Consider the following 144,179-nt stretch of genomic DNA (forward strand, 5'->3'; position numbering starts at 1 on the left):
CGAGTCAGGGGAGTACTCGACGTGTCAAAAGAGGATCCTAGGGAGACAGAGAACACGTATAGACTCGCCGAGTCGCCCTAGTGCACTCGCCGAGTCCGGTCAAAGTTGACCGTTGACTGTTGACCAGAGTTGACCAGTGTTGACTTGATAGGGGTAGTCAACCTTAGTGGTAAAAGTGTTAATTAGAGATATATGATGTTATAGGAGGATTATAGCTCGGAGGATCGAGCACGAGTGATTTCCAGGATTCGCAAATTATCGAGATATACGAGGTGAGTCTTCTCACTATACTTTACCTTGAGTAGGTAATCAAAGTTATGTGACAGAGTATGTGTATGCTATATGTATGTTATGTGTTGTACTGCATGATGTCTATGTGATTTATGATGTGCATGCTGATAGAGTTGGAACCGGAAGGTTCCCAGAGTTAGAACCAGTGGGTTCACAGAGTAGGGTCTACGGACCCACAAAGTTATAGCTTCGAGTGGCTAATATGTGTTATGAAACGACCCAAAAATACGACCCAAAAATTTCGTTTTTTTCAATATAACCAAAACCATAATCTGAGTGTCATATCATAAAACCATACGTGATGTATCCCAAACATAATAAAAACACTGTGCGGAAACTGTATCATACTATGTCAAATCAAATCAAGCTAAATCAACTCCCAGGATAAAAGCTGAAGCTGTGGTGTGTGCGATGCTATCATCCCGAGCTCTTCCCTCTGCTTGCGGAAGTACCTGAAACCAAAACTGAAACTGTAAGCACGAAGCTTAGTGAGCTCCCCCAAACTACCACATACCATACAATATATAATTAAAGCACATACTGGGCCTTGCCCACTGCATCAGACCGAAGTCTGGAACTAGCTGCATCGGACCGAAGTCCGGAACTGACTGGGACCTTGTCCCCTGCATCGGACCAGAGTCCGGAACTAACTGCATCGGACCGAAATCCGGAACTAACTGCATCGGACCGAAGTCCGGAACTGACTGCATCGGACCGAAGTCCGGAACTGACTGCATCGGACCGAAATCCGGAACTGACTGCATCGGACCGAAGTCCGGAACTGACCAATCATGGCATAGCATAAAACATAACAACTATCATAATCACATATACTGCATACTGCATCGGAACAGAGTCCGGAACACATAACACAAACATGCTTGTATCACAAAGACATCAAGCACTCTAACTACTGTATCAGACCAAAGTCCGGAACTATTGACAATTAAACGGGCCGGCATTGTGGCCGTAGACCCGTTCCTACTGGAAGGAAACTCACCTCGTGAACTGGCTGCTGTGTATATGGCTCTGGAAGCTAACTGCTGCTGCTCCGGTATCTCCCCGGCTACAAGTCCATAAACACACTCAATCAAATACTAAACACTGCACTGGGTAAAATGACTCTTTTACCCTTGGTTAAAGTCAACCCTCGGTCAAAGCCAACTCTCGGCTGACCTGACTCGCCGAGTAGGGCTGCCAACTCGCCGAGTCCCTATTCTCACTCCTCGACCCTACTCGCTGCTACTCGTTGAGTATGGCATCGACTCGACGAGTACCCTCTCGATCCAAGAACTCAGACAATCTTCATCCGACTGGCCAAGTCATATGAACAACTCGACGAGTTGTTCTTGAGCTTAAGAAGATTGCCTTGGACTCGCCGAGTTGTATGAACAACTCGCCGAGTCCCTCCATTACTGAGTCTACCCTCAAACTCGCTGAGTCCACCCCACTACTCACTGGTCCCACTCGACAGACACCGCTCAAAAGGAAGAAATCGGGGACTCGCGACTCGACTCGCCGAGTCGTTCTTCTGACTCGCCGAGTCACCGCCATGCAACTATTCTACACTCGATTCTGCTCGAATCCAAAACATACAAATGATAGATCTGAGTCCAATAAGCTGGTTTACCACGTAAAGTTTCCAACTTTACGTGTACAAACACATGAACAAGGGAATAAAGGCTAAAAGATGCTTAAAAGGGGTAGATCTAGGGTTAATATGCAAAATAGCTCCATAAAGGCAATAGATCTGGGCTCTACAACTCCTAAATAAACAGATCTAAAGATATCTCGGCATAATGGGGCTTCCATATCAACATAAGGCTTGAGAAAAGCATCAAATAGATGTAAAAAGGGTTTTAAAGCATAAAAGGGAAGGGAATCTGAAGAATACCTCAAAGAGCTCTTGCTTTCCCTTGAATCTCTGGTCTACAATCCTTCTCCTTGCTCCTTTCTTCTTCTGCTTCTTCAAGTCTTCACAAATGCACACAAGATCACTAAAAACACTCAAGATCGAGTTAGGGTTTTCTCACAGCTTTAGAGGGTGAAGGAGGCGAGATTGGGGGCTATAAGGTGGCTTAAATAGTGGGCAACATGGGGATTTAGGGTTTCTCCCAGACGGACAGACTCGCCGAGTCGCCAGCTAACACGTGCTCGAAATCCCGACCCTACTCGGCGAGTCAGGCTATGAACTCGCCGAGTCCCTCTTGCAAAACTTCAAAATAAATACCAAGGAATTATCATACCGGAGACGGGTCGTTACAATTCTCCCCCACTTATCTCAGACTTCGTCCTCGAAGTCTGCTACGGCTGAATCTGCAAATATTTCTCTGGGTAGTGCTCTCTCATCTCCTCCTCAGCCTCCCACGTCCACTCAGACCCCTTCCGGTGCTGCCACTGCACCTTGACTAACTGAATTACCTTGTTCCTCAAGGTCTTGGTCTTCCGGTCCAGAATCGCGACCGGCCTCTCAATATAATTCAGGCTGCTATCAACCTGAATATCCTCTAGGGGAACGACTGCTGACTCATCCACCAAACACTTCCTTAACTGAGACACATGGAAAGTGTTGTGGATCTGTCTAAGCTCCTCAGGCAGATCTAACTGATAAGCAACCCGACCCACCCGGGCCAAAACCCTGAAAGGACCAATAAATCTGGGGCCCAACTTGCCCCTCTTCCGGAACCTGATGACACCCTTCCAAGGTGAGACCTTCAGAAGGACCATATCTCCCACCTGGAACTCCAAGTCCGAACGCCTCCTGTCGGCGTAGCTCTTTTGCCGACTCTGCACAGTTTGCAGTCTACTACGGACCTGCTGGATCAACTCAGTCGTCTTGAGCACCACTTCTGTGCTCCCGATGACTCGCTGACCGACCTCGCCCTAACAAATCGGGGTCCTACACTTCTTCCCATACAGCATCTCAAAAGGAGGTCGATCAATGCTCGCATGATAACTGTTGTTATACGAGAATTCCGCTAACGGAAGATACGTATCCCAACTGCCACCGAAATCTAGAACACATGCCCTAAGCATGTCCTTGAGAGTCTGAATCGTCCTCTCGCTCTGCCCGTCCGTCTGAGGGTGGAAAGCGGTGCTGAAATGGAGACGAGTACTCATCTCGTCGTGGAACCGCTTCCAGAATCTGGATGTGAAACGGACATCTCGGTCTGACACCACCGATACCGGCACTCCATGACGTTCCACAATCTCTCGCACATAGATATCGGCTAACTTCTCTGCCGATATACTCTCCTGGATCGGGATAAAATGGGCACTCTTCATCAACCGATCCACTACTACCCATATCGAATCCACTCCTCGTGCGGTCCTGGGAAGCTTGGTGACAAAATCCATGGTGATGTCCTCCCATTTCCACACGGGAATGTCTAACGGCTGCATCTTTCCGTGAGGTCTCTGGTGCTCCGCCTTGACCTTGTGGCAGGTCAGGCATCTCTCAACATACCAGGCGACGTCCCGCTTCATGCAGGGCCACATATAATCAGCTCGAAGATCTCGATACATCTTCGTCGCCCCTGGGTGGATAGAAAATGGAGACTTATGAGCCTCGTCCATCAATACTTGCCGTACTCCACCCCAGTACGGTACCCACACCCTCCCGTGCAGCGTTAGCAATCCCCGACTATCATAATCAAACGAGGCTACTCGGCCCACGATCCTCTCACACTTCTGTCTCTCCTCCTTGAGGCCCTCCACCTGAGCCTCCTTGATCCGCTCCAACAACGGAGTGATCACTGTCATCCTCAAACACAGATCTCTGATAGAGGCCGCCGACACTTTGCGGCTTAGGGCGTCGGCCACCACGTTGGCCTTCCCTGGATGGTAAAGGATCTCACAATCGTAATCCTTTAGCACATCTAACCACCTCCTCTGCCTCATGTTCAGACTCGGCTGATCCATAAGTGTAACGCCCGTAGATCAGGGATAGTCAATTTAGAGACAATAAGAGTCAAAAATGACTTTTTGATAGAAGATTATTTAGGATGAATAATCCTAACTAAGTTGTAGTATATGTTACAAGGTTTCCGTGCATATAAAGAACGCCAAAATCCGAGTTATAACGAAGAAGTTATGACCTGTCGAAGTTTCGCGACAGAACCGGCACGACACAGCGCGACGTAAAAAGTGAATTTACGTTAGAGCGATATTTAGCCTTAGCAATCTAAACGAGAATCGGAGATCTCGTTGTTGGTATCGAATCGATAAAAAGTTAGGCGAGAACGGACGTCAAACGAAGAAGTTATGAATTTATAACGAAGTTTTCTGTCGCGGCCTATTAAAATAAATAATAAAAATAAAAGTCAAAATTAGCCGACGGAGTCTAAACGAAAGTTGTAGAGCGTAGTCTCACCTTCGCGTGGATATAAAGAACGTCGAAAACGGAGTTCGTATGAAGAAGATATGAATTTCCGAAGTTTATTAATCATTTTGTATTTAAATTTAAAAGGAAATTCGGAAGCATTATCCGAAGGAGTCACCGGTCTGATCCGAGGTACGCGCCGCGTACTCGAGTACGCCCCGCGTACTCCGAAGTGTCGACATTCGCAGCAAGTGGCTTCGGATGACGCACGCAGTGACGTTTTTCGGACCAGTACGCCCCGCGTACTGGCGTACGCCCCGCGTACTCCGAGGCTCCAGCCTCCTATAAATAGGATGCGAGGGCAGCCGACCCAATTGCCAATTTCTTCTCTTCTCTCTCCCGTTTTGCATCGTTTTGCGTGCCAGAAATATCCCGAAGCCCCGGTATTATTCCCTAGCCCCGAGGCAAGTCCCGAGATCCCGAAGATCCCGAAAAGTGCGGTTCCCGAGTCGAAGCTCTGCCCGCGAGAAGTTTGATTTTTGAGGAGATCTTCCAGATCTGCTGAGGAATACTACTTCTGCAAGTCGTAGTGCTGTCCGATCATCTTCTGATCAAGTGAGTGTATACTACCTTTCATAAACACGATAATAATACAAGTATGGTTTGAGTGTATTAAGTATATTGTTGTTTATATGTGTGGGTGTGTAGTTGCTTTCTTCTAAACACATCAATATGAAGTATTTGTTATGAAATACGTGCTATGTGTTTATATGTTATTTGTCTATTTGAGATGGACATGGAAATTGGAGTTTTATACAGGTGTTAAATGATTTAAACTGTGTAAGTATTTATATCTACTAATATTGTTGGGTAGAACATGGGTAGATGGGTTAGTTGGTGACTATGGAGTTAGCGCCTGCTGTTAGATAAACCTTGGTGACTATGGAGTTAGCGCCTGTTGTTAAGTAAACCTTGGTGACTATGGAGTTAGCGCCTATTGCATAAACCTTGGCGACGATGTGACTTCGTGCCTATTTGATAAACCTTGGTGACTATGGAGTTAGCGCCTATTGCATAAACCTTGGCGACGATGTGACTTCGTGCCTATTTGATAAACCTTGGCGACTATGGAGTTAGCGCTTGTTAAGTAAACCTTGGCGACTATGGAGTTAGCGCTTGTTAAGTGAACCTTGGTGACTATGGAGTTAGCGCCGCTTGAGTAAACCCCGACGACTATGGAGTTAGCGTCTTATAACTATGGATTTAGTACTCGATAGATAAACTTTGGCAGCAATGGATTTCGTGCCGATTCCTTAGGAATAAGTGAATGAAGGATAGTTGGTTCTTAGGGGGAAACCTTAAGAAGATGATGGGGATGGGTATTTGAGTTGATTGTTTGATAATTGAATATAATAAATGTATTATTGTGGGTTGAAAACCCTATATGCTCACCAGGCTCCCAAGCCTGACCCACTCAGTTTTCTTTTCATTACAGGTAATGACACAAGAGTATAAGTCGGCGGACTTGACGAGAGATTTTGGATTATAGATCAGTAGTTGAATAACTATTGTAAGGTCTATTTTATGTTGTTTATGCTTTTGGTCTGTAACGAACATGACATCCCGAGGTTTTATTATTTAATAAAAATACATTCTTTTCGAGAAATGTTTTGATAAAATGGTTATCATATTTTATTTTGGGAACAAATTCCGCAACCGTTTCCTTTAAACGATCACTCTGATTTTGAAAACAAAGCATAAACAAATCGGTCTTTTCTGGCCGTGAAATTGGGGATGTTACAGTTGGTATCAGAGCATTAGTTTAAGCGAACTAGGAATTTGTAGGATTTCTAGACTTAAACTTAGAATGCTAAGCAATGATTGCGAGTTGAGTGTGTCCATTATATTTTAGGTAGTACACCTAAATTGACACAGGCACTATTTTATTTTAGGAAAGTTGCCTAAAATGCTTTTGCGTGCTAAACGTTTTGTGTGATAGCTATATTGATGCTTTTATTTGTTCGGATCTATGGTCTGTTGCCGACCGGATCTGGAAACCTTATGTGTATAGGATTCTAAGCGTACGTCTACGATATTAGAACTAGCATATAAACGTTTCGGAGTGATAAGGATGATTTGAATATCTATCGTGATTAAAGATCTAATTTCACCATATTCGGTGTATAGATCAAAAATGGTGAGAACGAGGAGTGGAGTTGGAAATGCTGATGAGAACAGGAATCAAGTACCAGTAATTGAACAAATACCTGTTGTGGCAGCAGCGCCTGAACCAATGACAATGGCCGGAGTTCAAGTGATGATCCAGGCAATGTTGAATAATCAGATGGAAGAAACTAGACGTCTGATCAGACAAAATCGCGAGGAATTGTCAATTCGAGTAGAAGAGCCCGAAGTAAATGGAGGGCATTCTGAAGGAGGAAACTATAGTGGGACCGTTGGTCAAGCCAACCCACCAATAGTTCGCCAAAACAACCAGGATAGAGGAAATGATGGACGTGGATGCAAGTACAAGGATTTCATGGCATCCAAACCACCGTGTCTTTCTGGGAGCCCGACACGGGTGCAAATCATGGACTGGATCTCCGAGATGGAGACAATGTTTGAAAGTTGCGAGTGGAGCAACAGACAGAAGACCGCTCTTGCAATCCCTCTGTTAAAATCTGGAGTACTGAGCTGGTGGAAGTTACTGGCTGGTTCAATGCCTAAGGGGGAAGCTAGCAAGATGTCTTGGGAAGAGTTCGTGGGGCAAATGAAAATGCAATACTGCTCTGAGCAGGATCTTCTGGAAATCAACAATGAGTTTCAGAATCTGAAGAAAGGAAAATTGAGCGTTACTGAATACGCTACGAGCTTTACGGAGAAGATGAAGCTTATTCCATACCTAATTCCGACTGAACTTTCCAAGGTCAACAAGTTTGCCAATGGATTACCAGCGGACTTTGGTCCGATAGTCAAACAAGCAACCACTCTGAAAGCCGCCATCTGGGCAGCCAAAAATGTTGAGACCCAAATAAAAGAAAAGGGTCTGGAAAGGGCTGAAGTTGGAGAGAAAAGGAAGCGTGAAGGATCTTCAATAATCGATAAAGAAAGTAAATTCTCGAAAACTGGAGGAAGAGATGAGGCTAAGTGGTGTGAGAAGTGTAAGAAGAGACACTTCGGGAAATGTAGCGAGGAGATGACTTGCTACAAATGTGGGAAGACAGGGCACTATGCCAACAAGTGCGCACCTAACAAGAAGATGTGCTATAGGTGTAATGGAGAAGGTCATATTTCTAAAGACTGCCCACAGAAAAACACACCTCCACAACCAAGGGCATTCAACATGTTCCTCAACGAAGCAGAAAGAGATGGGAGGGTTAAAGGATGAAGACTTCATATTAATATATAAAGTCGGTAAAGTCTGTATCAGGAGGCATAGCCTGTTAGAGGCATAGTATAGGGTGAACTTGAACTTTTGTGTAATAGTTTCAAGAATTAATATAAATCCTAGTTTTGTTATCTGATGTGTTGAATGATGATATGATTTATGAATGGTGACTTGGTTAACTGCGAGACAATACTTGGGACGAGTATGAGTAGGTGTGAATGGTAGTAGAGATCTATACTACCGGAAGCACAGGACTCACGCTTGGATCAGGGGAAGTCACAAGGTTATCAAGAAGCTAGTAATTGATTCTGTTTTATTCAAGTATGTCATTACCATTGTTTCGGTAATGTCTAGAAAGATAGTTGTTATCCCGACCCTAGGGGTCATATCAATTGAGTCCGACTATGATGAGAGGTCATCGGGACACGACCCATCAGGGTTATTACTTAGAATGGAGAGATAACTTATGGAGTCAGTATGCGAATCCTATTTCGTTGATGATTCCGGGACGTAATCATCCTAAGGGGGAGATAATTGTAACGCCCGTAGATCAGGGATAGTCAATTTAGAGACAATAAGAGTCAAAAATGACTTTTTGATAGAAGATTATTTAGGATGAATAATCCTAACTAAGTTGTAGTATATGTTACAAGGTTTCCGTGCATATAAAGAACGCCAAAATCCGAGTTATAACGAAGAAGTTATGACCTGTCGAAGTTTCGCGACAGAACCGGCACGACACAGCGCGACGTAAAAATTGAATTTACGTTAGAGCGATATTTAGCCTTAGCAATCTAAACGAGAATCGGAGATCTCGTTGTTGGTATCGAAGCGATAAAAAGTTAGGCGAGAACGGACGTCAAACGAAGAAGTTATGAATTTATAACGAAGTTTTCTGTCGCGGCCTATTAAAATAAATAATAAAAATAAAAGTCAAAATTAGCCGACGGAGTCTAAACGAAAGTTGTAGAGCGTAGTCTCACCTTCGCGTGGATATAAAGAACGTCGAAAACGGAGTTCGTATGAAGAAGATATGAATTTCCGAAGTTTATTAATCATTTTGTATTTAAATTTAAAAGGAAATTCGGAAGCATTATCCGAAGGAGTCACCGGTCTGATCCGAGGTACGCGCCGCGTACTCGAGTACGCCCCGCGTACTCCGAAGTGTCGACATTCGCAGCAAGTGGCTTCGGATGACGCACGCAGTGACGTTTTTCGGACCAGTACGCCCCGCGTACTGGCGTACGCCCCGCGTACTCCGAGGCTCCAGCCTCCTATAAATAGGATGCGAGGGCAGCCGACCCAATTGCCAATTTCTTCTCTTCTCTCTCCCGTTTTGCATCGTTTTGCATGCCAGAAATATCCCGAAGCCCCGGTATTATTCCCTAGCCCCGAGGCAAGTCCCGAGATCCCGAAGATCCCGAAAAGTGCGGTTCCCGAGTCGAAGCTCTGCCCGCGAGAAGTTTGATTTTCGAGGAGATCTTCCAGATCTGCTGAGGAATACTACTTCTGCAAGTCGTAGTGCTGTCCGATCATCTTCTGATCAAGTGAGTGTATACCACCTTTCATAAACACGATAATAATACAAGTATGGTTTGAGTGTATTAAGTATATTGTTGTTTATATGTGTGGGTGTGTAGTTGCTTTCTTCTAAACACATCAATATGAAGTATTTGTTATGAAATACGTGCTATGTGTTTATATGTTATTTGTCTATTTGAGATGGACATGGAAATTGGAGTTTTATACAGGTGTTAAATGATTTAAACTGTGTAAGTATTTATATCTACTAATATTGTTGGGTAGAACATGGGTAGATGGGTTAGTTGGTGACTATGGAGTTAGCGCCTGCTGTTAGATAAACCTTGGTGACTATGGAGTTAGCGCCTGTTGTTAAGTAAACCTTGGTGACTATGGAGTTAGCGCCTATTGCATAAACCTTGGCGACGATGTGACTTCGTGCCTATTTGATAAACCTTGGTGACTATGGAGTTAGCGCCTATTGCATAAACCTTGGCGACGATGTGACTTCGTGCCTATTTGATAAACCTTGGCGACTATGGAGTTAGCGCTTGTTAAGTAAACCTTGGCGACTATGGAGTTAGCGCTTGTTAAGTGAACCTTGGTGACTATGGAGTTAGCGCCGCTTGAGTAAACCCCGACGACTATGGAGTTAGCGTCTTATAACTATGGATTTAGTACTCGATAGATAAACTTTGGCAGCAATGGATTTCGTGCCGATTCCTTAGGAATAAGTGAATGAAGGATAGTTGGTTCTTAGGGGGAAACCTTAAGAAGATGATGGGGATGGGTATTTGAGTTGATTGTTTGATAATTGAATATAATAAATGTATTATTGTGGGTTGAAAACCCTATATGCTCACCAGGCTCCCAAGCCTGACCCACTCAGTTTTCTTTTCATTACAGGTAATGACACAAGAGTATAAGTCGGCGGACTTGACGAGAGATTTTGGATTATAGATCAGTAGTTGAATAACTATTGTAAGGTCTATTTTATGTTGTTTATGCTTTTGGTCTGTAACGAACATGACATCCCGAGGTTTTATTATTTAATAAAAATACATTCTTTTCGAGAAATGTTTTGATAAAATGGTTATCATATTTTATTTTGGGAACAAATTCCGCAACCGTTTCCTTTAAACGATCACTCTGATTTTGAAAACAAAGCATAAACAAATCGGTCTTTTCTGGCCGTGAAATTGGGGATGTTACAATAAGGTACCTCAAACTCTTGTGATCCGTGTAAATAGTACAACGGACCCCATAAAGGTAATGCCTCCAAATCTTGAGGGCAAGCACAACTGCCCCCAGCTCCAAATCATGGGTAGGATAATTAGCCTCGTGAGGCTTCAACTGTCTCGAGGCATACGCTATCACATGGCCTTGCTGCATCAATACTGCTCCCATACCTGTGATCGAGGCATCACAGTAGACTACGAAGTCCTCTACTCCCTCTGGCAAGGTAAGGATCGGAGTCTCGCACAATCTCTGTCTGAGGGTCTCGAACGCTGCCTGCTGCTCAGGCCCCCAACGAAATACCACCGACTTCTTGGTCAGTCGGGTGAGCGGTACTACTATCTTGGAGAAGTCCTGAATAAATCTCCGATAATACCCTGCCAACCCTAGGAAGCTCCGAATCTCAGATGGAGACTTCGTGACCTCCCACTGCATCACGACCTCTATCTTGGCCGGATCTACCAAAATACCCTTCTGGTTGACGAGGTGACCAAGAAACTGCACCTCGCGCAACCAGAACTCACATTTGGAGAACTTTGCGAAAAGTCTCTCCCTCCTCAAAGCCTCCAGCACCTCCCGCAGGTGCTCCTCGTGCTGCTCCTGCGTCTTGGAATATACCAAGATATCATCTATGAATACTATCACTAACCGATCTAGCATCGGCCTGCACACGCGGTTCATGAGATCCATGAACGCGGCTGGAGCATTGGTGAGCCCAAATGGAATCACCACAAACTCATAATGACCATACCTGGTCCTGAAAGCAATCTTCTGTACATCCTCATCTCTAACCCGCATCTGATGATAACCGGAGCGTAGATCGATCTTGGAGAACCAAGACGCTCCATGAAGCTGATCAAACAAATCATCTATCCTCGGAAGTGGGTAATGGTTCTTCACCGTTACCTTATTCAACTCCCGATAATCAATACACATACGATGCGACCCATCCTTCTTCCTGACAAACAGGATCGGCGCTCCCCAAGGCGAACTGCTCGGCCGAATGAAACCCTTGTCTAACAGCTCCTGCAGCTGTGTAGACAACTCCTGCATCTCAGGGGGAGCTAGTCGATACGGTGCTTTGACTATCGGAGCCGTACCAGGAATTAGGTCGATCCTGAACTCAACCTGTCTCTCAGGAGGTATCCCCGACAAATCCTCGGGAAACACATCCGGGTAGTCTCGAACAATAGGAACATCATCAACTGTCGTCTTGCCCTTCTCCCGGGCATCCAAGATGTAAGCTACAAAACCGGCGCAACCCTATTGAACATAGCGCCTCGCCCTTGCGGCGGAACAAAAGGTCGGTCCTCGTTGTGGCCTCTCGCCCTGAATCACTAACTCTCCCCCACTGGGAGTGCGAACCCTCACTAGTTGAAGCTCACAATCAATCACCACCCCATTGGGGCTTAGCCAATCCATGCCCACAATAACCTTATTCCTTCGTAGGGGAATAGGTACCAGGTCCACTGAAAGCTGCTCATCAAACATCTGAAGGGAACACCCTCTATGCACTCTACCGACCCTCACGGTCCTATCATCTGCTATCTCAACCTCTAATGGACAATCCAGCTCCCCAGGAGCTCTACTAAATCTCTTGCTAAGCGCAAGCGATACGAATGATCGGGTAGCCCACGAGTCGAACAATACCAAAGCAGAAATGTCGTTCACAGAGAACGACCCTAAATAAAACATACAATCATAAGCAATATTCAAACGATAATAATAATAATTAACAGATGAAGGAAAGATACATACCCGTCACCACATCAGGAGTCGCTCGCGCCTCCTCTGCTGTCATCTGAAACGCCCTACTCTTCGCCACTGGCGCATCAGCTCGGCCCTGCCGGCCATCTGTAATCCTCAAGGTAGCAGGGGCAGGTGCAGCCACCTTCCCTGCTGCGGCTAAGCTCGGACACTGGGACTTTTTATGTCCCCTCTGATTGCACTGAAAGCAAATCAGATCTGATGCTGCAACGGCAGTAGCAGGGGCCGTACAATCCCTACTCAAATGCCCAATCCGACCGCACTTGTAGCAGCCGGAACTCCCCGCCTTGCACGCCCCCTCGTGCAATCTCCCACACTTGCCACATCGACCGTGGCTCTGCTGACTCCTAGACCTGTGATCTGAAACCTTGGGCTTTTTGCCCGAACTGCCTGAACCCGAAACCGCCTCCGGTTTCCTCTTCTTCTCCATCTCGAGATCAATCTCCCTCTCCCGAGCCCTAGCAATCATATCTTCCAGCGTTTTACAGCTGGACCGGCTCACAAACTGGCGGATATCGCTCTGCAACATCTCATGATAACGGGGCTTCTTCATTTCCTCATCAGCCACGTACTAAGGAACGAGAAGAGCCCTCTCCCTGAACTTGGCGGTGATCTCCGCCACTGTCTCTGTAGTCTGGGTAAGGTCCTGAAACTCCCTAGCTAACTGCTGCACCTCAATGACCGGTGCAAACTCCGCCCTGAACCTGGTAGAGAAATCAGACCAGGTCATGGCGTCCAATGCTGTATCATCCCCGATGGCATGTCCGACCTGCTCCCACCAATCCCGTGCCCTGTCCTTCAGAAGACAGGACGCCAATTTGACCTTGTCCCCCTCGGGACACCTGCTAGTGCGGAAAGCGTTGGCCACATCCGCCAACCATCTGGTACTCGCTATGGGGTCCCGCACCCCATGATAGTCCGGAGCTCCACATGCCCTGAACTCCCTGAAAGTAAGGGTGCACGACCCCATCATGGCCGCCACCTCGGCACGGAAGGTGCCCAATCTCTCATCCATCAGCTCCAGAATCCCCTCCTTGATCGAACCGAAGATCACAGGAGTCTGCTCTAAAATGATGCGTGTAATCTCCGAAGAAAGAAACTCTCGGGTCTGTTCATCCATGCGCTCGTCCCCCGAGCCTGAACCTGATCCCTCCCCGGCACCTCCGCTGCCGGCTGCTGGTCTGGAACGCAAAACCACCATTCTGAAACACATCACAACTACATCAGAAAACTGAAATATCTCAAGGGATCATTGATACTACAACTAGCTCCCTGGTCTTGTCTCGGCCTTTCTTAATTCGAGTACGGATCCTCTGCTTTCAGTAGTACGGGCCCATACTACCTTCCACATCTATCCGTAATTTCTTCAAGAACTGCCTTGACTCCACCAAGTCACTTCTACTACTACTGATCTCTGCTACTCTCATCCTAGGCTTGCCCTAGGGAAACCTCAGACTCAACTCATCTAGTCCTCAGCTGCTGAGGGTCTCCTTATAATACTAATTAGCCACCACCTGAACACCATCACATGTGACGAAGATCAGATAATCCTTCAAGTAAAAGACCTGTCCCTATAACGGTTGGACTCAAACAAGAGCTGCGCAATAGGGCCAATTCCAGCACTCTGGGATTATTCAACCCTGATCACATGTGGTGTGACGTGTTCACCTAATGGCTAACTCCCGTCACTCAGAACCCCACAAAGCACGAAGCAAGCAGCATTCGGATAAAGGAAACATACTCAGGCAAAACTATTCTCATAACAAGAAACTGTACTAGCATAGGATGCTAAGCTCATACTATCAGGCATAACCTAAACAGGCTATCCTACTGCTGTCTACTCAATACTAGCACGCAATACTCATAAAGCTGTAACACATAAAGCAGGCACATAAGGCATCCTCCTAGATCCTTAGTCCTATACTAGCATGCTGTTCTACTGAAACTGAAACTGAACAAATAACTTGTATGGGTAATTTGGGAGTACTTACTTGAGCTCGGTTGATCGCATGCACACACCCTTATCTGGTTTAAAAAAATTCTTTCTTTCTAAGTGCTTTCAAAATTCTTTTTAGAAAACATTTTCCTTTTTATAAAAAAAATCTTTTTATTTCCCCTTAGTTTGAGTTCAGATACACCCGGAAGTGTATCCGAATCCCTCAAACCAGGGCTCTGATACCAACTTGAAACGACCCAAAAATACGACCCAAAAAATTCGTTTTTTTCAATATAACCAAAACCATAATCTGAGTGTCATATCATAAAACCATACGTGATGTATCCTAAACATAATAAAAACACTGTGCGGAAACTGTATCATACTATGTCAAATCAAATCAAACTAAATCAACTCCCAGGATAAAAGTTGAAGCTGTGGTGTGTGCGATGCTATCATCCCGAGCTCTTCCCTCTGCTTGCGGAAGTACCTGAAACCAAAACTGAAACTGTAAGCACGAAGCTTAGTGAGCTCCCCCAAACTACCACATACCATACAATATATAATTAAAGCACATACTGGGCCTTGCCCACTGCATCAGACCGAAGTCTGGAACTAGCTGCATCGGACCGAAGTCCGGAACTGACTGGGACCTTGTCCCCTGCATCGGACTAGAGTTCGGAACTAACTGCATCGGACCGAAATCCGGAACTAACTGCATCGGACCGAAGTTCGGAACTGACTGCATCGGACCGAAGTCCGGAACTGACTGCATCGGACCGAAATCCGAAACTGACTGCATCGGACCGAAGTCCGGAACTGACCGATCATGGCATAGCATAAAACATAACAACTATCATAATCACATATACTGCATACTGCATCGGAACAGAGTCCGGAACACATAACACAAACATGCTTGTATCACAAAGACATCAAGCACTCTAACTACTGTATCAGACCAAAGTCCGGAACTATTGACAATTAAATGGGCCGGCATTGTGGCCGTAGACCCGTTCCTACTGGAAGGAAACTCACCTCGTGAACTGGCTGCTGTGTATATGGCTCTGGAAGCTAACTGCTGCTGCTCCGGTATCTCCCCGGCTACAAGTCCATAAACACACTCAATCAAATACTAAACACTGCACTGGGTAAAATGACTCTTTTACCCTTGGTTAAAGTCAACCCTCGGTCAAAGCCAACTCTCGGTTGACCTGACTCGCCGAGTTGGGCTGCCAACTCGCCGAGTCCCTATTCTCACTCCTCGACCCTACTCGCTGCTACTCGTCGAGTATGGCATCGACTCGACGAGTACCCTCTCGATCCAAGAACTCAGACAATCTTCATCCGACTCGCCGAGTACTATGAACAACTCGACGAGTTGTTCTTGAGCTTAAGAAGATTGCCTTGGACTCGCCGAGTTGTATGAACAACTCGCCGAGTCCCTCCATTACTGAGTCTACCCTCAAACTCGCTGAGTCCACCCCACTACTCACTGGTCCCACTCGACAGACACCGCTCAAAAGGAAGAAATCGGGGACTCGTGACTCGACTCGCCGAGTCGTTCTTCCGACTCGCCGAGTCACCGCCATGCAACTATTCTACACTCGATTCTACTCGAATCCAAAACATACAAATGATAGATCTGAGTCCAATAAGCTGGTTTACCACGTAAAGTTTCCAACTTTACGTGTACAAACACATGAACAAGGGAATAAAGGCTAAAAGATGCTTAAAAGGGGTAGATCTAGGGTTAATATGCAAAATAGCTCCATAAAGGCAATAGATCTGGGCTCTACAACTCCTAAATAAACAGATCTAAAGATATCTCGGCATAATGGGGCTTCCATATCAACATAAGGCTTGAGAAAAGCATCAACTAGATCTAAAAAGGGTTTTAAAGCATAAAAGGGAAGGGAATCTGAAGAATACCTCAAAGAGCTCTTGCTTTCCCTTGAATCTCTGCTCTACAATCCTTCTCCTTGCTCCTTTCTTCTTCTCTTTCTTCAAGTCTTCACAAATGCACACAAGATCACTAAAAACACTCAAGATCGAATTAGGGTTTTCTCACAGCTTTAGAGGGTGAAGGAGACGAGATTGGGGGCTAAAAGGTGTCTTAAATAGTGGGCAACCCGGGGATTTAGGGTTTCTCCCAGACGGACAGACTCGCCGAGTCCAGAATATGGACTCGCCGAGTCGCCAGCTAACACGTGCTCGAAATCTCGACCCTACTCGGCGAGTCAGGCTATGAACTCGCCGAGTCCCTCTTGCAAAACTTCAAAATGAATACCAATGAATTATCATACCGGAGACGGGTCGTTACATGTTATGTGTGGTATTTGGGGAACTCACTAAGCTTTGTGCTTACAGTGTTAGTGTTGTTGTTTCAGGTACTAGCGATGACCGTGGGAAGGCGCCGACTTGATCTGTACACACGCATGGGATTTTAATGATATTTGATCTTGGGATTTTGTATGATGTGAATTGGAATTTTAAACTTGATGTTTTATGAAAATTAAATGAAAAATGTTTTTATATTTTACAAAAATTATTTTTAAATTCATGGTGTTACAATTTAGGTGGACAACAATATCTCTGGTTGTCGTCAGCTGAATGGTCCTTAAGGTATAGTATCTAAGGAATTAGGATCATATATAATATCTAGGAACTTAAGTTCACCTTGTCTTGTAACAAATAGTATGTCCTAAATCTGTCAAAATTTTTCGTGTTTAAGTGGACCTCAATACCGACGATTGACCAGACAAAGATGTGAATATGGAAGGTACCGACAAGTGGATAAAGGCTGTCTAAAAACTTTGATCCCGAATCACTCTTAAAGTTAGATATCATTTTTATTTTTTGTTAAATTTGTCACGGCTTCTTCTAATTTAAATATTATGGGAGAATTAAAAATTAAAAATATTGAAAATAAAAAAAATCAGAAAAATTCAAAAATCAAAGAAAAATCAGAAAAATTAAAAATCCAAAAATAGTGTTATTTCTGTTTTATTTCTTGTTTAGAAAATTCAAAAATCCAAAAATATTTTTTTTTTCTGTTTTAATTTGTGTGCAAAGTTTTCTTTTAGTTTTGTTTTGTCTTGAAAAGTGATTTCAGGTATAGATAAGACTCATGGAGTTTGTGTTGAAGATTTCTGAGCCAAAGGCCTCGTCCGTGAGCATCGAAGAATTCGCATTCGAAGGAGCAAGAAATGAAGATTATTCTTTCAAATTCAATCTTTCAACCCCAGAAGTAAGGTGAAGCAGAAATTGAAGATTATGTGACGGATTGCATTGAAGCCTCCTCAATTGGTCTGCCGCTATCGTTGTACCAACTGAAGTGATTTAGAAGATTTTTTCTCTCTGATGTTCTCTCTAAAGATTCTCAAGCTGAAAGCACTATCTTTCAAGAATCAGTACAAGAAGCTTCCTCACCCAACGTGCGTTCAAGGTCAAATCTTGAAGAAAACCTCAAGTGCTCAAGATGAAGTCATTCATTGAAGATTCATATGTTCATCCTGATGTTGTGAAGAAATCGAAGGTTAAAGCTGAAGCCAAGCTCTCATTGAAGATTGACAAGAAGGGCCAGTTACTTTTTAGGGGGAGCTTGTTGGGTCAATTAAGAAAAGTAAGCTATAAACCAAGGGGGGAGATTGTTGGGTCAAAATATGGTTTATATTTTACTTTTCTGGGCAATTGTATTTTTCTGTAATATTTATGAATCTATGATCTAGTTTACGGCTGAGTTTATGGCCGTAAATACCTTACGGCCGTAAACTCATTTACGGCCCACTTGTTTCCGGCCCAAGTTCCCCTAGTATAAATAGAGGTGTTAGGGTGAGGAGTAGAGATTGTTGAACAGAAGAGAGTTTACGGCCTAGAGAGAGAGAAACGTGTGTGTGTGTGTGTGTGAATCTTTTATATTCGGATCTTCATTCTAATCAATTCATACATAGATTCATCATATTCTTCTTCTTCTTCTCTTATATTTGATCTGACATCATCCGTTTGATTGGGATTCCACACCATCAAACGAATCTGGTTGATACACCAGATGCGGACTAGGGTTGAGTGGGCGGAGCAGGAGACACGAGAAGTTCTCCGGGAATTCCATATGAGACAAGTAAGTTGGGAGACCCGACTTCAAGACGCGGAGCAACAGGTAGCTCGCCTTCGGGGAGCATCCACTTCCTCAGCACCATCCCCTGGCGCATCCCACCATGGCTAGGTGTTGGGTCAAAATATGGTTTATACTTTACTTTTCTGGGCAATTGTATTTTTCTGTAATATTTATGAATCTATGGTCTAGTTTATGGCTGAGTTTACGGCCGTAAATAGCTTACGACCGTAAACTCATTTACGGCCCATTTGTTTCCGGCCCAAGTTCCCCTAGTATAAATAGAGGTGTTAGGGTGAGGAGTAGAGATTGATGAACAGAAGAGAGTTTACGGCCTAGAGAGAGAGAAACGTGTGTGTGTGTGTGAATCTTTTATATTCGGATCTTCATTCTAATCAATTCATACATAGATTCATCATATTCTTCTTCTTATTCTCTTATATTTGATCTGACTTCATCCGTTTGATTGGGATTCCGTACCATCAAACGAATCTGATTGATACACAGGCAAATTAGGGACTTACAATTGGTATCAGAGCCAAGTTGTATCAGTCAATTTTTTTAGATTTGGGGCATTATTTGATCTTATTTTCGAAATATTCTTGCGTTTTTGGATATATCTCTGAAAAATATGGGGGGTTTGTTCTTCGTGTTTTTCATAAAAAAAGGTTTTTGATCGACTTTTGGAGCTTCAAAGTCGAAAAATCGGTGTTTTTGGTCGTAATCAGCGAGAGGGTGGCGGCCAGCACCTAGGGTTTCCGAAGTGTTTGTGGCCGGTGATTGCAGTCCGAGGAGTTCGCGGTCAGAGGTTACAGTCCGAGGCCTCGCACGTTTACGGCCCGAGCTTGCGGCTCGGAGTTTACTGCTCTGCATCGTTTCCGGTTCGCAGCTAGCACTCAGAAGCCTCGCACTTAGCAGGCTCGCAGTCAGCAGCCTCGCATATAAAAAATTAGGAAGCGCATTTGGAACTGCAAGGGTTCGAACTCGAGACCTCCGGTTCAGCAAGCTCGCGCCTTAACAAGTCGGCTAGCAAGACTTTTGTGTCATCCCTTCGATTCTTTAAACTTAACATCTCATTCCCGCTTTCAAGTTTCGCAAAATTGTTATTTTTAGCCCAAAAACTAAATTTCTTTTATTTTTAAATTCCTTTTTCATCCAAAATATCTAAAAAAATTAAAAAAAATAATAAATAATAATAATAATAATAATAATAATAATAATAATAATAAAATAATAAAAATATATATATATATATATATATATATATATATATATATATATATATATTTTTTTTTTGACTTTTATTTTTTAACTTTTGAATTTAAATTTTGACTTTGACTTTCAAGTTTGACCTTTGACTTTAAACTTTGACTTTTTCGTTTAACTTTTAAATTTTCAAATTTAACTTTTCGGTTTGACTTTTAAGTTTGACTTTTGAGTCTAACTTTTTAAATTTGACTTTTAAGGTTGACTTTTATAATCAAAGGGTTTGACTTTTAACTTTGATTTTGGCTTCTAGTTGTGTTTTTTAATCGATTTGAAGGTCTACGAGGGAGTCGAAACAATTAAGACAAATTGTCAAATCTCACATTTCGAATCATGGAAAGGGATACCGTAACCATAATCGGATTTGAGAATGCAATTTTCACAATCACTATCTTCTTAAAATCTCTCTTAGTGAAAGTATTTCCTCACAGTCATTTTCATGAAGGAGGGAATCTTATGACACTTAGATTTTAATGGTGTATGTGTTCCTATCCATGCGAATTTGTCAAAACCAATGTTTGCGACAAATCCAAATTCATATGGACCGAACCTTCTCAATCTTGATTTCTTGCCTAATGGCAACACGCATGCCCACCATGTCTTCCAAGTAGTTAAGCAGCTCACCCTTTCCTATCAATGTACTTTTCATTGATCAAGGTCCTTGCCTTTTATGCATTCAAATGAGAACTCATAGAACTCACATGCATAATTAACTCAATTGGAACGACACAGAAACAAGATAGTGTCAACACGATTGGTCGTAAACCTCAAGTCATGTGCTAGTGATGATCGATAAGGTTTATTTTGATTTGTTCTTGAAACCTTTCAAGACGATTAAGACTCCCACTGACTCCTTGACATATAAGATTCTCTTGTCAATAAACATTTCTTGACAAACAAATATTCAAGAGTTAGTGTAGCTTTTATCAAGACGAAATACTTCATAAAATTGGTCCTAGTTGGTCTTTGTCTTATCCAAGACATCACAACCTTCCCCATTTGATGAATGTTATAAACCTTCCTAATACTTGTCACTCAATGTCACAATCTTAACTTTAAGACTTGTTTTTGGAACGAAGTATGATTGACTTCTTGATTTATCTATTTCTTCAATTCTTGATTCCTCTTCTCAGACATACAATTGCACTAAGACTCACTTAGAGGATCAATTGAGATATCGTTCTTAATCATTAAGACCTATCATAAAACATAATAAAGGTACTCTCCCTTCTTCTTAGAATAGAGAAACTTTTATCTTTCTGCCTACTTGATTCTTCTTATGCGTTCTGCTATTGATTTAAACTCTTTCAAATCAACTCGGAATTACACTTAATCTTATAAGTATAATCATATCCACTAAACGTTTAGTAAATCATGACGAATATCTTTGTCACTCTTGTGGTGGACTTGATCAACACACAACCTTGTGTACTTGATCTCCTAGTCCTTCACTTGACACTTTGTCAACGAATTAGTCTAATTTCCAAATATGAAATTTCTCATTCATCATGCAACCAAGTTGTAGGACTCCAAGTTTCTATCCAATTGAAACTTGGGTAATGAGAAACTTTCCCTATTTGGTAAATTCTTGACCTTTACACAAATAACATAATTAAGAATCAAATCCATTATTTCAAATAATAGAAACATTCAAACATCAAATTTTCATACATGCCATTGCAAGGATAAATAAATAATATAAAATCAAATTTTATTTTATTGCGGAAATTTTTTTCCTTACAATGCAATTCTATTGAAAAACTATGTTAATACATATTTCTTAGCAATCTTATTCTAAGTCCAAGTAGTAGCACAAGATTCTAATCTTCAAGTAATGCGATCGAAATCCATTTCTTCATGATTAGATTCCGCTCACTTCTTCCCTTAAGCTTCCTCTCTTTTCTTCGATCCTACAAGACATCAAAATGTAATCTTATCACATCATGTATTAAGAATCTAAAATAGGAACCTAAAAGAGTTAGTTAATGGATTTTACCAAAGGTAGAGCCATACGTTTTGACTCTCCCATCTCTTAGATCTCTTAGGTAAATAGGGCAGCTTCGTCTCCAATGCCCCTTCTCTTTGCAATAAAAGCAAATTGCCTCTTTTGGAACAGCACATGGAACTACTTCAGACTTTGCATTTCTCTTATGATCAAACTCTTTGATCATGACATGCCTTTCGTTGCCATTGCCTATATCTATAGAGGTCTGGAAGGCAGATTCACCAATCAACTTTGCTTTTCCATTGCGCCAAACCATCGTTGATTCAACAACAATAAGCATATAGGTGAGATCTATAAGGGTCACGTCGCGGTTCATCATATAGTACTCTTTTACGAACTCACTATACGAGTTAGTAAGAGACTGAAGAACCCAATTAACAGCCAGCTCCTCACAGACAACGGATCCCAACAGTCTTAACTTATCAATGCGTGACTTCATCTCTAGGACGTGTGCACACACCGACTTTCCTTCTTCAAGTTTACTTGCCAAAAGGGCTTGTATGAGCTTGAACTTTTCAAGCCTTCGAACTTGTGGGTTAGGGAGAATAATTGGAGGAGATGGAGGAAGTGAAGCATGATCTCTTGTTCCTCAATCGAATCGTGGAATATCATCTTCATGTGGAAAGCTTGTTCCACGGGATTTGGGAAGACTATAGTTGTCGTACTTTGACATCTACAAAACGGGAGAATACAAATTCAAGTTAGTTGATAAGAATCCTCGATGTGACACCCAAATGAAACATTGAGGCTAGGATCCAACACAATACACTACAACCTAGAAAAGGGATGCCGTAATCTAGTTGCAGAATATTTGAAGGTAGGTAAACGACGATTTACCAATTTCCACCATGAAACACAAGAAAAAAATTAAGTTTTAAATCTATTGAAAATTCCTAGATCTTTTGAGATTCATTGAACTTTTCAATGGCATGTTTAAATCTCGATATGCCCCTCTAGTTTGTGACTGGGATATTGAGGATCACAAAGCGAGTGAGAATAACCATGCAAACTTACATAGTGCCCCCACATGTTACAGTCACCTATTCGATGTGCCGGTCAACCACACATGCTCCACCGAACTATGACAAACATTGAGTTACCCTTTGCCACATTTGCTTAAAAACATTTAGTGTGCCGGTTAACCATACACGCTCCATTAACGTCTTCGCAAGGGTACAAAGTGTAATTTCATGGAATTGCATCAATTCACTTTTTCCTAAAGTAACTAAGATTAGGAATTTCTAAAACATTTAGTTACTTTTTACTTCATTATACTTTTAATCGAAAGTTTCTGTCCTATCCTACCCGTTCGGCTAACGACCCTCCACTAGTCAAGAGTGCGGTGGGTAAGAGTGGATACCCATTCAATCGCCATTTTATAGGAAATTTCCTTAAACACCGCTTATAGACCAGCTTCGTGAATGAGGCCTACTAGCCGTAAGACTGACTGTTTACTCATACATATATAATACTACACTTTTAATGTTGTATATAGTATAGGTTGTATTTTACACTTTTAAAATACTAGGTGGTCAAATTTAATAATTATACTTTTAATTTAATTAAATTGTAAACCAAAACTTTATGGATTTATTAAATCTCTTTTAATTATACACTTTAATTAATTAATAAAACCATAAGGGTGTGAATTGAACTTTTCAAAACAATACTTGGGTCTTAGAATTTAACATTTCGAAATTAAACTTTTAACCAACTTTTAAATTCCAAAACTTGAGGGCAAGTTTTGAAACATTTCAAAACATTAGGGTTTAGAATTTAAATATTTCAAAATCAAACCTTTTAATCAAAAATTTAAATTCCAAGACTTGAGGGCAAGTTTGAAACTTTACAAAAACAAAGGATCAAATAGAAAATAATTTAAATTAAACAATTAATTTAATGATTATCTAAATTTGACCTAAAATCAATTTCTTGCAAGATAAGTTACCCAATTAATACAAATTATCAAACTTTAATCATATAAGGAAGTTATTATCTAATCAATTGGTAATTATCTTTTGTTTAATCAAGGATATACTCAAAAATATGTTTAAAATCGCATTTTAATGACCCAAAACAGTTAAGGCAAGTATCCATGAGTAAAACAGCAAGAAATCCCGAAACTGCCTCCTTCTGACGCTCGAACTCGCCGAGTTCCTCTATGGACTCGCCGAGTTGGAGCCAACTCGTCGGGTCCACATTGGAACTCGCCAAGTTCAGCAGTCAGGGAGCCAAAAAATCGATTTTGCATCAAGAATGAATATGCTAGGCATCAATACAATAGAAACCAATCAAGTCTCTAATACCACTGATGGGTTTTGGCCATAAGAACATCCTATGTGCTCATGCACACCCTAATGCTTGGATTTAGGTTTCTTTATTGCACATGCAATTCATCCAAGACTTTAAACACTAGATCTAGCATACAATTAATCAAATTAACTTATGAATGGGGTTTAGATCTTACCTTGATTGTTATGTAGCAATAACAATCCGAAATCCTCCTTCTAATGACTTTAGAAAGCTTAGAGTCACAAATGTCACTCCTCTAGTGGTTCACAAACACCAAGAGCAAGAGGATGAAGAATAAGGAGAGAGGAGGCTACCCAAAACATGTGAAAACCCTAAGGAACAAGTTCCCCACGTTTTTTAGTCTCAAGGGCCCTTTAAATAGTGAGGCTATTCGGGTTATCTAACAAGGAAACCCCAATTTGGATGCTTAAGCCCTAAGCAACCCATGGACTCCCTCCTTAGAGGCCTAGGACGATTTCTAATGGGTTTCCCCATAGAATTTGTCCACCCCTCTAATATGGAGTCCATTAGCCCAATATTCAACTATCACACAATTGACAGTTCTAGTCCCTTAAGTTTAATTAATGTCTTTTAGCCACAAACTTAATTCTTATTAATTCTTGACTAATATTAATTAAACAATATGATTTCTCCTTTAATATATTATTCTCATAATATATTAATAAATCATAATTAATCCTCTCTCTCCATAATTCATCCTATCAAGTTGCTTTGGTGAAGGCAACCCAAAAGGACCATGCATCATCGGGTCAAGTACATACCAAAATAGTTATGGACTTAGAAACTAATCCAACAATGACATCCTGACTCTGCAGGAGGTTAAGTCCTGGCTCGGGAAGTGCTTTGCTATGAAGGACCTCGGAGAGGCTTGCTATATTTTGGGAATAAGGATAGTGAGAGAACGAAGTAAGAGACTAATAGGACTTAGTCATAATACTTACTTGGAAAAGGTACTAAAACGTTTTACTATGGAAAACTCGAAGAAGGGAGAACTACCGATACAAAGTAATGCCAAGTTGAGTAAGACTCAAAGTCCGAGTACCGAAGCCAAGATAGCAGAGATGAGTCAAGTACCTTACGCTTCCGCAGTTGGCTCAATCATGTATGTTATGACTTGTACTCGCCCTGATGTCGCCTTTGCTTTGAGCATGGTCAGTAGATATCAAGGGAACCCAGCAAAACCTCATTGGATTGTGGTCAAGAATATACTTAAGTACCTTCAGAGGACCAAGGAATGGTTCTTAGTCCTCGGAGGGAGTGATGACTTAAAGGTGCGAGGGTATAGTGACGCCGGCTTCCAAACCGACAGAGACAACTACCGTTCACAGTCGGATGGGTCTTTACTCTAAATGGTGGAGCATTGACTTGGAAAAGTTCCAAGTAGGAAACTGTAGCTGAATCAACGTGTGAATCAGAGTGCATTGCAGCAAGCGAAGCGTCAAAGGAGGCGATATGGTTGAAGAACTTCATTGGTGACCTTGGAGTTGTGCCTGCCATAAAGGAGCCTATGGAAATTTTCTGTGATAATGAAGGAGCGGTTGCCTTGACCAAGGAACCGAGGGATCATGGTAGATATCGACATATCGACAGAAAGTATCACTTTATTAAACATCGAGGAGAAGAAGGACACCTCGTGGTTAAGAGGATATCATCAGAAGATAACCCAGCATATCCGCTTACGAAGGGACTGAGTAGGGTTAAGCACTTGCAGCATGCTAGGAGCATTGGGTTGAAGGATGATATTCGTGTAGATTAGATAGTTTCAGAAACATGTAATAGAAAAATGTAATTGACATTTGATGATTAAATAAAGGAGTATTATTTATAAGTAAAGCTACTGTCTTATGTTAATTGTTTAACTATTGTCTCACTTTGCATGTTTTGACTTCCAGAATAATTGAGTTTATTAAGGATAATCGAATTATTCAAATAGTCCACAATCGTTCATATGTTGGAAGTAGGTATGAATGAAGATTGTCATGAATTGGTGTGTAGATTGTATAAATGGTATTAGACATGGCAAAAGTTTGCTTCAACGTTCACGAGTGCTTATGAACAAGTTTTGAGCATTGGAATAAACCCGCACTTGTTGGAATTACTTTATGGAATGTGACAAAAAGTGAACGCAAGATGATAATATCATACGGACTTAAAACCTAGATATATGGTTTATTATTTGCTAATTGGTTGTGCATTGATAATGCAAAACCGCATCAGTAAATTGATGTCATAAAACGCATTGTTGTGTATAATTGATTGGTGAATAAGTAAATGCATATAAGTCAAAGTTTATCTGTTACTTCTATCCTAAGAGGATAAAAGCGATATCACGACCGCTCGATGATTTGATTTTACTTATATGTCGGGCCCGGTCAGGACCGAATTGATGTGTTCAATTAAGTTCTGTGTCGAATAAATCTGAGATCGAGAAACCAGCTGCTGGACAATTAGTTCCATAAAATTGTCAACACAATATCTAAACAGAGGACTGTACGATCCCTTATCTAAAGGACATGTTACTGATAAGATCAGAGTTCAACAGTGTCTTTGAGAGCTACGATTGCTAATCAAGTTGTACGTTACATTTGTGGTTACTAGACTTATCCAAGTGGGAGGCTGTTGGATTAGTGTCTAAGCCCGTAACCATATTTGGTAAGTACTTGACCTGGTTGTGCATGGTCCTTTTTGGTTACCTTCACCAAAGCAACTTGACTGGAGAAATAAATAAAGAGAGATGTTATTATGATTTATTAATATGTTATAAGAATAATATATTAAAAGAGAAATCATATTTGTTTAATTAATGTTGGTCAATAATTAATTAGGAATTCATTTTGTGATCAAGTGTAATTAATTAAACTAGAGGGGCTGAATTGTAATTATGTGATAGTTGCAAATTAGGGTAATGGTTATCCTTGTTATGGGTTGGACGAATTCAAGGGATAAGATATCCTTGAAATCGTCCAAGGGATAAAGGGATATGGGCTTTTCAAGGCTTATCTTATCATTGCTTGGTGGGCATGCAACTGGATAAAGATAAGGAATGAAACCCTAATCACAACCCTATATAAAGACCACTAGGCCTTGAGAAATCGGCCACTTGCTTCTAAGAGAGATCCCAAGGCCGATTTCTACCTCTTCCCCTCTCTCTCTATAGCTTCTCCAATTGCTTGTGGTGTTTGTCAGCCATTAGAGGCACTACACTTGTGGTGCTTGCTTTCAAGACTTAGGGTTTGGAGATTTAAGTTGTTATTGCAACATAACAACAAGAGGTATGTAATCTAACCTTATATGTGAATTTCGAAAATAGCATTGTACATTAGGGTTTTATTCTTGTGTTCATAATGTTGTGTATCTAATAGCAAAAACATAGATACAAATCTAGGGTTGCAAGTACACATAGGATTGTTTGTATAAAACCCATCAGTGTTTTTATTCTAAAATGCACACAAAGGTATGTATTTTAGTTATTATGTTCAGAGTTGTTTAGTCCCATTGTATTTATGGTTAAATATCCTATATGATTAGATATGCTAGTTCACTATAAACAATGCTCTGATACCAATCTGTCACACCCCCGAACCAGACGGCAGAAATGTCCGGGGGCTTGTGCGTGACTTCATCTTGAAATATCATTACAGTGAATATAATTAAAACATAACATCATCATCATCACACATGTAATATAACAACATTCATTGTTTACATCGAGTATTGTATTTGAATATTACATGCCAAAATAGTAAGAGTATGACGAAACAAAATATAACACAATATCCATTAGTTTGTTTAATTCATCCTGCTTCAACGGTTTCCTGAGAATACAAGTTATTTTGAAAACGGTCAACATAAAAATGATGGTGAGTTCATAAGCATGTTTGTGAAAATGATTTGTATAACTTTGAAAACCACCAGAAAATCTGATATTTTCTGAAAACTATTTAGTGTGTTTGTGTTAGATCTTGTATTAATGCATGTATGTTATTGTTTATTTGACTAAAAAGGTAAAGAGAATGTAGAGAGAGAATGTAAGAGCATGTAAAGAGAATGTTCCCAGACAACCCGATGTCGCCTGTAAAAAAAAAAGGTCTTCCATAAACTTCATAACTTTAATTCCTCTAAGCGAGCTGTCATAACCATACTAAATAATGACAATTTTGCCTGTCTTGGCGTCGTTGGATGCCGGTTTTGACTTTTATTATAAGGTTTTCGTCACCCTAGACTGAGTTAATCTAACTGTAGTGAACAACTGAGGTGTGGGGTGTCAACCCCGTATAGATCTATACACAAATCCCCGTTCTCCCTCCAAGAGACTCTAGTTATAACTACAGGCTACGATCGTACACTTAATAGGTGCCAACCGACAAAAACTCGCTAGATCCTTAATCGAATTTACGCGAAGGAAAAGGTATAAACTCATTCCAGGACCAATGATCCATGTAAGTGAACCACTAAGGCATCGCTAAACATGTAAATCATTTCAAGACCCAAATGGAATGAGATTATATAACATGGGCCCGAAATATATATATGAAAGGACAACTAAGGCCCAATTCACATGTAAGGAATTTACAGGCCCAAATAGCACATAAATAGTATCCAAGGTCTGTCGCACATGTTAATGGGTAAATGAGGCCCGATAAACATATAAATAGTATACAGGACTTCTCACACATAAAAATAGGCCACTAAGGCCCAATAACCTAGAAAATGATCAAATTAATCCGTTTATTAGTTTATCGTTGGTTTTGGTTCAGATATTCACTAAATATCACAAGGAAGAAGAACACATATAAAACTCATTCCTAGGCCCAATAAACATGTAAGTGGAGCACTAAGGCCCACCATATGTGTCTATTATTTCCAGGCTCGAAAGGAAGATGAATGTCTATCCTGAGCCCAATATACATGTAAAAGGACACTAATGCCCACTAAACATGTATATTATTTCCAGGCCCAATAAGGATATGAATGTTGTTTTTAACCTGTTCGTTATTTTTTTGTTTATTTTAGCTTGATTATTTACAAAGTTGATATAAAAAGCCCACATTTATGTAAAAATGACGTTCTTGGCCCAATAAGCCAAAAATTTACAATTAAGGCCCAATTTTTGTAAAAAGCCTGGGCATGATCACTTCTAAAGGGAAGAAAATCCAAAAGATTCATCTGGGAAATTAACCTCCCCAATTCAAGGGAACGTAATTGCTGCAAATCCTGAGACTTTTGACAATGCCAAGAGGTTGGCCAAGAAGTTGTACAACCACAACAACAAGAAGGGCGAGAAATCAGGGGAAAACCGAAGGCAACAAAGAGAGTGACAACAAGAAAGGAAAGAATAACAAGAGAAAGGGGCGACAGGGCTCAGAGTCGTCAAAGAAACAACAACAGTGATAGTTAACACTGCAACCACCCAAGTTCCCTTCACACCACATGCTCCAGCCTCATCCACTCCAAGTGCCCCTAAGTAGTACTCTAGGAATCTCCCAAAGTGCAACAAGTGCAATTTTCATCACCATGTTGAATGCAGGGAGATGTATTGTACTAGTTGCAATCGAAAAGGTCACAAGGAAAAATACTGCAGAACCTATCCTCCCCAAAACCAGCAGCAGGGAAACAACAACAGCAACAACAACCGTAACTACAACAACACCACCACCACCACCACCACCACCAACAATGCTGGGGCAAGCCACACCTGTTATGGATGTGGAAAGACTGGGCATTTCCGTCGAAATTTCCCCAATGTCAACAACCGTGGGAATGGAGGAGCAGGGAGAGTGCTGACTATGGGTCAAGGAGAAGTGGTTCAGCATCCCGCTGTTGTCACTGGTACGTTTCTCCTAAACCACACATATGCATGCATCCTGTTTGATACCGGAGCAGAGCGAAGCTTTGTAAGTAATAAATTCAAACACTTTCTAAAACAACAATCCCAAAAGCTTCATGAAACCTTCACGGTGGAAATGGCTAATGGGAAAACAGAATCAACTGGGGAAATTTACGTGGGATGTACCCAAACCTTAAATCACCACGTCTTTTAAATAAACTTGATGCCAGTAACTATTAGGAGTTTTTATGTGATTAGCGAAACGAACTAGTTAAGCCCCCACTATGCTGACATTATGTGCCACGAGAAGGTCGTTCGCCTTCACTTACCTAATCACGAAACCCTAATTATATACTGAGACAAGCCCAGTACGAACCTTCGTCTTATCTCGTGCATTAAGGCACATAAGTATCTACGAAAGAAAGATTTAACGTTTCTGGCTCATGTAGTGGATAAGTCCAAGGAGGAGGTAGATATTCGAGACATCCTAGTGGCTTGCGATTTCCCAGATGTTTTTCCTGAAGATATCCCAGGAATACCCCCAGAATGACAAGTCAATTCCGAATTGACCTTGTGTTGGGAGCTATACCAAATCACCTTATAGGTTGGCTCTTGCGGAGATGCAAGAACTGTCCAGCCACCTCTGTGAACTCTTGAACAAAGGATTCATCCGACCCAACTTCTTGCCTTGGGGAGCTCCAGTTCTCTTTGTTAAGAAAAGGTCAGATCCTTTAGAATGTGTATTGACTACAAAGAATTGAATAAGTTCACCATCAAAAATCGCTATCCACTCCCGCGAATCGACGATCTATTCGACCAGCTTCATGGAGCAAGTTATTTCTCTAAGATAGATCTGCGATACAGATACCACCAACTCAAAGTCCGGGAGGAGGATATCCCCAAAACCGCTTTCCGAACTCGTTATGGACATTACGAATTTGTTGTAATGCCCTTCAATCTAATGAAGGCCCATGTCGCATTCATGGACCTGATGAATCGAATATGTTGACCATTCCTCGACAATTTTGTCGTTGTTTTCATCGACGATATCCTAGTCTATTCTCGAAGCGAAGATGAGCATGGCCAACATCTCCGGCAAATCTTGGAAACCCCACGAACCGAAAAGTTTACGCAAAACTCTCTACATGTGAGTTCTGGCTCTGTAGTGTGAACTTTCTGGGTCATATTGTTAGTCAAGAAGGGATACATGTGGATCCTTCTAAGGTCAAAGCCATTGAAGGATGGTGATTCCAACGACACCCACAGAGATTCGTCAATTTTTGGGTCTCCCAGGATACTACAGGAGGTTCATTCAAAACTTCTCGAAGACCTCCAAGCCAATTACAATGCTTAGACAAAAGGGTGTGCCATTTTAATGGGCAGAGAAGCAAGACGTTCCCTTCCAAACTCGGAAACAAGCTCTCTGTAGTGCACCAGTACTATCATTAACAGAGGGAACGGAGGACTTCGTGGTTTACTGCGATGCTTCAAATCAAGGGTTAGGCTGTGTACTCATGCAGCATTGGGAGTTGTGGTCTTCGCCTTGAAAATTTGGAGGCACTACCTTTATGGTACAAAGTGCACCATTTTCACTGAGCACAAGAGTCTCCAACACATTTTAAATCAAAAGGAGTTAAAAAAATGAGGCAACGAAGATGGGTTGAGTTGCTAAACGATTATGAGTGCAAAATCAAGTACCACCCACAAGGCTAACGTGGTAGCTAACGCCTCGAGTCGGAAAGAATACTTATATCATCGTGTGAAAAATCTTTCAATATCCATTCAATCCCATCTGTCCTCGCAAAACAAGGAAGCCCAATTCAACGCCATGAAGACAAAAAACAGAACAAGCAAAGCATTACGTGGAATGGAAACGAACTTCGAAGTCAAGGAGGATGGAACGTATTACTTCATGAACCGAATTTGGGTCCCTAAGCTTAGGGGATTCAGAGAGGTAGTCATGAATGAATCCCACAAGACATGATACTCCATCCATCTGGGTTTAGATAAAATGTACTTGGATATCAAGCAACATTATTGGTGGCCTAACATGAAGGTAGAAATTGCCACTTACGTTAGCAAGTGCCTCACTTGTGCTGAAGTGAAAGTGGAATATCAGAAGCCCTCGGGACTATTACACCAACCAGTAATACCTGAGTGGAAATGGGAGAGGATTACTATGGATTTTGTGACCAAATTACCCAAGACAACAGATGGATTGGATGGCATATGGGTAATAGTCGACAGATTGATGAAATCCGCCCATTTCCTGCCAATAAAAGAATCCTTCAAGATGGAAAGGTTGACCAGGATATACATCAAGGAAGTGGTGAGACTTCATGGAGTGCCAATATCTATCATCTCTGACCGAGATAGTAGATTCACTTCGCGCTTTTGGCAATCGCTTCAAAAGGCTATGGGAACACAACTTGACATGAGCACTGCCTACCACCCACAAACGGATGGTCAAAGCGAGTGAACCATTCAAATGCTTGAAGATATGCTTTGCGCATGTGTGATAGACATTGGAAGATCATGGGATACCCACTTGCCTTTAATCGAATTCTCATACAACAACAATTATCACTCAAGAATCAAAGTTGCTCCTTTCGAAGCACTATATGGGCATAAATGTAGATCACCGTTGTGTTGGGCTGAGTTGGGTGACACTCAGCTAGAAGGAGGACAAACATCGAACAATGCATTAATAGTAACAGAGGTCATACGCGAAACAACGGAGAAAATAATTCAAATCAGAGCTCGACTACAAGCATCACGAGACCGACAGAAAAGCTACGTTGATAAATGGCGAAAGCCCTTGGAATTCCAGGTCGGGGATAGGGTACTGTTAAAAGTCTCTCCCTGGAAAGGAGTGATTCGTTTTGGGAAACGGGGAAAACTAAACCTACGATACATTGGAACCTTCGAGATTCTTTCCCGAATCAGTCCAGTGGCTTATAAACTGCAGCTACCTGCCGAGCTCAGCAGTGTACACCCCGTGTTCCATATTTCCAATTTTAAGAAGTACTTATCCAATGAAACTCTCGTCATTCCATTAGACAAAATCGAAATCAACAAGAATCTCCTGTTCATCGAGGAACCAGTTGAAGTCATGGACAGGAAAGTGAAGCGTACTAAGCAAAGTCGCATCCTGATTGTGGAAGTTCGGTGGAACGCGAAACATGGACCGAAATTCACACGGGAATGCGAAGACCAAATGAAGCTAAGTACCCTCACCTATTCTCGCATTCTCAAATCTAGCTTCAAAAAGAATTTCGGGACGAAATTCCCTCTAACAGGGGGATGATGTCACAACTAGGAATTCTATGCTTTGTAACAACAACAATGTTAACATTTGTGAACCAAAAATGTGAAATCATGCATGATGCTTATTCAATAACAACCAAAATTCCATCAAATACTCTATACAAACGTTCAAATAGTCAACAAAAAGTTGGAAACCCTAAAAATCCCGGTTCAAGTCCATTTTGGACTAGGATTTCTTATCGGGCCTAATGGGCCAATAAGCCTCCAATTTGACTAACTTGGGCTTAGAACTCTTATATGGGCACTAATTGGACCCACTTTCATAAAACTTAACCTTTTAGGGTCTTATAAGCCTAAAATGGAATAGTTTATCTTTAATGGGCCTTATTGGGCCATAACAAATCTAATTTACCTAAATGGGCCATAAAACCTATTCTTTTTGACAAATTGGGCCGTAAGCCATCAAAGGAGCCCAATGGGCCGAAAAATAATTATTGGGCCTCATAAATTCGAACCAAGGAAAGGATTTGGACCAAGACACTTTATCCATTCTCCTAGCCCAAGTTCTCGGCCCAACACAAACAAAAAAAAGAGATTATTTAGAATTATTAAACCTTGACACATCATTATTACTCAAAGGATATCAAGGCTTAATACATCACATATATCTAGGGCATCTCATGTTCCCATGCAACTTCTCTTCCCCCCTTTCTTCTTATGATCGGCCGAAAGCAAGAGGAAAACACACACACACACCTTCAAACTTCTTCCAAACTCTCTCAAATATTCTCCTCTTCCCCACTTCAAAAATCTCGAAAATTTGCTTGTGTGTCAAGAGGATTTCAAGAGAATATGATCACATCTTGGTAAGTTATACATATCCAAGGAATTATATAACTCTTTCTAATGATTAGATCCCTTCTCTTAAACATTTGTGGTAATCACACTCTTAGAATCACCTCAAATTCGAGATCCACCCAAGAAAGCTTGCTAGGGCCGAAAATAGCATCAAACTTCTTCCATTTCTTCTTCAAACCGAAAACAACAAGCAAAGGTGAGTTCATACCCCTCTATTTTTGATTTTCATATGTTTTATGTTGGAGAATACAAGTAAAATGTGTAGATCTATGTGTGTTTGTATGTTATGTGTGATTTTTGTGTTTATGTGGTATTATGTGCCAAAATAAAAGGAATTTTCGAGATATATAGTTCAAGGAGGAAAAATATGTGATCTAGGATGTAATACACTTAACAAGTTAAGAAAATCTACCATATAAGGGTTAAGATAAACAAGTTACAACATAAAACTCATTTTTGGGCCATATTTGTCAAATAAACAAAAGATGGGTTAAAGGTTGTCATTCGTGGTTTTCAAAGGGACCAAAAGGGTCAAAGCAGTTAAAATAGATGTTTTTATGAATATCATGCTTTTCAAAGGACTAGAAATGAAAATTGTAGTCAATTGGGCCAAACTTTGGGCTTTTCTGCCCAAAGGCCCAAAATTGCGAAAAAATGAGTTTTAAGGGGCTAAAATGGTAAAATTTTCCAAAACCATGGGTAAAAAGGGTAAATAAATCTATTTCGGGGGTTAAAATGATCCATTTTGCCAAAAAGGATCAAAAATGCAAAGTTTTTGGATTTTGGGTCAAATTTGTGAAAATTGTGAAAATTTTGGACTTAAATTGTCATTTTTACTAAAGAAGGGCTGAATGAGTCAAACCAATATTTTTGAGTCAATTATTTTATTATTAAGATATTGGGTCAAAAATACCACATTATAACTCATGAATTTAGAATGAAAAGTATACATATATTTTTTCTAAAATCTAAATATCGGTATAAAACAAACGACAAACTCGGTAACTTCGCGACTCAACAATTTTTCAAATAGAACTCCTGACTTTTAAATTATACAAAACGAGTAAAAAATGAAATGGTTAGGCTTGAAAGACTCTAATCATGTTAGTTGGACCTGTGTGGCATGACTTTTGGGCCTAACGTAAACAAAACATGTTTATTGGGCCTTATGTGACCCAATTACATGTTTAAGGGGACCCTCAATGGCTTTTACATGCTATTAGGCCTCAGTGGCCCATTAGCATTGCTAGTAAGGTCCAAGTAATCAAATACGAATTTGGCCAGCGCGCCCTTCGTACACTCGACAACCATAGGTAACATACGTGATTAGTACGACCTCGTGGTTCTCTTCTCCTCGTCTGTTAGGCTTACCCCCTATTCAAGTAAACAAAAATCATGTTGTTATTCAAGGGTAAATTAAATTCAATCTGGATTAAGTGAGTAATAACGGGCGGCACCTATGAGTGCTGGTCGTAGTCTGTAGTTATACCAGAGTCTCTTGGAGGGAGAGCGAGAGTTTGTGTCTAGATCTATACGGAGGTGACTCCCCCACACCTGAGCTGTTCGCTATAGCTAGACTCGGCCAGTCTAGGGTAACAAAATCTTAAGATCAATTACGGTGTTCTCTAGAATGCCAAGACAGACGAACTAGTCATTAGCATGCATGATTATAATGACTCACATAATAAATCCAAACGCTATCTGAGTAATCAAGGGAATTCAAAATCATTCGTTGTGACGGTATAACAATTCGAAACAATCATACCATTTTTATCGGAAAACGTCGGGTTTTTCGGGGAAGAATCAACATTTTTCACTTGTGCTTTCAGTAAGTATAATGCAAAACTTCTCATATATATACACGCTTTGAAAATCATTCATGCATATACCTATGGATCTTCACACTTTTTGTATAAACAATTACTGTTTCAGAAAATATCGGATTTTCTGGGTTTTACAAATTACACAAAGCATTCTCATATCAAACCTTCTTATGAACTCACCAACATTCTATATGTTGACGTTTTCAAAATAACTTGTATTCTCAGGTAACAGATAAGCGGAAAGATAATACCAAGTGTGTTAGGATGTTATAATTTGAAAACTCTCAAACAATTTATTCTATGGGATATTTAATGTTTAGATAATGTACTTGATGTGAACAATTTCAGTTGTAATGTATTAACGCATGGTGATGTTTATGGTATGTTTCATGTATATTCATTGTGATGATATTTCGATTTAAGTCACGCTAGCCCTCGGACGTTTCCGTCGTCTGGTTCAGGGGTGTGACACTATGCCTAAAAGACCTCAAATTCATAGTTGACTTCCTGAAAAGTAATTCCCTTATCACCTCTCCGAAGAGCGCAATAATGGTCAATCCGAAAGAAAATCCCATGTTGGAACAAAAGCTCCCATACCATCTTAGGTGCACAACCATTTGATAATCATTCAAGAGACCTACCATGAATGCCACCACTTATGACTTTACCCGCACCACAACGATTCTCTTAAAACAACAGGGGTCCAATTAAGAAGAAACCTAATAAGGAACTATCGATATTCAACCACAACTTTTCTAACAAGTCAGCATTCCACCAATATATGACCAAGATTTGCCTGCTATGAGCCACTAGTAGTATTTCTATATTGATCAAACACTCAACTACACAAAAAGACTAATGAATCAAACACAAGAATCTCCAATGCAAAATATTCAGGTCCAACTAACATAAATTATATTCACGATGATTCATCATATGTCGCGAAACTCTCCAATCATTAGAATGAGAAGCACATGGTTCGATACCAATCTTGCTAACATCTAATCATGGTATGAAGACTCACGACAAACACCTAAGTAGGTCCATAGGCACAAGACCATCATCCCACTGACCTGCAAGAACCCAATCGGTGTTTTCCCAAACACAACTTGGTCCATATAATTCTACAACATGCAAATCCCACTACAATATGGATTGATACCAACGCAACACCAGATAATAACATGTTCACATAAGACCATAGAATAAGGTAGGCAGTTGAGCGCTTTTTCCCACTCGAAAGAAATAAATAAAACAAGAACCATGCCAACCAAGTGTCCTCAGGCTATCTTACTCAATCAATGTACATCCCCTCATGGCAATATCAGTTAAACTACCAATATTTCTCATCCCCATGTGAGCACACTACACTCCTCAAGTTGACTCTCTTCCTTCTTCATCACAACCTTTCCCAAAGTATGAAATATAGTTGCATCCAACTAATTGAAGAACCTCATTCTTTAACAGAAACATTCTCCTGACAACTGAAATAAGACCCTAACCTTAAAAAAAAATTGAACCGATCTCACCAACGTGCAACTATCCCAATAAAACTTCCAACTCGGAGGAACATTCCAAAACCGCCCAAAGTGTTGTCGAAATCCAGATCGGATCGTCCCAAAATTTAAACCCTGAAGACCTGACATCCTAAACTAAACTCAGCGTAGACCCAAGTTCATACCAGGAAAATTGGGAAATGTCGTTGCAACATATTATATCCCATTAACTAAAGACAACTACTAAATTGAAGCTTGATAGAAACAAAGATACCATAACCAAACAACCATGGTACACACAACAAAAAACCTAGAAATATAATTGACAAAACTTTGATGTAGGGATGACGCCAAACTACACCTTTAACTATTACAAATCGAAGGCCCTAAAACGACCCCCAGATCCTGACGAGGAACGCAATAACCAATCGATTAAAAATGAACTGACACTAAACCTAACAATCTCATATATTGTGGAAAGAATCCTATACAAAAATACATATTATTCTATAGAGTTGATCAATAGATCAACCACTTCCCATCTTAACGAAAGATAATCGACCCATACCACAAGCTAACCATGTTACCGATATCCAATACACAACCTGAGTGGATCAAACGTTCCTCAATCAAGATCATTAGTGTTTCTGAAAGGAACCGCAGACCACAACGAGTTACTTTTCCAACTACTTTCTAATGTGTGGAAAACAAATGGGCCCCTGAAGACATAGTCATGATGGAAACTAACTCTACACTCATGATCAGACCAATCCTTGAATCTTCCCTAATCATAAATGATTTTAACAAATCCTTGAGAAGCATAACGAGGAAACTTCCTAACCACGAGTACTTTAATGGTAACTTATATTCCATCAGTCATGTAGCATTACATCTAAAAGAAAAGCTCACATACTTGAACTATAGATTACTCTGACTCATTGTACTGAATCCATGAAAACTGCATGAAGCATTGATTCTCCAAGCAGAATGCTTAGTTCTTCCTCCCCTAGGGTTCAAACCATCACTAATTTCCATCTACAACAAAGAAAGCCTCAGACTGAATCCAACAGATACATACTGTAACAACCCGATATTTTTCAAAGTCAATGTAACAATCTAAAGTCAAGTATTGTAACCTATTTTTGAAATAATAAGAATAGTGTCAAAAATGAATTGTTCAAAAATCTCAATTGGGATATATAAAGTGAGAGAAATAGTAACAAGGTTTTCAGAAATCTAAAGAACACTAAAATCCGAGTTATAACGAAGAAGTTATGGCCCATCGAAGATCCGCAACAAAACCGGTAAAACACAGTTAAGCAGAAAACGCGAAATTTTAATAAAATGTTTTTTAGCCTTAGGTATCTAAATGAAAGTCGTAGAAATCATTAAATCGTAAGTGTGTATAAAAAGAACATCAAAATCTAAATTCATATGAGGAAGTTATGATTTTTCTAAGTTTCAGATATAGAAGTAGACAGCTAAAAACTCGAAATAGAGATCGAGCGACTTTTAGTCGACACAACCTAAACGAGAATCGAAGATCTCGACAATAGTAGTTCAATGGTAAAAAGACAAACGGAAACAGACATCGGATAAAGAAGTTATGAATTTCTAATGAAGTTTTCCTGTCCCGACCTACTAAAAATAATATAATAAAAGTTAAATTCAAAATTAGGCGACGGAGTCTAAACGAAAGTTGTAGAGCATAAAATCACCTACGCGTGGAAATAAAGAACGTCAAAATCGGAACTCGTATGCAAGAGATATGAATTTATGAAGTTCGGGGCACGAATTTCCACCCTGTCACAGGACTCACGACGTGAGCCAAGGATGGATAATATTTCCAGCGTTAGGCTGTCAGAAGTCGAGTCAGCATGTGGATAGGATCGGCCTCACGACGTGAGCTCCAAAAATGCATCCTATATAAAGGATGCGAGGGCTCCGAGTTTTAGTTGCTAGTTCACTACTTTCTCTCCCAAATTTCGTACTTCTACCCTCTTGGGACTACCCCGACTCCCCGGTTCCATATCCAAGTGTGATAACCCGATATTTCGAGGCAATATGATGGAACGCAAGTCAAATTTAGGTCAAAATTTAACTTTCCTAAAATCTTATTTGGGTTAAATAAAGTAGTATAAATCGTATCAAGGTTTTCATACCTATAAAGAACCCTAAAATCCGAGTTATAACGAAGAAGTTATGACCAACCGAAGGTTCTCGGCAAAACCGGCAATACTGATAGACGTACAATGCGAAATTTCAATACAATAGTTTTTAGCCTTAGGTATCTAAATAAAAGTTTTAGATATCATTAAACCGTAAACGTGCATAAAAAGAACATCCAAATCTGACTTCGTATGAGGAAGTTGTGATTATTCTAAGTTATAGATATAACAGTAGACAGCTAAAAACTTGAAATACAGATCGAGAGAGTTTTAGCCAACATGATCTAAATGAGAATCGAAGGGCTCAACAATACTAGCGCAATGGTAAAAAGTCTAACGAAAACGGACGTCGGATGAAGAAGTTATGGAACTTTAACGGACTTTTCCTGTCCCGACCTATTATAATATAATATTAAAAATAAAGTCAAGATTTGCCGACGGAGTCTAAACGAAAGTTGTAGATCGTAGTCTCACCTACGCGTGGATATAAAGAACGTCGAAAACGGAGTTCGTATGAGGAAGATATGAATTTTTGAATTTTACTAATTAATTAAAATATAAATTTAATTAAAATCCGGTATTATCCGACGAAGGAGTCATCAGACCAATCTAGGTTACACCCAACGTACCCTCTTACGCCCCGCGTACTCGGATGCTAGGCTCCGGTTCATCCACGTCGCTCCGATGCTTCGACCGAGGATGTGGTCATCCATGACGTCTCGTACGCCCCGCGTACAAGCGTACGCCCCGCGTACTGAGGTCTTTCAGCCCCTATACAAAGGTTGCGAGGGTGCCGGCCATATTTGCTAATTTTCTTCCTTTCTCGTGCTGAAGCTCTGTGTTTCAACCCTCGGAGCCATCCCAAAGTCCCGGTTTTCATATCCAAGAATGGAATGAAGTTTTACGCTCCCGAGATTGCCGAGAATCTCGAGAGATCCGCTTTCTCGAGTAGAAGTTCTGCTCGGTTTTCGACATGCTTTCTTCAATCAATCAAGTGAGTTCATACCCCTATAATCCACACTTTTAAATGTTTTATAAATGTTTTTATATGCTTTTAAGGGGGGGGAATACAAGTAAAACACGCGATAATTATTGTATGTGATATAAAGTTTCATTATGCACTTTTTATCAACGGAATCACATGTGATTTATCACTACTATAAGGAAACTTTCATATGAAAAATGTATTATGATGACATCATATCTTTTGATATGAAAAATATTGTTATATATATAAATCAAACACACTGATTATACTGTATGTATATGTGTCCATCTTAGGCACTACAAAAATTATATCTTTGATAACAAGTGAGCATTTCACTAGGGATTACTATACAAATGAGGCACACTTTTTGAAAACTATAATAGGTATAGTTTTACGAGAATAGCACGAACTTTTATATACTAGAAATACTATTGCAAGGAGATACATTCATGTACAAGAACAAACGAACATTTTCATAGATACTTCAAATAGTTTTCACAAACGTTTTTACATGTTGAAACACTTTTAGAAACTGTCTTACAAACTGTAGGGTTCCTTTTTGAGTCTGTTACAATTGTGCTTCAAACAAAGGTTTTCTCACACTTATACTGTCTTGTCAAACGGTCTTTCTAACCGATTTATAAACTGACATCAAGTCATAAATTCTCATTTATTAAACTTTTCAAAAGTTTTACAAAACTTCTTTTATACTTTTATATTATAAATTGCATGCCTCTATATGTATAGTTATATAAGAAATGTTTAAAAAACTTAGGAAGGCTATCCACCCTGTTTCCTTTTCCTCGATTTGGATGTGGTCTGGTGGGATATCGGGTACTCTTCCGAAGGTCGTTTAAATATTAGTTATATATTGTAACGCCTGTGTTTCCGGGCTTGCCATTTTTAGCAATGTAATAGTCTAGGTTAACCTTTGTAACCTATTTTGAAATAATAAAAGTGTATTATTTGAATATTATGTGTTTTGTGCTTAATTGCTTAATTATGTGGTTTGATTAATTAAGAATAAAAATAAGCGTCAAAATTAATGTATGAGATAAGCCCGATATCTTTTCATAAAGTTGTAGTGGTCGAAACAAGGATTCCGGAGATATAAGGAATGCCGAAATCCGAGTTATAACGAAGAAGTTATGACCTGTCGAAGTTTCGCGACAGAACCGGCACGACCCAGCGCGACCCGGCGCGACGTAAATAGTGAATTTAAGGTAGATAGATATCTATCCTTAGTGATCTAAATGAGAATTGAAGATCTCATTGATAGTAGTGCAACGACGGAAAGACAGACGGAATCGGAGTTCAGATGAAGGAGTTATGAATTTCGAACGGAGTTTTCCTGTCCCGGCCTACTAAAGATAATATATAAGTAATATACTTATAATATATTAAAAATAAAGTCAAAATTAGCCAATGGAGTCTAAACGAGAGTTGTAGAGCATAATCTCACCTTCGCACCGATATAAAGAACGTCGAAAACGGAGTTCGTATGCGAAAGTTATGAATTTCTGAAGTTCGGGGCGCGAAACCCCAAAACTGTCAGAGCCCACGACGTGGAACAAGGTTGGCACGACGTGGCAAGTGTCCTGTCACCTCCGGAAGGCCCCCAGATGCAACTTGGGATGACGCATGCAGTGACGACCAAGCCCACGACGTGGAACAAGGTTGCCATGACGTGGCAAGGGCCAAATTTGCCCTATAAATAGATTTGAAGGGCCAGCCGTTTAGGGTTGCTATTTTCTCTCTTCTCTCTCCCGTTTTGCATCGATTTGCGTGCCAGAAGTACCCCGAAGCCCCGGTAATATTCCCAAGTCCCGAGATCCCGAAGATCTCGAGAAGTACGGTTCCCGAGCCGAAGCTCTGCCCGCGAGAAGTTCGATTTTTGAAGAGATCTTCCAGATCTGCTGAGGATTACTACTTTTGCAAGTCGTAGTGCTGTCTGATCATCTTCTGATCAAGTGAGTGTGTAGTTACTTTCTTCCAAATACAATAATATGAAGTATTTTATATAAAATACGTGCTATGTGTATATATTTGGTTGTGTTATGTGTGAATGTGTATTCACTCTCTTCTATCTTATAGATCTGATTATTTCTCTATGAGATATGTGTTATGTGTGTGTGCCTCATCTGTTATGTGATATATGTGTTGATTAAAGCATGCTATACAGGTTTTTAAACTATGTATACAAATGTATATTTTTATCTACTAATATGTTGGGTAGAACATGGGTAGATAGTTGGTGTGTAATAAACAGATGAGAGGCCTCGTTGTTGTTTGATTTAGTCATCTAGCGAAGTTTAGATGACGACCACATACTTTTCTAGATAGTCTTGTGGAAACATTAGCAGGTTCGCCACCTGTAGGTGTTAATGAACTTGGGTGTTCATTCGTTGTACTCCATCCCCCTCATGGTTGCCTTATTTGACTTATATTGCTGAGGTACCCCCGAAGCATGTGTTGTCGCCCCGATGAAATATTCTTAGACTAGGTCCCTTATGTTAGTTGTTTTAGGGACATTAAAGTGAGAATAACGGGAATGGGTAATTGGGTTATTGTTGGTTGGTGAAAATTAAATATGATATTTATTGTGGGTTGAAAACCCTATATGCTCACCAGGCTCCCAAGCCTGACCCACTCAGTTTTAAATTGTATTACAGGAAGTGGCGGAAGGGCATGAGATGGATGAACCATCAAGTTGTTTTGTTTACAAGTCTGCATATGTTTATATTTGTTATATGACTTGTAATGTATTCGTTTATGCTTATTGGTCTGTATCGGAACATGACACCCCGAGTTTTGATTATAATGAAAATACATTACTTTTATGAAATGCTTCAGTAAACATTGTTTTATCATGTTTTGTTTTGGGGAACAAATTCCGCAACTCTTTCAAATCAAAAGGATTTACTCTGAAAAATTTAAAAGCATAAATGAAAATCGGTCTTTTCTGGCCAAGATTCTGGGGATGTCACATATATCATGTGTACATATATAGTCGTAAATGGACATCTACGGATGTCTACGGTTGATCTGTTTACGACGAGTTTCCACGCCGTGTGTATCATTACTTAAGGGACTAACTATTCCTAAACCAGCTGTTAGCAATAGAGGTAAATGGACATCTACGGTTGATCTGTTTACGGCGAGTTTCCACGCCGTGTGTATCATTACTTAAGGGACTAACTATTCCTAAACCCAACTGTTAGCAACAGAGGTAAATGCACATCTAACGGATGTCTACGGTTGATCTGTTTACGGTGAGTTTCCACGCCGTGTGTATCTTAGTACCAAAGGATACAACATAAGCTATTATATTATTACTTTTATAGTTTTATAAAAATAGTTAAACAGGGAAAAACCGTCACATTTTCAAGTGATGCGTACTTTCAAAACAGTCAGGTCTTAGTAAAAGACTACTTTCAAAACATTCGGGTCTTGGTAGAAGACTACTTTTACACTAGTAGGAAATATGGGATTCTCTAGAGTTTTCATACTTATACTAAATGTTTCATCAATCATTCACCAGTCTTTCATAACAACTAATCAAAGCAATGACATTAAATACTTATGAACTCACCAGCTTAAATGCTGACCTACACTTTCAAAATAACTTGTATTCTCAGGTTACAAATAGACAGGTGCCGATGCAAGGTTTAGAGAAGACGGAGCAGTCAAGACTCGTCTTTTATTTTGATCCGTTATCATGTTGTCTTGTACGATGAAAGAAAACACTTGTAACTAAAATTATACTATTAATGAAATGGATGATGTTGTTGCTTGTTTACTACTTTACATTTGTTGTGATGCATACATGACGTCCTCCGCCCCAGAACGTTTCTGCCGTTCTCAGTTTTGGGGTGTGACAGATTGGTATCAGACCATTGTTAATAGTGAATTGAGTATATCAACCCATAAAAGATATACTAACTATAAATACAATGGGATTAAAAATACTCAGAATTAGAGTTTATATTTTAAATAATAAAATATTTAAGTAAGTATTCGTGCATACATTCATACTAAAATCAGTGTCACTAGGACAGTACAAAAGAATTACGATTGTTGGACAACACAAGTGGGCTTAGAGACATATGGTCAAAACTGGGAAGATATAGCCTGATCACCTATATTATCCGAGGGTTGACTAGCATGTGCCTAAGTTTAAATTGGGTTGTTGCAATGATGCTAAAATCCTACCAACCCTACCACAATGAGAGCAATATAACATAACATTAAAATTAAAATACTATAGGAGTATTTGGTGTTACTACAAGTACTTTATACTTGAGAACTAAAACGGGATCTTCATCACTAAGTTGATAGTTACTAAGTGGATACACTAAGGCTATATGTAATTAGGATGTGATAGACTTAGAATCTGTGAAAATTTTACTTCACCCCTATTCTGTGTGAATACGGAGTTAAGGTCACTTATTCGAAGGTCTATCCTGTCAAATTTCACATAGCTGGTATGCACTTCACAAATAGCGATGTAACTAATGAAGGTTTTCTAAATAATTATCTAGATAGTTCGTCTAATAATTATTCTCTTACCCTTAAATTCTCGCATAGAAAACATAGCTGGACTCCATCCCCACGACAACCAGTATCTTCCGAACGAAGTCATAACTGGTTGGTTTAGAGAAGAACCAGAGAATTATCATCCTATCACTGTGAATTATCACCGTAATGAAAACCATTCAGACAATGCTAATTCCGAACCAAAGGTGGAGAACCTACCCCGAGCAACTCCCTTTCCAATTCCTAACCCTCGTCCGGCTTATCATGGCCCGACGCCTGAGTCGGTGGAATGCTTGGAAACATGGAGCCAAGGACAAGATCAGCCCATGCCATTTATTGGCAACCGAAACTTTTACGACCTGAGTAATGCGGGCTCAGTATGCAGAATCTTGCCAATCTTGGTCCGCAGAGTGGCCCGAAATGAGATTCAAGGCAGGACAGCCCTACATCAGATTGCCGAAGTTGTCGTCGATGCAAGAATGCATACCCTCCACACCATTCATCTAGAAGATGCTCATGAGAGATCAGAGAGAAACCATGAGACCCTACTGCAAGCACTAGCCGAACACCCGAGCCACAGTCATAGAGCTCCAAGTATGCCAGAGAGTGTACGAGAGATACCTGCTTGATATGGAACGTCAACTAACTGAACTAAGGGTTCACCACGGGGGTGACTGTCACCAGTAAGAGATACCTTACTTCCTTCTTTGTTTTAAAGAACGGTGTTCCTGTCTATGTTCTGTGTAGTACTTTCTATATGACTACCTTGTACTGTAAGTACTTTTGGTTAGTTCTTTATGATGACAAGAACTATCTCCTATGGATATGATGTAAGGCCTTTTACAAGGTCATTTTCCCAAACTTTTACGTCATAAATATCAAGGGTATTGACAGTCGGCTAACTTCTGTGTCATTCTTTATTCAAGTACTCTTATCATACTTCCATTGGAATCTATCTGAATCATGCTTTAGTCAAGTCATTTGACCATAGTAATTTAACTCAGGAAACATTTTCAAGTCTCTTTTAATGGTTGGATCATGTTATTCACCAACCAACGATACCTCGGCTTGAACGACAAGCGTCTCGAGACCATTCTATGAACTTACTTCCACTCATTCTAGGACTACATCCTAGGGATGTAGGTCAACCCTTCATAAACACACTTCCACTCAGTACTAGGACTGCATCATAAGGATGTAGGTCAAACTTCCGCAAACATACTTCCAATCTGTACTAGGACTGCATCATAGGGCTAATCATGTCGTCATCCAGAAACGATCAGCCGAGCACCGAAACCCCTATCCTCCATATCAACGCCGCTACATTACTAGCTGCAGTAGTAGCTGCTGTGACAACTTTCCTTACACACATCAACTCAAGCAACACAATCAAGGCTGAAAAAGGAACCGTGGGTTCCGATGGTAGTACCAAACCGGGAAACCAACAAATAGCAACAGTCATGGAATTGCGAAGCCTAAAGACCAAAAGGAAGAGACGCTATCGTACAACCCTAAGGGAGCGCAAGAGAGCCCAAAGACTTGCCATGCCACAGCCACCAGTGGCAACTCCGGTAGAACGCTTTAGGAAGAAATTTCCAAGGTGGAGTAATGAGGAAGGCACTCGTGTCCACATAACACTGGCTAAGCACCGCAATCCCGTCACCAATGCAAGTACTAGCCAGTCATGCCACCAATGGGGTGAAATAGGGCACTTCAAGAAGGATTTCCCTATAGCAAAGAACTCTGGCGCAGATGGGAAGATTCTCAGGATCACAGCTTCAGGAGAGCCTACTCTGAAACCCTCGTTAATGTAACTTAGGCGTGTCATTATAACAGACTTATAAACCATCCAAAACTAGTGCAACCAGAGTCTTATCTTTTGCAGGATCCCGTCGGTATAGGGATGCTCGTGCTGCATATACTTGCCTTTCGAAGTATACCTTATTCGCAGCAATAGTCTTGTGGAAGTCTAAAGTACCGTAACTCTGTTGATGGTTGACGATTGTGTTTTTTCTGTAAACATCTTATGTTCAAACCTAATGTCTTTAAGTTTCTTATGATTCCGACATTATCATACTACTTGATTCAATTCTATCCCCACAAAAACAGCTTCATATGTACATCTCTTCCTCCGAAATCGTCTTTTTAGCAAAACCGTCATTCCAGAACAACAAAGTACTCGTCATAAAGCACCTCATGTTTCTCATCCTTTCCGAAGAAAAACTCAGCAAACCGCCCCGAAGTACCACTCGTGAAGTACGTCATGTTCAATCCAAAGACCCACAGTTTCAAGCTTATTTATATAGGACTCGTATACCCGAGACTGTGATTGATGAACCTGGTATGGGTTCTACTATGAACTTCAGGACGGAGACTACCCAAGACTACGAGTGATCATGCTGCCATGTGAATAAACTTAGAAGCCCAACACATGCCCTTTCTATCGATTGGGACAAGAAAGTCAGATAGAACAGAAGTACCTATCCTTTTTCCTTAATTCATGAGTAATCATACTTTATTTTGGATCTTCACGACATCTAATCAACGACAAGGTTCTGACTTCATAATCAGTATGAATTGGGTTTTTTCTTATACAAGAGGAAAGGTCACTGCCTATACCTCAAGACAGCTTAAGACGCAGGAAGTTAACTATGCAACACATGATCCTGAGTCAGGGGCAGCGGTAATTGCTTGGAAGATCTGGAGACACTACTTGTAGGATACAAGATGTACTATTCTCACAGTCCACAAAAACATTCAACATATGTTCGACCAAGAAGAGTTGTCATGCCAGTGAAGTCAAAAGAAAGAAGCAAAGTCGTGTCCCGATGGTGAAAGGTTCACTGGAATGCAAAGCGAGGGACTGAGTTCATTTAAGAACACGAGAAGCAAATAAAACTTCTATCCATAGCATGTTTACCAGTTCGATTTAAACTCTAATTTCGGGACGAAATTCCCTCTAACGAGGGGATGATGTGACAACCCGATACTTCGAGGCAATATGATGGAACGCAAGTCAAATTTAGGTCAAAATTTAACTTTCCTAAAATCTTATTTGGGTTAAATAAAGTAGTAGAAATCGTATCAAGGTTTTCATACCTATAAAGAACCCTAAAATCCGAGTTATAACGAAGAAGTTATGACCAACCGAAGGTTCTCGGCAAAACCGGCAATACTGATAGACGTACAATGCGAAATTTCAATACAATAGTTTTTAGCCTTAGGTATCTAAATAAAAGTTTTAGATATCATTAAACCGTAAACGTGCATAAAAAGAACATCCAAATCTGACTTCGTATGAGGAAGTTGTGATTATTCTAAGTTATAGATATAAAAGTAGACAGCTAAAAACTTGAAATACAGATCGAGAGACTTTTAGCCAACATGATCAAAATGAGAATCGAAGGGCTCAACAATACTAGCGCAACGGTAAAAAGTCTGACGAAAACAGACGTCGGATGATGAAGTTATGGAACTTTAACGGACTTTTCCTGTCCCGACCTATTATAATATAATATTAAAAATAAAGTCAAGATTTGCCGACGGTGTCTAAACGAAAGTTGTAGATCGTAGTCTCACCTACGCGTGGATATAAAGAACGTCGAAAACGGAGTTCGTATGAGGAAGATATGAATTTTTGAAGTTTACTAATTAATTAAAATATAAATTTAATTAAAATCTGGTATTATCCGAAGAAGGAGTCATCAGACCAATCTAGGTTACGCCCAGCGTACCCTCATACGCCCCGCGTACTCGGATGCTAGGCTCCGGTTCGTCTACGTCGCTCCGATGCTTCGAACGAGGATGCGGTCATCCATGACGTCTCGTACACCCCGCATACAAGCATACGCCTCGCGTACCGAGGTCTTTCAGCCCCTATATAAAGGTTGCTTGGGTGCCGGCCATATTTGCTAATTTTCTTCCTTTCTCGTGCCGAAGCTCTGCGTTTCAACCCTCGGATCCATCCCAAAGCCCCGGTTTTCATATCCAAGTATGGAATGAAGTTTTACGCTCCCGAGATTCCCGAGAATCTCGAGAGATCCGCTTTCTTGAGTAGAAGTTCTGCTCGGTTTTCGTCACGCTTTCTTCAATCAATCAAGTGAGTTCATACCCCTATAATCCACACTTTTAAATGTTTTATAAATGTTTTTATATGCTTTTAAGGGGGGGGGGGGGAATACAAGTAAAACACGCGATAATTATCGTATTTTATATAAAGTTTCATTATCCACTTTTTATCAACGGAATCACATGTGATTTATCACTACTATAAGGAAACTTTCATATGCAAAATGTATCACGATGACATCATATCTTTTGAAATGAAAAGTATTGTTATATATATAAATCAAACACACTGATTATACTGTATGTATATGTGTCCATCTTAGGCACTACAAAAATTATATCTTTCATAACAAGTGAGCATTTCACTAGGGATTACTATACAAACGAGGCACACTTTTAGAAAACTATAATAGGTATTGATAGGTTTAAAACAAACTTTTAATCTATGAAGATCGATTAGATCTTGAACAAGTATAAGAATATTAAACCGCAAGAACACAATATTAATAACAAGGCAGAACGCAATAATAAGAACAAACAGCTTGAATCAAACGTGTCGAATGATTAAATAAAATCCTTAGAAGAGCTCGATTAAGAACATCAACTGTAAAGGATTGGAAGATTACAAGAACGATTACTGGAAAATATTGTTCTCTTAATAAATCGCTATATCGATGATCTCTCGAATCTTATGAATCTTAACCTAATATGCATGCAAGCATTAACTTAAATACTATACATAAAAGGCTCTCGGTTGGACAGGCCCAAACCGGAGAATAAAAGGCTAATCTAACGAGCCCAAAAGACGCAACATCAAAACTCTTTTCAGCCCAACAATCTCCCCCTTTGCGTCAATTTGGAGCGAGACCTTCACTTCCTACTTGGGCCGGCGGCTGAAGCTGGTACCTTCTTCTTCACAGTACTAAACAGACACTTGGTTATGGAAAGGATGGTCTGTCTAAACCGGATGTACCAATTGATCATATCATTGAAGTACTTGATATCATCAGCTGAATTGTCTTTACACTGCTTGATGATGAATAAGATGTGCTCCAAGCAAGTTGTGGTGTAAAGATGTTTGTCAGCTAAAGCGAAGAGACATTTCTGTCCTTCGGCTCTAGTGAACATCACAGAGTTTCGCCTCGAATCTATCTTGCCCATTAGCATTTGATTCAGATCACTGGCCGATCCCACAGGCTTGACTTTCGGTTTCTTCTTAAAAACTGTGGCAACCTCCTGATCCATTAGGGCCACCTCCATGATATAGCATGCCAGCATCCTTTTGACATGGTCTAAGATGGGACCATATTCGGCTTCGTTTGTCAGCAGGATATTGTACAAGACTATCCAGTCATGAGGGTTCAGATTGGGCAGATCCGCCAGAGAGATCATGTGAGCAGTTCTTGCAGATCCTCGGATAAGCTTGAACTTGACGTTTGTAAATCTCCCCACGGCAAAAGGCTTCATCACCCGAACATTGACAATCTTCTGGGCGCTCCATGTAAGGTATTGAGGGCGAGCGGCCTCCAGGTAGAAGTCAATGAGCTCCCTGTCAAGCTCATCGTTCGGATGCGGGACTTCAGAAATGTTAGAGAAGGCGTGGAAGATGAACGCCTTTCGAGTCAGTGGCATATCGAACTGCGAATCGATGGTGTTGTTGCAGTCGAACGATATCACCGGCTCGAGCCATAGTATGCTTGGAGTCTCTATGGCCTCTTTTATCAAACGATCCCTGGTCCAGGCAGGGAAGAGCAACTTTCGGCTCTCAAGGAGATCGTCGGCTTCTTTTTGCTTTCGTTCGGCTTCTTCAGCCTCACGCGCCACACGACTGGCATCACCTTCAGCATTGCGACTGTTCTTTCGTTTTAACATGTCCGCAATGGTCTCCTTGTCTTCATCTTCATCTTCATCTCCATCCTCTGCTATGTGTTTTCCCTTGTTCTTCACACCCGAACCCGAGGCATGACCAGTTGGGGGTGGTTCGGTTGTGTGAGTAGCTTTGGAGGACGGAGGTGGTTTCGATCCTTTCTTCTCATCTCCCCCTTGTTTCGGAATGGACACGAAACTCGGCAGGCCTTCAATTTTTCTTAGGAGGTCCATGGCCGGGGAGAGCTTTTCAGCGAGGGTGCGCCTCACCGAATGATTAAGGATGGGGTCGTGTGCTTCCAGGATGTTGGATAGAGCTGCGTGGACATCCGAAACACACGTTTTTATGACTTCGCTCTCGGATCGAAGAGCTTCCAATTGTTCTTGAGAGTTGGAAAGCTGCGTGCTCTTGACCTTTAGGGCAGTTGTTTTACTCGCCAGGACGTCCATCAGAGAGTTCTCTGCCGCAAGATCCTCTTGTAGTTTTTCCAGACGGGCATCGATGGAGGCACGGAGTGCCGAGTTGTCGTCGCTGAGATTTTGTCGTAGAGTAGCGAACGAAGTCAACTCCGTCGAGATGAACTTGGCCAATTGCTGAACAATCGGTTCAAGACGAACTTGGCCACCCATATTCCTCGCTGAGGAGATTCGTCTCCTTGTGAGCCCTCAGAGTCCGAACTCCCACCTTCGGATTCGCTTGAAGAGGAGGGTATGAGGAGCTTTCGCTTCGGTTGGGTCTTCCTCCTTTTCGGTTGTGGGGAAGAAGCAGTCTTCGGTTGTTTGCGTTTCTTGGGAGTAGGTGTTGGGGCTCTGGATGGTTTCTTCCCCTTGTCTGCCTTCTTACCCCTGGCCACCGGTTTGTCGGCATCATGAATCGATCTCAACATGTCCGGTGTCAGTTCCCTCGGACCAGATGGCCCTAACTCCTTGATCGCCTTGATCATACTGCTCTCTGAAGGCACACTTCCATACATAGTCTCCAGGATGGAGCCAATGAAGGAGAATTTTGATGCATCCGAAACGATGATCTTCTTGGTATGGAACGTACCAATAGAAGACATCGGTGCACCGTCAGCAGTTGGGACATCAAACCTGTCCATAGCCCATCTTGTGATCAAGATCCAGAACCGGGCTAGTGACACCTCGGAGTGTCGGGAAGCGGAAGAGAGGCTCTGAATCAGTTGTTGCCAAAGGACAAATCCATAGTCCAGATTGATCCCGTTGTACACCGCATACATAATCGACAGGAAAAGACGACTGGCCCCGTCCGATCCTGAGCTTCGTTCTGACAGTCCCTTGAAGAGAACTGTAAATAACCCATTCCACTGCGGCGGTAGGCATGACTTCTTGAATCTGGCGACGGAGGTGAGAACTTCCATGTAGCCCATGTTGTAGAACATGCTGTAGAGCATACCAACCGGAATTGTCTCCGGGTGAACACGCGATGGGTCAGCCGCAAACCCAAGCATTATGCAGAAGCGGGGACGAGAAATCGACGTCTTGTGTTCCGCCACTTCGAAAAAGACCCTGTCGACGGCCTTGTCGTAATAAGCCGTTGCGTAGACCTGAGATAGGGCCACCATTGGCACCGTTTCAATCCGTGACAGTGCCGGAGCAAGCTGGGAGTATTTGAGACACTCGATGACCGGCGACATGTAGGGATCATAGGCCAGTGGGTTCAGATCAATCACGAGGCATTGCTGAGGACGGATTGGAAGAATCTGAGAAGTAGCATGGACGGAAGAGGATTCAGCCATTGTTGCAGGTTGGAGAAGAAGATAACCGGGAGAGAGTTTGGAAGTATTTTTGCTTTGGAAATTATGGGGCAGTAAAGAGGTAAAAGGTGGTGTTGATGGGTTTTTATAGTAGGTGATAGGAGAGAGAAAGATCGATTCAAATCTCTTGTGGAAATACGGAAGGGTTTTTGAGTGACTGATTGGTGACAGTTGGGACGTGCGATGATCACGTAGGAGAGAGAGTGTCAGATTCCTAGGATCACGCCGCCCAATAAGCGCCAGTTCAGAGAGAGGAACCGTTTCCATTTCCACACGCGCCATTAATGCCAGATGGATGACGCTTCAATACTGCACACGCGTCCAAAAGTGTCAGAAAAAGCGCGGCCGCTTCAAATTCACGCGCCCTCCTTTTTACCGTCGTTTGAATTTCTATCCTTTGAACTTCCGCCACGTCAGCAACTTTTTGTCTTTTCCTCTTTTTAATCAGCAGTATTCAATTTAGGACCCACGTGGCTAATTTTTGGCCACAACCTCATTAGTAATCCCTCAGTAATAAAGCAGCATGTAAAATAATTAGTAACGGAATTTTGAAAATCTAGGATTTTCGTGCAAAGAGTGTAAAAGATAAGGAAATAAAGCAACTCTTTTTGGGATTATCTGTGATGTCAATTATGACACGAAACTGATGATCCCGGGCACGAATCTCTGCCTTCAAGATCAAGAGAGACCTCAAAGTGTTAGTGTGGAATCCCGTTGAATTACGATCAAACATTTATTAATAAATGTTGAAAGGCTTCTTTTAATAAGGCTAATTAAGGGTGGTTTCGCTTTGATTCAACAATTCAATTCTTGATATAAGAACGAATGTGAACAAAGTACTTGTGAGACCGGTGTAGTCTGTTGAACAAGTAGGTTAGAGTTGATTTTTAAGTGACTTGGATAAGTATAAAATCTCAGATAAAATAAAAAAAATTATAACTGGATCCCATGGGAAGAAATGTTATGGTGTGTAACAATTTCATTGGAATCAGAAAAAAATTGAGATTTTATGAAGGTACATTCGTCAATTCATTGGTGAAAACTTGATCAAATTAATTTGTCACCATCAATTCTTTGGTGTTGAATTTTGGGTTTCACTCAGCTCGTAGTGGCACGAAACTAAGATCATAAACACAGATGTTGTGTAACCATAAACCTCAGTGGTAGTTTCTGAGAGTCTCAAGGGTTACAGTGATGAAACGAATGTTATGGAGAAGTGTAATGGGGATGGTGAAAGAAGACATAGTACCTCTGCTGCGAAAGAAAGGACCAAGCAGGAAACTCTTAACTCATGTGAGAAGAGTGTGAGGTAGCTCACGATTAGAATAAATAAGCTAGCCTTATTGGGAAGACAAGGTTTGTGTATACCAGGTCGTGAATGCAATTATTCAAAATCTTATGAGGCTTGGGACACATACAGCAACATGCTTCTAGGGACACTTAAGTAATTTATCAAATATATCCTCATGAACAAACGAACACAAAAAGAAAAATGAAAGAAAATATTTTTGGAGTTTTTGAAATTTATATAAAAACAAATAATAAAAATAAATAAAAAAAAATTAAAAATAAGATCTAAAAAAAATTATAAAAGAGAAAAAAATAATAAAAAAAAACTTGGAAAAATATTGAAAAACCGAACCCGAGCGTTCGGTTGGTTTCGGTTCAGGAAAATTTTGAAAAACCGAACCCGAACCTTCGGTTGGTTTCGGTTCTACAAAATGTTGAATAACCGAACCCGAACCTTCGGTTGGTTTCGGTTCCACAAAATTTCGAAAAACCGAACCCGAACCTTCGGTTGGTTTCGGTTCCACAAAATTTTGAAAAACCGAACCCGAACCTTCGGTTGGTTCCGGTTTTGGAAAATTTTGAGAAACTAAGAAAGTTAGATACAAAATAAATACTTTAAATATGGAGAAAACCAAAATGGTACAAGTAATATACAACACAGAAAGACTACCTTTGAGGTGATGAGCGAGTCAGATGATTGAACCGAATCCGAACGTTCGGTTGATTTCGCTTCTTACGGTTGAGTTTGAGAGGTAGTGTGAGGTACTGACTCTGATTCCATCATACCTAGCCCTTGCAAAATTTTATTGAATGATGCTTCAGGAAGAGCTTTGGTGAAGACATCAGCCAGTTGATCAGTGGTTCTTACGAAGTGAACTTCGACATTTCCATCTTCCACATGATCTTTGATGAAGTGATACCTCAGTGCTATGTGTTTGGTTTTAGAGTGTTGCACTGGGTTATGACAGATCCTAATTGCACTTTCAGAGTCACAATATAGTGGGATCTTCTTCATATTGAGTCCATAGTCTCGAAGTTGACTCTGGATCCAAATCACTTGTGATGTGCAGGATGCAGCGGCAATGTATTCCGCTTCAGCAGTAGACAGCGACACACATGTTTGTTTCTTGGATTGCCAACTGACCAACTTCCCATCAAGAAATTGACAGCCACCAGTTGTGCTTTTGCGGTCGAGTCCACATCCTCCAAGGTCAGCATCAGAATAGGCTTGAACGAAGAAGCCTGAATTGGATGGATACCATAGACCTAAGGAGGCGGTTCGCTTGAGATAGCGTAGGATGTTCTTCACTGCCAGCATGTGAGGTTCGCGTGGGTTAGCCTGAAATCGAGCACAATAACACACAGAAAACATGATATCAGGCCTGCTAGCAGTTAGATACATCAATGAGCCTATCATTTGACGATAGAGCGTGATGTCAACAGCCGGTTTATCTAGTGAAGGGGTCAGCTTGGTGCCGAATGCCATTGGGACTTTGACTTTTGAGTCTCCCATCATTCCAAACTTCGCTAGGAGAGTCTTCGTGTAAGCTTCCTGATTGATAAAGATGCCTTCGGGTCCCTGTCTTATGTTTAAACCAAGGAAAAAGTTAATAGGACCCATTGAGCTCATTTCAAACTTAGTCTCCATCAACTTTCTGAATTCAGCTGTTAAGCTGGGATTCGTGGAGCCAAAGATGATGTCATCGACATAAATTTGAACTATCATAAGGTGGTTACCTTCCTTTTTGCGAAAGAAGGTTGGGTCAACCGAACCTTGTTTGAATTTGGACATCTTCAAAAATTTTGTAAGCGTTTCATACCAGGCTCTCGGAGCTTGTTTGAGGCCGTACACAGCTTTATCCAGAATGTAGCAATGATTTGGATGCTTTTCATTCACGAACCCAGGAGGTTGCTCCACATACACAGTTTCTTCAAGTTCTCCATTGAGAAACGCACATTTGACGTCCATTTGGAAAACCTCAAAGTTTTTGTGAGCAGCATAAGCCAGAAATATTCTAACAGATTCTAGCCTAGCTACTGGAGCGAACGTCTCTTCGTAATCTATTCCTTCCTCCTGACAGTATCCCTTGACAACCAGACGAGCCTTGTTCCTTATGACATTACCTTCCTTGTCCATTTTATTTCTAAAAACCCATTTAAGACCAACAACTGAAGCATCTGGAGGCGTTGGAATGAGACGCCAGACTTTGTTCCTTTCAAACTCGTTCAGTTCGTCTTGCATTGCTTGAACCCAATCAGAGTGATCGAGGGCAGTATTCACTGTCTTCGGTTCAACTTTTGATACGAATGAGTTAAACATACAAAACTCAACCTTTGAAAATAAGGATGTCTGTTTTGCCTTCAGTTGAGATCGTGTCAGAACCTTTTCAGATACATCACCAACTATTTGAGAGATGGGATGATCTCTGGTCCATTTGGTAAGAGGAGGGTAATTTGGATCGAAGGTTGGATCTAGTTCGGCGTTGATCATCTCTTCTGGCTCAGATTGGCTATCGAAATCAAGCGTCATATCATCATGCTCCCCCTCAATTGATGAGTCTTGAGAAACATGAGGTTCAGGGGTTTCTTGTGGTGCTGGATTTTCAGGCGTTGAAGCACCTTCGCTTGGAGAGGGATCTGCGGTAGGAGAGGTACCTTCGGTTGTTGAAGGACCTTCGGTTGAAGTAGTAGAGCTTGGCTCCCCCTGGACTTGTGAGCTTGGCTCCCCCTGAGCTTGAGTACTTGGCTCCCCCTCGACTGATGCATTGTTGGTTGAAGATTCATCAGTGGGCGATTCTCCTTCATGCATTCTTCTTGCAGCATCTTCGACTATTTGCTGCATATTATCTATTTTGTTGTCGGCTGCCCCTGCTTCTGAGAGAGAAGCTTTTTCCGGCTCGTCAAAGAGATCCAGAAAGTTCTCGTACATATTGGCGATTGAGACTGTGACTTGACCAGTTTGAGGAAAGATTTCCCTGGCAGTGTCATCTATGGCCTGTAGCTTCTTGACATAGCTATCGTCGAAGGTCACATAGTATGTCTCTTCAATCCTTCTTGATCGTTTGTTTAGGACCCTGTACGCCTTTGAAGTGAGTGAGTAACCCAGAAAGATTCCCTCGTCATCCTTGACATCAAACTTGTTGCGGTGTTCTTTAGAGTTAAAGATGAAACACCTTGAGCCAAACACGTGGAAAAATTTCACGTTGGGTTTTCTGTTATTTATTATCTCATATGGTGTGAGCGTGAATCGCTTGTTGAGATAGGACCTGTTTTGTGTATAACAAGCAGCAGAAATAGCGTCAGCCCAAAAATAAAGAGGTAAGGAAGCGAAACTTAACATAGTTCGGGCAGCTTCACACAACGATCGGTTTCGTCTTTCGACTATTCCGTTCTGTTGTGGTGTGTAAGGAGCTGAGAAATTATGACTGATTCCCTTTTCTGCAAGAAACTCTTCAAACTCTTTGTTCTTGAATTCGACACCATTGTCGCTCCTTATGTTGCGAACGACCTTCTTGAGCTGGACTTCAATTTGCTTGATAAACACTTTCAGCTTTTGAGTCGCTTCAGATTTGAGCTTTAGAAAGAACACCCATGTAAATCGAGAGAAGTCATCAACGATAACAAGAATGTACTTGCTACCACCGATGCTTTCAATAGATGAAGGACCACACAAATCGATATGAAGCAATTCGAGTGGTTCAACAACTTTTGTGTTAATTATGGATGGGTGACTTTGACGACTCTGCTTTCCCATTTCGCATGCAGCACACAAATGCTCTCTGTCAAACTTGAGCAATGGAAGACCCCTAACATGACCTCCAGTGACAAGTCGGTTGATATCTTTGAAATTGAGATGAGAGAGTCTTCGGTGCCACAACCAGCTTTCGTTGGATTGAGCTTTTGATAGCAGACATATGGCTGGGTTTCCTTTGATGGGTTTCATGTTCAGAGGAAACATTTCACCCTTTCGCTCTGACTTCAGAATCACTTTCTTTGTCTTTTTCTCTATGATTTCAGAACCTTCATCATCGAATGAAACTTTGAGACCTGTACCTCCAACAAGCTGAGATACACTGATGAGGTTGTGTTGAAGTCCTTCCACATAGGCCACCTTTCTTATGGTAAAATCACCATTCGTTATCATCCCATATCCCTTTATGGTGCCGAAAGAGTTATTTCCAAACTTAACATTGCCACCATTTGCAAGAGATCTGTATTCCCTAAGCTCCTCTTTCCTCCCAGTCATGTGACGCGAGCAGCCACTGTCGATGTACCATTCTTCGTCAAACTGCTCGTCACTTATAACCTGCAAAAATTAAGCAGATTTAGGAACCCAAAGTTTCTTGGGTCCATGTGAGTTTTTCATGGGAACAGGAATAGTAAGAGAGATGTCAACAAGATATGTTCGTTTTATTAGAGTTGTTTCATCTTTCTTTTTAATGGTGAAGACTTTTATTTTGTTAGGATTGGGTTTGTTCGCTTTGGACTCAGGTGTGGATTCATCGACCTTCTGCTTTCCCTTCTGTTCAGCAGATGGACGAGGTTTTTGAGAACCAACGGAATTAGCGTTAGAGCAAGATGGAGATGAACGAGAAGAATTAGGAAGAGAGGATTTGGATTTGGATGGAGATGTCTTCCTTGCTGATGACTCTAGGTGACCCTTTTGCTTTTGATCGTTGGTGGGATTAACCTTTGAGTCTTGTTCTCGTCTGACTTCAGAGCCGAACCTCTGAGTTCGGTTGGAGTTGTTCTTGGAACTGAACCTTTGGTTTCGGTTGAAATCCTTTTCAGAACCGAACCTTTGCTTTTGGTTGGTATTTTCATGCGAACCGAACCTTGGCTTTCGGTTGTTGTTTTCTTGCGAACCGAACCTTGGCTTTCGGTTGTTGGAATTTTCAGGCTTTCTTACGGGATTATTTTCATACTTCAGATTCTTGTCCTTGTGTGAATAGTATGCATTCTGGGAGTGCCAGAATTGTTTCCTTTCAGAAAGGTTTTTCCTGTATCTTAGGTTCCTCTCTATCTTTTTATCCCTCATCTGTTTAGGTTGATGATGACCGTTCGCTTTTGCTTTTGATGTCTCCTTGGCTGGTTCCTTTTGAACTTGAGGAGTTTTTCTTTGAGCCGAGGGAGCAGAGGGAATATCTGAAGAAGGTTTAGTTTCCCCTGAGGAAGTGGAAGGAGTATCTGATGAAGTTTCACTTCGAGCTGTTGGCGTTGAAGGAATGTCTTCTTTTGCTGAACGATCAACCTCTTGAGGAGTACCTTTTGTACCACTTGTGCTTGGTTCACTGAAATTATCAGGCTTGTTCAAGGGTTCAGGTATGTATCTCCCTTTCTTCATCCAGGAGGTTCTTTCAGACAGGCCGACGGTTTCGTTTCCATTATCAATAGGAGCTTCCCAGAAATACTCATCACAGCCATCAGCATTGTCTTCATTAACAATAGCTGTGAGTTCAGCTGTTTGATGTTCGGTTACTCCAGTGACCTTGTATACCTGATTTGGTGTGGTCCTGACTTTTTGATATACGACAGCTTTTTCTATTAATTTCGGGGACTTTTGTTGGGACAATCTAGCGAATTCCACAGAATTTTCAGAAATAAGATTTTTGTGGTTTTCAGTTTCGCTTTTAACAAATTCTGAGCAGTCAACCGTATCCTCTACAGAAATTTCACTCATGTTTTCGTCCTCGTTAAGCTCAGATGCATTTTCAACATCGATTTTATTTTCTGAGCTTACTTTGGCGTTAAGAGAGTCAAACTTTTGTATGGTTTCGGTTCTCAGTTTAAGTCTGTCGTTTTCATCCAAAAGATTTTTGAGCATGTCCTTGTGGTCTTTGGACTTAATGAAGGTCTCAATTTTGTCCAGTCCAATTTTATAAGTTGGGTTGACATCATCAGACGATATCACACTCTCACAATTGTAAGCTTCGGCGTCGATTTCATCCTCCTTAAATTCTAGGAAGGGCAAAATCATGCGATGGATCTTTTGGCCTATCTCACAATCCAAGTGAAGTTGAGTAATATTGGAATATAAACGTTTAGCTATTAAACAAAAAACATTTCGTTGTTTTAACAATTTCAAATTGTCTCTCTGCAAATAAATGTTTTCGTCTTTAACTTTAATTAATTCCGACTCTTTTAACTCAATCCACATTCGCCGCTCCTCACTCTTAGACGCCACCCTGCTTAATTGATCAGTCAGGTTAGAATTGGTGACTCGAGTTTGAGTTAAGCTACTATCTAAATGAGAAATTCTTGTATTCACATTTTTTAGTTCTTTCTCATATGAGGATGATGGCACTTTAGATGAAATAAAAACAGATTGTACCTTCTTTATCAGTTCATCGAGCTCATTGAACTGTTGGCTGAGTGGTTTGGCCGTAAAGCACATATCCTCCTGCACCTTCGGACCATTGCCTCCTCCATCGGTGTTGTATCCCCTCATTTGAGACACTTCAGTCACCATGAAGCATTTTCCACCACTGCTTTCCTCCTTAGTCACATATGCCTTTCCATGAGTAGGCTTCCTCACTTCTTCGTCTTCTGAGTCAGTAGACCAAACTTCGGTGCTACCGAACTCATCGTCATTGACCGAACCCTGCACAATAAGAGCATTTATAGAAGGGTTAGCGGTAGACTTCTTCTTTCTCAACTCATCCAATCTCCTCTGCAGCACAGCTTCCTCATCATTTCCATTGTCCTTTTCAGCCATCTTCTTAAGAACACAGTCCTTAGCGTAGTGGTTCTTGCCACCACAATAGAAACAGCTTACTCCAGAATCGCCATCTGCTTTCGGTTCCTTTATGGGCTCCTCAGCTTTCGGTTCATTGTTTGCTTTTTCTGAGCTGTAACTCCCCTGCCAGTTTCTGTTTTTGTTGTTGGGAAATCTCTTCTTTATGAACCTCTTAGGATTGGATACCATCATGGCATAATCCTCAGTTGTGAGGTCATATTCTTCCAAGTTGAGCTCTTCATCCTCCACCACAGCTTTACTTTTAGATAGGAGGGCCAACGAACCAAGACTGGAGACAACATTCTTCTCTTGAACCACAATCTTCTCTTGGGACTTTAGAATACCCACCAGTTTCGCCAAAGAATATGATTTAAACTGTTCATGGGCTTTGACTATGGAAACAACTGCTCTCCATTCAGATCGCAGTCCGTTCAAGAAAGTAACCTTTTGTTCGATGAGCTTCCTTTCAATGTCGTGTTTGATCATCTTGCTGAGAAGATGATTGAAGCGATCAAACGTCTGGGTCACAGTTTCTTCGGCTCCTTGCCTGAATTCACCAAATTCAGATAGAAGCAAGGTTTGGATGGAATGTTCAAGATCTTCGTCTGTGGAATACAGTTCGCGGAGCCTATCCCACACTTCCTTCGCCGTAGTGCATGAGCTGACCAGTCTGAATGTGTCGGACTGAAGGGCGAATCTGATCAACCTTAGTGCCTTAATATTGCACTGGAATTTGTCTTTTTCATCTTGCGCAATATTCGTCACGTCCTTGAGCAGATCGTTGTACTCTTTTTGCGTCTTAATAACTCTGGATGTCGCGGAATGAGAAAACGGTCCGTTGATGATAGCTTCCCATATGAGAAAACCATTATCTTCCGATCCAATCACATAGTCTTCAAAATGATGTGCCCATACTTCATAGTCATGGGTATACAAGATTGGAATCTTTGTCGTCGAACCGATGCTGTTGGAAATATTAATAGGGTTTGATTGCGTTGCGTCCATAATGATCGTAATAACCTGTTCAAAGATCAGACTTGTAATAAAGCAGATTAGGGCAAAACAATAAATACTAAGATACGTCAATTAAGATGACGGCTCAATAAATATCGATGATTGCGGAAAACCCTAATGGAAATCTTTTTCACAGAAAAGATGTGTATCGATTACACAGCCTCCTGCTCTGATACCAATTGATAGGTTTAAAACAAACTTTTAATCTATGAAGATCGATTAGATCTTGAACAAGTATAAGAATATTAAACAGCAAGAACACAATATTAATAACAAGGCAGAACGCAATAATAAGAACAAACAGCTTGAATCAAACGTGTCGAATGATTAAATAAAATCCTTAGAAGAGCTCGATTAAGAACATCAACTGTAAAGGATTGGAAGATTACAAGAACGATTACTGGAAAATATTGTTCTCTTAATAAATCGCTATATCGATGATCTCTCGAATCTTATGAATCTTAACCTAATATGCATGCAAGCATTAACTTAAATACTATACATAAAAGGCTCTCGGTTGGACAGGCCCAAACCGGAGAATAAAAGGCTAATCTAACGAGCCCAAAAGACGCAACATCAAAACTCTTTTCAGCCCAACAGGTATAGTTTTACGAGAACAGCACGAACTTTTATATACTAGAAATACTATTGAAAGGAGATACATTCACGTACAAGAACAAACGAACATTTTCATAGATACTTCAAATAGTTTTCACAAACGTTTTTACATGTTGAAACACTTTTAGAAACTGTCTTACAAACTGTAGGTTTCCTTCTTGAGTCTGTTACAATTGTGCTTCAAACAAAGGTTTTCTCACACTTAAACTGTCTTGTCAAACGGTCTTTCTAACCGATTTATAAACTGACATCAAGTCATAAATTCTCATTTATTAAACTTTTCAAAAGTTTTACAAAACTTCTTTTATAATTTTATATTATAAATTGCATGCCTCTATATGTATAGTTATACAAGAAATGTTTAAAATACTTAGGAAGGCTATCCACCCTGTTTCCTTTTCCTGGATTTGGATGTCGTCTGGTGGGATATCGTGTACTCTTCCGAAGGTCGTTTAAATATTAGTTATATATCATGTGTACATATATAGTCGTAAATGGACATCTACGGATGTCTACGGTTGATCTGTTTACGGCGAGTTTCCACGCCGTGTGTATCATTACTGAAGGGACTAACTATTCCTAAACCAGCTGTTAGCAACAGAGGTAAATGGACATCTACGGATGTCTACGGTTGATCTGTTTACGGCGAGTTTCTACGTTGTGTGTATCATTACTTAAGGGACTAACTATTCCTAAACCCAACTGTTAGCAACAGAGGTAAATGCAGATCTAACAGATGTCTACGGTTGATCTGTTTACGGTGAGTTTCCACGCCTTGTGTATCTTAGTACCAAAGGATACAACATAAGCTATTATATTATTACTTTTATAGTTTTATAAAAATAGTTAAACAGGGAAAAACCGTCACATTTTCAAGTGATGCGTACTTTCAAAACAGTCAGGTCTTAGTAAAAGACTACTTTCAAAACATTCGGGTCATGGTAGAAGACTACTTTTATACTAGTAGGAAATATGGGATTCTCTAGAGTTTTCATACTTATACTAAATGTTTCATCAATCATTCACCAGTCTTTCATAACAACTAATCAAAGCAATGACATTAAATACTTATGAACTCACCAGCTTAAATGCTGACCTACACTTTCAAAATAACTTGTATTCTCAGGTTACAAATAGACAGGTGCCGATGCAAGGTTTAGAGAAGATGGAGCAGTCAAGACTCGTCTTTTATTTTGATCCATTATCATGTTGTCTTGTACGATGAAAGAAAACACTTGTAACTAAAATTATACTATTAATGAAATGGATAATGTTGTTGCTTGTTTACTACTTTACATTTGTTGTGATGCATACATGACGTCCTCCGCCCCAGAGCATTTCTGTCGTTCTCGGTTTTGGGGTGTGACACCAAGCTCTGTGGGATGTTCTAAGTTCCCGAGATTTTGGAGAAATCGACGTCTTTCCGGTCGAAGTGCTGCCTGAGCAAAGTATCGTTTTCTTCAAATAGTCACTTCTACCAAGTGAGTTCATACCCCTATCACTACAATTTTAAATACTTTTAAATGCTTTTAAACACTTTTAAGGAGGGAAAACAAGTAAACACACGGTTAAACTCGTGTGAAAAACATCAATCTTTTGCTACACTTTTCATAATACTGTTATAACTATCTTATGAAGTTGCTATCATGCAAAACATCACACATCACAACTTTACCCTCATGGGATACAATATGTTTTATAAAGAGATATATGTTTTATTTATATGTCTGCATACTACATCATACCAAAGGTAACCATTTCAACTATGACATTACATTTACACAAGAAAATACAACTCATTATTATGCCTTTGCCAACACTATAGAAAAGGTATTCATTTCAAAAATCACTCATATACATTTTTAGAATACGTGACTTAATTGAGAATCTGTTAGACATTCGTCTTCATCGTACCTATCAAGGTATACAAGAAACCCCTGTTTTATAACCAGAGTCTCCCGTCCGGAGAACATGATAAGTGTGTATAGATCTATATGGGACTGATGATTCCACACCCTGACTGTTAGCTACAGTCCGCGGGTTGACAAATATCATTACATTTCGATGCCTGAAGAACATCGCCGCAGGCAAATCCATCATAGTACAGTTATGAAAAATCACTGGATAGACAATTATTATGGTATTACGTTTTTACGGGAAATGTAATATTACAATTGCTTTTACGTACAACTACAAGCTTCCTATAGTTTTGATTTATAATAATACTATACATCATCATTTTAAGCATGACATATTTTCTTACAAGTTACAGTCTTGGACACTTAAGACTGCTTCTTACTTTTAGGAAAATATAGGTTTTTCCCGGTTCAATACATTCATTTCATACAAACAACGATTCACAACTCATTTTATAAGAAAATATCGGATTTTCTGGAAAACAAACGTAAATTTTCGAATGGCATACGTTTACATAAATATTTACGTATGAACTCACCAACTTAATTGTTCACACTTTTTCTTTGAAATAACTTGTATATCACTAAACACCGGGTTAGCAATTACTTTTGGGGACTAATGATGTAGAGTTAGTAACATCTTTTGTAGCATCATATTGTATTTGAATTTTGAAACATGTAATACAACAATCATGTAAACTTTTCAAATATATTATGGTGGTGTGTACTTTCTTTACTATTCAATTTTTATGATACTGTACGTGACGTCCTCCGCCCCCGAATGTTTCCGCCGTTCAGGTTTGGGGGTGTGACACATACCACCTTGACTCTCGGAATGCATAACAAAACATAAGATTATTCATAAGATAATAACCAACAAACCTCAAGGAAACTCTAAATCTAAGATGTAGACCACATAACTTCCCACAACATTACAAATTTAAACTCAACAAAGATGATCAATATACCACTTGATTGAAAAGGCACCCCTAGAACTTAACCCCATTCCATCATAACATATAGATGCTTGAATAATAGTTCTGATAAACTCGTCATAACAACATGACTATCTATCTGTCGATGGTGCCTGGCCCTACACCAGCTTACCAATCCTACATTGGTTCAACATCCCAAATCTGAAACCATATGCCCCTCTCTCTTCCCTTCAAACATGGGATGTTGTAGTAACATAACCTTGTCATAGAAAATAGCATCCCAAGCCATCAGTTGACCACCCAGCCTCAGGTTATAGTCCTTAAGTCGATCATCACAATCACGTCCTACTTGAGCCCTATGATTGAATTTGTAATTAATTGGACTAAGGCCCTCAATAATTTAGAATCAACTAAGTCACAAATGTATGAATTAATCATACCCAATCTTCCATGGCCATTAAGGCCCGAACAATTACTAGACTCATCTATATCCATAACAATCGTAACTGAAACACTGATAAAGACATAAACACACTGCAATGAATCATTGCACCAAACCATGTTACTTATCCTCAACTAGCTCCTTAGAAACCTTTTTATCTCTTCTTGATCTCTATGCAGATCATGTGCTTCTGCTACTATTAGGCACGTACTACCTTCCACACCTATTAGTACTCGTCCCAAGAACTATCTCAAGGTTCTCAAATCACTACTCATGACCACTACCAAGTGATCTACTCACATATCCCCACACTGTAATGAGTACACACCATTAATATTCCTAGATTCTCCTACTAGGATTTCTTTTATGCAAGTTCCCACACTAACACATTCTAAAACTCTCCATAGATCACTAGATATTCCCATCCAACCCTGTTATTAGCTACAGAAGAAACTTCTAACAATGTCAATTAACTATCCTATGAATATAATTACATGAAAAAAAATGTGAACAGTCCTTTGACTGAGGGATCTTGCACTATAATAATTGAACTCAAACAAGAGCTACCGTAGCAATCCATTTTTACTATTTCCATAGATTGTAACATTAAGCAATTATTACGAAATATGTAGTATAAATATATTGCTTTCGAGCTAAAAATATTCAGCATAAACAAGCAAAAGACATCAATACAATTTTCTTAGATATATATAAAACGCTTGAATCTGACTTCATATGAAGAAGTTATGATTCTTCAAAGTTTTACGTTCAACTCTATACCACAAAGCGCATCGTAAAATAGGAATCGGAGATAGATTACTTATTAGCCTAAGTAATCTAAACAAAATTTGTGGTAGTTGTAAAAGCGAGAGCGTGCATATAGAAAATGTTTAAATCTGACTTTCGTATGAGGAAGTTTTGATTTTTAGAAATTTCAGCACAACAGTTTGCGATATAGAAACCGAACCTAAAATCGGTCAATTTTTAGGTAAACATTCTAAATGAAAGTTGAAGACCTCATTAATAGGATTCCATTGATATAAGGACAGTCTAGACTAGATGTCGTACGAAAGAGTTATTATCATCGAGATGGATTAGTTGGGCCCTAATGTAACGTCCCAAAAACACGACCCAAATATTCATTTTAATTTAATAATAAAGTCTTAAGTGTCAACAATTCATTCAAAACATATCACATCAGAGTATCAAGTCTAAAACATTATTTTATTTTATCAGAGTAAACATCCCAGGCTGAAACTCCCTTGGTGTGTGTGCCATGTGATCACCCCGAGCTCTTCCCTCCATTACCGGATGTACCTGAAACCAAAACTAAAAACCGTAAGCACGAAGCTTAGTGAGTTCCCCAACCTACCACATACCATGCATAAACACATACTAAAAGCACTTTGCCACGCCAGCTACATCGGGCCTCACCCGCTACATCGGGCCCCATCCGATCCCAGGCCCCGCGTGGTTTTGAGCCCCGCTCAGTATACGTATCTGTTTCTCTTAGGCCCCGCCTGTCTCTGGGCCCCACCCACTAAACACATACAAACACATAACCCTAGCACATAACACATAACTGAACATACCAACTGTATCCCTATCCTAAGGCCTTGCTTGTCTTGGGCCTCGCCCCTGTCCTGCTACTGGTGAGCCATGGAACCCTGTCCAAGCTCCTATGGTTAGTGAGATACGGGCCCCCGCCCACACTCACCTTCCTCCTATCTCGAGCCTCGCCTCTATACTGCTACTAACGAGATATGGAACCCCATCCATACTATGCTAGTTATGAGATACGGGACCTCGCCCACACTCACCTCCCTACCAGGAACATATAAGTATAACATAGACAACAAGTATAATCTAAGATGCATAAATTTCTTGGGCGCCCGCCCGACATCGGACCTTGGTCCACAATATCATACTAGAATACAGTGCCTTAGGTCTAACCCCTGGCTATGCCTACTCGTAAACTATATGGGCCGACATTGTGGCCTTAGACCCATTCACACAATGAGGAGACTCACCTTCCACTGCTGAACCCTTGTTGATATCCCTCTGACCACTATGTGGCAATTACCCAACCGCTGCTCCTTTGGCTCCCCGAGCTATCAATACCAAAACATCACTTAGTTCAACACAATAATCCTTCATAGGGTAGAATGACCATTCTACCCCTCCTAGTCCAATCTTAAAACAAATCCAAGGTCCACTACCATGATACCCAAGGCCTAATACAAGGTAACCTTTCCAAGCCCACTAGTGGCCCACTAATGGCCCAATTTGCTACATTAGGCCCAATCCCTTTAATGGGCTTTACCTTAAGCCCATAACATATTTGGCCCATAGTAACTTACTCCTGATGACCCACTATGGAATGAAGGCCCAAAGTCGAAAACACAACCCAAACCGAGGCCTAATAATGCAAAGCCCAAACTACCAGAGTATATGGGGCGTACGTCCACGTACGCTAAGCGTACAGGCCGATGGCTTGTACGCCGTGCGTACCTTCTTATATGCCCAACGTACAACCCTATTAAGCCACTTTTCCATTAAGTGCTTAATACACTACTTTAGAGGCTACAAACTCAGATCCAGCTCCTTTTCCACATCTTAATCCATAAAGTTGCTAACTTGGTGGCTTGCAACCCACCAATTAAGCCCAAACCAAAAAGGTGACAACCAACTTCCATAACAAGGGCTAAATATCATGCATGAGCTCATTAGGACCATCAAGATTGAGACTTTACTACTTATGGGACACTTTTAGCTCTGAGAGTGGCAACGCCAAGCTTAAAGAGAAAGTTGCTGTTGGGTTTTGAGCAATCTAACACTTCCTAAGTGTGCATGCAACCCTAATAAACCTTGGATCTATGTTTGTCTAAATACATGCAAAATAATAATTTTCCAAGGTTCATAACCTATCTAACATGGCATGGGGTACTTTTAAACACAAAAGAGTTAGAAGAGATTACATACCTTTTTGATGAGATTGATTCTTTGGAGTTTGAGAGCCAAGCACCAATAATGTGAATGCCTCAAATGGAATCACAAATCACCACAAAGACTTGGAAAACTTTGAGAGAGTGTACACACACTTATATTTTCGGCCACACACAAGCACACACACTAGTGGCTATTTCATGCAACATAAGCATGCTTATATAGTGTACATGGTTAGGGTGAAACCCTAATAACCCATGACTTTTCCTTTTCCAAGGATCCATGGGTTAAAAGCTCCATGGATCATCCATGGACTTCCATCCAAGCCAAGCCCATTAACAAATGAGTGTTAGCCCACACCATATAAAACCAATAGCCCATGATCTAATTAGTCTTCCTTTTAATCTCTAAATTAATTAATAGTTAATTTAAGACTAAGATTGATTAAATAACATAACTTCATATTAATATATCATAACTTATAATATATTAATAAACATATGTGTATAACTCTCATAAAATTATCCATAAATTGTTCGGGTGAAGTGCAACCCAAATGGACCATGCCGGGTCGGGTCAAGTATATACCAAATAAGTTATGGACTTAGACACCTTATCCAACAGACTCCCACTTGGATAAGTATAATAACTGTATTTGCCTATATAACTTCAGGAACCAACCAGCAATCGTAGCTCTCGAAAACTCTGTTGAACTATGAAGCGCCATTTTAAGACAAGTGATCATATAATCCTCTGTTCTCATGATATCAGCCGGAAAAACACATGGAACTATGTCTTGCTTATTGTCTGGCAGTTGTTTCTCGATTTCCGATTTGTTTGACAAAGAACTTTACTAAACACATCAGTTTGGTTCTGACCGGGCCCGGTACATGGGTCAACACAAAATCATCGAGGGGCCCAGATATCGCTTCTATTTCTAGAAGGAACAGATAAACTTCGACTCATATGCTTGTTCTACTACTTGTTGAATTGTACACAAAGGCACGTTTTATAACATCAAGTTATTGATGTGTTTACGTGCAATCAATGCACAACCAACTCATAGGTAACAACTCATATCTCTAGGTTTGAAGACTTATATGATATTATCGCCTCACGATCACTCGAGATAAATTCCATGAAGTGATACAAGTGAGCGTGGGTTTATACCAATACTTATAACTTAGGAGTACTCATGAACGTTGCAGCAACCATTGCCATGTCTAAACACCTTTAGCCATCTACAAACCCAATTCATGACAATCTTGATTCATACCTACTTCCGACGTATGACCGATTGTGGAGGTTTGAATAAATTAATTATTCTGGAAGTCAAAACATGCAAAACTGAAACAATAGTAAATAATTGACAATGACAGTAACACTTTACTCATAAATAAATCACAAATTTTATTCATCATCAAATGTCGATTACATTTTACAAGTTTCAGGAAAACTATCTAATCTGTAAAACTAATATCATCCCTCAGCCTGATGCGCCTCGCATGCTGAAAATGCTTAACCCTCATCAGTCCCTTCGTAAGGGGATCTGCAGGATTCTCATCTGACGATACCCTCTTTGCCACGAGGAGTCCTTCTTCAATCTTGTGTCTTATGAAGTGATATTTTCTGTCAATGTGTCGGGATCTGCCATGATCTCTTGGTTCCTTGGCTAAGGCAACCGCACTATTGCTGTCACAGAAAATCTCCATAGGTTCTTTAATAGCTGGTACAACTCCAATGTCCCCGATGAAGTTCTTCAGCCATATCGCCTCCTTTGCTGCTTCACTCGCTGCTATATACTCTGATTCACATGTCGAATCAGCCACCGTCTCCTGCTTGGAACTCTTCCAAGAAATTGCCCCTCCATTTAAGGTAAAGACCCAGCCCGACTAAGAGCAGAAGTTATCCTTATCATTCTGAAGACTAGCATCACTATACCCTAATACTCTTAAGTCATCACTCCCACCAAGGATAAGGATCCAATCCTTAGTCCTCCGCAGGTACTTGAGAATGTTTTTTACCGCGGTCCAATGAGCCTTGCCAGGGTTCCCCTGATACCTGCTGACCTTGCTCAAAGCAAAGGCCACATCATCATCACTCCCACCAAGGATAAGGATCCAATCCTTAGTCCTCCGCAGGTACTTGAGAATGTTCTTTACCGCGGTCCAATGAGCCTTGCCAGGGTTCCCCTGATACCTGCTGACCTTGCTCAAAGCAAAGGCCACATCAGGGTGGGTACAAGTCATAGCATACATGATCGAGCCAACAGCGGAAGCATACGGTAATTGGCTCATCTCAGCTATCTCTGCCTCTGTACTCGGACTCTGAGTCTTACTCAGTTTGGCATTGCTTTGGATCGGTAAATCTCCTTTCTTGGAATTCTGCATGTTGAACCTTTTCAACACCTTATCCAAGTAGGTACTCTGACTAAGTCCAATTAGTCTTTTACTCCTTTCTCTTAATATCCTTATCTCTAGGATATAGGCAGCCTCCCCTAGGTCCTTCATAGCAAAGCACTTCCCAAGCCAGGACTTAACCTCCTGCAAGGTTGGGATGTCATTTCCTATAAGTAGTATGTCATCCACATACAGTACCAAGAAGCTAACTATACTCCCACTAGCTCTGACATACACGCAAGACTCATCTTCACTTCTTGAGAAGCCAAACTCTTTGACCTTCTCATCAAAACAAAGATTCCAGCTACGAGATGCTTGTTTTAATCCATAAATGGATTTCTCAAGCTTGCATACTCTATTAGGGTACTCTGCACTGACAAAACCCTCTGGCTGATTCATGTACACATCCTCAGCCAACTTTCCATTAAGGAAAGCGATTTTGACATCTATTTGCCATATTTCATAATCATGAAATGCAGCAATGGCCAGCATTACCCTAATAGACTTAATCTTTGCTACCGGCGAGAAGGTTTCATCATAATCGATACCCTGAGTCGGAGTAAAACCCTTCGCAACCAGTCGAGCCTTATAAGTATGCACTTTTCCTTCCATGTTGGTCTTCTTCTTGAAGATCCATTTGCACCCGACTGATTTACGGCCTGGTACATTGTCAACCATGTTCCAAACTTGATTGTCATACATGGACTGTATCTCGCTGTCCATAGCCTCCTTCCATTTAGTAGACTCCGGGCTTGCCATGGCTTCCTTAACACTGCTAGGTTCATCTAAATTTACTAGTGTACTATCACTGATAAACATATCACCTTCCGTAGTAATATGAAAACCATAATAAAACGAAGGTGTGTTCCTAACCCGTGTGGAACGCCTCGGAGGTACAGACATGTCAGCTTGCTCAACAGGAGTTTCCTCCTCAAGTTGATTGCTAGTGTCTGAGGTTCCTTCACCAATTGCTTCTTGAATTTCTTCAAGATCAATTTGCCTCCCACTGTCTCCTTGGCTTATAAATTCTCTCTCACGAAAGACCCCTCTTCTCGCTACAAAGACCACATTCTCACTGGGTCTGTAGAAGAGGTAACCAAAAGATTTATGTGGGTAGCCGATGAAAATACACCTTTCACTTCGGGGTTTGAGCTTATAATGAGTTTCACGCCTCAAAAAAGTCTCTGAACCCCAAATCTTGATGTGGTCTAAATTGGGAACCTTCCCAGTCCACATCTCATGAGGTGTTTTGGTAACCTTCTTTGTAGGGACTAGATTAAGGATATGGGCGGCAGTCTCTAAGCCATACCCCCAAAAAGAGATTGGTAGCGAAGCTCGACTCATCATAGAGCGAACCATGTCCAACAAGGTTCGATTACGCCTCTCAGCTACACCATTCAGTTGTGGTGTCCTGGGAGGAGTCAATTGTGAGACAATCCCACACTCCTTAAGATAGTCAAGGAACTTGGTACTAAGATACTCACCACCTCGATCGAATCGAAGCATCTTAATGATCCTGCCCAATTGATTTTCTACTTCCTGTTTGAATTCCTTAAACCTTTCAAAGGTTTCTGACTTATGTTTGATTAAGTAGATATACCCATATCTACTAAAATCATCAATAAAAGTCACATAATACCGATTAGCATCCCTTGTGGCAGTTTTGAATGGCCCACATACACAGTATGTATTAGGTCCAACAAACCCTCACCCCTTTCACAAGTTCCAGTGAAGGGTGATTTTCTCATCTTTCCAAGTAGACAAGATTCACAACTATCATCCGATTTAAGGTCGAATGATTCCAAGACTCCACTCTTTTGGAGTTGGCCTATGCGTTTCTTGTTTACATGTCCAAGACGACAATGCCACAATGATGCTTTATCTAGGCTAGTAGAAGAATCAATATACAACACATTATTTCCTAAGTTGTCTACAATCGACACAGTTTCATACACACCATCACAAGGTAACGCTTTAAAATAAAACACATTTTTAAAGAAAGCATTAATACCACCACATTCATTATCAAACGAAAAGGTAAAACCTTGTTTGTACAAAGCATGAAAAGAAATAATATTCCTCGCCATTTCAGACGAGTACACACATTTATTCAAATCTAATTTTAACCCATTATTAAGCAACAAAGTATAAACTCCAATCTTGGAAACAGGTGAAGCCTTCCTATTCCCCATGATCAAGTTTATCTTCCCGTGCTCCACATCCTCACTTCTTCTTAGTCCCTGCAAATCAGAACATATGTGAATACCACATCCTGTATCAAGCACCCAAGAGTTAGAATATGTTGAGTAATTAGACAATATAGTGTAAATACCTGCATGGGTGGGTTTCACTTTCCCATCCTTTAGATCCTGCAAGTACTTAGGGCAGTTTCGCTTCCAGTGTGCCTTTGCATGGCAATAAAAGCATTCAGCATCCTTGGGAATGGCAGAAGGAGTGACAGAACCGCTCTTGGTCTTCGATGAGGAGCCTTCAAGAGACTTTCCCTTGGTACCCTTCGAAGGGTGCTTCCTCTTTTTCCCTTTGCCTTGCCCGATAGCCAAAACAGGGGTAGATGTTAGAGTAGGAGTAGTAGAGGTAACAACCGCCTTGCCCTTAAGACCGGTTTCAGCGGTCTTCAAGAGTCCTTGAAGCTTGCTGAGGGTAACTTCCTCCTTGTTCATATGATATGTCATACGAAAATGGTCATAACAAGAAGGTAAGGAGTGCAAAATGATGTCAATTGCCAACTCCTCAGGGAAGTTCACATTCAGCTTCAGCAAACGGTCCACATACCTTTGCATCTTTTGCATGTGAGCCGTGACGGAATCACCGTCCTTCCTGCGGGTAGTTATTATGGAGGAGATTATTTCATACCACTCCTGACGAGCACTCTGATGGTACCTTTCCATCAGGTCTTGGTGCATCTCAAAAGAGTAGAAATCTTCATATGACTTTTGGAGCTCGGTTGTCATCGTGGCCATCATGATACATGCCACCTTAGTAGCATCTCTCTCATGTGTCCTGAATTCAGCGATCTCCTCATGAGTAGCAGTAGACTCATCAAGCTCTTTTAACTCCTTATCGAGGACATATTCCTTGTCCTCATAACGAGTAACCATCCTGATGTTCCTAATCCAATCCATGAAGTTGGAACCATCAAAGATGACCCTCCCACAAAGATTCATGAGAGAGAAAGAACCAGTTGGGTTAGAGCTTGAAGCATTAGTGTTGGAAGACATCTGAAAGAAGAAAGCAAGTTTATATTAGATATATAGAATCCTTAATAAGACACCCAAATGTAATATTAAGGCTAGGACCCAATCACAATATATTATACTTAGAAGAGGGATGCCGTAATCTAAGTAATAATATATTTGAAAGGTAGGTGAATGACGATTCACCAATTTCCACCATGAAAAACAAAATGAATTATTAGGTTTTAATTGGATTTGAAATTCCTAGATTCTTTTGAGATTCATTGAACTTTTCAAAGGCATGTTTCAATCTTGATTGTGCCCTTCAAGTTTTGTGACTGGGATGCCGAGGATCATAAAACAAGGTGTGAATAACCATGCTAATTCACTTGGTACACTTAATATTATCACCGAATCAATGTGCCGGTTAACCACACACGCTCCATTGATCTATGACAAACATTAAGTCACCCTTCGTGATCCTTACTAGTCCAAGTTAGTGTGCCAGTTAACCACACACGCTCCACCAACGACTTGGTAAGGTACAAAGTGTGAATTCCATGGACTAGCACCATGTTCACATTTTTCCTAAAATAACTAAGATTGGGAATTAAAGAGTTTAGTTACTTTATAATAATCATTATACTTTAATGAGGATTTAAAGTCATTGTCCTACCCATTCGGCTAACGACCCTCCACCAGTCAATCAAGCGGTGGGTGAGAGTGGACACCCATTAAGTTGCCATTTTATAGGCAACAACCTTATACCCACCTTATAGACCGGCTTCGTGAATGAGGCCTACTAACGGTAGAACGACTTATTCTTATACATATATATAATAATTAACAATTAATGTTATAAATAGTGTAAGGGTTGAATTTTAACTATTAAAACTCTAAGGGTTGGAATTAAAGTTTATTAAAGTGTGTGAAACTTTACAAATTCCAAAACTTGAGGGCAAGTTTTGTAACTATCCACAACTTTTCATTTCATAACTTATGAATTAAAGGTTCATAAAATGAAGACTCTTCATTTTCATGTAACTTATGTGTTTAAATGTGTGTTAAAGAAAAGTGACCTTTGGATATCCACAACTTGAGAACAAATTATGGACTCCATTAAAACACATAAATGATCAAGAATTAATTCTAAACAATCCAGCAAATAATTCCTATCATCTTCTAAATTCATAAGAACATGAACATGATCATCAAAATTTCAAGAATTATATGAACACATAAAAATCATGGAATTTTGATATATGCTATTGTAAATGGATTAGAACAACCATTACACCAACTAAAACAAGTTTTAAAACACCAAAACAGTTTAGGGTAATGTTTCTAGTCCATTTCCAGCAGCTAAACTCGAAAATCTGCACTCTGTGGCTCCTACTCGTCGAGTGCATGTACCTACTTGGCGAGTAGGTTGAAGATACACATGAACTCGGCAAGTCCCCGCATGGACTCGGCGAGTTCATCAGGCAGACATCAAGTTTTTCGACTTTTTCAACTATTTTGCATCAAGTATCAAACAAACAAGCCTAGGCTCTGATACCACTGTTGGGTTTTGAGCAATCTAACACTTCCTAAGTGTGCATGCAACCCTAATAAACCTTGGATCTATGTTTGTCTAAATACATGCAAAATAATAATTTTCCAAGGTTCATAACCTATCTAACATGGCATGGGGTACTTTTAAACACAAAAGAGTTAGAAGAGATTACATACCTTTTTGATGAGATTGATTCTTTGGAGTTTGAGAGCCAAGCACCAATAATGTGAATGCCTCAAATGGAATCACAAATCACCACAAAGACTTGGAAAACTTTGAGAGAGTGTACACACACTTATATTTTCGGCCACACACAAGCACACACACTAGTGGCTATTTCATGCAACATAAGCATGCTTATATAGTGTACATGGTTAGGGTGAAACCCTAATAACCCATGACCTTTCCTTTTCCAAGGATCCATGGGTTAAAAGCTCCATAGATCATCCATGGACTTCCATCCAAGCCTAGCCCATTAACAAATGAGTGTTAGCCCACACCATATAAAACCAATAGCCCATAATCTAATTAGTCTTCCTTTTAATCTCTAAATTAATTAATAATTAATTTAAGACTAAGACTAATTAAATAACATAACTTCATATTAATATATCATAACTTATAATATATTAATAAACATATGTGTATAACTCTCATAAAATTATCCATAAATTGTTCGGGTGAAGTGCAACCCAAACGGACCATGCCGGGTCGGGTCAAGTATATACCAAATAAGTTATGGACTTAGACACCTTATCCAAAAGTTGCATGACAAAGGTCCATCCTTTGGACCCAAAAGGTACAAAGCTCCATAAACCTAGATCTAAGCATACTTGTGGAAAGTTTCAGACTTTATACCTCAAAATGGTCTGAAATGGAACCACAATCTTTGATCTACTACTTCCCCTTCGATCCACCACCTTGCTAATCTCTTCACCTGCTTGGAAATGGCTTTAGAACACCCAAAATGCTCTCTAATGACTCCCAAGGTTTCAAGAACACTGAATAGAGGTTTAGGGTTTTGTGGTGGCTATATGAAGATGAGATGGGGGCTGCTAACCTGCGTGCTATGTTCTGTATATAGTGGCTTGGCCCTAAATTTAGGGTTTCTTGACACTAGGCATACGTTGGGGGTACGCCTTACGCACACGCGATCCTTTTACCCTTAAACGATAGGCGTACCCCAACCTTACGCTGGGCGTACTCGCGCGTTTACCACCTTGCATGCATGGTTCTTCTAGTCATTTATTTCCATTAGGGGCCATTTCTGACAATAACTTCAAAGTGTCATAACTCCTTTGTTCCAAATCCGTTTCCGACGAACTTTATATCCACAAAAAGGTGGTGAGAAGCCCTACGCCTCTAGCGACACACCCCAACCCAAAACATCTTGGATAAAAACTCAAAACCCATCAAAGACCGAAATGCCCCTAGCCTTGGCCTCTGAAATCCATAAGCGTATATTTTCAGGACAGGGTGTTACAACTCTCCCCACTTAAATTTGACTTCGTCCTCGAAGTCCGCCACGACCATCTTGCAATCTTCTCACAACAATCCTGAACGATGCACATAACACCTATCGGGTCCGATCCTCGAAGAACCACTTCCATTAATCTTCCGCAAAATAATCCAACAAGATAAGATCCTCGAGAGCACTTCTAATCACCAACAATCCTGAGAGCATGACTCTTACCCTATCGACAATCCTTTTGGTGCTCCTAGAGTACTTATGTTGTACATTCTAGGGGGGGGGGGGGGGGGGGGTCACCCCCTTCTCTTGGGTCATCACTGGCCTTCCCAATGCAGCTTCCCAAAACAACAATATTTCCTTTCCCTGTGAAGGACATACCCTTCGCTGTGTCCATTTCTCCAGCCACTCCCAGTGCTGCTCACTTCTTTGATACCCATTGAATGCTTCCTCTTATCGTTGTCCCCGACCGAAGGTCCTACTATCTCTTGTCTGCTTTCCGGACAAACCGAGACTACCCTGGTACCAACTAATTTGCCATAATCTGGGTTACCGGACTCCCACCGGTTAATACACCTGTGACAACCCGATATTTCGACTCTATGTAATGACCTAAAAAGTAAAGTATTGTAACCACTTTTCAAATAATGAAATTAAATTCAAAAATAAAATATTTAAAAGTCTTTATTTGGTTACCTACTGTGCTAGATATTTTGTCAAGGTTTACAGAAATACTAAGAACACTAAAATCCGAGTTATAACGAAGAAGTTATGACCATTCTAAGATTTCCGAAAAAACCGGCAACACTGATTAAACGAAAAACGCGAAGTTTCACTACAATAGTTTTCAGCCTTAAGTATCTAAATGAAAGTTGTAGATATCATTTAAACCGTGAGCGTACATAAAAAGAACGTCTAAATCTGATTTCGTATAAGGAAGTTATGATTTTTCCAAGATCCGGATATAACAGTAGACAGCTAAAATCTCGAAATAGAGATCGAGAGACTTTTGGCCGAAACAACCTAAATGAGAATCGAAGGTCTCAACCAAAGTAGCGCAACGGTAAAAAGTCTGGAAAAAACGGACGCCAGATGAAGAAGTTATGGATTTTTAACGGGCTTTTCCAGTCCCGGTCTGTTAAATAGGTGTTATTAAAAATAAATTCAAAACTACCCGACAGAGTCTAAACGAGATTTGTAGAGTATGTTCTCACCTATGCATGCATATAAAGAACATCAAAAATAGAGCTCGTACACGAAAGTTATGGATTTTACAAGTTTAAGGCTCAAAATCCAAGGCCGTCAGGTCTGCCACGACGCGACACAGCTAGCCGCGACCCGACAAGTGACTGAGGGCGTCCAATCAATGGAAGAGGATAAGGAAGTCCACAACAACGTGGCCAACCCTTTTCCACAACGTGGCACCCAAATTCTTCCCCTATAAATAGAAGCTTAACGGTGTCGGGTTTGGTGCTTATCTCTTTCCATCTAAGTGTTGTTATTTTGCGTAATTACCTCGATAAGCCATGCCGAAGCCCCGATTTTCACACTCAAGTTCTGAAGGAAGGTTCTACACTCCCAAGATTCCCTAGATTCCCGAGGATCCTGAGAAAATCAACTCTTCCAAGTCGAAGTTTTGCTCGATTATCATCTCGCTTTCTCCCATCAATCAAGTGAGTTCATACCCCTATAAACTACACTTTCAAATTTTTTTATCAATGCTTTTTATACACTTTTAAAGGTGGGGGATACAAGTGAACACACAGTTATTATCATGTGTAACATAAAGTTTCACTATTGTCACACCCCAAAACCGGAATGGCGGAAATGTTCTGGGGTGGATGACGTCATATCAAGTATCACAACATACGCAGTGTAGTAATCAAAGTACAACAACCATTGCATTAACAGTAATAATTTTACATAAGTTACATTACATAGAAACATCAAAAGTAATACAAGGAATAATATAGATGCAGCTCGATACTAAGCTGTCTTCACAAAAGCTCCCGGGTGTACATGTCTATCGCTGACCTGAGAATACAAGTTATTTTGAAAGCGGGTATCAGCATTTTATAATGCTGGTGAGTCCATAAGTATTTAATGTCTTTTTTGTGTAAGTAAGCATTTATATTCAAAATAACTTTTTGAAAAGTAGTAGTTTAGAATCTACGGTGTATTAGCGTCCTTTCTAGAAAATCCTATATTTTCTAACAAAAGCAGTCTTCTACCAAGACTCGACAGAGTTATGTTTTAAAGAATAATTTTCCCTTAAATACTATCATTAACAAAATACGGTATTTGACTTTAAAGAAAGTAGGAGAATGTCACTAGTAAAATACTAGGGGAAAATAACATACGCCTCAACAGAAATACTGCTGACTAAGGCAAAAGAAATCATAGACTCCAGGAGAGTATCGAACGAATGATACGCCTGGCTCAGTCTAACAAAAGGAAACACAGACCCCAGACGGTATCAAATGAATGATACGGATAGCAAGGTCTAAAACAAACGGCGAACGTGAACCCGTATGTAACCATGCTGATCGACGATAGAGTATCCGATTACCCTCCAGGTCACGCGTAGAGGTAGTGGTAGTGTGTCACCCATGGGCCTTATCGGAGCAGAATGTAGCTAGTAGTCAGGGTGTGGGAGTGTCAGTCCCGTATAGATCTATACACATGATGTTCGCTCTCCTTCCCGGAGACTCTGGTTACACGGCGTTGGCGCAATGCAGTGTCATAGAGGGAAATAGTGTGTCACATTCTAAACTTAAAGAGAGAGTGAGAGAGAGATAGAGAGAGATAGAGAGAGAGAGAGAGAGAGATAGAGGGAGAGATAGAGAGAGATAGATAGAGTGTCCTAACTATTCCTATAATAGTTACTAGGGTTCCATAAACATGAATAATAGAAAGATGCATGTACTACTCAAGGCGATAAATTGGCTGAGATAGAGAGAGGTTTTATGTCCGTACTTGTCTACATGATATATAACTAACGTTTAAATGACCTTCGGACGGATAACCGATACCCTAAAGCCATATCCAAAAAAGGAAAAGGAGATAGGGCGAACTAGCCTTCCTATGTCCTTTAAACATTACTTATATAACTATACAAATATAGGCATGCATTTAATGAAATAAAAGCATAACAGGAACTTAGGTAAAACTTTTTGGAAAACTTTATAATCAAGAATTTATGACTCGATGTCGGTTTAAACAAACAAAGTTTTGAAAATGTTTTGATAACATAATTTAAGTGAAGAAAACCTTCGGAAAGCCTTTAACAAGAAATTTGCGACTTGTTGTCATTCTATAAACCAAACTTTGAAAACCTTTGGAAAACTTTTGGAATACTTATGATAATCTAAAAGAGAAATTCATACTTTAACAAGAGTTGAAAGCGAAATTTGGAAAAAAAAAACCTTTTTATTAGATGAAGCAGTTTAACACGTAAAATCCGTTTGCTATACAGTTATCAATCACATGTGATTTATCTAATATATGTGTAGTTCAACTTGTATTCCCCCCTATAAAAGCAGTTAAAATCACTAAAAAGGTTAATTTAGGGGTATGAACTCACCTGCTGTAAGTGGATCGGACAGAGGTGTCGGTTGGCTGCTTGGTGTCAATTGAAGACTCAAACACACTTTAATGACCTAGTAACATATGATGAGATATGTTTACATACAATTAGTGATTATAATACTAATTAAACACTTATAAGCATCCTAATGTGTGGAAAACACTTTGGTCAAGTGGTAGGAGGCTATTGGGTTGCATTAAGGGGGTGTATGGCCTATTTAAGGAGTTTACTCTTCAAGAGTAAACTCTTTATGGAGATTTCGGCCCTAAGACCATATCCCCATGAGTTTACGACCGTAAACTCATGGGTGGAGTGTTCTTGGATGTTTCAATGTCATATATCACTCATAGAATTAGGCTAGGTTCAAATCTAGGGCATATGAAGGGTTTAAGGCTCCAAATGGACCACTTAAGGGAGTTCACGGCTGTAAACCTAGAGTTTACGGCCGTAAACTCTCACTTGGTCATTCCCTTCATGAATTAAGGTCTTAAATGAAAGAGTATAAAGTTCTATGTATTTTTCCAAGTCAAATGGAGAAGTTAGGGCATCATTTGGCCCTTTTATGGGAGTTTACGGCCCATGGACCAATCCTTGGGAGGTTTAGAGCCGTAAAATCCTAGGTCCTTGGTTTCTTTGATGTTTAAAGCCCCTACTTCAATTGTGGTTGATTGTAGACATTTACCCAAGCCATAGGAGGTGTTTGAGGGAAATTCTAACACCCTAAAAGGTGTTCACGGCCCATGAAGAGGGGTTTACGGTCCAACAGTGTTCTTGGGCTGTAAACTCATGTTTACTCCTCAAAATTCAAGGTTTTGGTGTTATAAGTTCTTATGTGTAAGTCCACAAGTCATATCTAAGCCCTAGGAGTGATTTAGAAGGGTTTTGGGGCTTCAAAACCCCATTTATGGGTGTTTACGGTCCAAGAGTGTTCTTGGGCCGTAAACACATGATTTGGCCCCTATTGGATGTCTTAAACATGAATTTGCATGTTAAATGAGCTAAACAACAAGTTAGGGTAGATCACTTACAAGTTTGGGGCTCGAAATAGGCGTTTTTTGGATCGAAAGCAACTTGTAGAGAGAGAGAGAGAGTAGAGAGAGAGAGTGGAAAAGTATCAAATGGAGTCCACTCATCCTTATATAGGGTTTGCGTTTGTGGCTCGGAGGAAATCTACTCGATACTGACGTTAAACGGGGCTTTTGGTCGCACCCGATTAAATGGTCGTATTTTGACTTGGTTGAAACTAAAACTTTTTCAAGGGAAATTTGAGGGTGTTTCTAATTTGTTTCAATCCTTACAAAGTCATAATAAATGTACCAAATTAAATTAACCTAAGCCAAAAAGATTAACGGACAATTTAATAACGTGAGTTTTATTAACGGAAGAAAAGGTTAAAATTGACGGGATAAATTTCAGGTTGTCACATCATCCCCCCATTAGAGGGAATTTCGTCCCGAAATTTGGGTTTAGGCAAGGAAATAGACATGAACAATCGGGTAGAGGTATGAGGGTACTTCCTATTTGGTAGGTCTCTGCGCTCCCAAGCGAACTCTGGCCTTTGCTTAGCGTTCTAACAAAGCTTCACTTACGGGGTGCGGATTCCGTTTCGTTCAGTTAGCGATTCTTATGGTTCTTCTACAAATTTAGGGTTCCCAATGGTTTCCATCAAGATGAGTGGGATACAAAGAGTGACGTCGGGCAAACACTCTTCAAGTCTAAGGAGTGGACTGATTTGGGGTGAAACTTATGGAATTTCCGAAAGTAGTTGTGGTCTGACAAGGGTTCGACCCATTCTTATAAAGAATCTCGGATGGTCCTAAGCTCTCGGAAAGGTAGAGCCTTTTAATACTTAGAACACAATGTACTTCAATGGCGAAATCATCACTGGTGCGCTCGCCATTCTGAATTTCCAAACGTTCTCTCATACCGGAGGTGTAATTTCCGGGTTGGTTCTTAGAAGGTCCAGGTTATCCTTGGATTCGTGTTTCCTGTCGCTTGGTCTTCAGAGGTTTTCTGGATCATCGGATGAATTGAATGTCTACGGGCATCTGTTTGCTGCAGGGTGTCTATCTCAACTTAGTGCAAAATGAACCTGCACTTCTACTTCTTGAGATGTTTTTAATAGAACTATCAGGGTCGGGGAGATAGGGTTTTACCAGACGCTATTTAGAAATCCTTTAAACTTCTCATCATCGTCTAGTTAACGCTTTCATGACATGATTCCTAATAGGAGAAAATCATGCTCTTACCTGCTTTGCTGTTTCATAAACATCAAGCTCTATGTTGGGTCAAAATATGGTTTATACTTTACTTTTCTAGACAATTATATTTTTGTGTAATAGTTTAAGAATTTATGGCCTAGGTTACGGCTGAGTTTATGACCGTAAACACCCTACGGCCGTAAACTCAATTACCGCCCATGTGTGTCCGGCCCGTCTTCAACTATAAATAGAGGTGTTAGGGTGAGGAGTAGGGATTGATGAACCCTAAGGAGTTTACGGCCAGAGAGAAAGGAACGTTTGTATGGGTGAATCTTGTGTAAGGAACTAAATTCATATTATCAATACATCAAGATTCATATTATTCTTCTTCTCCTTCTCTTCCATTTTTTATCTTACATCATCCGTTTGATTAGGATTCCACACCATCAAACGGATCTGACTGATACACTGGCAAATTAGAGACTTACTATTGGTATCAGAGCCAAGTTATATCAGTCAATTTTCTCAGATTTGGGGCTTTATTTGTTCTTATTTTCGAAATATTTTTGCGTTTTTGGATAGATCTCGCAAAAATAAGGGGGGTTTGTTCTTCGTGTTTTTCATAAAAAAAGGTTTTTGATCGAGTTTTTGAGCTTCAAAGTCGAAAAATCGGTGTTTTTGATCGGAGTTTGCGGCCGGCGGCTAGGGTTTCGGAGGTTCACGGCCCGGAGTTTACAGCCCGAAGTTCGCGGCCCTAGCTTGCAGTCCTCGGTGGTTTACGGCTCGCACGAGTTCAGACCTCGGCCTCGCAGCTCGTCCTCGCTAGCAGCTTCCTCGCATTCGCACTTAAAAAACAGATCGGAAATTGGGCGTGCTGGGATTCGAACCAAGGTCCTCTGCTTAATAAACCCATGCTCCTTCCAACTCCTATAGGTTAATACATGTAACGCTACTTCCGAATTTAATTCATAAACCATCCCTGTCGATTCCAACTTTCACTTTTTAACACTTTTAACCCAAAAAATTAAATTTCCTTTACTTTTAAATTCTTTTTTCATAAAAAAAATTAATTAATTAATTAATTAATAATAATTAAAATAAATAGTTTTTTTTTATTTTTGATTTTAATATTTGACTTTGACTTCCAAGTTTGACCTTTGATTATAAACTTTGACTTTTTCGTTTGACTTTTAAAATTTCAAATTTAACTTTTCAGTTTGACTTTTAAGTTTGAATTTTGAGTTTAATTTTTTAAATTTGACTTTGAAGGTTGACTTTTAAAAAAAAAGGCATTTTAAATTTGACGTTTAATTTTTATCTTAGCTTCTAGTTGTGCTTTTTAATTGATTTTAAGGTCTACGAGGGAGTTGAAAACATGAAAGAGAGTCGTCAGGATATCTTAAGACAGAATTTCAACATGTTCGATTATATCCCTGGAGAAACCCTGGAAGCTCAGTTGCAGCGATTTACTACACTTATTACCGAGATGAATATAGCTGGAATCTTCTTGACTAAGTCCGAGATAAACAAAAAGCTGCTAAATTCACTTCCGAAATCGTGGGATATGAACGTGGCCATCATCAAGAAGACAAAAGATCTCAATCATCTTAGTCTTGCTGATGTTATTCAAGAACTTGATGCTTTGAAGTGTAAAGAAACAATGAGTTCTGAAAACATTCCGGTCACTGAAGTTACATGTACTCCAGCTTGTGAAGCCACGATTAAATTTCTTCGGGAACAAATTGATATATTTAAAAGAGAAGTTGAAGACCTGAGATATGAAGGATATCAACTCAGGAAAGGACAGAAACCCTTGACGGCTGAATTAGAAGCTAAAACCAAGGACTTTAGGAAACTTCAGGAAGAGTATAGCAGCAAATGTGAAAATTATGATTATGTTAAGAGACAACTTGCTGCTGTAATTGAAGAACTTGACGCTTTAAAAATTAAGTGTGGAAAAACTGATGTCAGTTTCAAAAATTATACTGCGTCAAGTCAGACAGTCGAGTCCTTATATGAAACCCAGTTAAAATTCAAAGAAAATCAAAACAAGGGTCTAGGGTATGATAGTGTACCTCCTCCTTATAATCATAACCACACATCCATCCCTATGACACAGGACGAAACTGACAGGGAGCCACATCTTCAATATGGAAAACGAGTTGGATTTGTGCCAGGAGGAGTTATTAATATTGAAGATTCTAATGTTGTTACTTCTTGTGCAGGCAAAGTAACAGAGGATGAGAACAAGGAGAGTTCTTCTGAACAAACAAACGACCCCTTGAAATCTGAATCTGTTGCTTCTAATCAACCTCCCGTTGGTAAATATAGGCCACCATTTCAAGCTAAACAGAGTGCCTGTTGCAATTGTGCGTGTGGGAAAAGTAAGAGATAACGCAAGGATATGCCACTAGGGGAAGGAAGAGACAACTCCCCAGTGAAGAAAAGGACATGTTTTCACTATGGAACACCTGGACACATTGCCAAAAATTGTCCTAATCACACGTATGTTCCCTACTACGCACAAGGATGGAAAAACGCGCCAAGTGGGAGATACTTCAGAAGAAACCCTTCCAGGTCACGTTCAGACAATGGTAACTGGAACGCGCACAAGGCCAAGAATCAAACCCACAAGGCAAAGAATCTGAATCCCAAGGGCAAGAAGGGAATGCTGGCCCAGAAGTCTAGTTCAAGAAATGCCCCTGTAAAACCAAGGTCAAAGTCATCTCGGCAGCCGATTTCAATTTCCAAAGGAAGTGCCGAGGCACCCATCGGATCGAACAAGAAATGGTTTAAACCCAACTACCAATGGGTACCAAAGGTGAAAAGTCCCAAATCGTCTAATGACTCTAACGTTTCTACATCTTCTGTTTGTGATAAACAGGATATGTCATGGGAGAGAGTATCGTGCATTGATGACAAAGGTCGACCCCGTTTTAAAATGGATTGGGTTCCAAAGACCAACTGATCCCGCTCTGTGTCAGAGCAGATATGGAGGCATATCATCACACTTCGGTTTGTTGATAGTGGCTTCTCCTGGCATATGATAGGGGACATCTCTCAAATATACAGCACTCATAACTTTGTTCGACAGTTTGTGTCCTTTGCGGGAAAGGAAAGAAGGGAAGAAAAGAAAGGATCACATGGGGTTAGTGCTTAACGACATGAAGAATTTTCGGATCTGTTCTGAGACTACACGTGCTGTTCTTAGACCTTCTGAATGCAAATTCAATCGGTGATTTACGGTTTGCGTTTTCTTCTCTATACTCCTAAGTTTTTCTTAACCTGATTCGCTTTAAAGACTAATTTTTGTTTTAGGATAGTTTAAATTTGCGCATTTACGTTCGTTTCTCTCCTATGCACAAATTAAGGGGGGTGAAATAAAAACAAAACCAAAATTAGAAAATTTTCAAAAAATCCAAAAACATCAGAAAATCAGAAAATAAAAAATATATTGGTTATGAGTTTGTGCTTGAGGGAGATGTTTTGGGAAGTGATATTATCAAGTGATAACAGACAACCTGAGTCTGCGTAACGTACCCAAAGTTGAACGGTCTATGCTCTAACTTGATGCGTCGGTAGGCACGAAAAATTTTAAAATTGACTTGACTAGGGAGAGTTGAACTTAGGATATTTATAGACTTGACAAACCTTGATCTAGTTAGATACGTTCAGCCTGACAATACGACGCTCAGATAGGTTGAGCAGGGAGATATATATATATATATATATATATATATATATATATATATATATATATATATATATATATATATATATATATATATATATATGGGAATCTACTCGTCACATTAATTGAACCCGTACTTGGAACCATGGCTTAACTTTTCCTCGATGTGCGGATTCTGTCCTTAATTCCGGTTCGATGGGGCGACTAGTAAATTCCGATAAATTAGGTCTGTAGAATATCATTTTCTTTCTTTCCGTCTGTTAGACATATGTTGTCTCCTTTGCGTGACTTCCAATCCGACCTGGTACACAACATATGCAACTCTATTTTTCTGCAGGATATATATATGTGAGAAATATATGTGTGAAATACTTCTCATCTGTTAGCCATATGTTGTCTCCTTTGCGCGACTTCTAATCTGACCTGGTACACAGCATATGAAACCTTCTTATTCTCAACCCCTCTGAAGTAGTTAGCAATAGAATTATGAATCTCTTCTCTCTCTGAATGGTTGTCTGCTCACCCGGTGTAAGGAGTACTCTGGAAGTTCTTGATGGTTGGGGCATATCAGGAAGCGGGAAACACGTTCTAGTACACTTAAAATTGAACACATACAGATTGTCTGTAGATCTCGCTGCTCAATTTAGGTGGACAACAATATCCCTGATCATCGTCAGATGAATGGACCTTAAGATATGGTATCTAAGAAATTAGGATTAGATATAAATTTTAGGTTTTTAAGTTCACCTTGTCTTGTAACAAGTAGTATATCCTAAATCTGTCACAAATTTTTCGTGTTTAAGTGGACCACAATACCGACGATCGACAAGACAAAGATGTGAATATGGAAGGTACCGACAAGTGGATAAATGCTGTCTAAAAACTTTGATCCCAAATCACTCTTAAAGTTAGATATCATTTTTATTTTTGTTAAATTTATTATAGCTTCTTCTAATTTAAATATTAGGGGAGAATTAAAAATTAAAAATAATGAAAAAAAAAATCAGAAAAATTAAAAAATCCAAAAATAGTGTTATTTCTGTTTTATTTCTTGTTCAAAAAAATCAAAAAAATCCAAAAATATTTTTGTTTCTGTTTTAATTTGTGTGCTAAGTTTTCTTTTAGTTTTGTTTTTGTCTTGAATAGTGATTTCAAGTATAGATAAGACTCATGGAGTTTATGTTGAAGATTTCTGAGCCAAGGCTTCGTCCCTGAGAATCGAAGATTCGCATTCAGAGGAGCAAGAAATGATGATTATTCTTTCAAATTCAATCTTTCAACCCCAGAAGCAAGGTGAAGCTGAAATTGAAGATTATGTGATGGATTGCATTGAAGCCTCCTCAATCAGTCTGCTGCTATCTAAGAACCTGCTAAAGTGATCCAGAAAATTATTTCTCTCTGATGTTCTCTCTGAAGATTCTCAAGCTGAAAGCGTCATCTTTCAAGAATCAGTACAAGAAGCCTCCTCACCCAATGGGCGTTCAATGTCAAATTCTGCAGAAAACCTCAAGTGCTCAAGATGCAGTCATTCATTGAAGATTCATATGTTCATCCTGATGCTGTGAAGAAATTGAAGGTTAAAGCTGAAGCCAAGCTCTCAATAAAGATTATCAAGAAAGCCAGCTACTTTTTAGGGGGAGCTTGTTGGGTCATTAAGAAAAGAAAGCTATAAACCAAGGGGGAGATTGTTGGGTCAAAATATGGTTTATACTTTACTTTTCTGGGCAATTATATTTTTGTGTAATAGTTTATGAATTTATGGCCTAGTTTACGGCTGAGTTTACGGCCGTAAACACCTTACGGCCGTAAACTCATTTACGGCCTATGTGTGTCCGGCCCGTATTCAAGTATAAATAGAGGTGTTAGGGTGAGGAGTAGGGATTGATGAACCCTAAGGAGTTTATGGCCAGAGAGAAAGGAACGTTTGTGTGGGTGAATCTTGTGTAAGGAACTAAATTCATATTATCAATACATCAAGATTCATATTATTCTTCTTCTCCTTCTCTTCCATTTTTGATCTTACATCATCCGTTTGATTGGGATTCCGCACCATCAAACGGATCTGACTGATACACGGGCAAATTAGAGACTTACACTCTACTCAGGGCTAACTTAATGCTCAGAGATTCTCCAATGTGTTGGACTATCTCGGGAGGTGGTTCTGCCATTTATGTGCGAGATAGTATTCCTGGAACACCTAGTAGTCCAATGAATCTCTAAGACATGCCCTATTCTCTAAGCTGTCGGTTTATTCCAGTTCCAGAAAGCGCGTTTTCTTGTATAACTCATCGACTAACACCTACACTGGTGTCAAGCCTATAATCTCTTCGGGATTTGGTTTATAAGGCTTTAACACAACCTACTGTCGCACTTTATTCAAGTGTTTTTGGCTGTGGAGGCTATCCTGTGGTCCTTAGCATTCCAGTATTCCCTTCGGAGAATGCAGTCTATTGTCTATAGGGAGACGGTGACTTCTTCCATATGAGGGGGGGGGGGGGGGGAGTGTCCTAGGCACTACTCATCGGTAACGGGGTGGACGAAGTGCCTGAGTAATGCGAGCATCTTCTGCAACTACTCTTCTGGGGGTTCTGAGTTTTCTTGATTTTAGGTTAAGTCTAGAAGTATAGGGTTCTGTCACTCGGAACGTCTAACCTCCTCATCCACTCTTCTCAGGGTTTAACTTATTGCAACTTCCGGATTTCCAGGATATCCAATGAGATGCTTAATTCGGGGGATTAAGCGTGAATGGATGGTCGTAGTCAATGTCCTTGACTCTTACGACTAAGATTTCTTTATCAACTGAGGGTGTTAGCCACTATGTTGGCCTAACCGGGAAGACAACAATTTCGGATTTGTGGTCATTATAGTAGCTCAACCCGCAGTGGTTCTCTTGACTCTAGTCTCTATTCTATGGGATAGTATCAAGGATTTTACTATGAGGTTCGCGGTAGAGCTCATACTTGGTTTAGCCACTAATACTTGGTGTATACAAGCCGTATATAATTGAGGTCGGCAGGATGTTCAAGTGTGCGACTCGACCCCAGACCCACAACCCAGCGAGGAACATGGAGTAGGGATGAAGCACACATCTTAAATCTCTTTGATCTCAATTATATACCACTCTTATGTGTATACTCAGTTGTAGTAGTCAGTCCCATGAGTTCTTTCCTCTTGATTCATGAACCTGATTGTAAGGTGCTAAGGGTCTTTCTAGGGGATCTACGGAGTAAGCTTTGGGTGGTTAACGTCTTCTGAAATACCTGCAGTGTCTTTCGCTTTGGGTTCTATTTGTCTAAGGAAGGGTTAGTTAACAGCGCGCGATATCCTACTCAGGGGTGTTTCGGAAGGTTTTAGATAAGGGAGACAACTAACGGATTGCATTAGGTTTTATTATAAGGTTCGGAAGAACCTTTATTTGCTGAAATGGATATGGAGAAATTTCTTTTTACACAGCACTAGGAATTTACACATGGTTGCACTAAGTCGAACCATGGTTGATAGAGGCGTCAAAGTTAGCATACATCAACATAATATAGAATGAGGGTTGATAAGGCCATGTGTTGAACGGGCACACAAGTTCTCGGCGTCTCGGGTTTCGTCCCATGTATCACTGTTGCGGATACTTGGACTAATAAAGTCGACGCAGAACCATAGAGGGTCCTGTGTGTTTCTGAATGATGTACTTTTCATGAATGGATTTTCACAAGGTCTTTCTATAATCGCCTAGCATACACTAGTCATGTATAATTAAGGTCGGAAGCACTGTTGACTGAGCGACTCCGCCCTAAATCCACAACCAAACAAGGAACAGGAAATGAGGTAGCATCACTCACTCGAGGTCTATCCATCTTAATTATACATGGCCTTAACGTATATACCGAGCCATTATAGCTTTACCTGATGAAAAATTTTGAATTCTTACAACAGTGTTGCGACTTTCGCCTTAATGGAAGAGTAATTACTTTTAGAATTAGCCTTTTAATGTTTTCGGTTACTTATCTAGGGTTGAGAGACGTACCAAAAGTCCTATCGGCTTCCTTGATGCTTCTTCCTAGGCATTAGAGTTGGACTCCTCCTGCGCTACTATCGTTTCCTTTAGTTAAGCAGTCCCTCTTGGAGTGTCCAATATCACCACATAGATGGCGTGTTGGACTGGTCGCCACATTGGTGGTTGACGTAATGAACTCAATCGGGGTTCTGCAGATGCGAGCGGTATGCCCCTTCATGTTGCACCTAACATAAAGGAGTTCTCGACATGCACCATGATGATGGTAGCTGCACTTGCTGCAATGGGGGAGGCTTCCTAGGTATGGTCTTCTAGATGTCGGGATGGAAGGGTTGGCAGGGATATTGACTGTCTCAGCTCGTTGCCCTTCGGAAGGTCTTTGACCGAGGTACTTCCCTCCTTGCCCTTGAACTTTCTCTTCAGTGGAGTTGGTTGAGGTTCTTGGGTGGCTGGGTATACAGGTGTTGGTTGTTGCTGTCCATTGCTAGGATTGGGATTCCCGATAGGGCTCTTGCTAACCTTGGCGTAGTTAGCATTCAGATGAGCCATTATAGCTGCTACGGCTGTCGAGACTGCAGCTTGGAACGTAGCTTCATCGAATAGGAGAGTAGGTTTCTTGCCAGTGGATTGGTTACGCTTCTTCGGAGGCATGGTTTTTCCTACACAGAAAGAAACACAAGCTGATGAGAGACGATGGTTAACCCTGGACGTATCTATCCTTACTATATTAGGCATAAAATTTTCTCGCGCCTCGGATATTGGTTGCCTGAGTGTCGACCTACATCCCTATGATGTAGTCCGGGTATTCAAGGTAGGAGTAGGAGTATCAGAAAGCCATAAGATGGGGGTCGTTCCTACTAAGTTATCTTTATGCTGGAACGGTTCACTCTCCGACTTGGAAAGGTTTGAGGGAAGTTCGGAATGAAATCACAGAAGAAGAGGCTCATGAAGGCTTATGGCTAAACATTCTCAATCGAGGTTTTGAGGTCTGATCTAATTGTATTACTTGCGACGGGAAAAGGCGATTTACCTAACACATAGTGTGAGTAGTGTAATCACTAACCCACTAAATTGTATTATTTTATGGGTGCATTAGCGTGACGAATACGAGGAAAATACACTTCTCGGGTTCCATGTATTGGCTCCCTCCATCTACCTCTTATCCTTGATTGGGATCGGCGTTGGTTTTCATCGGGTAATTACCTAGGGTTCTCTTCTCGTGAAGACATATTGAATTTCTACTCCATCTTACTTCCGATTCTAACTCTGGGTGTCATCACTTTATGATGGATGATTGGAAATCTCGGAAGTTCAGGTGAAATTCCCACCGATGTCCCTAAAAGGTATAGGCACTTAGTTGTTTCAATAGTCTCGTCTTGGTTCATTTATTTCCGAACTGGAAATCTTCTCAATGCACCTCTTTTTGGGTCTGAATCAACTCTTCTGTCGAACACTGAAGTGGATAGGGTTTTCTACAGGGTTCGTGCGAGAATGGTAGAGAATCCTGAGAGATTATTAACATTTCACTAGGTGATCCATATCAAGTCCTGCTACAATTACATAGGGTACACAGATTATATATAGTTTAGATCCGATAGGCCTTCGAATATGTGATACTACTCTGTATCCACATCCAAAAAAGGAAAAGGAAGTAGAGCAAGACCATACATTCTTAGTCTATGGGATCCTTATTATATATAACCTTGGAAGTATACCCTTTGTAATCATAGGTATATCAATAAGGATCTTGTTAGTTTTTCACACAAGGTTATCTATGGATCCTAAAATACCCCTATTGTATTTTTATTTCTTGTTTGATTCTTAACATCTGAATATGATTTTGGGATTTATGTGAGTCTTTTAGTATTCCAAAATACTCCCATAGTATTTTAAACTTTATGTTTGGCTCTAGCATTCCTATTTGGTAAGTTTCAGACCTGTTGCAACACCACTATCACTCCCAAGCATACGTTCATCGCATCTCGATTAAATGTAGTTGATCAGGTTACATTTATTCCAGCTTACGATTACATAACTGCCCAGGTTTGACGGTAGTGGTCAACATCCAAAGACTTTTTATTTTGTTCATCTTGTGATACTTTTGTTTGAGTATTTAGATTCTGGATGTTCTTATACTTTAGTAAAATATGGTCATCTTTTAAAGTATAATTCTTAGTCAGAGTGCTTTATCCGGATGTATTTATAGGCTGCATATCTTTTATGAATTGATATACTGAGCTCACTATAAACAATGCTTTGATACCAATCTGTCACACCCCAAAACCGGAATGGCGAAAACGTTATGGGGTGGATGACGCATATCAAGTATCACAACATATGCAGTATAGTAATCAAAGTACAACAACCATTGGATTAACAGTAATAATTTTACATAAGTTACATTACATAGAAACATCAAAAGTAATACAAGGAATAATATAGATGCAGCTCGATACTAAGCTGTCTTCACAAAAGCTCCCGGGTGTACCTGTCTATCGCTGACCTGAGAATACAAGTCATTTTGAAAGCGAGTATCAGCATTTTATAATGCTGGTTAGTCCATAAGTCTTTAATGTCATTTTTGTGTAAGTAAGCATTTATATTCAAAATAACTTTATGAAAAGTAGTAGTTTAGAATCTACGGTGTATTAGCGTCCTTTCCAGAAAATCCTATATTTTCTAACAAAAGCAGTCTTCTACCAAGACTCGACAGAGTTATGTTTTAAACAATAATTTTCCCTTAAATACTATCATTACCAAAATACGGTATTTGACTTTAAAGAAAGTAGGAGAATGTCACTAGTAAAATACTAGGGGAAAATAACATACGCCTCAACAGAAATACTGCTGACTAAGGCAAAAGAAATCATAGACTCCAGGAGAGTATCGAACGAATGATACGCCTGGCTCAGTCTAACAAAAGGAAACACAGACCCCAGACGGTATCAAATGAATGATACGGATAGCAAGGTCTAAAACAAACGGCGAACGTGAACCCGTATGTAACTATGCTGATCGACGATAGAGTATCCGATTACCCTCCAGGTCACGCGTAGAGGTAGTGGTAGTGTGTCACCCATGGGCCTTATCGGAGCAGAATGTAGCTAGTAGTCAGGGTGTGGGAGTGTCAGTCCCGTATAGATCTATACACAGGATGTTCGCTCTCCTTCTCGGAGACTCTGGTTACACGGCGTTGGCGCAATGCAGTGTCATAGAGGGAAATAGTGTGTCACATTCTAAACTTAAAGAGAGAGTGAGAGAGAGATAGAGAGAGATAGAGAGAGGTAGAAGGAGAGATCGAGAGAGATAGATAGAGTCTCCTAACTATTCCTATAATGGTTACTAGGGTTCCATAAACATGAATAATAGAAAGATGCATGTACTACTCAAGGTGATAAATTGGCTGAGAGAGAGAGGTTTTATGTCCATACTTGTATACATGATATATAACTAATGTTTAAATGACCTTCGAAGGATAACCGATACCCTAAAGCCACATCCAAACAAGGAAAAGGAGATAGGGCTATCTAGCCTTCCTAAGGCCTTTAAACATTACTTATATAACTATACAAATATAGGCCTGCATTTAATGAAATAAAATGTAACGCCTGTGTTTCCGGGCTTGCCATATTTAGCAATATAATAGTCTAGGTTAACCTTTGTAACCCGTTTTGAAATAATAAGAATGTATTATTTGAGTATTATGTGTTTTGTGCTTAATTGCTTAATTATGTGGTCTGATTAATTAAGAATAAAAATAAGCGTCAAAATTTAAGTGTAAAATAAACTTAATATCTTTGGTTAATGTTGTAGTAGTCGAAACGAGGTTTCCGAATATATATAGAACGCCCAAATCTGACTTCGTATGAGGAAGTTATGATTTATCGAAGTTCCGGCTTAGCGGTATACAGCCTGAAATACTCGAATTGAGATCGAGCGGTTGTTAGCCGAAGCAATCTAAATGAGAATCGAAGATCTCGTTGTTGGTATCGAAGCGATAAAAAGTTAGGCGAGAACGGACGTCAAACGAAGAAGTTATGAATTTATAACGAAAGTTTCTGTCGCGGCCTATTAAAAATAATTAATAAAAATAAAGTCAAAATTAGCCGACGGAGTCTAAACGAAAGTCGTAGAGCATCGTCTCACCTTTCCGTGGATATAAAGAACGTCGAAAACGGAGTTCGTATGAAGAAGTTATGAATTTCCGAAGTTTATTAATCATTTTGTATTTAAATTTAAATCAAAATTCGGAGGTATTATCCGAAGCCGAGTCACCCGTCTGATCCGAGGAACGCCCTGCGTACGCGAGAACGCCCCGCGTACTCCGATAGTGTCGACACTTCGGATGACGCATGCAATGACGATTTCGGAGCCCTGTACGCCCCGCGTACAGGCGTACGCCCCGCGTACTCCGAGGCTCCAGCCTCTATATAAAGGATCCGAAGGCAGCCTTAATTGTTGTTCATTTTCTTCTCTTCTCTCTAGTCTTTTGCATCGTTTTTCATGCCGAAGCTACCCCGAAGTCCCGGTATCATACTCTAGCCCCGAGGCAAGTCCCGAGATCCCGAAGATCCTGAGAAGCGCGGTTCCCGAGTCGAAGCTCTGCCCGCGAGAAGTTCGATTTTCGAGGAGATCTTCCAGATCTGCTGTGGATTACTACTTCTATAAGCCGTAGTGCTGTCGGATCGTCTTCTGATCAAGTGAGTGTGTAGTTATTTCTTCTAATACAATAATACGAAGTATTTTATATAAAAATACGTGCTATGTGTATATATTTGGTTGTGTTATGTGTGAATGAGTATTCACTCTGTTCTATCTTATAGATCTGCTTATTTCTTTATGAGATATGTGTTATGTGTGTGTGTGCCTCATCTGTTTTGTGATATATGTGTTGATTAAAGCATGCTATACAGGTTTTCTTTAAACTACGTATGAAAATATATATTTTATCTACTAATATGTTGGGTAGAACATGGGTAGATAGTTGGTGTGTAATAAATAGATGAGAGGCCTCGTTGTTGTTGTTGTTGTTGATCTAGTTATTCAGCAGAGTATGGATAATGACCACGGACTCTTTCTAGACAGTCCAGTGGAACGCTAGCAGGTTCATAACCTGTAGGTGTTGTGAACGATGTGTTCACCGGTGTACTCTATCCCCCTCATGGTTGCTTTTAGGATATCTATTGTTGAGGAAACCCCTTCACAGTAATGTCCGTGATGGGTTTTAGGCATAAGAACTTTCCTATGTGCGCATGCAAAACCCTAATGCTTGGATCTAAGCTTTCTAATAAACATGCTTTGAATCCAAGACTTCTAATTACTAATTAGGTTAAATAAGAACATTGAAACAGATCTAGAATCATACCTTTGAGTTCCTTTGTTGATCTTGAGGTCTTGGAGCTTCTAGAGTCACAAATGTCACTCCTCTAATGGCTTACAAACACCAATAGCAATAAGAATGATTTAGGAGAGAGGAGAGGGAAGGAATTTCGACCAGAGGTTCCTTGCTTTAGGAGATGTGTCGAATTCCCTATGCCATGGGGTCTATTTATACTAGTAGACTCCTTAAGGGTTACAACCTAAACCCTAATTGGATAATCTTCTCTTAAGGCTATCCAAATCCATTCCTAGATAACCCTTTGGACGATATGAGCTATCCAAAAGCTCTTAGAATTCGTCCAAGGCATATCCTAATGGATTTACAGTCTAAAGCTTAACTATCAAACAATTGACAATTTATACCCCTTTATTTAATTAATCTCTTTAAGTCACCAAATTAATTCTAATTAATTCTATGACTTATATTAATCAAATAACAAATATATTATTCATTATATTATTCTCATAATATATTAATAATATTTATTCTCTCTTAATAAATCATCCTATCAAGTTGCTATGGTGAAGGCAACCCAAAAGGACCATGCACAACCGGATACAGTTACAGCCTTAGACACTATTCCAACAGTCCGTCCCGATGAAAATCCTAGATTAGGTCCCTTGAGATAGTTGTTTTAGGGACGTAAAGTGAGGATAACGGGAATGGGTAATCGGGATAGTGATTGGTTGGTGAAATTAAATATCACTTATTTATTGTGGGTTGAAAACCCTATATGCTCACCAGGCTCCCAAGCCTGACCCACTCAGTTTTATTTGTATTACAGGAAGTGGCACAAGGGCGTAAGATGGATGGATCATCTTGTTGTTTTGTTTACAAGTCTGTATATGTATATATTTGTTGAATGACTTGTAATGTTTATCGTTTATGCTTTATGGTCTGTATCGGAACATGACATCCCGAGTTTTGATTATATAATGAAATGCATCTCTTAATGAAATGCTTTGATAAATATTATTTTATCATGTTTTGTTTTGGGAACAAATTCCGCAACTCTTTCAAATCAAACGGATTTACTCTGAAAATATTTAAAAGCATAAATGAAAATCGGTCTTTTCTGGCCGAGATTTTAGGGATGTCACAGTTGGTATCAGAGCATTAGTTTAAGCGAACTAGGAATTTGTAGGATTTCTAGACTTAAACTTAGAATGCTAAATGGAATGATGAGATGTGTGTCTGTTGGATTTTAGACACGAGCACTAGTTTATTTTAGGAAAGTTGCCTAAAATGCTTTTATGTGCTAAATGTTATATGTTGCCATATATGATATTAATTGTTAGGATCTACGGTCTGTTGCCGACCGGATCTGGAAACCTTATGTGTGTAGGATTCTAAGCGTATGCCTACGTCATTAGAACTAGCATGTAATCGTTTGGAGTAATAAGGTGAAATTATTCGATGTGTAGATCAGAATGGTGAGAACGAGGAGTGGCGTTGGAAACGCGGATGAAAACAGGAATCAACCGCCAGTGATTGAGCAGATACCTGTTGTAGCAGCAGCACCAGAACCAATAACAATGGCTGCGGTGCAAGCCATGATTCGGGCTATGCTAGCCGAACAAAGGGAGGAGATGCGACAAATGTTACATAATAATAGGGATGAACCTGTCATACCTATCGAGGAACCGGAATTGATTCCCGAGCAATCGGAGGAAGGGAACAATAGTCGCATGGTGAGTCAAGTTGGGACTCAAGAGGAACGAAGGAACGATCCAGAAAGGAGAAACAACAAGGATGGGCGTATGTACAAGAATTTCTTGGGCGCCAAACCGCCAAGTCTTTCTGGGAGCCCAAAGCCGGTTGAGATAATGGATTGGATCTCCGAAATGGAGATGGTATTTGAAAGTTGCGACTGTAGCAACAAGCAGAAGACCGTCTTTGCAGTTAGACAACTGAAGACTGGGGTCTTGAGTTGGTGGAAGTTGTTGGCAGATACTATGCCACGAGGAGAAGCCCTGAAAATGTCATGGGAGGAGTTCTTGGAACAGCTGAGGGTGCAGTATTGTTCAGAGATAGATCTGATTGATCTGAACAATGAGTTCCAAAACTTGAAGAAAGGGAAGATGAGCATAGATGACTATGCTACTGCATTTACTGAGAAGATGAAGTTGTTTCCGTACCTAGTGCTGACGGAACTCTCCAAGATTGAGAGGTTTGCTAACGGACTGCCTGCTGACTTTGGTCCGACAGTCAAAATGGCAACCACTCTGAAAACGGCTGTTCGTGCAGCTAAGAATGTGGAGGCCCAGCAGAAGGAAAAGGGTCTGGAAAGAATAGATGTTGGTGAGAAGAGGAAGTTCGATGGAACTTCAGGGTCCAACAAGAAAAACAAGTTCTCGAAGTCTGGTTCGAGGGGAGGTGGAGGTGAAGCGAAATGGTGCGACAAATGTAAGAAGAAGCATCATGGAAGATGTGAGGTGGCGAACACATGCTACAAGTGTGGAAAGCCAGGGCACTATGCCAATGAGTGTACCCTCACAAAGAAAGTTTGCTATGGTTGTGGTGAGGAGGGTCATATGTCGAGGGACTGCCCGAAAAAGAAGGAGGCAGCTAGACCCAACATTCCGCCAAAGCCAAAGGCGAGAGCATTCCAGATGACACTGGAAGCTGCTAAAGATGAAGCTGATGTCGCTTCAGGTATCTTTCTCGTTAACGAATTGCCTGCCCAAATTTTATTTGATTCTGGAGCCAACTACTCATTTATATCGCATGAATTTGGTAGAAAGCTAGCTTTGCCTGTTGTTAGACTAGATAATGCCTTATTAGTCGAAGTTGCTAGTGGCAAGTTTGTACCTGTTAGCTATCGCATGAAAAACATCTTAATTGATCTGAATGGGAATAAGTTCCACGAGGAATTATTGCCTATCGAACTTAATGGTTTCGACATCGTATTGGGAATGGATTGGCTTAGCGCCAACGACACCGAAATTTTATGCAAGAAGAAAATAGTCAAAGTAAACCCGCCTGGGAAAGATTCGTTTATGGTGTATGGAGATAAACGCATAGTGAATTCTGGAATCATTTCATTGATGAAAGCCAGAAAATGTTTGACCAAGGGGTGTACATCGTATTTAGCATTCGTGATTGATGCTAAGAAGGAAAAGAAGGTGATGCAGAATATTCCAGTGGTGTGTGATTATCCGGAAGTATTTCCCGAAGATCTTCCTGGATTACCGCCTGATCGACAAGTGGAATTCTGTATTGACTTGTTGCCAGGAACGACGCCAATTGCAAAAGCACCTTATCGATTAGCACCGACGGAGATGAAGGAGCTAATGATGCAACTTCAGGAGTTATTGGACAACGGTTTCATTAGACCTAGTTCATCGCCCTGGGGAGCTCCGGTGTTATTTGTAAAGAAGAAAGATGGAAGTATGAGAATGTGCATCGATTACAGAGAGCTGAACAAGGCAACAATAAAGAATAGATATCCGTTGCCGAGGATTGATGACCTGTCCGATCAATTGCAAGGTTCGAGCTATTTCTCGAAGATCGATCTAAGGTCAGGATATCATCAGCTAAAAGTAAGAGAGCAAGATATTGAGAAGACTGCATTCAGAACAAGATATGGACACTACGAGTTCTTGGTTATGTCGTTTGGACTAACCAATGCTCCAGCAGCGTTCATGGATTTGATGAATAGGGTTTGTAACCCGTTCCTTGATAAATCTGTGATAATGTTCATAGACGACATTCTGATTTACTCGAAAAGCCAGGAGGAGCATGGCAGACACTTGCGAGAAGTGTTAGAAGTCTTGAAGAAGGAGAAGCTGTATGCTAAGTTCTCCAAATGTGATTTTTGGATTCGTGAAGTCCAATTCTTGGGTCACGTGGTCAACCAAGAAGGGATAATGGTTGATCCAGCAAAGATCGAAGCTGTGACGAAGTGGGAACAACCGAAAAGTCCCACGGAGATTCGAAGCTTTTTAGGATTAGCCGGATATTACCGAAGGTTTATCCAAGGCTTTTCTTCGATCGCTAGTCCATTGTCAGCTTTGACCCACAAAGGAGCTACTTATGCTTGGGGTGAGAAGCATAAGGAAGCATTTGAGAAGCTAAAGGAGAAGCTATGCGAGGCACCGATACTTTCTCTACCCGATGGAGTTGAAGACTTCGCTGTCTATAGCGATGCGTCTGGGGTTGGATTGGGTTGTGTTTTGACCCAAAGAGAAAAGGTGATAGCATATGCGTCTCGACAGCTGAAAGAGCATGAAAAGAACTACCCGACTCATGATTTGGAGTTGGCAGCGGTAGTTTTCGCTCTGAAAATATGGAGGCATTACCTCTATGGCACGAAGTGCAAACTTTTCACTGATCATAAGAGTCTCCAATACCTCTTTAATCAGAAAGAATTTAATATGAGGCAACGACGCTGGCTAGAATTACTTAAAGACTACGACTGCGAGATACTTTACCACCCCGGTAAAGCTAATGTTGTTGCTGATGCTCTCAGTCGGAAAGTCAATCCTGAAAGGAAAAGGCCAAGAGCGTTGAGAATTGAAGTTGTCTCAACTATTTTGGAAAGTATAAAGAAAGCTCAGAGCGAAGCTTCTGAGAAGAATGACAGAAAGGAGGAACGTTTGGGAAAAACGTTGGTGTTCGGTGTAAACAGTCATGGACTGAAGGTGTTCCAAGATCGGATTTGGATACCTAAGACAGGAGGAGTCAGAGATCTTCTGATGGAAGAAGCTCATAAAACCATGTACTCGATTCATCCGGGTAGCACTAAAATGTATAGGGACCTGAAACCCTACTACTGGTGGCCGACGATGAAGCTTGATGTTGCAAAGTATGTGGCCGAGTGTGTGACTTGTGCGAGAGTCAAGACACAACATCAGAAACCGTACGGGAGTTTAGAACCTTTGTCTATGCCTATGGGCAAGTGGGAAGACATTGCTATGGATTTTGTCACTAAACTGCCCAGAACAAAGAATGGTCACGACATGATTTGGGTGGTCGTTGATCGATTCACTAAGAGTGCGCATTTCATAGCGGCCAAGGAGAAATGGTCTATGGAGAAGCTTGCGAATTCTTACGTGAAGGAAATTGTGAGGCTTCACGATGTTCCGTTAACGATTGTTTTGGATCGTGATAGCCGTTTCACATCGAGGTTTTTGAAAAGTCTACAAGAGGAATTTGGTACCAAGTTGTGTTTAAGTACAGCTTACCATCCGCAGACTGATGGTCAGAGCGAACGAACGATACAAACACTTGAAGATATGCTGAGAGCATGTACTTTGGAATTCCTAGGTAATTGGGATGAACATTTACCGTTGGTAGAATTTTCCTATAATAATAGTTTCCACTCGAGCATTAAGATGGCACCTTACCAAGCTTTGTATGGACAGAAGTGTCGTACGCCGTCTTGTTGGCTTGAGGCTGGGGAAAAGCAGTTTATGGGACCGGAGTTGGTTCATCAAACTGCTGAAAAGTTGAAAATAATTAGGGAAAGAATGTTAGCGGCTCAGGATCGTCAAAAGAGCTATGCTGACAAGAAGCGGAGACCGATAACTTTTGAGGTTGGGGATTCGGTTTTGCTTAAAGTCTCGCCGTGGAAGGGACTTATAATATTTGGTAAAAGGGGAAAGTTAAGTCCAAGGTTTATTGGACCGTTTAAAGTTCTTCAGAGGATTGGGAACCAAGCTTACAAGCTCGAATTACCCGAAGAACTGCATGGAATTCACAACACTTTTCATGTGTGTTATTTGAGGAAGTTCACGGGAGAAGTTCCCGACATAATTCCAATTTCTGAATTGAGAATTGATGAGAACAAAAGGTTGATTGAAGAACCAGAGGCAATTGTTGACCGAAAGACTAAGAAATTGCGACGCAAGATGGTTGGGTTAGTGCTTGTCCGATGGAAACACACGAATGGGCCGAATCTCACCTGGGAGACGGAGAGTGACATGATGGGTCGCTATCCGCATTTGTTTGTTGATGTGTGATTCCGGGGACGGAATCATTCTAAGATGGAGAGAATTGTAACGCCTGTGTTTCCGGGCTTGCCATATTTAGCAATATAATAGTCTAGGTTAACCTTTGTAACCCGTTTTGAAATAATAAGAATGTATTATTTGAGTATTATGTGTTTTGTGCTTAATTGCTTAATTATGTGGTCTGATTAATTAAGAATAAAAATAAGCGTCAAAATTTAAGTGTAAAATAAACTTAATATCTTTGGTTAATGTTGTAGTAGTCGAAACGAGGTTTCCGAATATATATAGAACGCCCAAATCTGACTTCGTATGAGGAAGTTATGATTTATCGAAGTTCCGGCTTAGCGGTATACAGCCTGAAATACTCGAATTGAGATCGAGCGGTTGTTAGCCGAAGCAATCTAAATGAGAATCGAAGATCTCGTTGTTGGTATCGAAGCGATAAAAAGTTAGGCGAGAACGGACGTCAAACGAAGAAGTTATGAATTTATAACGAAAGTTTCTGTCGCGGCCTATTAAAAATAATTAATAAAAATAAAGTCAAAATTAGCCGACGGAGTCTAAACGAAAGTCGTAGAGCATGGTCTCACCTTTCCGTGGATATAAAGAACGTTGAAAACGGAGTTCGTATGAAGAACTTATGAATTTCCGAAGTTTATTAATCATTTTGTATTTAAATTTAAATCAAAATTCGGAGGTATTATCCGAAGCCGAGTCACCCGTCTGATCCGAGGAACGCCCTGCGTACGCGAGAACGCCCTGCGTACGCGAGAACGCCCCGCGTACTCCGATAGTGTCGACACTTCGGATGACGCATGCAATGACGATTTCGGAGCCCTGTACGCCCCGCGTACAGGCGTACGCCCCGCGTACTCCGAGGCTCCAGCCTCTATATAAAGGATCCGAAGGCAGCCTTAATTGTTGTTCATTTTCTTCTCTTCTCTCTAGTCTTTTGCATCGTTTTTCATGCCGAAGCTACCCCGAAGTCCCGGTATCATACTCTAGCCCCGAGGCAAGTCCCGAGATCCCGAAGATCCTGAGAAGCGCGGTTCCCGAGTCGAAGCTCTGCCCGCGAGAAGTTCGATTTTCGAGGAGATCTTCCAGATCTGCTGTGGATTACTACTTCTATAAGCCGTAGTGCTGTCGGATCGTCTTCTGATCAAGTGAGTGTGTAGTTATTTCTTCTAATACAATAATACGAAGTATTTGATATAAAAATACGTGCTATGTGTATATATTTGGTTGTGTTATGTGTGAATGAGTATTCACTCTGTTCTATCTTATAGATCTGCTTATTTCTTTATGAGATATGTGTTATGTGTGTGTGTGCCTCATCTGTTTTGTGATATATGTGTTGATTAAAGCATGCTATACAGGTTTTCTTTAAACTACGTATGAAAATATATATTTTATCTACTAATATGTTGGGTAGAACATGGGTAGATAGTTGGTGTGTAATAAACAGATGAGAGGCCTCGTTGTTGTTGTTGTTGTTGATCTAGTTATTCAGCGGAGTATGGATAACGACCACGGACTCTTTCTAGACAGTCCAGTGGAACGCTAGCAGGTTCATAACCTGTAGGTGTTGTGAACGATGTGTTCACCGGTGTACTCTATCCCCTTCATGGTTGCCTTTAGGATATCTATTGTTGAGGAAACCCCTTCGCAGTGATGTTCGTCCCGATGAGAATCCTAGATTAGGTCCCTTGAGATAGTTGTTTTAGGGACGTAAAGTGAGGATAACGGGAATGGGTAATCGGGATAGTGATTGGTTGGTGAAATTAAATATCACTTATTTATTGTGGGTTGAAAACCCTATATGCTCACCAGGCTCCCAAGCCTAACCCACTCAGTTTTATTTGTATTACAGGAAGTGGCACAAGGGCGTAAGATGGATGGATCATCTTGTTGTTTTGTTTACAAGTCTGTATATGTATATATTTGTTGAATGACTTGTAATGTTTATCGTTTATGCTTTATGGTCTGTATCAGAACATGACATCCCGAGTTTTGATTATATAATGAAATGCATCTCTTGATGAAATGCTTTGATAAATATTATTTTATCATGTTTTGTTTTGGGAACAAATTCCGCAACTCTTTCAAATCAAACGGATTTACTCTGAAAATATTTAAAAGCATAAATGAAAATCGGTCTTTTCTGGCCGAGATTTTGGGGATGTCACATAAAAGCATAACAGGAACTTAGGTAAAACTTTTTCGAAAACTTTATAATCAAGAATTTATGACTCAATGTCGGTTTAAACAAACAAACTTTTGAAAATGTTTTGATAACATATTTTAAGTGAAGAAAACCTTCGGAAAGCCTTTAACAAGAAATTTGCGACTTGTTGTCATTCTATAAACCAAACTTTGAAAATCTTTGGAAAACTTTCGGAATACTTATGATAATCTAAAAGAGAAATTCTTACTTTAACAAGAGTTGAAAGCGAAATTTGGAAAAAAAAACCTTTTTATTAGATGAAGCAGTTTAACATGTAAAATCCATTTGCTACACAGTTATTAATCACGTGTGATTTATCTAATAACTGTGTAGTTCAACTTGTATTCCCCCTATAAAAGCAGTTAAAATCACTAAAAAGGTTAATTCAGGGGTATGAACTCACCTGCTGTAAGTGGATCGGACGGAGGTGTCGGTTGGGTGCTCGGTGTCAATTGAAGACTCGGACGCACTTTAATGACCTAGTAACATATGATGACATATGTTTACATACAATTAGTGATTATAATACTAATTAAACACGTATAAGCATCCGAATGTGCGGAAAACACTTTGGTCAAGTGCTAGGAGGCTATTGGGTTGCATTAAGGGGGTGTATGGCCTAGTTAGGGAGTTTACTCTTCAAGAGTAAACTCTTTTTGGAGATTTCGGGCCTAAGACCATATCCCCATGGGTTGAGGGCCGTAAACTCATGGGTGGGGTGCTCTTGGATGTTTCAAGGTCTTATATCACTCATAGAATTAGGCTAGGTTCAAATCCAGGGCATATGAAGGGTTTAAGGCTCCAAATGGACCACTTAAGGGAGTTCACGGCTGTAAACCTAGAGTTTACGGCCGTAAACTCTCACTTGGTCATTCCCTTCATGAATTAAGGTCTTAAATGAAAGACTATAAAGTTCTATGCATTTTTCCAAGTCAAATGGAGAAGTTAGGGCATCATTTGGCCCCTTTATGGGAGTTTACGACCCATGGACCAATCCTTGGGGGGTTTATGGCGATAAAATCCTAGGTCCTTTGTTTCTTTGATGTTTAAATCCCCTACTTCAATTGTGGCTGATTCTAGACATTTACCCAAGCCATAGGAGGTGTTTGAGGGCAATTCTAACACCCTAAAAGGTGTTCACGGCCCAAGAAGAGGGGTTGACGGTCTGAGAGTGTTCTTGGGCTGTAAACTGATGTTTACTCCTCAAAATGCATGGTTTTGGTGTTCTAAGTTCTTATGTGTAAGTCCACAAGTCATATCTAAGTCCTAGGAGTGATTTAGAAGGGTTTTGGGGCTTCAAAACCCCACTTATGGGTGTTTACGGTCCAAGAGTGTTCTTAGGCCATAAACACATGATTTGGCCCCTATTGGATGTCTTAAACATGAATTTGCATGTCAAATGAGCTAAACAACAAGTTAGGGTAGATCACTTACAAGTTTGGGGCTCGAAATAGGCGGTTTTTGGATCGAAAGCAACTTGGAGAGAGAGAGAGTAGAGAGAGAGAGTGGAAAAGTTTCAAATGGAGTCCACTCACCCTTATATGGGGTTTGAGTTTGTGGCTCGGAGGAAATCTACCCGATGCTGACGTTAAACGGGGCTTTTGGTCGCACCCGATTAAATGGTCGTATTTTGACTTGGTTGAAACTAAAACTTTTTCAAGGGAAATTTGAGGGTGTTTCTAATTTGTTTCAACCCTTACGAAGTCATAATAAAAGTCCCAAATTAAATTAACCTAAGCCAAAAAGGTTAACGGACAATTTAATAACGCGAGTTTTATTAACGGAAGAAAAGGTTAAAATTGACGGGATAAATTTCGGGTTGTCACAACTATATCCTCTTTTTCTCAAGTAAATCATATGTGATTCATAACTACTACATGGGAACTTTCGTATGCAATATATATTCTCAATAACATCTTGTCTTCTGGAAATAAAACATGTTTATATATATATATATATATATATATATATATATATATATATATATATATATATATATATATGTATGTACATATATATATATATATATATAAATATATATATATATATATAAATATATATATATATATATATATATATATATATATATATATATATATATATATATATATATATATATATATATGAATCAAGCAATTTATTTATGTTTTAAGTATATGTGATCATTTATGTCACTATAAATGTTATACTTTACACAACAAGTGAGCATTACACTAGGGTTTACTATACGAATGAAACACACATTTTGAAAAACTTAATAGGTATAGTTTACGAGAAAATCATGAACATTTACATACTAGAAACACTATATCAAAGAGATATTTTCATACACATGAACAAATGGACATTTTCGTACGTAAATCTGTTTTATACTAAGTTTTGTGAGACATTTCACGTACTTTCGAGTATGCATTTTAAGTCCTGTATTATATACCAAAATCCCTTGTAGGGGGAGCGTGAAACTTGTGTATAGATCTATACGGGGTTGACAATCCCACACCTAAGATGTTACCTACAGCTAGGCCGGTAGGCCTCGGGTTACAAACGTCATAACCTTCCAATGCTTGAAGAACGTTGTTATAGGCATCCTGGTCAAATAACATGGTTATAAGACTCACACGGAGTATTAAAAACACATTCATTCACGAGGTTTTTCAAATGCCTTAGTGATTTATACATAAATCTACTATTTTAGGCATGAAAAGCACTATTGTATTACAAGTTTTGGAAAATTTAAACTACCATCTACTATAGTAGAAAATATGGGATTTTCTAGGAACATTCAAACATGTACAAACCATTTCATTGTTTTTCATACAAACATTGTTACTAAATACTTATGAACTCCCCAACTTAAATGTTGACCTACTTTTTCAAAACTACTTGTATTTCTCAGGAATTCAGTAAAACAGGTAAACAAACAGCTTTTGAAGAAGAGACGTTGTGGCGTCAGTTAATTTTCATTTTGACATCATATTGTAATTTGTTTTGAAACAAGTACCTTTCAACAATGTAAACTTTTAAATTATATATATATATATATATATATATATATATATATATATATATATATATATATATATATATATGATGGTTGTGTTACTTTCTTTACTATGTATTCAATTGTTACGATACTACGTGAAGTCATCCGCCCTCGTACGATTCCGCCGTTATGGTTTGGGGGTGTGACAGATTGGTATCAGAGCATTGTTTATAGTGAACAAAGTATATCGAGCCACATAAGATATACAAACTATAAATGCATAGGGACTCAAAGTATCTGACAAAACGTTTTTACACCTGAACCGCGTTTCATTTAACTTAAACTAATTGAGTCATAAAAGCACAAATAAATGCATACAACGATTTATTTTCATACTTAGAGCTATAAAGAAGTATTAAGACAAGTTGGACACACCGACTAGGCCTCGGAATATATAATCAGATTTGGGACGGATATAGCCTGATCAACTATATTTATCCGAGATCGGACTAATGTATGCCAAGGAATGGTCGTAGTGAGCAACAAGTCAAAACTTACCAAAATAACACCAGCATCAAACATACAAATTCAAATACTATAGGAGTATTTAGTAATTTCAATAGTTTAAGCTACTTTTCTAGATTTACATGCTTTAAATTCTAGACAATTCTCATACCTCCATTCTCGCGCAGACAGAATGGTTGGATTCTATCCACCCGGGGATCCCTACTACTCGAATCAGGGCAATGGAGGATGGGTTGAGGAAGACCCCGAAGAAGATGAGGAACCTGTAGAGTTGGAGGAAGGAGAAGAATTGGGGACAGACTCAGAGCCATAAATAATCAACCCACCAGTCGCTCAACCTCCTGCACTTACAGGAAACTTTCAGGGACCAACTCCCATTTGGGGAAGTCACATTCACCATTGGAGCTGACAACAAGGGTTACTGTAACAACCCGTTATTTCCGGGCATTATAAATCGAGTCTTGTAACCTCTTTGGAATGTAATAGGAATATCATCGATAAATGAATTATTCAAAAGCTCTGATTGGAGTACACTATGTAGTAGATATCGTCTTAAGGTTTCCAAATATATAAAGAACACTAAAATCCAAGTTATGACGAAGAAGTTATGACCATTCTAAGATTTCCGACAAAACCGACAACACCGATTAAACGAAAAACGCAAAGTTTCAATACGATAGCATTTAGCCTTAGGTATCTACATGAAAGTTATAGATAACATTAAACCGTGAGCGTACACAAAAAGAACGTCCAAATCTGACTTCGTATGAGGAAGTTATGATTTTTCCAAGATCCGAATATAGCAGTAGACAGCTAAAAACTCGAATCGGAGATCGAGCGACTTTTGGCCGGAATGACCTAAACGAGAATCGAAGGTCTCGACAATGGTATTTCAGCGGTAAAAAGTCTGGCAAAAACCGACATCAGATAAAGAAGTTATGAATTTTCAAAGAAATTCCTTAAACACGATGAGTTTAATATAAATAATAAAAAAATAATTTCGGAATCTGCCGACGGAGTCTAAACGAAAGTTGTAGAGCGTAGTCTCACCTCCGCGTGGATATAAAGACCATCAAAAACGGAGTTCGTATGAAGAAGATATGAATTTTTGAAGTTTATTAAATAAATTATATATTTATTTAAATCAAAATTCGGACCTTATCCGAAGAGGAGTCAGCGTCCTCATCCGAGGTACGCGCTGCGTACCCCTGTACGCCCTGCGTACCCGAGAGACTTGGCCTCGGAACGTCCACATCGCCCTATCTGTGGCTTCTGACCCGTCCGACCCGCCCGTCCGACCGACCCGTCCGACCCGCTGTCCCATCCGACCCGCCGTCCCATCCGACCCGCCTCCCCACTGACCCGTCCCATCCGAAGCCGAGGCAGTCGAGGCTTCGGTCATGCATGACGTACGCGTACACGCTGCGTACGAGCATACGCCCCGCGTACCGAGGCGGTTCAGCCTTCCTATAAATAGAATGCGAGGGCTTCCGAGAAAAATGCTCATTTCTCTCCTCTCTCTCACAATCTTGCCTCGTTTTCCGTGCCCGTTCAAACCCGAAGCTCTGGTCTTTTTGCTCAAGTCCCGAGGGTCGATTTTACTCCCGAGATTCCCGAGAATCCCGAGGAAAATCCGTTTCCCGAGACGAAACTCTGTCCGGTTTTCCATCTCGCTATCTTCAAACTATCAAGTGAGTTTATATCCCCTTCGAACACTCTTTAAATACATTTTAAATGCTTTTATACTCTTTTAAGGGGAGGAATACAAGTAAACATACCGTTATTATCGTGTATTTCGTAAAAATCTCATTTACTCGTTTCTATCAAATGAATCACTTGTGATTTAGTTCTATTATGCGAAAACCCTTGCTATACTTTGCATGCAATAGATTTATACAAAGTATTTAGTAACACCAAAATATCTTTCGTTGTTAAACCGTTTCATATATTCTAAAAACTTGTGATTTATGTTGGTCAAACATTGTGAAAAAGGATAAACTTTGCATACAAAACTATCACTTTAATACATATTTAGTTGAGAATCCATGAGACATGTATATCTTCAAACACTGCGTTTTTGATAAAAGGTATTGCTACAAGTCCTGTCTATAACCAGAGTCCCCCGTTCGGAGAACGTGTCAAATGTGTATAGATCTATACGGGAAGTCATGATCCCGCACCCTGGCTGTTAGCTACAGTCCGTCTTTTTGGGGTGACAGTTTGTCATAACGCTACGACGCCTGAAGAACGTCGCTACAGGCATATTATGTTCAGTATGGTTATAAAACTCATCGGATATACAACTACTATAGTACTTTTGAATAACGAATAAGTAGTTACTACGATTATTCATTATCTAACAAACTGAAAACTTCTAATAGGTTTATTATATAAATCTATGTTTAAAACTTTTCTAAAGCATGTGGATTGCTTCAAAATGTTAGCCTTGAACATTAAACAAACAACTATTAAGAAAATAAGGGATTTTCTTGTTTCAACTATCTACGTTTTTTTTTCAATACCAATATTCTCATGCATTTCACACTTTTATAAGGAAATATGGGATTTTCTTGGAAGATATACACTCGCTTTTGGAATGGCATTCAATGTTTCTAAATCACTTCTGAACTCACCAACTTAATTGTTGACACTTTTTCTTTGAAATAACTTGTATTCTCAGGGAATCGTTAAGCAGGTTTGGAAAGCAACTTTTGGTGAATAACGCGTTGGCATTATTTACTTCTTTTGAAAGATGTTTATGCATTTATCTTTTGAACATGTAATGAATACAACGATGTAAACATTTTTTTTAAAAAAAAACCTTTATATATGGTGGTGTGTACTTTCCTTTCTATAAACTGTTATGATATTAAATATGACGTCCTCCGCCCCCGAACGTTTCCGCCGTTCTGGTTTGGGGGTGTGACAGATTGGTATCAGAGCACCGTTTATAGTGAATTAAGTATATCAAAACCATTTTTGGTATACAACTATAAACTCATCTGGGCAAAAACACTCTGAGAAGAGTCATACTTTTGAAATTAAATTTATTTAGTTTTTGTAAAGTAAGCATGCATTCATTTCGTATTAATAACAGTTTCACATCGTACCATTTTAGAAGTATTATAAATAAGTTGTGCAGTACAGGTATGCCTTGGGACACGTAATCGGAACTGGGAAGGATATAACCTGATCAACTATATTTGTCCGAGAGCCGACTAATGTGTGCCGAGGGGTGTCTACAGTGGACAACAAATTTTAAAACTTACCAAACCGTTACTAGAATCAAACACAAGAATTTAAATACTATAGGAGTATTTGCTATCTAAACTAATTTAACTTACATGTTTTGCATGTTTCGACTTTATTCAATTCTTATAACCCTATTTCTCGTACAGTCAAATGGCTGGATTTCACCACCCCAATGACCCTTACTTTCCCAACCAAGGCAACGGAGGATGGATCGAAGATGATCCCGAAGAGGATGAGGAACCCATAGAATTGGGTGATGACTCCGGTACTGACTCAGAGCCGGAAGTGATTGATCCACCACCCATTCAACCTCCTGTCCATGTGAGGAACTTCCAAGGACCCACTCCCGTCTGGGGAAGTCACCTCCATCATTGGAGCCAACAACAAGGCATACGCCCTCCCTACGGCATGTGTCGGGACTTCTATGATGTCCGCGGTGGAAGTTCGGCTGATCGAGCACTCCCGGTAATGGTGGGTAAGTTAGCCAATCAGTCCTATCAGTCCGGAGTTCAAGCAAGCCGACTCCGGGATGTCAACATGGAAGTGCAGGTTCACAGTTCTGACATCCGTAGGCTGGACAATATACAAGATAATGCTCAACTCCAGTCTGAGGCATTTCAGGCACAGATGATTGTAGCCCTAGCCGAATTAAGGGAGCAACAAGCCGCTTTTGATCGGCGCCTAATGGAATCGAAGCAATCAGATGCGGAGTCAAGCTCCAAGCGCAACCTACGTCGCAAATAGTGCCTACCAGGATTTCAAATTTTGTTATAAATTAGGACTTCGGATAAGAATATTCTTTTCTTTAAAACTTTCTGTAATCGGAGACCTTTAGAAAGGTCAAAAAGTTTTGTCTAAACTCGGATGTAACACAACTATATGTTTAATATATATAGGGCATATCTGTTTCTTGTTTTAATTATGTGTAGTCCGTTCAATTCATAAGTACATCCATTCAAACGTTATTAATGAATCAAGCTCAAAACCCAGTGTTGGTCAAACCAAATTCTTAATCTATTTAAGGTAGTTAACTTAATATCATTCAACTCGCAACCACCGAAACTTATAATATCTCATTTTTCTTTTGGCAGCGCAATGCCTCCTCGTAGATCAGCACGTACCAACGCAACCCCACCACCACCTCCACCACTAACTTATGATCCGGCAATGGTCCAGGCTGCTATCACAGCAGCAGTAGCAGCAGCCCTCTCTCAAATAAACTCCAATGCAAATGGAGGTACAGGAAGCAGCACGAATCATCCCAATCGTGGCACCGGCCAGGGCCATGTAAGGGAGTGTACTTACAAGGAGTTCTCCAACTCAAAACCAAAGACCTTTAATGGCAGTGGAGGAGTCATTGCACTAATGCAATGGTTTGAAAAGACCGAAACGGTCTTCGAGATCTGCTCGTGCCAAGAAACAAGCAAGGTTAAGTTCGCTGCTTGCACCTTCATAGACCGAGCCCTCACTTGGTGGAAAATCCATGTGAACTCAGTGACGCTCACTGTCGCTAACGCCATTAGTTGGGAAGAACTGAAGGTACTACTACTGGAAGAATACTGCCCAAGGGGTGAAGTGCAAAAGCTTGAGCAGGAGCTCTGGAATTTGAAAATGACTGGGTCTGATCTAGTCGCCTACACAGCTAGGTTCAACGATCTCGCTGCTTTGTGCCCTACCATGGTCAACCCAGAATCAAAGAAGGTCGAAAGGTACATTTGGGGGTTGTCACCCCAGATTCAAGGGCATGTCCTAGCTTCCAACCCTATCACCTACAGCAGCGCTAAACGCCTGGCGCAACGACTCATCGACCACGAAGCTAAACAGAGTACCATCACAGCAGCCGCAAATCCACCTAGGGAGGCTCAGGGCCAGAGTAAGCCTTGGAACAAGAGGAGGGGACAAACCCTCCAGCAGAACCCCAAGAAACAACAAGTGATAGTGACCCACGCTATTACTGTACCTACCAATTCCGCCCCCACAAGCTCATACAATGGAAAACTACCGAAATGTAACCAGTGCAACTTCCACCACCATGGTCTCTACCGTGACCTTCAATGCACCAGGTGCAATAAGAAGGGTCATACAGCCCACTATTGCAAGGAGCAAACCCAACAATCCGCCCCCACTGCTAATACCGGAATAAGCCACGCCTGCTTTGAGTGCGGAGACACAGGGCACTACCGCAGGGACTGCCCGAAGGCAAACAACAGGAATACCGGCGGAAGGGGCCGAGCTTCCGCAATGGGACAAGGTGAAGCCATTGCGGACCCTACTGTTGTTACGGGTACGTTTCTTCTCGATAACTCGTATGCACGCATTTTGTTTGATAGTGGAGCGGAAAGGAGTTTTGTGAGTCACGACTTTAAAAGCATGCTAAAACCAATACCACAATCATTAAGTGAACCGTTCATAGTAGAAATGGCCAACGGGAAAACCGAAGGCACTAAGGAGATATATTTAAACTGCACCCTAACTCTAAACAATAATCTCTTTCAAATCAACCTCATGCCAGTCTCGATTAAGAGCTTCGATGTCATCATTGGCATGGATTGGCTGAGTTCACATCGTGCGGACATTCTATGTTACGATAAGGCCGTTCTCCTTAATCTGCCAACCGGCGAAACCTTCCTTGTCTTGGGCGACAAACCTAGTACCACTCTTAGTATCATCTCAAGTATCCAAGCTCAGAAGTACCTACGCAAGGAGTGTCACGCATTTTTAGCGCATGTTGTAGACATGAAACGCGAAGTCCGGGACATCAAGGACGTGCCCGACGTATGCGATTTTCCCGATGTGTTTCCCGAGGACCTTCCAGGGATACCACCCGTAAGACAAGTCGAATTCAGAATCGATCTGATTCCCGGAGCTACCCCAGTAGCCAAAGCACCCTATCGATTAGCACCGGCAGAGATGCAGGAGCTATCCAGCCAACTGAATGAACTACTTGGAAAAGGATTCATCAGGCCGAGCTTCTCACCTTGGGGAGCACCCGTGTTGTTTGTGAAAAAGAAAGATGGATCGTTCAGGATGTGCATCGACTACCGAGAACTCAACAAACTTACCATCAAGAACCGATACCCCTTACCCTGAATCGACGACTTATTCGACCAACTCCAAGGAGCCAACTACTTTTCCAAGATCGATCTGAGGTCGGGATATCACCAGCTGCGACTCCTAGAGAGTGATGTTCCCAAGACGGCCTTCCGGACGAGATACGGACATTACGAGTTCGTAGTGATGCCGTTCGGACTAACCAACGCCCCGGCCGTATTCATGGATCTAATGAATCGGGTATGTCGTCCATTCTTGGATAAATTTGTGATAGTATTCATAGACGACATACTCATTTATTCAAAGAATAAAGAAGAACATAGTCAGCACCTGAGACAAGTCTTAAAGACGTTACGGACTGAGAGACTTTATGCAAAATTCTCAAAATGTGAGTTTTGGATTAGAAAGGTGGACTTCCTCGGTCACGTGGTCGGCAAGGAAGGAATCCACGTGGACCCCTCGAAAATCAAGGCTATCGAAAACTGGTCTGCACCAACTACACCAACAGAAATTCGCCAATTTCTAGGTCTTGCTGGTTACTATCGAAGGTTCATCCAAAATTTCTCAAGCGTCGCAAAGCCTCTTACCGCTTTAACCCAGAAAGGTGTGACCTACAACTGGGGAGAAAAGCAAGATTTTGCATTTCAAACCTTGAAACAAGCCCTTTGCAGTGCACCTATCCTTTCTCTTTCGGAAGGGACCGAAGATTTTGTGGTGTATTGCGACGCTTCGAAGCAAGGGCTGGGTTGTGTGCTAATGCAGAGGGGAAAGGTTATTGCATATGCCTCACGACAACTGAAAACGCATGAGGTCAATTACACCACTCATGACTTAGAACTTGGAGCAGTGGTCTTCGCTCTTAAAATCTGGAGGCACTATCTTTACGGTACCAAGTGCACTGTCTTTACAGACCACAAGAGCCTCGAACACATCATCGACCAAAAAGAATTAAACATGAGACAACGACGTTGGGTCGAATTGCTCAACGACTACGAATGTGAGATTCGCTATCATCCGGGAAAGGCAAACGTCCTAGCCGATGCCCTTAGTCGAAAGGAGTACTCTGGCCGAAGAGTGAAGTCATTAGCTATGTCGATCCATTCGCACTTGTCAACGCAAGTCAAGGAAGCTCAAATAGAGGCCTTGAAACCCGAAAACGTGGCAGGTGAGGCCCTTAGGGGAATGGACAAGAACTTAGAAATCAAGAGTGACGGAGCACGCTACCTCATGAACCGGATCTGGACACCCAAGTTTGGTGGATTCAAAGAGGTAGTTATGAGCGAGGCACACAGGACCCCATACTCCGTACACCCAGGGTCAGACAAGATGTATCTAGATCTCAAGCAACTCTACTGGTGGCCAAACATGAAAGCGGAGATCGCTACTTATGTGAGCAAGTGTTTAACTTGCGCCAAAATAAAAATAGAACACCATAAACCCTCAGGTCTAATCCAACAACCTGAAATACCTGAGTGGAAATGGGAGCAGATTTCCATGGACTTCATAACCAAACTGTCCAAAACTCAGAGTGGCCAAGACACTATTTGGGTAATCGTCGACAGATTAACCAAGTCAGCCCATTTCTTACCGATCAAGGAAACCGATAGGATGGAAAAACTATCAAGAACCTACATCCGGGAGATCGTACGACTTCATGGAGTACCGATGTCCATCATCTCAGATAGAGACAGAAGGTTCACTTCTAGATTTTGGCAATCATTGCAAAAATTCATGGGAACAAGGTTGGACATGAGTACAGCATACCACCCTCAAACTGACGGACAGAGTGAGAGGACGATCCAAACCTTGGAAGACATGTTGCGAGCATGTGTAATCGACTTTGGTAAGGCATGGGATATTCACTTGCCTTTGGTCGAGTTCTCTTATAACAATAGTTACCATACTAGTATCAAGATCGCTCCATTCGAAGCCCTTTACGGCCGTAAGTGCGGATCACCCCTGTGCTGGACGGAAGTGGGTGACACACAATTGGCAAAAGGTCTAGTCCCTAATAGCACCCTCACTGGTCCGGAGATCATCAGAGAAACTACCGAAAAGATCGTGCAAATACGAGAACGACTGAAGTCCTCAAGGGATAGGCAAAAGAGTTATGCCGACAGGAGACGTAAACCCTTGGAATTCCAGATTGGCGACCGTGTACTATTGAAGGTCTCACCCTGGAAGGGCGTGATACGCTTTGGGAAGCGTGGAAAGCTAAATCCCAAGTACATTGGACCCTTCGAAATCATTTCGAGAGTTGGTCCAGTGGCCTACAAACTCCAACTTCCAATCGAGCTTAACAAAGTGCATCCAGTATTCCACGTATCGAACCTGAAAAAGTGTTTGTCCGACGAAACACTTGTAATTCCACTCGATGAAATCGAGTTAAACGAAAATCTTAACTTTGTGGAAGAACCCGTCGAGATCATGGATAGGGAAGTTAAACGGACTAAGCAGAGTCGCATTCCAATAGTAAAAGTTCGATGGAATGCTAAGAGAGGACCCGAATTCACATGGGAACGGGAAGACCAAATGCTACAGAAGTATCCGCATCTCTTCCTCAGCCCCTAAAACTTTTATCTTGTATTTAATTTCGGGACGAAATTCTCTCTAACGGGGGGATGATGTAACAACCCGTTATTTCCGGGCATTATAAATCGAGTCTTGTAACCTCTTTGGAATGTAATAGGAATATCATCGATAAATGAATTATTCAAAAGCTCTGATTGGAGTACACTATGTAGTAGATATCGTCTTAAGGTTTCCAAATATATAAAGAACACTAAAATCCGAGTTATGACGAAGAAGTTATGACCATTCTAAGATTTGCGACAAAACCGACAACACCGATTAAACGGAAAACGCAAAGTTTCAATACAATAGCATTTAGCCTTAGGTATCTAAATGAAAGTTATAGATAACATTACACCGTGAGCGTACACAAAAAGAATGTCCAAATCTGACTTCGTATGAGGAAGTTATGATTTTTCCAAGATCCGAATATAACAGTAGACAGCTAAAAACTCGAATCGGAGATCGAGCGACTTTTGGCCGGAATGACCTAAACGAGAATCGAAGGTCTCGACAATGGTATTTCAGCGGTAAAAAGTCTGGCAAAAACCGACATCAGATAAAGAAGTTATGAATTTTCAAAGAAATTCCTTAAACACGATGAGTTTAATATAAATAATAAAAAAATAATTTTGGAATCTGCCGACGGAGTCTAAACAAAAGTTGTAGAGCGTAGTCTCACCTACGCGTGGATATAAAGATCATCGAAAACGGAGTTCGTATGAAGAAGATATGAATTTTTGAATTTTATTAAATAAATTATATATTTATTTAAATCAAAATTCGGACCTTATCCGAAGAGGAGTCAGCGTCCTCATCCGAGGTACGCGCTGCGTACCCCTGTACGCCCTGCGTACCCGAGAGACTTGGCCACGGAACGTCCACGTCGCCCTATCCGAGGCTTCCGACCCGTCCGACCCGCCCGTCCGACCGACCCGTCCGACCCGCTGTCCCATCCGACCCGCCGTCCCATCCGACCCGCCTCCCCACCGACCCGTCCCATCCGAAGCCGAGGCAGTCGAGGCTTCAGTCATGCATGACGTACGCGTACGCGCTGCGTAGGAGCAGACGCCCCGCGTACCGAGGCGGTTCAGCCTTCCTATAAATAGAATGCGAGGGCTTCCGAGAAAAATGCTCATTTCTCTCCTCTCTCTCACAATCTTGCCTCGTTTTCCGTGCCCGTTCAAACCCGAAGCTCTGGTCTTTTTGCTCAAGTCCCGAGGGTCGATTTTACTCCCAAGATTCCCGAGAATCCCGAGGAAAATCCGTTTCCCGAGACGAAACTCTGTCCGGTTTTCCATCTCGCTATCTTCAAACTATCAAGTGAGTTCATATCCCCTTCGAACACTCTTTAAATACATTTTAAATGCTTTTATACTCTTTTAAGGGGAGGAATACAAGTAAACATACCGTTATTATCGTGTATTTCGTAAAAATCTCATTTACTCGTTTCTATCAAATGAATCACTTGTGATTTAGTTCTATTATGCAAAAACCCTTGCTATACTTTGCATGCAATAGATTTATACAAAGTATTTAGTAACACCAAAATATCTTTCGTTGTTAAACCGTTTCATATATTCTAAAAACTTGTGATTTATGTTGGTCAAACATTGTGAAAAAGGATAAACTTTGCATACAAAACTATCACTTTAATACAGATTTAGTTGAGAATCCATGAGACATGTATATCTTCAAACACTGCCTTTTTGATAAAAGGTATTGCTACAAGTCCTGTCTATAACCAGAGTCCCCCGTTCGGAGAACGTGTCAAATGTGTATAGATCTATACGGGAAGTCATGATCCCGCACCCTGGCTGTTAGCTACAGTCTGTCTTTTTGGGGTGACAGTTTGTCATAACGCTACGACGCCTGAAGAACGTCGCTACAGGCATATTATGTTCAGTATGGTTATAAAACTCATCGGATATACAACTACTATAGTACTTTTGAATAATGAATAAGTAGTTACTACGATTATTCATTATCTAACAAGCTGAAAACTTCTAATAGGTTTATTATATAAATCTATGTTTAAAACTTTTCTAAAGCATGTGGATTGCTTCAAAATGTTAGCCTTGAACATTAAACAAACAACTATTAAGAAAATAAGGGATTTTCTTGTTTCAACTATCTATGTTTTTTTTCAATACCAATATTCTCATGCATTTCACACTTTTATAAGGAAATATGGGATTTTCTTGGAAGATATACACTCGCTTTTGGAATGGCATTCAATGTTTCTAAATCACTTATGAACTCACCAACTTAATTGTTGACACTTTTTCTTTGAAATAACTTGTATTCTCAGGGAATCGTTAAGCAGGTTTGGAAAGCAAGTTTTGGTGAATAACGCGCTGGCATTATTTACTTCTTTTGAAAGATGTTTCTGCATTTATCTTTTGAACGTGTAATGAATACAACGATGTAAACATTTTTTTAAAAAAAAAAAACCTTTATATATGGTGGTGTGTACTTTCCTTTCTATAAACTGTTATGATATTAAATATGACGTCCTCCGCCCCCGAACGTTTCCGCCGTTCTGATTTGGGAGTGTGACAGTTACGTCCTCCCTACGATATGTGTGGAGACCTCTACGACGTCAGGAACGGAGGCTCAGCCGACCGAGCACTCCCAGTTATAGTGGGCAAACTAGCCAACCAGTCCTATCAATCCGGGGTTCAAGCAAACTGAGTTCGTGAAGTCACTGTGGAAGTACAAGTTCACACTTCCGACATCTGTCGTCTGGATAGGTTGTAGGATAATGCCCAACTCCACACCGACGCACTCCAAGCACAACTGGTGGCAGCCCTCGCTGAAATAAGAGAAATGAGGGAACAGCAGGTCGTTTTCGATAGGCGTCTTATGGAAGCAAAGCAATCAGACGTTGAGTCAAGCTCCAAGTGTAACCTACGTCACAAGTAGTACTTGCCCAAACCCCAAAATTTTGTTATAGAATAGGAACTTGGCTAAAAGTTTTACTTTTCTTTAACTTCTGTATCGAAGATCCATAGAAGGGTCAAAATTTTCCTAACATCAGAATGTAACTTAACTTATGTTTAATATATATGAAATTTTCCCTTACGTCTTAATTCTTTGAAAACCACTCAGATTCAAAAGATTCTCTATTATTCTGCAAACTTTTATTATGAATCAAGTTCAAAACCTTGAGTAGGTCAATCAAATTCATGAACTGATAAAAAGGACTAATTAACACACGGATCGCAATCATTAAAGACTTATGGCCCTCATTTTAATTCTTTAACAACACGATGCTACCCCATAGATCTACACGTCATGTCAACAATGCAACACCTCCACCACCACCCCCTCCAACGACGGAAAATGCCGCACTGATAGCTGCAGTGACAGCAGCAATGGCACAGATGAGTAATAATGGGTCTGGAAGAGGAGTAAATAGCTCTACGAATGGCCAACGACAAGGTCGTTCAGGGGATTGCACCTTCAAGGACTTCACCAATAGCAAGCCCATGACTTTTAACGGATCTGGAGGGATAATGGCTCTATCACAATGGATAGAGAAAACAGAAGCGATTTTCGAGATCTATACATATCTGGAAGTAAGCAAGGTAAAACTTGCCGCTTGTATATTCTTCGAGAGAGCCCTGACGTGGTGGAATGGACACGTCAAGTCACTAACTCTTATAGTGGAAAATTCTATGGGTTGGGAGAATCTAAAGAAAATGTTAATGCAAGAGTAACGTCCAAGGGGCGAAGTACAAAAGCTAGATCAAGAACTTTGGGGCCTTACTATTGTAGGCTCAGACATCACGACCTATACCAATAGGTTTAGTGACTTGGCAATCCTTTGCCCAGGGATGGTTTCTCTAGAGAGCAAGAAGATCGAAAGATACATCTGGGGACTGTCACCCCAGATTCGAGGAAGTGTACTAGCTTCCAAACCAATCACTTTCGATAACGCCAAACAGTTGGCACATCTTGTTGACCATGGAATCTGTCAAGGCTTCGCAACTGCTGTCCCGGAGCAAACAGTAGGAAACGACAACAACAACATCAGTACCAACAACAACAGCAAGAAGAAGTTTTGGAACAAGAGGAAGGGTCAGTCTTCATAGGAACCTTCCAAGAAGCAACAAATAGTGGCAGTCCATGCCGCTACTACCCCCACTACTGCTTTGATTACCTCTGCACCAGCAAAGCAATATGCTGGGAACCTACCGCAGTGCAACAAATGCAATTTCCATCACAACGGAAATTGTTGGGAGATGCACTGCAACAATTGCAACAAGAAAGGGCACACTGCCCGTTTCTGTAAAGCACTGGCACGACCACTCACCCAAGTCCCTGGATTCGGGGTGGGCCAGGCATGTTATGGATGCGGTGAGGCTGGACACTACAAGAGAGACTGCCCTAAGGCAAGGAATGTTAGTGGCGTAGGAAGAGTGCTGGCAATAGGGCAGAACGAAGCAATAGCTGATCCCACGGTGGTTACGGGTACGTTTCTCCTCAATAACGCTTATGCATGCATAGTCTTTGATTATGGTGCAGAAAGGAGTTTCGTGAGTCATAAATTCAAACACATACTAAAACAGGACCCTCAATCACTCAATAAGATATTTACAGTTGAAATGGCAAACGGTAGGACAGAAAGCACAAACGATATGTACATAGGCTGCACACTAACTCTAAAGGAACATTCATTTCAAATTGACTGAATGCCAATCACCATAAAAAGCTTTGATGTCATCATCGGTATGGATTGTTTAAGCCTGCACCATGCTGATATACTTTGTCATGAAAGGGTCGTCCGCGTAAATCTACTAAAAGGCCAAACTCTTGTAATTTATGGTGACAAACCCGGTTCCAATTTACAAATCATCTCTTGCGTCAAAGCCCAGAAATACCTACGTAAGGAGTACCATGCCTTGTTAGCCCACGTGGTAGATAAGGAAAAAGAAACGAAAGGCATCAAAGACATTCTGGAAGTCTGCGATTTTCCCAATATCTTCCCTGAATATATCCCAAGAGTCCCACCAGAACGACAAGTCGAGTTCAGGATCGATTTAGTTCCCGGAGCTACCCCAGTAGCTAAGTCGCCGTATCGTCTGGCGCCAGCTGAGATGCAAGAATTATCCAGCCAATTAAACGAACTGCTCAACATAGGATTCATCAGGCCAAGCTTCTCACCTTGGGGAGCACCAGTCCTATTCATAAAGAAGAAGGATGGATCTTTCCGCATGTGCATCGATTACTGGGAACTCAACAAGATCACTATCAAGAACCGATATCCCTTACCACGCATTGACGACTTGTTCGACCAACTCCAAGGAGCGAGTTATTTCTCAAAGATCGATTTGATATTCAGGTATTAGCAGTTGCGAGTCTCGGAAGGAAATGTTCCCAAAACAACCTTTCGAACTCGTTATGGTCACTACGAGTTTGCAGTAATGCCCTTTGGATTAACAAATGCATCGACAGTGTTCATGGACTTAATGAATCGAGTGTGTTGTTCATTCCCAGACTAATTTGTGATCATGTTCATAGACGATATACTCATCTATTCAAAGATTAAAGAGGAACATGGTCAACACCTCCGACAAATCTTGGAAACTCTATGAAACGAAAAGCTATACGCAAAATTCTCAAAGTGCGAATTTTGGATTCGAAAAGTAGATTTCCTAGGTCACGTGGTTAGCAAAGACAGGATACACGTGGACCCCTCCAAAATCAAGGCAATCGAGAACTGGTCAGCTCCCACAACCCCAACGGAAATCCGAAAATTCTTGGGCCTTGCTGGCTACTACCGTAGATTTATACAAAACTTCTCGAAAATTGCTAATCCACTTACCCCCTTGACCCAAAAGGGTGTTATTTTCAATTGGGAAGAAAGAGAAGATGCTGCACTCCAAACACTGAAGGAAGCCCTATGCAGCGCACCTATATTATCCTTACCAGAAGGAACAGAAGACTTTGTGGTCTACTGTGATGCATCTAATCAAGGTCTTGGATGTGTTCTGATGTGTGACAACCCTATATTTTCCAAAAACATTGTAATGCTCAAAAGTCAAATACAACTAAATTAACCTTGAAAATAAACTGTTCAAATATCTAAGTTGGGATGCAACAAATATTAGACAACGTGTCGAGGTTTCCGAAAACATAAAGAACGCTCAAAACCGGGTTGTATTGAAGAAATTATAACCCCTCGTATATTTACGACACGCCGTTAAAACATTATTTGACGTAAAAAGTAAAATCTCAATAATAGGCATTTTAGCCTTAAGTATCTAAACAAAAGTCGTAGATCTCGTTGAAAGGTGAGCGTACATAAAAAGATTGCCCAAATTGGACCTCGTATGAAGAAGTTACGAATTTTCAAAGTTTCGTAACAGTAGTAGAGGGCTAAAAACTCGAATTAAAGATCGAGTATTAATTAGCTAACACAACCTAAATGAGAGTTGAAGATCTCCACAATAGGAGCAAATTGATAAAAAGACAAACGAAAACCGACGTCGAATGAAGAAACTATGAATTTTTAACAGACTTTAGGAGGCCCGGCCATTTAAAATTATATCATTAAAAATAAAGTCAAAACTAGCCGACGGAGTCTAAATGAAAGTTGTAGAGCATAATCTCACCTACGCGTGGATATAAAGAACACGAAAAACGGAGCTCGTACGCGAAAGTTACGAAATTTAGAAGAGGACAGGCCGGATTACGCCCCGCGTTCTCTGGGAGTACGCCCCGCGTACTAGACCCAGAGTCGAGTCGCATCGGCCCGCCCAAGCTACGCTTAGCTAGCCAGGAGTCGTAAGCCATGACGCATTTTTACGCCCAGCGTAACGAGGTACGCGCTGCGTACGTGAGTACGCCCCGCATACTCCAAAATTATGCCCCGCGTACTCACTCTTCCAGCACTATAAATAGATGGCATGAGCTTCGAGTTTTGGCACACGTTCACAATTCCTCAGCCATTCTCCCAGTTCCAGAGACCATTTCCTTACCTTGGTTTCCGCACTCGAGCCCCCGACGAAGGATCTACACTGCAGAGATTCCCGAGAACCCGAAGACGCAACTTCCCGCGGTCGAAACTCTGCTCAACTCTAGCCGCTCTCTTCAAACTTAACGGGTGAGTTCATACCCCCTACTTTTCAATTCTTTTCACGTTTTAGGGGGGGAATACAAGTACATTACAAATCAAAGTATCATTTTATAAACATAATTATAATATCGTTCTTATAGGGTTTCGATACAAAAATAACTTTATGTTTAAAGGGCTATTATATCACCAAGTTGTTATTACCAAATGGGAACATACTTTTGAGAAACTATAATGAGCATTGTATTCCAGTTATTCATACATTTACATATACATCTCGACAAATGAAATACTTTCAAAAGAAGTAAAGTCTTTATTATCGTAAATCTGTTCATACCAAGTAATGTGAGACATTTAAACTTCAACGTACTCGTATGTATGCATTTCAAGTCCTGTATTATATACCTTAATCTCTTGGAGAGAGAGCGTGATACTTGTGTATAGATCTATACGGGATTGACAACCCCGCACCTAAACTATTAGCTATAGTTAGACCGGCAGGTCTGGGGTGACAAATGTCATAACACTACAACACCTGAAGAATGTTGTTACAGGCCGTCAGTGTCAATAGTATGGTTATAAAACTCACCTAAAAGTATAAAAACAAGTTTGATTTACGAGATTCATATATGCATTTCGATTTTCCATTTTATTTTTAAACACAAATTTTATTATTATTATTCAAGTATGAAAAACACTAACGTACTACAACACGGGAAACTTTTCAAATCATTTATAGAAAATATTGGCTTTTCTGAAAACCTCGTTCATCGATTTACTACAAAAAAGGACATACTTTTCAATGCAAAACACTTATGAACTCACCAACTTAATTGTTGACACTTTTTCGAAACCACTTGTATTTCTCAGGGAATCAGTAATACAGGTAACCACCAACTTTTGGAGAAGGGAACACTAAGGATGTTTTATTATTGAACATTTATCATCTTATTGTAATATTCTTTTGCTAATATGTATAACGCAACAACATACGTTTTCATTATATATGTGATGGTTGTGTTACTTTCTTTACAATATTCAATGGTTGTGATACTACGTGAAGTCATCCACCCCCGAATGTTTCCGCCATTCTGGTTTGGGGGTGTGACATGATGCAACGAGGAAAGGTCAATGCCTACGCCTCGAGACGCATGAAGTCAACTACAGTACACACGATCTCGAACTGGGAGCAGTCATTTTCGCCTTAAAGATTTGGAGACACTATCTCTATGGCACAAAATGCACAATCTTTATCGATCATAAGAGCCTTCAACACATCCTCGATCAAAAGTAACTCAACACAAGGCAAAGACGATGGGTTGAGCTGTTGAATGACTATGAATGTGAAATTCATTATCACCCAGGAAAAGCGAATGTAGTAGCTGATGCTCTTAGTCGAAAGGAGTACTCGGGGCGCCGAGTGAAATCCTTAACCAGGACGATCCATTCACACCTGTCCACACAAATCAAGGAAGCTCAGGGGGAAGCCTTGAGAACAGAGAACGTGGCAGGTGAAGCCTTAAGGGGAATGGATAAGAATCTTGAAGTCAAGGGTGACGGAGTTCATTCCTTCGTGGATTGCATCTCGACACCGAAGTTTGGGGGATTCAGAGATGTGGTCATGAATGAGGCTCATAAGACTCGATACTCCGTGCACCCAGGTTCAGACAAGGTGTATCTGGACCTCAAGAAACTGTATTGGTGGTCGAACATGAAAGCAGAAATCGCTACCTATGTGGGCAAGTATCTGACTTGCGTCAAAGTCAAGGTAGAGTACCAAAAGCCATCGGGATTGCTACAACAACTCGAAATCCTCGAGTGGAAGTGGGAATGGATAACCACAGACTTCATAACCAAATTACCCAAGACAGCAGGTGGGCTAGACACCATCTGGGTAATCGTAGATAGATTAACAAAATCCGTACACTTCCTACCCATAAAGGAAACCGACAAGATGGAGAAGCTAGCTCGAACATATATCCGAGAGATTGTACGACTACATGGTGTGCCAATATCCATTATCTTTGACAGAGATAGTAGATTCACCTCGCGATTCTAGCAGTCGCTACAAAAATTTCTTGGAATAAAACTAGACATGAGTACCGCTTACCATCCACAAACCGACGACCAAAGTGAGAGGATCATACAGACCTTAGAAGATATGCTAAGAGCTTGTGTAATCGATTTTGGTAAAGCATGGGATACCCATTTACCACTAGTTGAATTTTCATACAACAATAGCTATCACTCCAGCATTAAAGTTGCTCCATTCGAAGCCCTCTACGGCTGGAAGTGCAGATCACCACTATGTTGGGCTAAAGTGGGTGACACGCAACTAGCCAAGGGACAAGTACCTGACAACACTCTCACTGACCCGGAGATCATAAGAGAAACAACTGAGAAGATTGTACAAATTCGGGAACGACTAAAGGCTTCAAGAGACAGACAAAATAGTTATGCAGACAAAAGACGGAAACCCTTGGAATTTCAGGTTGGGGACCAAATGCTATTGAAGGTCTCGCCCTGGAAAGGACTAATACATTTTGGAAAACATGTGAAACTAAACCCAAGGTATATCAGACCATTCCAGATCTTTGCAAGGATCAGCCCGATAGCCTACAAACTTCATCTACCATAGGAACTCGATAACGTACATCCTACCTTTCATGTGTCAAACTTGAAGAATATTTGTCCATTGAGACCCTCATCGTCCCTCTAGATGAAATCGAAATCAACAAGAGTCTCCACTTTATAGAAGAACCAATTGAAATCATAGATAGGGAAATTAAAAGAACAAAATGAAGTCGCATACCCATCGTGAAGGTCCGTTGGAATACAAAGCGAGGACCTGAATACACCTGGGAACACGAAGATCAGATGAAACACAAGTACCCACATCTTTTTCCCTAATCCACAATTGTTTTTCTTACATTAAATTTTGGGACGAAATTCCCTCTAACGGGGGGATGATGTGACAACCCGATATTTCGACTCTATGTAATGACCTAAAAAGTCAAGTATTGTAACCACTTTTGAAATAATGAAATTAACATGGAAAATAAAATATAAAAAAGTCTCTATTGGGTTACCTACTATGCTAGATATTGTGTCAAGGTTTACAGAAATACTAAGAAAACTAAAATTCGAGTTATAACGAAGAAGTTATGACTATTATAAGATTTCCGACAAAACCAGCAACACCAATTAAATGAAAAACGAGAAGTTTCAATACAATAGTTTTTAGCCTTAAGTATCTAAATCAAAATTGCAGATATCATTAAACCGTGAGCGTACATAAAAAGAACGTCCAAATCTGACTTCGTATGAGGAAGTTTGATTTTTGCAATATCTGGATATAACAATAGACAACTAAAAACTCGAAATAGATATTGAGAGACTTTTGGCCAAAACAACCTAAATGAGAATTTAAGGTCTCAACCAAAGTAGCGCAACGGTAAAAAGTCTGGAAAAAATGGACGTCGGATGAAGAAGTTACGGATTTTTAACGGGCTTTTCCAGTCCCGGCCTGTTGAATAGGTTTTATTAAAAATAAATTCAAAACTAGCCAACAGTGTCTAAATGAGAGTTGTATAGTATATTCTCACCTACGTGTGCATATAAAGAACGTCGAAAACGGAGCTTATACGCGAAAGTTACAGATATTACAAATTTAAGGCTCAATATCCGAGGCTGTCAGGTCTGCCACGACACGGCACAGCTGGCCGCGACCCGACAAGTGACTAAGGGCGTCGAATCAATGGAATAGGATAAGGCAGACCACCACGATGTGGCCAACCCTTTGCCACGACGTGGCACCCAAATTCTTCCCCTATAAATAGAAGCTTAAGCGTGTCGGGTTTGGTGCTGATCTCTTTCCATCTAAGTGTTGTTACTCTGCGTAATTACCTCGATAAGCCATCCCTAAGCCCCGGTTTTCACACTCAAGTTCTGAAGGAAGGTTCTACACTCCCGAGATTCCCAAGATTCCAAAGATTCCAGAGGATCCCGAGAAAATCAACTCTTCCAAGTCGAAGTTCTGCTCGATTATCATCTCGCTTTCTCCCATCAATCAAGTGAGTTCATAGCCCTATAAACTACACTTTCAAATGTTTTATCAATGCTTTTTATACACTTTTAAGGGGGGGATACAAGTGAACACACGGTTATTATCGTGTGTAAAATAAAGTTTCACAATATACTCTTTTTATCAAGTAAATCATATGTGATTCTTAACTACTACATGGGAACTTTCGTATGCAATATATATTATCGATAACATCTTGTCTTCTGGAAATAAAACATGTTTATATATATATACATGAATCAAGCACTTTATTTATACTTTAAGTATATGTGATCATTTATGTCACTATAAATGTTATACTTTACATAACAAGTGAGCATTACACTAAGGTTTACTATACGAATGAAACACACATTTTGAAAAACTATAATAGGTATAGTTTACGAGAAAATCATGAACATTTACATACTAGAAACACTATATCAAAGAGATATTTTCATACACAAGAACAAATGGACATTTTCGTACGCAAATCTGTTTTATACTAAGTTTTGTGAGACATTTCACGTACTTTCGAGTATGCATTTTAAGTCCTGTATTATATACCAAAACCCCTTGTAGGGGGAGCGTGATACTTGTGTATAGATCTATACAGGATTGACAATCTCATACCTAAGCTGTTAGCTACAGCCAGGCCGGCAGTCCTGGGGTGACAAACGTCATAACCTTCCAATGCTTGAAGAACGTTGTTATAGGCATCCTGGTCAAATAACATGGTTATAAGACTCACATGGAGTATTAAAAACACATTGATTTACGAGGTTTTTCAAATGCCTTAGTGATTTATACATAAATCTACTATTTTAGGCATGAAAAGCACTATTGTATTACAAGTTTTGGAACAATTAAACTACCATCTACTATAGTAGAAAATATGGGATTTTCTAGGAACATTCAAACATGTACAAACCATTTCATTCTTTTTCATACAAACATTGTTACTAAATACTTATGAACTCACCAGCTTAAAAGTTGATCTACTCTTTCAAAACTACTTGTATTTCTCAAGAATTCAGTAAAACAGGTAAACAAACAGCTTTTGAAGAAGGGATGATGTGGCATCAGTTTAGTTTCATTTTTACATCATATTGTAATTTTTTTGAAAGAAGTACCTTTCAACAATGTAAACTTTTAAATTATATATATGATGGTTGTGTTACTTTCATTACTATGTATTCAATTGTTATGATACTACATGAAGTCATCTGCCCTCGTACGATTCCGCAGTTCTGGTTTGGGGGCGTGACAGTACCCAAGCTCAGCCACTCAGTCGCTCCCAGCAACTTCCGAAGGAAACTGCTCTATCTATCCTGCCACACTGGCTCTACAAGTCCTAGGATCCTCAAGCACCTATCTTGACCCTATGGTCTCTACTAGGTCCCACTTGTCTAACTACTGATGCACGGGCCTCGCCCACAGGTCCCACCCAAACTATACTACTAAGCGACCATGCCCTCGAGTCTCACCCATCTATGGCTACAATCTCAACGTTGGGAAGTTTCTCAAACCCCCAACTCATGCACTCCTCTTCCTACTCAGCCCCTCGGATTGCTTTCCTTTTCCTTCTCGAAGATCACTAACTCCTCTAGGTTTTGCATGCTACTGCTCCTGAATACTTGGAGGCTTCTCCTGAATACTTGGAGGGTTCCCCATCCTCCAAACAATCCAATAACTAATCCACCGATAACCCAACGCTTACTGATGCAAGTGATCCAAAACTCACTAGTATCAAATCTGACGCACTCTTGAACATTAACGGAATGCTTCCAGAGCCCCAACCACACACTTGTTACAGTGGCTGCATCCGGAGAACCTGCTCTAAAAGAGAACATCTTCGAACAACTACACTAACATCCATGGTATGCAGATGGCATATGACTCAATTAAAAACAGGTAATATAATACTCAACCTATACTTACTATCATCGATGCAGTACCATAACAATATAAAAGTTGACAAGAAAGAAAAAGAGACGCACCTGCAACTTCCGGTACCGCACGCATCTCCACCGAAGACAACTGGAAAGCCCTACTCCCACGTAGGCGCCTCTGCTCGGCTCTGACAACCATCTGTGATTCTCAATGTCGCAGGGGCAGGTGCTATCACCTGTCCTACTGAAAGCAAAATCGGACACTAGGCCTTATTGTGGCCCCTCTGACTGTAGTGATAACAGATCAGATCTAATCCCTGAGTGGTGGTAGCAGTACAATCCCTGCTGAAATGACCATTCCAGCTGCACTTGAAGCAGCCAGAATCACCCCCACTACCACCTCTCCATGCACCCTTGTGCGTCCTGCCACACTTTCCACAACGACTGTGGCCCTGATAATCCCTCGATCTCACATCCAACCCTTTGGGTCTCTTGCATGTACCTGCGGCTACCTGCACTTCCCCCGGCTTCCTCTTCCTGATGTGTTCCAGATCGATCTCCCTTTCCCTAGCCCGAGCAATCATACCCTCCAGTGTCTTGCAGCTGGACCTGCTCACAAACTCCCTGATGTAACTCCTCAGCATCTTGTGATATCGGACCTTCTTCATTTCCTCGTCTGCGACATACTGCGGAACAAGAAGAGCCCTCTCCCTAAACTTCGTGGTGATTTCCGCCACCGTCTCTGTAGTCTGTTGTAGATCCTGAAACTCCTGTGCTAACTACTGCACCTCAATAACTGATGCAAATTCGGCCCTGAACCTAACTGAGAAATCAGTCCATCTCATCGCGTCCAACGTGGCATCATCACCGATCACATGTCCAACCTCCTCCCTCCAATCCCGTGCTCGGTCCTTCAGAAGACAGGAGGCCAGTCGGACCTTGTCCCCCTTGGGACAGTGGCTCGTACGGAAAGCATTAGCAACATCAGCCAACCACCTACTGCTAGCAATGGAGTCCATTGCCCCGTGGTAATCCGGAGCTCTACAAGCTCGGAACTCTCTGAATGTCAGTGTACGCGTCCCCACCAAAGCCATCTTCTCAGTGCGGAAAGCCCCCAGCTTCTCATCCAGAAGCTCTAAAATACCCTCCTTGACCGAATTGAAGATCACATGAGTCTGTTCTAGAATACTGCGTGTAACCTCAACTGATATAAACTCCCTCATCCGCTCCTCAAGTTGCTTGACTCTTGATCTTGAGCCTGATCCCTCTCTGGCGCCTGATCCGCCCACTGGTCTCTCGCGCAACGTCACTATGCTGAAAACATATCATAACAATCATCCGAATACACATCGCTGCCGAGGGATCACACACACTACAAGTTTCTTGGTCTCATCTCGGCCCTTCTTGAATTGAGTATAGATCCTTTGCTTTCAGTAGTATGGGCCCCTACTACCTTCCACGTCTCTCTGTACTTTCCTCAAGAATTTCCTTGACTACACCAAGTCCCTTCCACTGCTACTATCACTGCTCCCAACACTGCTATTATCCTAGGCTTGCCCTAGGGTAACCTCCAACCCGACCTAGTCCTCAGCTACGGAAGGCATCTTCGTAATGCCATTTAGCCACTACCTGAATACCATCACATATGACGAGGCTCAGATAATCCTTCGAGTAAAGGACTTTTCCCTACAATGGTTGGACTCAAACAAGAGCTGCACAATAGGGCCAAATCCAGCACTTTGAGATTATTCAACCTTGATCACATATGATGTGACATATTCATCTAATGGCTAACTCCCATCACTCCGAGTCCCATAAAGCACAAAGCAAGCAACATTCAGACGAAAGGGAAAGTTTAATCATATAATTCAATTAAGTTGTTATCCTCTAAAAGGAAACTGTACTAACATGAAAATCATAAGGCTCATACACATAAAACAGGCACATAAGGCATCCTCCTAGATCCTTAGTCCTAAACTAGCATGCAGTTCTAATACAAATATCATAGCATAAACTGGTATGGGTAACCTGGGAGAACTTACTTGAGCTCGGCTGATTACATGCACCACACCCTTTTTTCCTTCTTTTTCAAGTTCTTTTCTCTTTTCAAAACTCTTCCCTTTTTCTCAAAGTTCGGTTTTTTTATGAAAATGATTTTCCTTTGAAAATTTCCATACCAATCCCTTAGTTTGAGTTCAGACACACCCGAGAGCATGTCCAAATCCGTCAAACCAAGGCTCTGATACCAACTTGTAACGTCCCAAAAATTCATCTTAATTTAATAATAAAACCATAAGTGTCAACAATTCATTCAAAACATATCACATCAGAGTATCAAGTCTAAAACATTATTTTATTTTATCAGAGTAAACATCCTAGGTTGAAACTCCCTTGGTGTGTATGCCATGCGATCACCCCAAGCTCTTCCCTCTGTTACCAAAAGTACCTGAAACCAACACTGAAAATCGTAAGCACGAATCTTAGTGATTTCCTTAACCTATCGTATACCATTCATAAACACATACTACAATCACTGGGCCACGCCCGCTACATCAGGCCCCGTCCGATCCCAGATCCTGCCTGGCTTCGAGCCCCGCTCGGTAAATAGATTTGTTTCTCTTAGGCCCTATCTGTCTCTGGGCCCCACCCGCTAAACACATGCGAACACATAACCCTAGCACATAACACATAACTGAACATACCTTACTGTATCTATAAAACCGTAAAAATTTAAACAATTTTTCACATTTTCAAAACATGTTTCCATACATAATTATTATAAAAATCTCAATGTATCACATCTCAATTCAGAAAACATATCCCAAGATCAAAACATATAAAACTTCGCGTGTGTGTGTACAAATCATGCCGGCGCCTTCCCGCGATCGTCACTAGTACCTGAAACACATAACACATAACAATCTAAGCATGATTGCTTAGTGAGTTCCCCAAAATACCACATATAACACATATTAGCCACTCTAGGCTATAACTCTGTGCGCCCTTTGGTCCTAACTATGTGGACCCTCTGGTCCTAACTATTGGATTAATGTCTAAGTCCATAACTATAATTGGTAAGACTTGACCCGACCCGACATGGTCCATTTGGGTTGCATGACATCATGCATTTGGATAAACTATAATGAGAGAAATAACATTCAAGGTTTGTTAATATATTATATGTTCTAATATATTAATAAGGCTATCCAATTAGTATTGATCAAGAATTAATTTGGAATTAATTAAGTGATCAAAAGGAGACTAATTAAATATATAGGTTGATTGTGTAAATCATTCATTCTTATATATGTGGGCTTGTGATCCAAGATTCCTTATGTTGGACTAAGTCCATGAGGTGACACATGGATGCTCCATGGAGGTTAAAATCCATGGAGCATAAGGAATAGGTAAAGTCATGAGTTACATGGTGTAACCCTAATAGCCACCATATAAATGAATCCCATGGCTCAAGAAATGGTGCACTATGTGTGAGTGTGAGGGCTAGACAATTTCAAGGAGTGTTCAAGTTTCTCTCAAGTTATTCCAAGTGTATTTGGTGTTGTGTGAACCATTTGAGGTGTCACACTTGGGGCACTAGGCACTCAAGCTTCATGAAGACTTTCTACATCAAAGAGGTATGTATTCTATCTTGTTATATTCATTGTTTTGTATGCTAGATTAGGATAATACCTTGGAAGTTCATATTTGCATGTATAATAGATAAAACATAAATCCAAGGTATTTAGGGTTGCATGTACACTTAGGAGTGTTAGAATGCTCAAAACCCAACAGTGGTATCAGAGCCACGGGTTGTTTTTCTGTTATATTGATGCAAATATTTTATTTTCAAAGTTGAAAAAAAAAGAAAAAAAAACACGAAGTTTGTCAAATTTTAAGATAATTACTTGTTCTTGTGAAAAAATAATTATTTGTAAAATTTCAATAATTTGCTTTATGAGTTGAATTAGGTCAAATTTAATAAAAGATAAAATGATATGATTATTTTATTAGTTTTAAAAGTTTGATCTAAAGAGTTTTATTTTTTGAAACCTCCATAAGTTATGGATATGAAAAGGTTTTAAAAAAAATTGATTCAAAGTTTTTATGGAGTTACAAAATTTGGTGTTAATGTTTTAAAGGATTCCATAACTTAAAAATAAGTTATGGATCACCAAAAGTTTTTTGTGTTACCTTGTTTTATGAGTGAATTTAGATTAATGAATAAAATTATGTGATAGTTGGTTTTAATCCAAATTAATCTAAAAGAAATTCATAAAATGTGTTTATGTAACTTATAATTCACATTTATGAAACTTAAAACTCATAAAAGTTGCCATAGGTTACAAAATAAAGAGTGTTTTTCCTCATTAAATTGTTTTATGACTCCATAACTTGTCCTCAAGTTATGGATGTTCAAGAGTCACTTCATTAAAGTTTTTAAAACTTTAATTAAACTCATAAGTTATGAAAATCCAAGAGTTTTGAATAGTTTCAAAACTTGCCCTCAAGTTTTGGAATTTGTAAAGTTTTCCCCATGAATACTTTAATTCCAAGTTAGCCCTTAGAATTTTAAAAGTTAAAATCCAACCGTTATACTTTATAATATTATAAGTTAATAATATATATATATATATATATATATATATATATATATATATATATATATATATGTATAAGAGTAAAGTTAGTCTTACCGTTAGTAGGCCTCATTCACGAAGCTGATCTATAAGGGGGGTATAAGGTTACTGCCTATAAAATGGCAGTTTAATGGGTGTCCACTCTCACCCACCGCTTCCTTGACCGGTGGAGGGCCGTTAGCCGAACGGGTAGGATAAGGACTAGAATTCTCCCTTCATTAAAAATATTAATGACAAACACTAAGTAACTAAACTCTTATAAATACCCAATCTTAGTTACATAGGAAAATGTGAATAAGGTGCTAATCCATGAAATTACACTTTGCACTTTGTTTAAGTTAGTTAGTAGAGCGTGTGTGGTTAACTGGCACACTAACTCGTATTTAACAAGGTAGGCAAAGGGTAACTTAATGTTTATCATAGTATCGATGGAGCGTGTGTGGTTAACCGGCACATCGATTGAGGGGTAAACACTTAAGGGTACCAAGTAATTTGCATGGTTACTTCACACCTTGTTTTGTGATCCTCGGCATCCCAGTCACAAAACCTGAAGGGCACACTCGAGATTGAAACATGCCATTGAAAAGTTCAATGAATCTCAAAGATCTAGGAGTTTCAAAAACCAATTAAAACCTAATAATACATTTCATTTATCTTGGTGGAAATTGGTGAATTGTGTCACAACTGGAAATTTTGTGTCATGTAATCTATACACTCAAGTTAATGTGAATCAAAAACTTAAGAACATGTGTGACACCTATTATTATGACATCAAAAACTTCAATCCAATACATCATACAAGTACTACAAATAGTCATCAAACAATTGGAAACCCTAGAAGTTCTTGTTTAGGTCCACTTTGGACTAGGACTTCCTTATTGGGCCCAAATGGACCAATAAGCTTCCAATTTGACTATCATGGGCTTAGAACCCTAATTGGGCTCTAATTGGACCCACAATCATCTATTTTAATATTTTGGGCCATTGTGGGCCTAGAATGAAGTGAATTAAAAGCCTTGATCCATAATTAACCTAATCTAGCTTAATGAAGAATAAAAATCACAATTTTATTTTAAAGGGCCAATGATCACCCAAACTAACTCTAATATTGGGCCTAGAGGCAAAAAGCCCAAAAATCTTTCCTTCCCTCTCTATTTTCGGCCCAGGCCCAAGGGTAAAGGAGGAGTTGACTTTGGATTGCCACCTCATTTTTGTTCATTGGATATCCATGCATGGAACTCATACTTCCAAGCACCTATCTCATCAAGGATCACTTCTCTTCTTTTCCCTCCCTCACTCTCGGCCGAAACACACACACACATACACAAATATCTCTCAAACTCTCTCAAGAACACTTCCTCCCTCTCCACTCAAAAATCTCAAAATTTAGGAAGCTTTCAAGAGGAGATTTCCACAAAATCTTCATCTAAGGTAAGATTATGCTTAGATCTATGACTTAGATTCTTTTTGTTATCAAAATCTTTTCCTAATCCATGCAAAACCCATGATCTTACATCCTAGAAGCACATCAAACTCGAGATCTTCAAGAAAAGGGTGCTAAGGCCAAAAATCACCAAGTTTTCTCCCATCTTTTCTTCAAAAACCGAAATCACACCCTAAGGTGAGCTTCATACCCCCTATTTTCTGTTTTTATGAGTTTTGTGGGGGGGGGATACAAGTGAAAGTGTAGATCTATATGTGTTTTGTATGCCTTGTATGATTTCTATGCTTATATGTGTGTTTTTGTGTGTTATAATGTTGGATCTAGCCATAAAACCCCTAAAAATCGAGATATACTTTATGTTAAATGATACTAGCATCAAGTATATTTCTACATACAAAGTGTTCCAAGAAAAATAGCTAAATGGCTTAATAACATTTTATTTGGGCTAAAAACTCAATTTTTGGACATAAAATGTTAAAAATATAATGTTAAAGGGCCCAAAATGACATATCACGAATTCTTATGGATGAGGAGTGTCAAAACAGTTTCAATGAAATATTTTCTGGAAATATACTCATTTGGAGGATTAAAAATATAAATTTCAAGCTTAATGGGCTAAAAATGACAATTTCGGCCCAATAGGGCCCATTATGCGAAATTTTCTGTTTTGGAGGGCCAAAACTGTGTTTTTCTGTAAAAAAGTGGACTCCTAAGGTTCCAAGTACTTTTCAAAGGTTTAAAATGCTTTTCAAATTTAAAAAGGACCAAAGTTGCAAAAAATTTCCAATTTGGGCCAAAATTGTAAAAATTGCGAAAAAGAGGGGTTATAACCGAGAAAACTGCAATTTCAGGGACTTAAACTGTTTTCAAGGCTAATTCAATACACGCAACTTGATCAAATATTGGCACCGCGACTACCTACGTAATACAATACACAACAATACCAAAAATCGTTGTTAAACGAATTGATTCGGTCTCGAATCAATAACAATCCGAAAATACTAACACGATGATAACTCGATTCATACACGAAAACATTTGGTAATTCAATATACACGTGAGAGTGCATAGACGTCTACGCACCATCTTTGGGCCCCAAAGTGTAAAATCTTGTTTGTTGGGCCTAGCTAGCCCAATGACCTGATCTTAAGGCCCGAAGACTTCTACCTTACGAGTTGTTGGGTCTTTCATGATCTAACACAGCGTAAAAGGACTATCAATGGCTTATATACTATTGGTCCCCAAGGGTCCTATGGTATTGCTAGTAAAGTCGGTATTTCATGCGAGGCGGGTCAAGGGCCCCTCGTACCTTTTTTTTCCCAACCGGTTAATGGAGTCATCGGGGTCTTCGTGTCCTCTTTCTCTTCGGATGTGGGATTACTCGATGTCAGGGCGGTTGGATAACGTGATTAGTACAGACGACGCCTACGGGATCGTTAGTATAGTTATAAACGGGTCGTTTGTGTAACACGTGTTTATAGCAATTAATCATGCGCAAAAATAATCCGACGTCGCCTGGACTTAATGACTTCGCGCGCTGCAATGGTTTTATTTTTAACTTCATGGAATATAAGGAATTAGGAAAACATCGGGTTTTCCTAGGGTTTTTCGATACACAAGGTTTTCAAAATGTACCCAATTTTGACGAGCATTCTTCTTACAACTATAGAAACAAACAAGCATACTTATGGATCTTCACAATGTTTTCAAAAGCTCTTTTCAGAAAATATCGGATTTTCTGGTGGTTTTCAAAACGATACAAAACATTGTTTTTCAAATAACGCTTATGAACTCACCAACATTTCACATGTTGACGTTTTTCAAAATACTTGTATTCTCAGGTAACCTGTGAATCAAAGGAAAATGTACTCAGTGATGGCTTGCAGTTTACTTATTAACGAACCGAACAATTTATTTTTGGGAATGTAATGTTTGAACAATGTACTGCATGTAAACTTTATCAGTTGTACTATATTAATGCATGGTGACGATTGTTGTTATGTTTCATATATATTCAATGTTATGGTATTCAATTAAGTCACGACAGTCCTCGGACGTTTCCGCCGTCTGGTTCGGGGGTGTGACAGGTTGGTATCAGAGCTTTGTTTATAGTGAACTAGCATGTCGAGCCACACATTAATATGCAACTATAAACCAAAAAGAGGGAATAACATAACTCTGAACAAAACAAGTAAATAAAACACGCTTGCTTGCATTAGGAATAAGAACATAACGCCGAATCAAACACAATAATGCTGGTATCTTGGTTAACTCGGGACTGTTCTTAGTGATACCAAGGAGTGGATGTAGCCTGATCAACTACATTCTCTCCAAAGTAAAACTAACACACGTCTTGATGAGATCGGGATAGCTAGGGAACCTAAAACTATACCCTTTATCACCAAAAAGAGAGCGTCTAGTTAGCATAAGTCATAGTCAGGAGAGTGACGATAGTTTATATTTTCCCTCAGTCGTCATGGAGGAAGAGCAGCAGGGTATCCAGTTCCATCAGGTCCTAGTAGCTCACGGGATGCTTGAGGATGAACCGGGAGAGAATCCAGGGGAAGCACACGACGTCGGACCCGACGAATACGTAGACACCGACTACGAATTTGGAGAGATCGACGACGACGACGAGGAAGGTCAGGTCGGGGACCAGGACCCCGTCCCGCCGTGTGAGAACGAGGCACAACCAGACCACCCCGCTCCACCAGTGAACCCCCCAAGGGAGAACCGTTCCCTCGAAGCTGAGATCGTCGCACTACGACAACAGCTGTATGCTATGGAAGCTCGGGCAGTGCGAGCAGGGCATGAGAGGGATGAGCTTATTGGAGACATGGCAGAGATGGCGCACTTACTGGCGCAACATTTCGGCATATGACCTCGGCACCACCTCCGGACGCAGCTCATCACGGTTAGGGATAGACTTATCTTAGTAGATCGTTAGGAACTATGCTATGTACCCCGACTCTATGTTTAAGTGACTACACTACTCATAGAGCCGTTATGCTGTCGAATTAGTGTCACTCATGTATGCTCTTACGAGCAAAATTTTCTTGTATCAAACGCGGATAATATTAATAAACTTTTATGTGCTTTGTTATGATATTACAAATTGTTATGCGTTGAGATGTTATGATTGTATGTCCGATGGTAGTAATGTCTAAGTTCGTACCATGCACCTAGTTAGTAGGATCACAACCTCACAGAAACCACATACACTCAACATCTTTCCGTTTCATGACAGAAAGATGCCTCGCCGACCTACTCGCAGAAACCCAGGACCAACTCCACCTGAGGTTGACTCCACTGCATTCCAGGCAGCCGTGTCTGTTGCGGTCACCACAGCTATGGCACAACTCCATCAGGGGAATAATGGAGGAGGCAACGGGCAAGGGGCAGGAAGTTCGAACAACGGGATGAACCAAGGGTCTACCAAAACATGTACCTACAAGGACTTCACAAACGCTAAACCACGAACTTTCAACGGCACTGGAGGGGTGATCACTTTGAAGCGATGGATTGAAAAGGTGGAGTCGGTATTCGAGATATGCGATTGCCCCGAGCAGATGAAGGTGAAGTTCGCGGCCTGCACTTTTGTGGACCAAGCACTCACTTGGTGGAACGGACACGTGGAAGCCATGACGCTCCCTGTAGCCAACTCTATGCCATGGACAGAAATGAAAGAAATGTTGATGGCTGAGTACTGCCCACGAGGCGAAATACAGAAGATGGAGCAAGAGCTATGGAACCTCACCGTGCAGAATGCGAATATCGATGCCTACATATCAAGATTTAGTGAACTATCTCTGCTGTGCCCGGTATGATCACATCAGAAGGAAAGAAGATTGAGCGATTCATCTGGGGACTGACATCCCCCATTCAAGGGAATGTGATAGCTGCGAACCCTGAAACGTTTGACAATGCGAAGAGATTGGCGAAGAGGTTGTATGATCATAACAACAAGAAGGGCGAGAAGCCAGTGGAGGCTGAGAAGAAGAAGGAGGGTGATGGCAAGAAAGGGAAGAACAACAAGAGGAAGGGACGTCAGGGCCCCGAGACCTCTAAAAAGCAGCAGACAGTGGCAGTTAACGCTGTCACCGCACCGGTTCCAGCCACACCACATGCTCCAGCCTCAGCTGCTTCAAATGCTTCAAGACCCTATTCCGGTAATCTTCCCAAATGTAATAAGTGCGGTCTCCATCATCACGGTGAATGTAGGGAATTCCATTGCACCAGTTGCAACCGAAGGGGATACACTGCAAGGTACTGCAGGACTTATCCTCCCCAGAATCAAAATCAGGGAAACAACCACAACAACAACAACAACAACCACCGCAATAACAACAACACCAATGTCGGCGGCCATAATGCAGGGCCTAGCCACACCTGTTTCGGGTGCGGAAGGACGGGGCATTTCCGCCGAGATTGCCCTAACAACAACAATTCAGGAAACAGAGGAGCAGGAAGGATGCTGACTATGGGTCAGGGTGAGGCAGTTCAGGACCCCGCAGTTGTGACCGGTACGTTCCTCCTAAACCACACTTATGCATGCATCTTATTTGACACCGGAGCGGAACGAAGTTTTGTAAGCGAGAAGTTTAAACATTTATTAAAACAACAACCCCAGAAGCTAAATGAAACCTATACAGTGGAAATGGCCAATGGGAAAACCGAATCCACTGGGGAGATCTACATCGGATGTACCCTAACCCTTAACCAACACGTCTTTCGAATAGACCTAATGCTAGTGTCAATTAGGAGTTTCGATGTGATTATCGGCATGGATTGGTTAAGCCCCCACCATGCTGAGATTATGTGCCACGAGAAGGCCGTTCGCCTTCGTCTCCTAAATCACGAAACCCTAGTAATTTACGGAGACAAACCCAGCACGAATCTTCGTCTCATCTCGTGCATCAAGGCACAAAAACATCTGCGAAAGAACAACTTGGCGTTCTTGGCTCACATAGTGGACAAGACCAAAGAAGAAACTAACATTCAAGATATCCCGGTAGCGTGTGAATTTCCAGACGTGTTTCCTAAAGATCTTCCAGGAGTACCCCCAGAGAGACAGGTTGAGTTCCGAATCGACCTTGTTCCAGGAGCAACTCCTCTCGCTAAATCACCCTATCGGTTGGCTCCTGCTGAAATGTAGGAATTGTCCAGCCAACTCAGTGAGCTTCTGGACAAGGGATTTATCCGACCTAGCTACTCGCCATGGGGAGCTCCGGTGCTCTTTGTCAAAAAGAAGGACGGATCTTTCAGAATGTGCATCGATTACAAAGAGTTAAATAAACTCACTGTTAAAAACCGCTACCCACTCCCACGAATCGATGATCTATTCGACCAGCTCAAAGGAGCCAGTTATTTTTCTAAAATAGATCTACTGTCCGGATACCACCAACTCAAAGTCCGGGAAGAGGATATTCCTAAAACCGCTTTTCGAACTCGCTACGGACATTATGAATTTGTCGTAATGCCCTTTGGTCTAACAAATGCACCTGCCGCATTTATGGACCTAATGAATCGAATCTGTCGACCATTCCTTGAAAACTTCGTCATTGTGTTTATCGATGACATCCTCGTCTATTCTCGAAGCAAAGAGGAGCATGGCCAACATCTCCGATAAGTCCTAGAAACTCTGCGATCGGAAAAACTGTACGCCAAACTCTCCAAGTGTGAGTTCTGGCTCCGGAGTGTGAATTTCCTAGGCCACGTCGTTAGCCAAGACGGAATTCATGTGGATCCCTCTAAGGTCAAAGCTGTGGAAGGATGGGCAACTCCGACCACGCCCACAGAAATTCGTCAGTTCTTAGGCCTAGCCGGCTACTATAGGAGATTCATTCAAAACTTCTCTAAGATCGCCAAGCTGCTTACCTCACTTACGCAAAAGGGCGTACCATTCAAATGGACAGACAGACAAGATATTGCGTTTCGAACCTTGAAGCAAGCTCTTTGTAGCGCTCCTGTACTATCTCTACCTGAAGGAACGGAAGATTTTGTTGTCTATTGTGACGCGTCGAATCAGGGCTTAGGTTGCGTTCTCATGCAATGTGGAAGAGTGATAGCATATGCGTCCCGCCAACTAAAGACGCACGAAGTAAATTACACGACCCATGACCTAGAATTGGGAGCCGTGGTCTTTGCTCTGAAAATTTGGAGGCACTACCTGTACGGTACAAAGTGCACCATCTTCACGGACCACAAGAGTCTCCAGCACATCTTGAATCAGAAGGAGCTAAACATGAGACAACGAAGATGGGTGGAATTACTAAACGACTACGAATGTGAGATCAAGTACCACCCAGGCAAGGCCAATGTGGTAGCTGATGCATTAAGTTGGAAGGAGTACTCTAATCGCCATACGAAAACTCTCTCGATAACCATTCAATCTCATCTGGCCACTCAAATTGCATCAGTCCAGTCGGAGGCTATGAAAACGGAAAATAGAGCTAGCGAGGCATTGCGCGGGATGGAGAAGAACCTAGAAGCAAGGGAGAATGGGGTATACTACTTCATGAACCGTATTTGGGTCCCAAAAATCGGAGGATTTAGGGAGGCCGTTATGAAGGAAGCCCACAAGACACGATACTCCATTCATCCCGGTTCGGACAAGATGTATTTGGACATTAAACAACACTATTGGTGGCCTAACATGAAGGCGGAAATCGCGACCTACGTTAGTAAGTGCCTTACGTGCGCCAAAGTAAAGGTGGAATACCAGAAACCTTCAGGATTGTTACAGCAACCGGCAATCCCTGAGTGGAAATGGGAGGGGATTTCTATGGATTTCGTGACCAAGCTACCCAAGACGTCGGACGGACTGGACACCATATGGGTAATAATCGACCGACTGATGGAATTTGCCCATTTCCTGCTAATCAAAGAATCCTACAAGATGGAGAGATTAACGCGTTTGTACCTATGAGAAATCATGAGACTCCATGGTGCCAAAATCTATTATCTCGGATAGGGACAGTAGGTTCACATCACGCTTTTGGCAATCACTCCACAAGGCAATGGGAACTCATCTCGACATGAGCACCGCGTATCACCCACAAACGGACGGCCAAAGTGAGCGAACCATTCAAACGCTTGAAGACATGCTTCGTGCATGTGTGATAGACTTTGGAAAGTCTTGGGATACCCACCTACCTTTGATCGAGTTCTCATATAACAATAGTTACCATTCGAGCATCAAGGTGGCTCCTTTCGAAGCACTGTACGGGCGTAAATGTAGATCACCGTTATGTTGGGCTGAAGTAGGTGACACCCAGCTAGCAAGAACACATACGTCGGACAGGGCACTAACGGGACCGGAGATCATTCGCGAAACCACAGAAAAGATCGTCCAGATCAGAGCTCGATTACAAGCATCGCGTGACCGACAAAAGAGCTACGCCGACAAACGGCAAAAGCCCTTAGAATTCCAGGTCGGTGATCGAGTACTGTTGAAAGTCTCACCCTGGAAAGGGGTTATACATTTCGGAAAACGGGGAAAGCTGAACCCGCGATACATTGGACCTTTCGAAATCGTCGCCCGAATAGGTCCGGTAGCCTACAGACTGCAACTACCCACAGAGCTAAACGGTGTACACCCCGTGTTTCACGTCTCTAACCTGAAGAAGTGCCTATCAGATGAAACCCTTGTCATTCCTCTTGACGAAATCGAAATCAATGAGAATCTCCTGTTCGTTGAAGAACCAATCGAAATCATGGACAGGGAGGTGAAGCGTACTAAGCAAAGTCGCATCCCGATCGTGAAAGTACGGTGGAACGCAAAGCGTGGGCCAGAATTCATGTGGGAACGCGAAGACCAAATGAAGCAAAAGTACCCTCACCTATTCTAGCATTCTCAAATCTAGCTTTCAAACAGAATTTCGGGACGAAATTCCCTCTAACGGGGGGATGATGTCACAACTGGAAATTTTGTGTCATGTAATCTATACACTCAAGTTAATGTGAATCAAAAACTTAAGAACATGTGTGACACCTATTATTATGACATCAAAAACTTCAATCCAATACATCATACAAGTACTACAAATAGTCATCAAACAATTGGAAACCCTAGAAGTTCTTGTTTAGGTCCACTTTGGACTAGGACTTCCTTATTGGGCCCAAATGGACCAATAAGCTCCCAATTTGACTATCATGGGCTTAGAACCCTAATTGGGCTCTAATTGGACCCACAATCATTTATTTTAACATTTTGGGCCATTGTGGGCCTAGAATGAAGTGAATTAAAAGCCTTGATCCATAATTAACCTAATCTAGCTTAACGAAGAATAAAAA

This window comes from Lactuca sativa, chromosome 2, assembly GCF_002870075.4.
Source record: "Lactuca sativa cultivar Salinas chromosome 2, Lsat_Salinas_v11, whole genome shotgun sequence".
Lineage (NCBI taxonomy): Eukaryota > Viridiplantae > Streptophyta > Magnoliopsida > Asterales > Asteraceae > Lactuca > Lactuca sativa.